Source organism: Tenrec ecaudatus, chromosome 2, assembly GCF_050624435.1.
Source record: "Tenrec ecaudatus isolate mTenEca1 chromosome 2, mTenEca1.hap1, whole genome shotgun sequence".
Lineage (NCBI taxonomy): Eukaryota > Metazoa > Chordata > Mammalia > Afrosoricida > Tenrecidae > Tenrec > Tenrec ecaudatus.
The window spans coordinates 37,245,411-37,389,589 of NC_134531.1; the positions used below are offsets into that span (position 1 = coordinate 37,245,411).

General features: G+C 46.3%; 1 protein-coding gene and 2 pseudogenes across 2 annotated transcripts; 1 reads left to right on the top strand and 2 right to left on the bottom strand.

Moving 5' to 3' along the window:
* Positions 1-1,785: 1,785 nt before the first annotated feature.
* Positions 1,786-92,510, bottom strand: LIFR (LIF receptor subunit alpha). Of its 2 annotated transcripts, none has more exons than XM_075540956.1 (20): positions 92,205-92,510; positions 64,160-64,319; positions 62,342-62,453; positions 56,384-56,520; positions 48,891-49,054; positions 47,293-47,467; positions 46,000-46,254; positions 42,212-42,341; positions 41,631-41,800; positions 39,097-39,239; positions 37,045-37,207; positions 33,464-33,534; positions 30,094-30,307; positions 27,236-27,415; positions 23,951-24,052; positions 23,048-23,215; positions 16,941-17,102; positions 15,441-15,534; positions 10,545-10,623; positions 1,786-10,106 (listed from the first exon to the last, which is right to left on the bottom strand). In XM_075540956.1, the coding sequence occupies exons 2-20, from the start codon at positions 64,296-64,298 to the stop codon at positions 9,480-9,482; spliced, it is 3,285 nt and encodes a 1,094-aa protein (XP_075397071.1). In that variant the 5' UTR covers positions 64,299-64,319; positions 92,205-92,510; the 3' UTR covers positions 1,786-9,479. The 2 variants fall into 2 exon arrangements, with proteins under 2 accessions (XP_075397071.1, XP_075397072.1); XM_075540957.1 differs by having other exon boundaries at positions 92,372-92,494.
* A 16,143-nt stretch (positions 92,511-108,653) lies between these two features.
* Positions 108,654-109,506, bottom strand: LOC142439947 (MICOS complex subunit MIC27-like; annotated as a pseudogene).
* A 5,346-nt stretch (positions 109,507-114,852) lies between these two features.
* LOC142439948 (nucleolar transcription factor 1 pseudogene) lies at positions 114,853-115,989 on the top strand (annotated as a pseudogene).
* The last annotated feature ends 28,190 nt before the right edge of the window (positions 115,990-144,179 follow it).

A 144,179-nucleotide genomic window follows, 5' to 3' on the forward strand; every position in this document is an offset into this window, starting at 1 on the left:
GGAGAAAGATGATTTCAATTTCAGCCCAAACTTGAGCTTCTTTCAGTCACTTAGAGATAATTATGAGGCCCAATATGCTGCAATTGAACTCATTCTAACATTTCCATCTTAACAAAGCTTCATCCAACTTCTCAAAAGCTTTCCTCGTCTCTAAGACTAAGCACACTGGGCTCAAACCATACTGGACTGATGGAATGCCAGATCGATTCAAAGCATCTGTTATAACTCCAGCTGCTCTCATTCAGCTTCAGTGGGGGCCACAGTAGCGAGCGGGGAGGGCAGTGGGCCACATGTGTAGGGCATTCAAGCTCAGGTTTGGCCCAGATTGCTTTTATAAACAAGTTGTAAACTAACGTTTGAATGCGATATGGGGTATTGTTTTTGCATTTTCGGCAAAGGTTCTCTTTTTCACTCTGTTACTAGTAACATCACTCGTCTCTTTTTTATCTTTTCTTTCGACCTGGGGTTGATGACACTGGAAGTCTCAGCTCTAGTACTCACCAGCTGGGAAACAAAGTTGCTGCCAGAGACTCCCCCAAAGACCAGTCATATATACAAGTCCTTCTTACACTTAAATACTGACATGTGTTACATAATAAATTCAAAATGGGGTGACGGATCCTTCGGGTTAAATCCAGGTTCATTCGTGTTTTTACCGGCTATAATACCTACCTATGGATGACTACAAATCAAAAAGTACTGCAATGAAATCGCGAAAATCATGTAAACCTTAGACAAAGGTATATTAAAACAGGAAGCGATTATTTTCAGGCCACCATCTACGTGTTTCTACTGCTGAGGGAGCCGGACCCTCTCGAACCCACCCCCAGGATTCTGGAGTCTTCGACTTACATAGCAAACTGGCAGTGTGAGCATCCTCGAGAAACCCAAATCTTGCTCCTTGTGAATATTCTTTGAGTTTTCGGGAAAAAAATTCCGATGGGACAAGATCTGAGCTGGAGGGTGGACGGGGTCACATGTTTCCAATAAATCCCCCAAGGACATAGTCGTTGCTGGCCTCAAAGAATGAGCGGGTACACCATCCTGATGGGGACAAGTTCTCAGCACAGCCTTCCTGGCCTGTTCCTCACCAAGCATGTTGTTTCCATTTTCTGGGGGGAAAAATAAGTCCCCATGATTGTCCCATGTCCTTTGAAACATATCAATATCACTCCCTGGGGATCTCCAAAAGCAGTCACTGTAACTTTGCATGGCCTCTCTGCTTTGAATTTAACTGGATCTGCACTGAATGGATTGCTTTCATTTCTTGAAGGCACCCTAACAAGAAAGACTAAGACAAGTGCATTCCCGAACTTGTCCCCAGCCGTCCATTGCTGCCAAACCCCAAACCAAACTCACTGCCCTTGAGTCCGGGCCAACTCAGAGACCCTAGGACAGGGCAGAACTGCCGTGTGAGTTTCCCAGATGGTGACTCTTGATGGGGGTAGAGCGCTCCATTTTCCACCCGAAGAGCAGCTGGCAGTTTCAAATGGCCAACATGGCAGGGAGCAGGTCATTGCATACCCAGGGCTCCCTGCAGATGTGGGTGAACCCATCCTGTGTGGAGTAGACGTGCGCATGTCGGCCCTGGAAGGTTCCGACTAGCTCAGCTAGACTTACTGACGTACCTTCCACGTCAGTACCATTTCATGCTTTCAAATGACTGAGGGATAGCTAACACAGTGGCAGTCTTTTCTAGTTCAATAACTTGAACTACAATTTTGACACAATCCGAATCTCCTGAAATGTTCAGGCTATGCTCCAAGGAAAGAATTAAAAGTCATATTTTAAAGACCAGCATATGCTTTATTTCCTTATGTTGGATTCCCTCGTGATGATATTTTATGCTAACTCCCAGAGTAAATAGATTCCAGATTTAATGAAAGAGACAGATTGTTTTAACAACAGCAATATCAATATAGTCAAATATGAAAAATTTAGCCTTTCATGCAACCACTTCAGGGCGATAGAAGCCTGGGGACAGTATGCCGAAATCCACTGACAACACAGAACACAAGCCATTGCTTCCTCAATATCTGAAACAGGAATGAAAACAAAGGGAGAAAACCACAAATCTGTGTAAGATGTAAGAAAATATATTTATTTATTCATGACAATACTATGGTAAAACTGTTAAATACATGCATGTTTTAAAAACAGACAGAAGTAACATCTTGAGAGTTAACAGACAAGCATACTAAGTTTTACATTGACGGTGTCTTAGTAATGGGTTACATTCTATGTTCTTGCTATAACCGTGTTCTCTAGGAACTCTGGAAATAAATTCTGAAATTATACGATGATATAAAATGTTCAAATTTCCCACCCGACCAGCAACAGAATCTCCATATTTTCACAAGGCAGGAAAACACTTCAGGTGTCCTCTCTGGACGTGGACCCAGCTTTCTGCCCAACTAGGAATTCTGAGTCTGTCTGCGTCTCACAAATGGATTGCGGTCGGCAGTTTGATTCTTATGCGTGCACACTGACGTGTTTCCTGAACTGATCAGATGTGGTTTTAGGCACAGCACATCACACCTGATGGTTTGCGTTAGAAACAAAACCAAAATCTGTAGTGGTAACACTTTGAGAAGTGAAAAAGGGAATCGTTTGGGATCTGCGGCTCCTCCCCAAGCTCTGTCAGCTACCTTGAGATGCCCCTGACCAAATGAAAATTAGGAAACAGTAACCAGCATTTTTTTTTTAATGAAGATAACCAACATCTCACATTTCCTTAAAAAAAAAAAAAGAAAAGAAAAAATCCAAACACACATTCTACAAACAACCATATAAAAGGAAAAACTTCTCTGTTCACAGTATGTATATAGTTCGTAAACACTCACTGTAATGCAGTTTTGACAAAAACAAAAGGTAGGATTTTGGAGCATCACAGAGACCTCGGGTGTACGGCCAGCTGGCTGAAATGGATCAAACCATGCGTCCCCGCGAAGCAGAGCACTGCTTTAACTTTGGACATGACACACACACTCTCCAAAGGTACCACTGCTAAACTTAGATGTCTACCTTTCTAACAAGGGGCCCTGGTGACGTGGTGGTGAAGGGTTTGGCTGAGAGTTGAAAGGTCAGCAGTTCAACCCCAGCAGACACCTCGTGGGAGAAAAATCTGACAGTCGTTGCGGTATAGATTTTAGCATCAGAGACCCTTTGAGACAGTTCTACTCTGTCCTACGGGGTGTCTGTGGGTCCAAATCCAACCAACAGCAACAAGTTTGGGGTACTCAAGCTTTTTGATTCGCTTTCCAGTCAGGCCGAATTCTAGTGATTTCCAATTGAAATGTGTTTCAGGAAAAGCCATGCACCTTCAGGGGCAAATCAGGGGGACTTGGTGGCACCATTAACTGCACGGTGCATAGTCCAACCTCCCCTTCGGCTCCATGGGACAGAGACCAGCTGCCTTGTCCTGTGAAGATGTACAGGTTCAGAAACACTTCAGAGCTCTTGTACTCTGGCTTCCTGGGAGAAGTCTCTATCGACCAAGCCCTCCCTCTCCACAGCTCTCCCCGGTGTATGGGGCTTTTGTGTGGAATGCCCTCAACTCTCCACAGCGTGACTCCCAGTTTCCCCTGAAACATTCCTAGAAAGAACAAGAATTACACAGAAGAAACGACTAGCTTCAAACATTGGAAATAATGGGGGTGGGAAGATACTTGAAATTGACCCAGAAAGAGACTATTTGGAAAAGGGAAAACTTTCTGAAAGCACTTTGCAGTGTTCATTTCTAGGAAAACTTGCAAACACACTACTGTTAAACCTACCAGTGTGAAACTTGCCCACATTTTATGGAAATTGTGGTGTCATCTAAACATGTTCTGTTATTTCCCAATCCACCCATTGGAATGCGAAGAAAAAGTAATACTTCGGGTCAGAAATTGGAAGTTACCCATTTAAAATGGAACAACTTTCCAGGGAAGCCTGTTTAACATCAACAAGAATCTCAATAGATTTCAGTGAGCCTTCCAATCAGGCAACAAAGTCTGACAGGCTTAAGTGCAGCATCGGCTCTCTAGTGCCAGGCTTCTTTGTTCTCTCTCTCCTCGATTCTGGTTGGCTATTGCAAAGCCAATCTTGGTAGAACGAAGTCAATGAAATGCAACAAACATCAATTCCCATTTCAGCATCGATACCTGCCTCTGATACATCTCTTCATGTTGGAAAGCAGTGAAGGACAACCCAAAAAGGGTGACTGGAGTTATTTCTGATTTTTCTTCGGTTGGTATTCCATCACCATGGTTTACCCAGACTAGCCTTTGCATTTGTTTCAATTGTCTTCAGCTAGGCATTTTCACAGAAAAATTATGTAACTCAGAGTATTTCCCTCTTAAAATACTACCAATGATTAAGACAGTAAGATGTTGCAAAGTCAGAATTTGTCCTGCATAGCTAAACTGTTCACAACTTGGACACTTTTAACCCAAAATATGAACATTCTTAACTGAGAGACAATTACGGCCTACAATTCTTGAGGTCAAAGCAGTAGGAACTGCAGAAAACCAGTATCACGAGGTTTTGGAGGGTTTAAATCAAATCGCCCCTCTCCCCAAAGCGTCAGTGTCTACAGCAGCGGCAAAGTAGTTTCTTAACCCTTCGTACTAGCATTAAAGAGTAAGTTGCACTTGTATAATCGTTCACAGGAATATCATCATGAATCATGAAAGACAAAGTTACTAATCAAAAAGGAACAGAAATCTAACCACCCTAGTGAAATAGGTTTGAATGTTATTAATAGCCCTGCTGCGTAATCCCGGAAGATACAAACTAACCAAATGCAAACAAGCTCATTTCTAATGATACTCCAAGGCTAAGTCTAAAAGACGCCTTTCCAGCAAGCTTGGATACAAATCACTTTTTTCTGGGAACAATTTTCTTCTGGATAGAAAAGATGGATAGGGTCCGATGAACCTCTCAGAGCAGGAAAGACCAGTTTCAAAAATTGCCATTATTTTATCAGTAGCATGAGCCTTTGATATGAATTGAGCTCACTCATAGTCAATGCTGTTTGTCAGGACATACCGCATGGGGCCAGCACGTCCTGTCCCAGGTTGTGTGGAGCTGTCAGGTGCCATTCACTCACGGCAACCTTATGGGTAACGTTGGGAGATGCTGCCTGGTCTGACCATCTTCATGGGGACTGCTGCATTTGAATCCACTCCTTTGCCGCATCAGCCCACCAAACAAAAAGCAGCTATGGCAACTTACAATTGGTGAAGCAAGCTATTTCCTGATGCCAATGAGCTCTCATCCTGCAGTTTTCATTCAGAGTATGGAGTCATTTCAGAGTAAAGAATGAAATCTTTGAACCAAGAGTCTCAGATCTACATGTTCACAGATACTCAGATAACGATAACAGGGGTTAAGTCCAGTAGCGTGTACACCCTCTGTGACAGTACGAAGCCAATAAAACATTAATTATTCTGAGACCAACAGCATCCTGGTAGCTCAGGATCACACACATCATCGTGGAGTGGGGCTCAAGTTTACGTTTCAAAAGGAAATAAGACGTCTTGTACAGGGCACACCAACTTTAACCCAGTGCTAAACAAAGAGCAGCTTAACATTTAAACAATAATGAAACTAAACAAAGGGTTGTTTTGTTTTGTTTTCCATTGAATTATATTCCTGACTATACAAAACTTTGGTGACCTTTTTCTAAGGACTGACCACAGGTGAAGAAGTGCGTTCACTTTAAAATGCCTCCACCTGGATTTCAAATTCTTTGGGGAGAAAATATTCCCGAGCATCCAACTATATCTAGTTTATCCAAACGCAGGGAGGGCTGTGATTTCTGTAAACAGGATGGCGTGAAGACAACTAAGAGATCGCAAGCCACATTTCCAACAAGAATTCAATTTGCATGGCGACTGAAATGTGTGACTTGTGTGGCCCGTTTCTGAGAGTGCCACAGCACTGGATGTTCTAAATGAAACCCTTTAACTCCATGAGCCGTGAAAGTACTGCTGGTACGGAAAACGAGGCTGGTAGTTCCTCCCTTCAACTTTTCAATGAATAGCTGCTTCTGTTTCGGCACTGCAAGAACAAAGCACCTCTATCACACAAGCACAGAAACACACGGCTCAACTATGCAGATACTCCAGGCACTCATCTCAAAGCCAGGGCGGACTCCACAGGTTCAGCAGACTGAAGGGACTGCAACGGCTGTGTGTACTGATCCGTGGATCCATGCAGTACATAATGTCCAAAGCCAATGTCATGTCAAAAGTCCAGCTAGGACTCCTCAGGCTCCTTTTTATCTTTGACCTCTTTTCATTGGGATGGTCACTCACAAAAGCAGCCCAGTTTCCTGGCCCATGCCTAGGGCCCCATTCCTCCCCAAGGGGAGCCTGGTTTGAAATATGGCTGAGAATTTTGGATATGAAAATGCAGTACTAGTCCACAGACAAACTGCAATGAGATTCGAGTTCAGACTTATAGAACTCTCTGTCCAACGAATGGCTTGATAGAGGAGAAATGGATTGTCCCATTGCTTCCCAGCCAGGAAGGCCTGGAAGGATGGATCAGACTCTCCATCTCTCCGGGTAGGCCCTATTCTGAGGAAGGAGCTAACCTGAGGTCGAAGGACCACTTTGGGACCATCTTGCACACGTGAGTGTGGGCCTGGCACTGGTGAACAGTACACAACGATCAGAAGTTCTCAGTGCCACCAATTGGGCGGTGTCCATGTAGTTGTGTCCTTCCAGCCCTCCTTGTGTGAGCTGCCCCACCCACACCCACACCCACACCCACAGGTGAGGCCAGGAGAGGTGCTAACAGCAACCTCAGAGGCACACAGCAAGGCTGGCCATCTTCACTTCGGTGGAAAAAACTAGGAAACCCTACTTAGTGCCAGGTTTACTCAGTTGCTATTCTCCCCCACAAATTGGGGGGGGGAGGGGAGCCATGGTGGTTAGAGGGAGCTTCCTATTCATTAGACTGGTGATCCCCAAGTGTGGGCTCTTGGAATTCCTGAGGAGGGCAGAGCAAGCAGCATACCAAATCTTTTGTACAGCAAGAGCAGTGACGTCTTGGGCAGGCTGAAAGGATTTCAGCTCTCCTGGGAGCTGGGCAAAGATACAGAGGCTCACAGTGGAAGTGCACGCACATTGGCAGGGGGGTTTGCACCACTGACCTTGCAGGTAGCAGCCCACCACCTAACCCACAGCACCACCAAGGTCCTTTCTATTGATTGTAAAGACCAAAGAACCCCTTGGGGCCTTTTCCTGCTGACCTTGGGCTAGCTTATTTAACTTTCACCTCCTCAGCAAACACCTACCAAACCCAAACCAAACTCACTGCCACGGAGTCAAAGCTGATTACAGCAACCCCATGTGGGTTTCCAAGACGGTAACTGTTTATGAGAACAGGAAACGTCGCTTCAGACTGCGAACCATGTGGGATCACAGTCCAACTCTTAACCATTCTACCACCAAGGCTCCAGCAAACACCAAGCTTTGTGCTAATAAGATGATGAAGTACATGCCTGCTGAGCCCAAAATTATGGTAATGCCAGGCTGTGCAGGGTGAGGCAGGGAGGCAGCCCTAAGGGGCAGAGTGAGGAAAGGGGCAAATGAAGACGAGAGAAAATTCTGGATAGCTCTAGTTGGCTCTATTTCTCACTGGTAGTGATTTCTATGTGCTCCCCAACAATACAGTTTCCATACACTCTGTGTGAACCCAACCCCTTGTATTTCATTCCACAGAAGTCCGGGCCTTGGCAGAATTCCGCCCCCCCCCTCCCCCCGCCCAGAGTTAAAATCAGGATGCTGAAGCAGAGCATCCCAACACGTTTTCTCTTTTCACGCTGTGGCTTTTTGTTTACAGCATTGTTTTTAATATGCATGATGAGCTAGGGGGTGGGGGGAGTTAAAACTAAAAACAGATGCATTATTTGCTAAATATTCCAGAACCCCAGAGAGCTTTTTTAAAAAGGCCTATTTCAACTTACTCGGAGATCTGAAATTTTCAAGTACTTTTGCTGTAACTATGGAAAAACAAAATACCGTAAGCAGCCTGAGGGCAGGGAAAATTCAAAATCCACTTTGGGGCTTTCATTTTCGACTTCCAGGAACCACCTTAGCTCTCGAAGGCACTCCCGCAAAAGAAGGCCAGGCTGGGAGAAGAGGCTGTGCTCGGGCCAGATGACAGGGAACCTCTCAAGCAAGTTTTCCCATCCACTCAAATGGGTTTGGGGGGCATTTTATAAACAATAGCCCTGTGTGTCCTTATTTCTCAAAGAAGTCTGATCTCCTTAGTTTCATATTAAAAATTAATAAGTGGATCAGGAGTCAGGACTCCTGATCATGTGGGAAGGGGGAAACTGCCCAGTCTCACAGCCAGTAGGGTGGCTGACTCAGAGGTGACCAAGGATTCCCCTTCGTGGGTGACAGGAGGTTCAAGGGCACCAGTTGCTTGGGAGGAACGAGGGTCAGTTAGAGGGGCATACACAGCCAAGGATACTAGGTATTGCTTAGTAGTCTCAAACGGCAAATTAGGAGTGACTCATATGCTTCTGAGTAATACTGAATAGGGGATATACTTACACCTATTATTTGTAAAAGACACTGTGTCACAAGGTAAAATTGATTTTAAAAAAAGCTTAGGTCTATAGTTTTAGAAATTTGAATTTGAAATATTAGAGGAGCCAAGTGGGAAAATTAAAAAGGAAGCCAGTACAAAAGTGGAATGAAAAAATGTAGCACAAGAAAACCTCCCATCATCACGCTAACAGACAGATCTGGAAAACACCATCAAAGCAAAGTAATGAGCTTCAGACTGGGGCTGGTGAGTGTCGCACTCGCTTTCCACGTTTGTACCCCTGAGTCAACTATGTCACAACCACCATTCAGTAGGTACAGGGACCGGCACACTTTATCAGGCAAAACACTAGATGGCTGTCACTACGGGCAAAGAAAAAACTTTATATTAATTCTTATAGACGTTGGAGAGAGAGAGGAGGGTCACCTGGCATTTGAAAATCTGTGCTCGGTTTTCAGCGTCGGGGCGGCCTCATCATTGTCTGTTAAGGTGATACTTTCCGTCCCTGCCTGCCAGTCGGCTGGGAATTCCATAAAGTACATACACATGTGCGGAAACCATTAACAACACAAGAAAGGTCAATGTCTGGGGCGGAGGGGGCATGTGTTGTTTTGCATGGACTAGACAGACAGACAGCACTTGTCTTGAAATGCTTCCGGAAGGCTGAGTGCAGGAGGGCTCTTTGGCTCGAATCACAAGCAGCTCCCAATGATGAGTTCAGGGGAGGGAATCTGAGTTACTGGACTTTGGCTTTTAGACTGCAGCGCAGGCGCATTAACACTTGTAGTGTAGGGAGCGTGGTGAAGGGGCACCCCGCTGACAGTACTTCTCGGGGGTCCCTCCAGGACCGCCAGGGCGGGGCTGTCGTGGCAGCCCCGCGCACGAAGAGCTTATTGAGATGGCAGACTGAAGTGACCGGGCGACGCCGCTTAGTCGTTGGGCTTGTTCTGAAAGAAGTTTGTAAAGGACCAGCCTCCTCCGCTTGATTTGGGAGAGTCTTCATCTTTCGGGGGGATGAGAAACTGCCGGGAATTGATGGAGCACGGGCTTCCAAAGGAGACCACCTCGCTGTTGCTGTCCGTGGACCGTGGCGAGTCCGGGGAGACGAGAGCCCACGAGGCCACGTTGGCCTGAGGCCTGTAGCCCGCCGTCTTGTCCAGGTCGTCATCCTCGGCGGTCTCGTCCTCCACGGCCGGCGTCACCGGGAGGTGCATCTGGGGCTTGTAGCCGGAGCCCCCCGCGGGCTCGGCCTCCACATCTTCTCCAGGCTTCGCCTGTGGTTGGTACATCGACTGCACGTCAATGTAGATGACTTGGGCAGGGCCGCCGGCTTCATCGGCCGCGGGGTTCGGGATTTCCTCCTCAATGATCGGGGGGCAGTAGGACACCACCACATGGTTTTCGGGCTCTGCTTCCGAGCCGACTACCGCGTGCTCAGCCACGGGGGAAATGATTTCGGTATCTTCGATTTTAGGCACGGTGGATCGCGACTCCAGGACCTCTACGTTATTGGGGGTGCAAGGGTTCATTTCCAAGGTCTTCAGGCCATTGTTCCCCTAGAAATAAACATGAAGGCATGGGTTAATAGCGGCTGCGAAGCCCCTCTACACCCGGGGCCGTCCTAGCTCACGTGCCCCTCATGTAAGTGGAGGGGTGGGGACGGGGACACGAGTGCCCCCTCCTCCTCTGTGCTGCACACGACGGGCAAGGAGGCCGCTCTCCCTCCACGTCCACCCATCTGCCCTGCGGTTAATGGCAGTGGGATGGACGAGGAGAGCCTGGGGCAAACCGCTGGTGAGCAACACGTTCACCACTTCAGCACATGTTAAACATTGTCGGCTCAATACATTTTAGCTAAGATAGCATTTCCACACTCAAGAGAGTTGCATGTATTAGTTCGGAAAACTCAAAAAATAAAGATAAAATAAAAAGGTGGGTGAGGGGAGCACAAGTGGGCAAAGACAAAAGACAAATAGAAGAAAATTCCAGATTACCTCGCAGACACTCTTTTGAAACTGTAGTGCTTTACAATTTTCTGGATTTGGAATATCAGGGTAGAAGGTCTCTTTAATCCTTTAAACGAAGAGCGATTAGGTCAATTTAATATTCAGAAGAGTATCCATCAGATAAACAGGTAAGCAAACAAATCCCCGGCACACTGACATTTCGCGTGGACTTTTCTGCTCATGAGCATCTGAGACACAACGGGCAAGACCCTTAGGAGAGGTGACACACTAGGACTTTCTATGCGTGCAGTGGAGAGGTCCCAGTTTGGAAATAATGGTCACCAGCATTGCTATTTCAGCAACGCTTTGGTTGGCGGTGTCGCTCTAGGAAATGGAGTGCAAGAAGCGGTGAGTGGGCTCTGAAGCGAACAGCAAGCTATAGGCAGAGCCGGGGTCAACTGCAGCACCCTGATCGCTTTCCCTGGCCTCGCGTGGCGTATGGATGCAGTGCTCAAGGTTCCAACCGGAATGAAGACTGCTGAGACCAAAGAAATGACCTGTCTCCTTAGAACACTAGGTTGTCTGGGATAGGCAGTTCAGAGACCATCCGGATATCCCAAATGGGGGAGAGAAAGGCAGGCGGAGACAGGCTTGGAAGCGTTCACGGGTGTGTTTACTCTCAAACTACGAACAAGGGAGGAGTCGCCACGGAATGTTTTTCTCTATTCCTGATGGGTCTGGGGAAGAGACGGGGTGGGGGTGATGTTGATCTAGATCAGTGGTTCTCAACCTGCGGGTCTCGACTCCTTTGGGGGTCAAATGACCCTTTCACAGGGGTCACCTGATTCATAACGATAGCAAAATTAGTTATGAAGTAGCAATGAAAACAATTTTATAGTTGAGGGGTCACCACAACATGAGAGATTATATTAAAGGGTCACGGCATTAGGAAGGTTGAGAACCACTGGTCTGGATGATGCAATTCTGGTGTGACTGTCAACAGGGTTAAAGGTGATTGTAAAAACTGTAATAATAGAAGGTGTAACTGAAAGACGCGGACAGTTAATTTTCCATGTATGAAAGAGAAATGGCCAGAAGAGCCAGATGGTGCTCTGTGGTGAAATGAAATTTCTTAATCATGCTACCCACATTTCCGCAACTCTCACCAAATGACTGGGTGGAACTATGCAAATTAAGCATGTACAACACTAGCAGAAGTGGCTGGTTGATTTTAGTTGCCTCTCCCGCGGCAGTAAGGGCCAGCCACCTCAGCAAAAACCATGAGAAATGGAAGGACATTCGACATCTCGCCTGAAGTGGCAGAAGCCAAGGCCAGAGGCACTGGAGGCTTTGGCACAGAGACCATGAGACAGAACAAAGAACTAAGCTGAAGCCAGAGGCCAAAGCCAGGAGACCACGAGACAGAACTGGGGAGCAGTTTCATGACACCATGAAACCGAGCAGCAGGCAGGCAGTCTTCTTGGTGTACAGAAGCAGAGACCAGGGGGACCCCGTGGTTGAGAGGCTGAGAACAAGAGACAGGCTACTGGCTGAGAACCAGTGACTATATCCTTACTGTCTGCAGATCCTGACCTGTTAACTTCCGTAATAAAGCCCCATCACTATGCATTTTCTCTGAGCTCTGCGTGACTACTGTAACAAATAATCGCAGCCAGCACTGAAGCAGAATGTGGCTGGCATCAGAATGGGTAAAGAAAAATGGAGTGTGGAGGCATGTCTGACCTCATGGCAATAGAGAAGCCAGAGAAAGTCAGATATGACCCCGTGCCTTCCTCACACTCACATCACATACGCTGCCCTCTGCAGAACTAGTCAGGGACAGCTTCCCATCACTCCCTAGTCTACTCCTAACAGCAGGATCTGCATTGTTAGCAAGGGAGAGCTGGGGTGCTTTACCTACATGGTTAAAAAAAACCCACCAACAACAATAAAACCAAACGGGAGTAATAAAAGGGATTATCATGTATGTATCAGGGAGACTACACTTGCTTTACTGAAAAAGAAAAAAATGTTATTCATCTTTGAGTAAAAACAAAATGCAAGAGAAAAAGAAAAATACTACCACCTGTTGTGGTAGTTATATAATCTGGTGTCAACTTGAGACTACTCAAAGTGAAGTGGTGGAGTTTGGCCTGTCAATCAGGTCGGTTTGGTGACATCATTCAAAAGCACTATGGTGATAAATAGCTCACTGGAAGCAGGACACACATTCATTCCCTAGGAGACATTCCTGTTGACAAGCCACATGGAGCTACGCTGATAAGTCAGAGCCCTAGAGCTGGAGCAGTCACATGGAGACAAATACCAGCATTGAGATGCTTCTACCAACACTGGATCCACAGGACTTTCCACCCACTGGCCTGTGATCTTCTTGCACTTGGTGTCACTACATGACTGAGTGAGTCTAAAAAGGAAGTTATGGACTAGTATCAACATATGGGACACTGTAGGACTTATGGACTTGATCTGGACTGGGCTGGGATGTTTTCTTAATATACAATTTCTCTTGGATATAAAGTTCCCTCTTACACACATGATTGTCTATGAATTTGTTTCTCTAATCAACCCAGACTGACACACTTGCTTCGTGTGTAGTGTGCTATTTTTATATTTTTAACTATTAAATTCATGCAGGAAAAACAACTTTATTAATGCAAGTCTGAAATGCGTTAACTACTATTATAAAAATCCCAAACCAAACCAACAGCATTGAGTTGATTCTGAGTGGTATTGACCCTAAGGTCACCCTAAGGGGCAGCTTCATCTTTCTTCTCTAGAACCCCTGCTAGGCTCGCTCAGCGGGTCTTTGGGTCAGCAGCCCAACTCATAACGCACTACGCCACCAGGCTTCCTACTAACTACTGTACACCAAACTCACTGCCACTGAGTCTGTGACGACTCATAGAGACTCCGGAGAGAAGAAGAGGTGCCCTGGTGAACTGATGAAATGGTTAACTTTTTATCATCAGAGAAGCTGGATTGTATGTGGATATATGGACCACAACTCAATGTAAGGAAGACCAAAATCCTCACAACTGGACCAATAGGACCAGCATGATAAACGGAGACGACAAGGGGGGCGATGGGAAAGATTCTGCCTTACTTTGCTCCACAATCAAGCTCATGGAGCAGTCAAAAGGCCAGAAGACACATTGCTAGAGGGACATCTCCTGCACAAGAGCTCTTTAGTATACTGAAGAGCAAGGGTATCACTCTGCGCAGGAAGGTGCGCCTGACCCAAGCCATGGCCTTCTCCATGCATCATGTGCGTGTGAAAGTTGGACACTGAATAAGAAAGGCTGTAGAAAGAATGGATGTATTTGAGTTGTGGTGCTAGAGAAGAAAACTGAAAGTACCATGGGCTGCTGAAAGGTAAAACCCATCTGATTGGAAGAAGTCAGGCCAGAGTGCTCCGCAGAGGCAGGAAGGCAAGATATTGTCTTACATACTTTGGACATATTGTCAGGAGACAGTATCTCCAGTCCCTGGAGGAGGACATGAGATCTGGCAGATTGGAAAAGAGGAAGGCCCTCGACGAGGCGGACGGACACAATTGCCGCATCAATGGACTCGGGCGCGGGAACAATTGTGAAGGTGGTGCAGGACCCTGCAGTGTTCCAAACAACTTTTTATGGGAGTAGAATGCCTCATCTGTTTCCCTCGGACGGCTGGTAGTTTTGAACTGCTGACCTTTAGGTTAGCAGCACAACGTGAATTGCGCAACCCATTACACCACCAGGGCTCCTACTGACTACTCTAACCTCACTACCATCAAGCCTGTTCTGACTCCGAGTGAGCCTATAGGACAGGGAACAACAGCCCTTGTGGGTTTCAGAGACGGTAACTTTCTATGGGAGTAGAAAGCATATTTTCATTCAAGATTCATAGCGTGCCTTTTATTTCCTCTCTAGGACGGCATACGATTGCTAGGAGATGGCATCATCCACTCAATGGTTTAACTACTACACTCCCTCCTTATTTTGTCTTGTTTTCCTTTGGGGAAGGGGGTGGGGCTATACTGAGATGGTTGGTTTTAAATGTAAAATTCAGTTTTGATAATGAGAAGATGGCTACAGGAACCTGATACTTTTTCCATTACACAGCTGGGCTCTCCCAGTTCACAAGCTGCAGGTGGGTAAGGGAGGGCGGACTCCGGGCTCTGTCATAGGGCCAAAGGGGATGCAGCTCCCCCACCCCACCCCATCAGCCACTCAGCTCCGGTCACATTCTCTCTCGCTTTACTCAGCCTCTCACCCCTCCTTTGTCACTTTCTCCAGAAGGTCTTGTTCCACCCATTTCTGGGCCCTCACAGAGCCGTTCTCTCTCCCTGGAACACTCACCTCTGGTGACTGGGCTCAAATGTCACCCCTGCAGAGAGGCTGTGGCTGACTGCCCAGCTTAGCAGACACAAGTTCCCCCCGCTCCCCTCCTCCTGCGGCCCCCGGCCCCTGCTGCACCCTCTGCAAACATGTGTACAGGAGATACAGGCCCCATCACAGGCCAGGCTGGTTTGGCTGGCAGTGGCACACATCCCCTATGACATGGGAGGGGTCACTCATACTTGACTAGATGAGTGAATGTCCAGGCCCAGTGAAATGTTAACCATGAAGTTACACTTAAATCTCATATATAGCTATGGCCCTAGTTAGACCTGTTAGTTCCCAACCCCCTACCCCAATACAATGCTGTTACTTAAATGATCGGTTAAAAACAGCAGGGCAAAACGTCTTCATTTAATTTAAAGCCCTTGGAATAACATGCTGAATTCCTGCCAAGTATGAAATTCAACATGAAATCTGACTACAGCCATGACTTGTGCTAACTCACCACAACCCCAGAGAGGCAGATGTCCGCGTTCACACAGAGCCTAAAGGACCAAGCCCCAGAGCACAGCCACACGAGCGATAAATGCAGCCCCGTTACCATTCTCGCTTCCGATAGCAAAGGATACTGGTGACCACTCCGACTATGACAGCCACGGCCACTGGGATGAGGATGGCGATAATTAGCCCCACGGCTGAAAAGAGAAGTGTGCACGTCATTAGCATCCCCGCTGTGGGTCGCGAGTAGAGAACCAGTGTGCACACAGCACAGGGTTGGCAGGTCGTTTTAAAGTGCTGCCAAAATGTAAGGTAAAGCATCAGTCACTTGAAGGCCCAACCCCGCTGCCACCCGGGCTGTTCAACTCATCGTGATCTCAGACAGGGCTTCCAGGATGGTGAGTCTTTCTGCTGAGAAGCAGCTGGTGGGTAGGAACCACTGACTGTGCACTGAGCGGCCCCAGATTCACTCAGCCTTTGGAGCTGGGCTTCTCAATGTCGCCACACCTCACATTTCACATTGGGCAATTCTTGGCTGAAAGCAAGCATGCTCTGATGGCACAATGATTAAGTGCTCAGCTGTGAACCGAAAATCCAGTGGTTGGAAATCTACCAGCAGCTTCATGGGAGAGCCCACCTAGCAATCTGCTCGGGTCAAAATTTCAACCTAGGAAATGCCCTGGGGGCACAGCCGCTCTGTCTGACAGCGCTGGGATGAGTCAGAATCCCGTGATGGCCCCCAACACTGGCAATCTGGGGCTGTGGAGGGCCTTCCTGTTGGGAGTTTGGGAGCCTTTCTGACCTCTGCCTAATAGATGCCAAGAGCACCAGGCCCCACATGACAATAAGCACGACTGACACCAGACATTGCTGTGTCTGGCAGGGTGCAGGTGAAGGTAAGCCACCCCCAGTAGAGAACCACTGCTTTGGAGAACCCCATCTCCTCCGTGCCAAGAGCTGCATGTGACCCCCAACTCGGCCGTCACGTCACAGCAGTGAGGCAATGATGCTGGAGAGCTACGCAACTGCTCTTCTCTCTCGCCGCATTATGAATGGGGCACTCAACAACAAAGGGCTTGTGTGATCTTTCTCTCACTCTTTCCATAAAGATGTTAAAAAGCAGAGTTGGAATAAATCAAAACCCAAACCGACTGTGACCGAGTCACCTAGAGTTTTTCAGACTATAAACTTTTAGGGGGCCAGCCAGCCGGCCCTTTCCCTCCCTTGGAGGGGCTGTGGTTAGCAGCAGCCCTGAGCACCCCCAGGGCTCCTGGAGGGAGAAGAGCTGAGATAAATCAAAGCCACACACAGTGACTTACATCAATATGACAGGAATTTACACCTCTGCCCCGCAGACGCACGCCTATTGCACAAATGGTTTGTTTGGTACACGAGTTTCAAGTGACTGATAAAAATAGATGAATAAATAAGAAGGCACCTTGTAAGCTCCTAACATTGTCTTCCATGCAACATCTAAATCAAACAATACCCCAATTTTTATTTTAAAAAGCAAAAAACCCTACGTTTTTCCCCAAAACCAAAATTGCTAGCAGCACTACGCACTGCAGTATGGATAACAGCTGGACCAGGGCGGCTCACTTACAATTCTCCTTTGTCACCACGTACATGCTCTTCTCGGGCCCCATCCCACCGTCCGTGTAGGCCCGAAGCACCAGATGGTAACTCGTTTTACCTTGAAGGTCAGCGATTCTCAATGTCTTCTGAGATACGTCCGTAATGTTCTTCACCTTGATGTCGGCGCGGCCTGTTTGCAAGATGGAAGTTATTATGACCAAGCGTCATGACTTCTCTCATTAGTCATGCTCATCAGACTGCTACTCACTGCCACGGGGACTGTGGCCCACTGCGACCCTACAGGATGGGGCAGCGTCCCCCCGTGGCTTCCTCAGACTGCCACTCTCGACAGGGGCAGAAGGTCATGTCTTTCTCCTGCCCACCAGGCGCCCAGACCCTTCGGAGTAACAGTGGCTGCTGGCCACGTCAAGGACCCCAGACTTTGAAGGCAGCTAGAGCCATATTCCAGCGATACCGCCCCAGTGACTAGCGTTCTGGTGGGAGTTCCATCATTTAAACCATTTTCAACTTCAATCTCTCCAACTCTTAAAGAGAACATCGCTTTTTACCTCACAGGGCTTATTACGCAAGCTCTCATGTCTGCTGCACATGAGGGGATCACCACCCTCTCTCATACTAAGAGCCAGAATACCATAACAGCCAAGTCAAAGGGTCAGGGCACTATGGCTCAGGCTGACGCTGCCTGAGTCAGAGTGAGGCTCCAGGGCAGAACCCTCAATCCCTGCAGAAAACGGCTGTGTCCCCACGACTCCCCCCCCCCCCCCCGGGCAGTGAAGAGAACACCATCATGTTCTTTTAAATACAACTTGTGACGATCATTTAAGAGACTCGGAAGTGCTAAATGGCCCCCAATAGAAGCAGAAGCGCCTGCCCTCTGCCGATGATCATGGTTTTCAGATCAGTTACTTGGGGTATTTAGAGCCACAGCTCAAAACAACACACTCAGCTTGCTAGTTCTTTCTTTCTCAATTGTGCTTGTGTTGTTGTGGTTGTTGCCAGGTACCCTCAAGTCAGCTCTGACCAATCGAGACCCCATGCACCTCAGAAGCAAACACTGCACAGTCTTGTGCCACCTTCATGACTGTTTAATGGGCCTGAGCCGATGGATGCAGCCACTGTGTCAATCCAGCTCATCAAGGGCCTTCCTCTTTTTCACGGCCCCTCCACTTTTACAACAATGATGCCCTTCTCCAGGGACTGGTCTCTCCTGACAATAGGTCCAAAGTCTGCAAGAGGAAGTCTTGCCAGCCTTGACTCGAAGCAGCACTCTGGTCTTACTTCTTTCAATACAGGTGTTTGTCCTTTCGGTAGTCCATGTTCAACATTGTTCTCCAGCACAATTCAAATACAACCATCCTTCTAGTGGGCTTCCTTTTTTCATTGTCCAACGTACACATGCATGCGAGGCAATGGAGAATTCCATGGCTTGGGTCGGGTGCAACTCAGTCCTCAAAGTAACATCCTTGCTCTTCAATACTCCACAGAGGTCTTGTGCAGATTTACCTGCAGCTGTACATCTTTTGAGCTCGTGACTGCTGGTTCCAGGAGCATTGATTGTGGATCCAAGTAAGACAAAATCCTTGACAACTTCAACCTTTTCTCCATGTATCACAATGTCACCTATGTGTTGTTACCTCCAGTTGTGAGAAATTTGGTCTTCCTTACATTGAGTTGTGATCCACACTGAAAGCTACAATCCTTGATCTTCATCGGCTAGTGCTGCAAGTCCTCCTCGCTTTCAGCAAGCGCGGTTGGGCCATCTTTGTATCGCAGGTCGTTAATAAGCTTCCTCCAGTCCTCATGCTGCACTCTTCTACGCACAGTCCAGATTCTCGGATGGTTGGCTCAGCGCTCACGCATGAAAGCGGATGCACGGCTTCAAAGGTCGGGCGGCTGGGTAAAAAGACGGAGCCGCCTGACAGTCCGGCTCCTGCCCTCCCTCCCCACCTTCCACACACTCAACACAACAGCTGTCAGATGAAGGGCTTACATGAGTGTGACCATACAAATAAGCATTCCTGCTGAGGTGCGCTGCGTCCTATGGTGCTTCCTTCGTTGTGTGATGTCCTTCTCCCTGTTGTTTAAATGCCTTTGTTATTGTTGTTGTTGTCATCGGGTGTTGTCTCATCAGTCCAGACTCAGCGACATTGTGCACAACAGAACGAAATGCTGCTCCTGTGCCATCCTCACCATGTAAATGTTTGAGCCAAACGGAGCAGCCACTGTGTCAATCCATCTACGCGGGGGCCGTCTTCTTTTTCGCTACCACCCACTTCACCAAGAACGATGTTTTCCAGATTCTGGACCTTACTGAGAACATGTCCAGTGTGTGAGACCAAACCTCACCGTCCTCATTTCTAAGGAGTATTTTGGCTGTATGTTCTTTCCAGAAACCCCTTTCCCCCCATATTGGTTTTCAGTCTACCATACCCTTCAACTATCACTCAATATTATTTTCCAACAAAATGGTCAAATGGGAAAAACCCAGCCCCACGTCCCAGGAGGTCTCCCAGGCTCCTCCTGCAGAACCTCTGGGCAGCTGCCCTCAGGGTCTCCTGGCCCGCTCCTATCTGCTCCCCGGGTCTCTCTCACTTGCTTTCCTCAGTTTGATACTCAGCTTTGGCTGCCTCCTGAGAAGGGGAGCAGGAAGTAAATATTTGCAACCTTGCATGTCTGAAAGTGGTTCTCATTGGTTGACAGGTGGGCACAGTATAGAATTTTGGGTTGAAAGTCATGTTCATTCCTCATTTGAAATCATTGCCTCTGATTCCTTTCAGTGGGTGGTCTGTTGTTGAGCAATCTGCTGCTAGTCTTAATTTTTTATCCCTTATACATGGCCCTTTCCCCTCATCATTTCTAAGACTATTTTTGGATATACTAGATGCTCTGAAGTTTCTTGGTGATGTACCTTACTGCAGGTCTTCCCCCTACCCGATCCCCCAGGGATTTCCCTGTGAACTTGTCTCCTCCAGTCCTGGGGGACTGCCCCATGGCAATCTGACAATCTCAGAGGTCCCTTGCTCCCTCTTCACTCGGTCTCCACACAGGCGTGCAGATCTGAGGCCAGCTCTCTAGTGCTCCTTCAACTCCGGCTTCTCTTCTGTCTACTTTTGCTTCTAAATACTTCTTTTTAGTTTTCTTTTAAAATTCTTTGATTGCATTTTAATTTCAAGGTGCTCTTCCTGGTATTCTGATGAGCACTTTTTAGAAAAACACAACTTTCCTTTTTTATTATCAACTAAGTGATGATTTAAATTTCAGATAATCAACTTTGTATTTGACAACTGAAACTGCTTATTCACACCTACCCTCTTCTACCTTATACTACTCCTCCCCCCTTCTGATTTTTCTTTCTTCTCTTAGGCATAACCATCTTGCCCTTCACCCAAGCCAGTACGTGTCAACCCCTTAACCTACTGCTCCACCCCCCTTCTTGCCCTCCTCCCTCCGGACACTGTGCAGCAGCTCCTCCCGGCACAGATAGACCCGGAGTGCATTCCGCTGAGTGAAACTAGTCCCTCACTACAGGACAAACACGTTGTGAGACCACAGCTACAAAGAAAACAAACCAAGACACAGGAGGTTTACAGCATGCCATTTCAGTGAACACAGAGTCTCTCAAGTGCCTGAGCAGAGTTTTGTTTTGGATTTGTTGGTCCATGGTGTACCTGCTTCCTTGGACTCCTCTGGCTTCTCCTCTCTGAGGTGAAGCTTCTCACACCACCTCGTGATCCCTGGCTGCCAGTCATGTTTGAGAGAGCCGCCAGAAAGTGAACCTGGTCGGAGTCAGGGTGCAGGGGTGGGGTTTACTGATGGAGGGGCTTCACTTATCCCTGGTGGAGCACAATGGGTGGGCTCACAACTTTCCTAGGCAGTGTCTCCTAAATGTCAGCAACTTTCATGCCTTTTCTCAGAGACCATTTGGTATTTCCGCAGGAAGACCAGATGATCTTTTGCTGGGGAAAGATGTTCTAACAGCAGGGCGGGGAAAGGGCCAAGGGAAGGCCACACAAGTTAATAAGCCTTAACAAGTCCAAAACCAAACTCAATGCCACCGAACAGATGCTGACTCACAGCAGCCCTGTAGGCTCCTGTAGGTTTCCCAAACTGTAACTCTTTATTGGAGTAGAAAGCCCTATCTTTCTTCCGAGGAGTGCCTGGTTGTTTTGAACGGCTGACCTTGTAGATCAGAGTCAAAGTAATAAGCACTACGCCACCAGGGCTCCTTAGTAAGCTCTAGGTCTATTTTAAATCTGAGGTTTCATCTAATTGTCTGAATTCCAGAGGATCCCTGGTTCAGTTTCTCTAGACAATAAGCCTCTTGTCTTCTCCGGCCACATGAGAAGGGCAGTGACATTAGCAGACCTGGGCGATATAACGGCTCTTTATGCAGACTTCCAGTCGTAGCCCTGTGCCATACTGTGTTACACACTGGGCTGTTATCAGCAATTCAAACCCACCAGGCCCACCGAGGGGTTGAAACTGAGGCTTTCTACCTTCGTGAAGATGTATCATCTCAAACTCAAAGTTGCCGTTCTACCCTCCCCTCCAGGATCACCAGAAGTTGGTATCACCTTGATGGTGGGGGTTGTTTTTCTGGTTTTATGATTGCTAGCCATCTGGCACCCAGGCCTGGTTCTGCATGGCGAGCCACAACCCGCCTCACTGGGACTCGCCCGTCCGCCATCCACACGTAGGTCTCACTGTCCTGCACTCTGCATGCACTTCAGCCTCAGCCCGCATTCATGAATCCTCTGTGCACTGCGCTCTCGCCTCTCCGCACCCGCCCGCCCACCTGCCTGTCGCCCAGTGCATTTTTCTCTTCTTGACACTAATTTTGGTAACATTTTGGGAGTGGAAATAAGCATGTGGGACCAATCCGCCATGAGTAACTGGAAGTTCAGATGCTCACACACTGCAACTGGTTCGAGTGTGAAATTGCTGAGTGCTTGAGGAAAATTACACCAGACTCTGAGAGCTGAGAGAATCTGATATCAAGGTGTTGCTCATCCGAAGGCAACTGTGAAGGCTGCTGAGACTCAGCACACAGTGATCTGGGTGAGGCACGCATCCATCCGATGAACTGCTCCTCTGGGGACATGGGTTAGCTCGTGCTCCGTAAGCATCTCCGGGCGGCTCGGGGGCATTCTACTTGCCAGACAGCCATTAAATAATTGAAACCGCTTCTTGCCAAAGAGGGGTCACGGAGGGAGAGGGAGCCTTTCAAGTTGAAGAGATGGTAAGCGTGTGTTTTGTATGTTTGTGGGTCAAAAACATGGCTCCTAACAAAAATTTAATTGGGGAAGGAGTTAAGAGATCTGTATAAACAATTGTTTCAGTAAATCTGGGAATTTGCTAAGGTCTCTGGACTGAGGCCAATCAATCCGGAATTCAGAGTGAAATCCCCCTCTCCGCCTGATGTACTGAGGCAGCAGCTACACTTGAGCAAGCTTCCCCGCAGTCTCCTGAGTCCAAGCCAGTGCTGTGTACTCGTATCCCCTGGGATCTTATGAAGGTGTGGGTTTAGAGCCTATAAGTGAGATGGAAATGCAAATTCTTCACCGGGAGGAGGGGGACAAGAATCAAACTGGAATGAACCGGTTGGAACTGCCAGAAAACTCACTGAATGTTGTGAGCTTTAATGGATCTGCATGTTCCCAAACAAGTCCATTTCTCGCGGGCCAGGCCTAACAAGGACACTAGCTGTGCGGGTGGCTCTTTAACAACCGACACTCTGAGGAGAAGACAGACTCACTGCGTTTTATAATGATCTTTATACGCTGCAGCACAGTAAGCTCATGCAAGGTTTGGGGCAGACGGGGGTCGATGAGGGTTGGGGGGTGATGGTGTCCCTTTTCTCTGAGAGCTTATAATCAAACTCTTTCAAAAGAAATGGTTTAAAATTTTTTTCAAAGTCCAGAGCCCTTGAGCATGTGGCAAAATCTTTAAACACTCATATTCACATGACAACTGCATTTTCATTTCCCTGACGGTCACAGTGTTGGAAACCAGTATTCAGCTCTCCATCAGCACTTTCTTCTTTTTCTCGTTCTTTTGGTTTGTGAGGCATTCTCCCCACAAATGTTTTTCCCGCTCGGCCGCGAATTCACGTACCTGACTCCAAGCCTCTCATCTTGGAGGTGCCTTGCTCGCCTTTCCCAAAATAGAATACGTAGCCTCTTAAAAAGCCTCTAAGCTCTTCCACGGGAATGTCTTCCCATTTCACGAGTATCGAATCTGCAGACGTATCTTCAACAGTGAAGTTTGGGGCGACAACTGGAGCTGTCAACGGAGAGAGACCAGCTGCTAAGGGTTCGGTTACTGGCACAGAGTAAGTCACTCCTGTCTTGGAAGATGGCTAGCCTCGAAAATAAAAAAAGGGGCTCAAAAAGTCCATGGGAAAATGCCATTACCCTCTCAGGACCCTTTTCCAGAAACTGTTTGAAGCTCCCGCTCCACAATCCCCGCTCCCAATTGCTAAGCTTGGCTTAAAAGGCTATTCTCTGTGTAACCATAGGTTTTCACAAGAGGATCGCAAACACTGGCAGGGGCACAGCCTAGGCACAGCCGACGTACACGGGAACAAAAGTGGAAGCTAGAATACAACTCTGAGACAAAATACGCTTCTTGGAAAGCAGACAGCGTGCCAGTGTGAAAGCACGATCCAACGAGATCCAAGCAGCCCTCGGTGCCGTGCCCTGCCCGCTGGTGCAGAGCCGAGGAAGAAGGGGGTGCTCAGGCTGGAGTCTTTCACGTCCAAGCTAAACTTTCATTTCCTTAGCTGACAAACAAGAGTTGGTTACGGTTGGATCGTAAAAGAGACAGTAAAAGCAGAGCATGAGTAAACACCTTTAAATGTTCTTTAACCATGACTTTTTTTCCTTCCTGAACCAAACATTATAATCAAGAATGCAACCTATTTTCAAAATCCAATCTTACTGTTGGTGCTGATTTCTAGTTTCTCCCGCGCTGTCCTCATAAACTCTAAATTACAGTGAGTGTGCCCGCGGAACGTACCCAGTTCTTCTATGTACCCGATCACAGAGCGCAGCAGCCGATAGCCTTGATGTGCGCATCCGTAGAGGAAGAAACGGTACCTCACGCCAGGCCGGAACTGAGCTGCAGGGGAACACAATCAGGACATGCTGCTAAACACACAGGACCGCGGCCTCCGCTGAAAAACTCTCGACTATAGATACAAAAACTTCTTGATGCTTTCAAAGGAGCCCTGGTACCATATAGGTGCAGCTCTTGGTCGCTGTCTGAAAGGTCAGTTGTTCAAAACCACTAGCTGAGCTGAGAGAGATGGCTTTGTGTGTCCTTGGAAACTGGGGTTCAGTTCTATCCTGTCCTTCAGGGTGGGTCTCCGGAGGTCAGAATCAGCTGGACCTCAAGGGGCTTGGGTTTGGTTTTGTTGTTTTAATGATCAGAGCTAATTTCCAAATGGATGAAATTATAAAATGAAAACAACTGTATTTTCAAGGTGGGGAAACACAAAAAAATCAACTAAACAAAAATTTAAGAACCAGCTTCAACTTCTACCACAATAAAAGGTACAGTATTCTAACTTGCCTCTAAGTGCTGGGTAGGGGTGGGGCTGATCAAGTCTTATATTCTGTTCTTTAAAATCAAGCAAAGGCACCTTTTCCCCAGACTTAATCTAGGGCCAGCTTGCTTGCCCATGCCCGGTCCCATCGGGAGGTTGTAAGACTGTTAGCTCTGGGCTGGAGAAATCCATTTCCGCTCCCCTTGCCCTGCCTTACCACGTGCTTCAGACAGACCCAGGTTCTCCTCAAAGTGCCCCACCTAGTGCCCAGGGCTGGCAGCTCACTCAGGAAGACACACAAGGTCGGGCAGGACCTGAACTGCAATTCAGAATGCCTTTCTGAAAGCCCTCCTCCTTGTCCCATGAAGTGTGTGAGGTGTTGGGGACACAGAGCTGGCCAAAGCAAGGCCTGTGGCTCAGAGACGCGGAAGGGAGGGAGGGGAGGCACACTCGGGACTGCTATGAAGATTCCTGCGGGTACAGGTACAGCCAGAATGTTCCTTCGAAGCGAGGATGGTGAGCTTTAATCTCACGGACTTTGGACACGTGATCCGAGGAAGTAGTCCCTAGGAAAGGACATCCTACTTGGGGGCACATCAGGGAAAAAGAAGAAGACCCTCAATGAGCTGGACCGACCCCATGGCTCACACCCCCGCCCATGACTGCGAGGATGGTACAGGACTGGGCAGTGTTTCCTCCTGTTGGCAAAGGGCCCCTATGGGTACTCGACAGCACCTAACAACAAGTTTCTAGGAACAAGATGCAGCTTAAGGGTGAGGAACCACATACACAGTAATTTGCAGAACATAGTTACCCGGTGTGGCTTCAGCACTTGCTCTCCCCTCATCAGGCCCAGAGCATACCAGGGATCTCCAGGCACTAAGTGAGATGCGCAGCTTCAAAAACCACCTATCCAAGAAACCTGCAGAGACTTTTCTATTTCCTTAAACGTGTGCCATCTGCTGGGAAGTACTAAAGCAATATTAAGAGGCTGCTCTAGCATGCTGGCCCCTCGGGGGCAGGCACGCTTGTGTTATCCGAGTGTATGCTTGCAGTGCGTGAGCTACTTCAGAAAGGCTCTTCCAGCCAGTCTTTGCAATGCCTGCCAAATGACATTCTCCTGATGGGCCTGGGCAGGAAGCAGTGGAGGAGGCTGCTGATAAGTTATATGATTCAGCTACGAGGGGTTAATTGGGTTCACTGTGATTGTAAAAACTGGAAACGCCAAGGAAGGGGCTGGTCAATTTGCAATCATCTGGGTTTAAAATAAACCGTTGAAGCAGGAGGATGGATCTCACTACTATAAAGAAATAAGAGCCAGCAGTGGAGTGTGTCCTTTGGACCCCGAGATGCCCCGTGCATTGAACCTCCTCAGTGTAGCGACAGAAAGCAGTGATGCTGGGGAAGTAGCAGGAGTGGCAGCAGCTTGGCAGAGCCAGAAGCCAGGACCTGAGACAGAATAAGGAAAGCTGAGTGCCTTCAGCCAGGAAGCTCCCTTGCAGAGTGGGGCACCTCCAGACACTTAATTGGGGAGTTCGATTTTCAGACCCAAGGCGCTGGAACTTGAGTGTCCTTTGGGCATTTATCAGCATCTCTAAAAGAGATTCATAACACTGCCCAAGCGCAGAGGCCTAACAGCTGGATGTTTGAGAAGCCGAGAGCCAGAGAGGGCACAGCTGGAAAGGGGCTGTCCTACCAAAAGAGAATGTATCCTGAGCATTTCTGAGCCTGAATCTTAACATGTTAACTTTAATAAACCTCATAATTGCAAATATTGTCTGTGAGTTGTCTGAGGCCATGGCAAAGAATTTTCTTACCCAGTTCAGAAATTGTGCCGTGGGAGGGTGGGTTGGTGCAGGAGCTGGTAAAGAAGGTCGGGGGGTAGAGGCGTGTCTGACTCTGCCCCCACAGGAATCAGTCTGGGGCTGATGAGCTTGATTCTTTTGAGTCAGGGGAGGTCCGAGGTCACCCCCATTCCTATGCCCCTTTTAGAATACACCAAGTGTGGACAGTACCTCTCCTGAGGACAGGAAAGGCCCTCTGGCCCAGAGCTCCAGGGGCAAGAGGGACGAGCGCATGCAGGAAGGAGAGCGCAAGAAGCAGGCTCTACTGCGAGAGCACGAAGCTGGTTCAGACTAGTTACCACGCTCCCCTCCATGCTAAGCTTCCTCAGGCTGCATCTTACCAGGGGCAGCCGTCTTTCAAGGTTCTCCGGCTCACCAGCCACTGGGAATGCATGACGCACCTGACACTGCCCCCACTGCCATGGGGATGCCCCCGTGCCACACCAGGGAGCACAATAACGGGACCAAGCCCCTGACCTCAGCCACCCGGGTCCTGCGTACCCTGGTAAAGGGCTGTGAGTGAGCCCGCATTGGACAGTTGGTGACTGGCTTCCTCACGGGCACCACCGATAACTCCATTTCACAGTCCATTTTATCGACGTGCCATCGTTTGCCCATTTTCTGGTCTTGGCCACTGTCAAATGTCAGGATCATAAACGACGTTGTGGTGACCGTCTGAGTGGCTCTCTGCCGGGTTCTCCATGGGAATTCCTACATGAGGACTTGCCAGAGCAAAAGGCAGGAGCCCTTGCCTGCCCACGCCAGTAGGAACGGCAGACTTTTCTGGGGGACCAGTGAGAACTGGTCCACTCCCGCCCCGGGGGAAGGAGGTGGATGCTCTCAGTGCCCCAGGCTCTGCTCTTTTCCAGTAACTGTTCCGGGAACCCGAGCAGCTGCCTGAAGTCCCCTTACCGGACTCTATGATGGCTTCGGTGCGGTCGGAAGGCACCTTTTTCCAGTCCATCAGGCAGGGTCCCGGCCGGGATGAATTGCACCACTTAATCACGTAGTCACAGGTCATGTTGGGGTCATGATTCCAACGGAGGAAAATCCCTTTACCCATCCGGACAGCCTGCTCGACCTTGAGGTCATCTTCAAGGAGAAAGAGGGAGATGGCAGTGAGATGGAAGAAACCCAGTGGAGGGTCAAAGGCCTACGTCGGGACACTGGGCCAGCGTTGTGAAAGTTCTCTTGTGATAAGCGCGTTGAAGTGGGACTCAGCCGAGAGCACCCTCTGAGCAAAGAGGATGACAACCACTGCTGTCACGGCCATGACCTGGACACTGCGAGTAAGACATGCAGGTTGTTCAAAGGCCACTTTCTCAGCGGTTGGACAAAACAATCGAAAGGCACCGAAGGGTCTGCTGGTGAGGTGTTAGGGGGAGGCCAGGGAGATCAAGATCAAGATGGGGCCAAGGCACTGTGCCGGGTTGAAGGGAGGAAGGGGCAGCAGGTGGCTGCTGAGACCGACCCAGCGGGCAGTCAGGCTCCTCTACCCACCCTCTCGGAGCACAGGCACTTTGCTGGCCAGCCCAGCACCTGGCTCAGGGTTCGGCCATCAGGCATGCAGCAATGAATGGTGGGTCCACGGGTCCACCAGCCCTGCCTCCTCTTTCTTTTAAGGAAAAGTCCCACCCCAGAGGCGGGCTGAGGGGGATTCTGGGTGGCCACGAGACAGGGTGGGGAGGAGGTGAAGTGCTAAGACTCAGGACAGCTGTCGGGTGGGACCCATGTGGGCAGCACCAAGAGAGAAAGAGTCCACAGCAGCCGGTCTCAGGTTCCTGGGCAACGCTACTGTGGAGAGGCTGCCGGGAAGCCGAAGGAAGCTGGGCCTGTGGTGAGCTTTGTCCTCCCTTCCGGCCAGCTCTCAGCCAAGGCCATTAGTGAGGCCCAGGCCGGCAGTGAGAAGCGTGGCCCAAAGGAAGGGAAATTTCCCACAGCAGCAGAAGGAAAGGCCCAATTTCCATAAGGGAATTATATTTATTTACAAGGGCTCAGTAAGTTGAATGCTGACAAGGTTTTTTGTTTTTTAGCAGAATTTACGTTTATAAACCAACTACGATGGGAAGAAATTCAACTATTTGACTTAGAATGCAGAAGACTGGACATAAGTGCTCTTTGGCTCAAGATGGTTAAAACCGCATCAGGTGAGCGTGCACTGAGGCTGCAGAACCTGAGCCCTGAGAGACCTCAAGGCACAGTGATTTGCTCCGGGCTTAGGAGAAGGTCAGAAAGCTGACGACCAGTTCCCCCGGACCGTCTCCAAATTGCTGTCTTCCAAAAGACCCATGGAAAAGTACGGTTATGCAGGTCTTGAAAGAAGCCCAGGTAGCATAGTGCATCAGTGTCAGCCTGCTAACTGCAAGGTCAGCAGCTCGAAACCATCAGCCAGTCAGCAGGAGAAAGATGATGCCTTTGGCTCCAGTACAGACTTACAGCCTCGGACGCCTGCCCTGTGGGCATACTGCGAGCCAGCCCTGACTAGATAGCACTGAGGTGAAATGGTTCTTGAACAGAATGGCAGCAACAGGGCTCGTGCCTACCCTTGTGAAAGTCCTAGAATACCTCATTTCTATGCCCTCCTCCTGGTCACATTCTTCTTCGGCCAGTCTACAATGGAGAGAAGCTATGGGCTTTGCTCTAACCCTCACCCCCTTCCCCCCCCCCCCCGCCGTGTCTGCTACATCATAGCCATGGAGCCCTCTCCCAGCATGCACTGCTCCGGGGGTGCTGGGTCAGCATCCTGCCTCTGCCTCTGAGATACACTGTGCTGTCTACTCAATCTCCCTGCAGCCAGCAGAAGCGCAGCCGAGAGCCAGCCCTGTAACATGCCAGAAGGAACTGCCTCACCCAAGAGCTGACGAGGCAGCTACCTAGAGGGCTCTAGCTAACCAATTTTTCTTCCCCTTGGAGCGAGTGTTGATTTAGGAAAGTGCTCCCATATTGGGACCGAACAGCCAGGCGGGGGAGGTGGACGGGGTAAGGCTCCAGGGAGGAGGAAATGGCTATTTAAGACTCATGACTCAGAAGTCCACAGAGAGAGATGTTGAGGAGGTAATCCATAAAATTCACAGGAAGGCACGCTTTTTATAAGTGACACCAACATTTGTTATTTTAAGTTTACTTTGGACTTAATTTAGAATGTTGGAAGGATGTCTTTATTAGTAAAGAATTTCTTAGAATAAAGGTCCCATTTAAAGTCTCTTTTCCTGACAGTTGTCGAAATCACCTGACACAGCGTAAGCACATCGACTCTCGAAGCGCTGACTCACAGCGGTGTTTGAATAAACCAGTGAAAGAGTTCTTTGAGTAGCATCTGCCCTGGCCAACCTCTAACATTAGGTGATAACGTAAAGGGGAAGGGCACCCTGGTGGCGTAGTGCTTACGCACTGGGCTGCTAACAGCAAGGTTCGGAGGTTTGAAACCACCAGCCACTCCACAGGAACAACTCCCATAGAGTTACAGTCTGGGGAACTCCACAGGGGCAGTTCTACCCTGTCCTATCGGGTTGCTATGCATCAGCATCAACTCAATGACAGCGAGTCTGAGTTTTGTTTTGTGTTTGGTAATGGAGACACTCTGTACGTTACCCATCAGGGCAGCTGCTCTCTGTCAACAGAACACCAGACAGTAACCCGCTTGTGCCTCTGGGCCTGTCAGCAGCAGCGGGGGAGATCAGGAGATTGCTGACACCACACAGTGCCCTCACCTTCCAAACCTCTCACTGCAGTGTCTGGCTCCCATTTGCTACAGAAACCCCGGGGCTCACCATTAGGAATCTCCGTGCTCGCGATCTTGGAAGGCGGGGACGAGCCAACAGAGTTTTGTGCCACCACACTGATGACGTAGTCGTTTCTGTCCAGCTGTATTTCTGCTCGGTGTTGGCGATCGGGAATCTCAGAAAGGGACAGGATTTCCTCCTTCGATGAGCATGAAACGTTGTAGGAAAGTATTCTTCCATTCGCTTCGCTCATGGATAAAGGCTATGGAAAACAGAACCACAGACCCCGTTATAATGAACCTGCACGAAGTGCCAGGGTGAACAGGCAGAAAACCAAACATAAACTGAGTACCACCGCAGCAGTAACAAGGCAGCGTGAGAATTGCTACCCGTGTGGCACTGTGACCTGGACGGTGTTCCAGAGGGAGTGATGTGAACCGTCAATGCACTCAACTGCTGGTGGAAATGCTGTCAGTCTAGGAGGTGCCTCAGAAGAAAGGCCAGGCAATCTACGCCTAAAAAACAGCCACTGAACACCACTTGGCCCACAGCTCTCTACCCTACACTGGTGGGGTTGCCAGGTGTTGGAACCACACACGGCTACTGGCGCTGTGACCTGAGCAGACTGGGGATGTGAGAGAGAGGGAAATGCCCACTTGTTGTATGTGGCCGGGCATCCGGGGGGGGGGGGGGGGGGTTCAAGTAGTTCACTGAAAAGTGAAATCAGCATCTAACAGGGTCATTGAACACCAACCCCATGAAGCCTGTCATACAAAAACTAAAGCTCATCTCGCTTTTCAGAAGAAGAAAAAGCAAAAAAGTTTTCCTTACCAAAGTAACAAACAAAAATATGACCAAGTTATGGCTATTCTCTTTAACTTTTGTTTTCTCATTTTGAAAGTGGTATATTTTAAAGTAATATCGAAAATAATCAAAAGTTCAGAGAAAACAGGTAAAATCTCCTGTTGCCATACCTCTTAAATACAGCTGCCATGAGACGGTGTTCTCTAAGTTGCTTTTCTAAATGTAGGTTTTTTTGTATAATATCTGCTCTAATCACACAAGACTAATTTTATATCCTATTTTTGTTTTTATATAATGCACGCTTATCCATATTTCCATCCATCTTAGTGGATTTATATTTCATGTAACTTTTTAAAATCCAATTACCTACTTGTTTCTTGTTTACATAGAGTTTTTGTTGACCCATGTCCCCAGATTTAAGTATAATTTTGCCGAACCTTTTGGTGCTACACTTTTCATAGTTAAAACAAAACATTCACCGCCATTCAGGAGCTGCAAACCTTTCTGGAAGCAGACAGCCTCATCTTTCTCCTGCAGAGTGGCTGGTGCCTTTGTACTGCTGACCTTGTGGTTAACAGTCCAACACATCTCATAATCCCCCACCAGGGCTTGTCCTCACTTTTCTCATGGTTTGGCTTGGTTTAAGTAGGAATGGCTAAAAGCTGACTTACTGCAAACAAGGAAAAGGAGCATTCGAACTTCTCCCTTTAGAAAGCTAAATCTTTCAAAATCTCGGCTCAGTGGACACGTGGCACACAAGTTCCTCTGGCCCAGACTGACATAGGCATGAGCACTGTTTTGAAAACCCTCCTCCAATGAAGGCATCGAATGACCAGTGGTCCTGCTCTCGTGGGCATGTGTCCGTCTTCCGAGCTGACTCCTGAAGCACCCTCTTGCTTTAGTCTCCCTATCGCCTGTCTGCGGGCTCCTCTTCCTCCATCGCCCAGGGTTCCAGCCTTGGCCCTTTCCAGCTTCGGCCCTCTCCACCCTGCATCCTCCCCTCTGCCTGCTACTCAGAGCTCCGCCTTTCGTTGTGACCTCTCTCTCTCCTGACCCCTCCCTGTGAGGTCAGTCACCTACTGGAATCTGCTCGGTTATTCCCGTGGCACACATTTAAAAAACAAACAAAGCCCAGCACCCTCAAAACAGCCAAAGCCTTCCAGCCTATGACATCACCATCATCCTCCTGAAGTTAGCATGCGAATCACTCAGTGTGTTAAATTCTTGGTGAAACAATCATTTCGGTTAAATAATATTCCAATGAAATTCATCATCATTGCAAACTTTCTCCATATGGAAGGAACTGTGTACTTGCCCCTCAAATTATCTAGCTATCTGACAGGCACTTGGGGCAGCCAGGGGGTTTCTAGTCGAGAGAGAAAGAGAGAGAGAGTAGTGACAGGCATTTACAGCCAGCTTCAAAGTGGAGGGAATCCCCCAAACTTGCATACAGATGCTATTTTACCCAAAGCTCCATGGATGTCAGCTTTTTGTAAAAATGACATGTTACTTTCAGGAACAGAAGTCACCAATTTAAAAAAATCAAATTATGACTGCTCTTAAGCAATTTGACCTAACCCAGCCAGAAGACAAAGGAAGTGCTATGCAGCCTAAGCATGCCACAACAGAGTGGGTAGCTGGGGGACCACGGACAGCAGGTTGGCAGACCCAGCCCACCACCCACTTCACAGGATGAGCCTGCCCATTCCCATAAAGGCCCACAGCCTCGGAAGCCCTATAGAGGGTCGCCACGAGTTAGAGCCATCTCGATGGCAGTGGGTTTGTACGGGTGCCCCAGGGAAACCTTGAAAACATGCTGAGTGGGAAGAAGAAGACCACTGCCTCACGAACAACAGAGCCATCAAAGGGTCTTCGAGGTGAGCGGGTGGGAGGAGTGGGAACAAGAGCCTTTTGCTCAGCGGAACTGAGTGCATGTTAAAGGTGATGGGAACACATGGGAAAGGACACCGAGTGAGAGCGGCTGTTCAACTTGAACAAAGTAGTCAGTGTACTTACTGGAAATGGTGAGATGGCGTGTGCTCTGCTAAGTATATTTCTACCACTGTAAGCTAAAAATAAAATCGTTGTAACAGCTGATGTAGAAGGCGGCTGCATGCTTCTAGTGTTCAAAAACAAGAGAGCAAAACGCTCACAACAAAAAAGGACTCCTCTGGCAGAGAAAGCGCTGAAACTGTCGTACAATCCACGTCTCTATCTAAGAAGGTCTATCAACCAAGCAACCTGAGTGAACAGTGCAGTTCACTTAAAGGAAACAATTACACCCAACTTACAGTCGGAGGGTGTCCCAGCCTTGGGGGACTCTAACTTGCAGATCCAGGCTGGGTGTGACGAAGCGAGAGGGTGGGATTCATTACACAGTCGGATGCTTTGCCAACCCTGGAAAGTCAAAGTGAGGGACGCGCGGCTCTGAGACGAACCGTCCCAACTGAAGACCATCGTGGCCACTCAGCAGTTGACGGGAATGAGCGGGTTTAAACCCAAGCTGGGGTCTTGCAATCATTTAAGACATGGAAGGCAATCATGGCTCTGTGATAACGGATCAAACACAGCGCAGCACTTCAGTCATCTAATTGTTCAAGGAAAAATCCCTTACCTTCCAATAGATTATTAAATTTTTCCCATCAGAACTCCACTCTCTCCAAGTATCTGGTCCCTTTGAAGGAACTAGGAAGGAGATTTAAAAGTTAGTATTTGAAGATGACAACCGCAGGTCTACTGATGATATTAACAATTAAGAAAGCGGGGCCGAAAACACGTGTTGTTTTTTTCTGTGACATCCGTAAATCCTCAGTAAAAGTGGAAGGTGTTTCGTGCCTTCCATTTGAAAAGCAAGCGAACAGAAAAGCTGAGCTTTCAACGGATAAAAATACAAGAGCCTTAGGCTGAGTGTCCAAGCTCTGGGGATGCGGTGGTTTCGAGTTGGGCTGCTACCCACAAAGTCAGCGGATGAAACCACCGCCACTCTACGGAGACAGGGCGTTCTATAGCGTCAACGGGAGCAGGTGTACACTGTGCTAGAGTAGAGGGTCGCTCTGAGGCAGAATTGACTTGGTGGCAGTGAGTTTGGGTTTTTTCTTCTTTTTAGAATGGGTTAAAATCACCTCGTGTTCTCTTACCTCTTCGTTACTCAGGTAGGCCATTGCCACACATGGGCTTCTTGCTGTCCCTCAGACATACCAAGGGCAGCTGCCTCAGACTCCAAATTTTCTCTGTCTCTGCCAAAAACCCCCACCGACTAAAGTAAACCATGTGGCCAATACTTCAACTCTTCATTCAAGGTGCTCCCAGGGTAGAAGTGTGTCTTTAGGACCAGTCAGTATGGAGGATGATGACATGGATGTGTACAGTTCCTATTTTAGCCTTACTTTATTTAGTAAGGAGCCCTGGTGGCAGAGAGGTTACAAGTTGTGCTGCTAAATACAAGGTCAACAGTTCAATCCCATCAGCCACTCCACGGGAGAAAGATGAGGCTTTCTAATCTTATAAAGAGTTAATTTCAGAAACCCTGTGGGTTTCTGAAACATTATTTCGTTGCTACTTCATAACTGTAATTTTGCTACTATTACGACTCATCATGTAAATATCTGATATGCAGAATGTATTTTCATTGTTGCAAATTTAACATAATTAAAGCATAGGGATTAATCACAAAAATCACTATGTAATTATATATTGTGAAATACTTATTTCTAATTACAAATAAATGAAATTTTGTCTTGAAGCATGGTGTAGCATGGGTAACAGTCTTCACGCCAGGTACTCTCATCATATGTGGTTGGACCCACTTGGAGATGGATAGAGGAGCGGTAACTTAGTTCCTAAGAACATCAAAAATATGTTTTCTGATGGTCTTAGGCGACCCCTGTAAAAGGGTCATTCGACCCCCACAGGGGTCGCGAGCCACAGGTTGAGAACGGCTGTCCTACAGGGAGGCTCTGAGCCTATAAGGACTTGAAGGCAGTGAGTGAGAAGTTGGCTCATTCATCTCATAGGGAGGGCATATTTGCATAACACTAAAGAGCAAGTAGGAATTGTCAGTGAGTCCTGTGTTTTAACCTAGGTCCTTTCTGTGTCCCAGCTCCATGCCGTGTGTCATCTTTCCTAAGGACACTACCTCTGCAGTCCTTCCACCTCCTCCCACCTTGCCACCACTGGGTATTCATCCTCATTGGTACCGGGTGTGGGGAGGTGGGCACGTGCACGCACGTAGGCACTCATGAACTCTCTCTCAGATCCTGTATGCTCTCAATCCCACGGGCAGAGCTCTGTTCCATTCAGGGCTATAGATCCCTGGGGATTAGAACAATTCCCGACACATCATGTGAGCTCCATAGCTGCTTGTGGGCTGAGCCAACACCTCCATCTTAATGAGGCATAAACAAGATGCTTCCTCTTGGTGAGAGCAGCTCATTAGATGGAGGTAAGCGCTTCTGTGGTAGCCAGTGGTCCCTGTGCCCCTGCTCCTCAGGCTCCTCAGGCCCCAAGGAGTCCCTGCCCACATTGTTGGATTACCCAGTAAGCAGGGGCTTTCTTGTCCGTATTCACTAACCTGTAGTAAAACCACTTCGCAGTGTTTCGCCACCACCACAACTCTGCTTTTTAGGTCTGGCTGGCATCTATCTGTCTCTCTCCCAATCCCCTGGGACCTTCCCACAAGTTCAAGGGCTCTTTGCAAACTTACCATCTCTGACAGGGGCGGAGGACCTACCTATGGTGAAACTGATGAGACATTGTTGGCTACAGATTAGTAAGCAGGGTAAAGCCATGCCTACCTTGCTTATTGGGCATCCACGCCGGGGCCCTGTGTGACCCATGGAGGTGGCCGATGTGATGGTGTGTCACTTCTGAGGCCAGGCAGTGAGAGACAGCCTCTTCTCTCTCTCGGCAGGCAGCCAACTGCCATGTCATGAGGGACTGGGGCCTCCTGCCGACAGCCATGCAGTGACCCATCTCCACAAGGGCTCCTCCAGCACCAACCCATTCCCCAAAATGCAACCAGGAGACACCCCGGGCTAGAGCCACAGCCACCCAGCTAAGCTGCTCTGGAATTTCTGACACACAAGAACTTCGTGTTGTCAGATGTTTGCTGTCTTAAGAAAATGAGCATTGGGGTAAAGTTATTACAAATCAGTAATAACTAATAGTCTGCTGTAGACTTGTGTGTAAGATTCATTTCTGAGGATCCACAGAATGTTGGGTTGCTAACTTCAGGGTCTGAAGTTCAAAAGTCACAAGTTGCTCCACAGGAGAAAGACAGGGATTTCTCTTCTCATAGGGTTTCGGTCTCAGAAATTTACAGTGGCAGTTCTACCCTGTCCTCTAAGATCTCTGTGTCACCATCAACTGGATGCCAGTGAGTTGTTCTGCTTTTTGGGGTTTTGTGGGTTTTTTGATGCTTTTGTTGCTATTCAAGGGCAGAATCTCATCGTGTCTTTGGAAATGAACACACTTGAAGAACGGAGTCCCTGATTTTATACCTATGTTGGCTGATGTATAATATAAAAGTGTAACCTCTTTTTACCACCCCCTCTCATGTCTTAGGCTTCCCCCAAAAGCCAACTCACTGCCATCGAGTCAATTCCAACTCATAGCGACTCTCTCGGACAGGCAGAACTGCCCCTGTGGGTTTCTGGAACTCTCAAGACTTTGGAACGTACAAAGCCACGTATGTCTTGTGTGGAGTGGCTGGCGGTGGGCCTTGTGGGTAGCAGCTCAGCGCATCACCGTCACCTGTGGTTAGTGGCCCAACGCCACCAGGGCTCCTTAGAACCCCAAGCTTAGGTACCAAAGAAATGACCTGCTAAGTTCCCTTTAATAAGAAGCATTTCCAATGAAAAGGCAACCTAGAGAGAGCATGGGAAATCAGCCTGCAGTGTAACCACAGTGCCGATCAAGCTGGGCTCCCGGGGCAGCCGCTGAAACCGCTGCAGCCACACGGGACAGAGAAGCAGTAGCCTTCCACGTAACACATTCGGTTGGCATTCCCCGCCTTGTCCCAGGCTTTGTAACCCACCCTCTACGCTATCTGCACCACATTTGGGGACCAGGCATCACACAACGCAGCTAACCATCCCCTCCTCTTAGACTCTTCGGGGACGCCCCCTTGGCATCCCAGGCTCTCACACCCTCTGCATGCTCGGTGACCACCAGCCCCCAACCACTCAGTTGACTCACTTCCTTCGAGAGTTAGGTGCTGCTTCTCAGGGGCCCAGTTGCTCCACTTCCACAGAGTTTCCGTAGCACAGCGAATCCGAAAAGTATAGTTAGTGTATGGATGTAATTTGTCCACGGCAGTCAGGTAACTTGAGTTGTCTACTCCTGCGATTGTGGCATTGCGCTGTTAAGAAACAGATCCATCAATAGGTATGCCTACATATACACTATGCAAACTGGGTGCACGAATATAGTTACATGCTACAAACACGTTTTTGAGAGAAAGCATTTTCAAGTATGTGATATGAAGTCACTGAAAGTCCAACAGTTTAACTAGAAGTAGGAGGTTCAAAAAGTTTGTGGAAAATGTAATGAAAAGGTAAAATTTACCCCAAACTGTGTGAATATACCCCTTTCCTTACAGCACCCAAACCAGTTCATCCACTGTAATATTTTATTTCTAATGTACTTCACATACTATGTTGGAACAAGTACGCTTGCCTAATAGCAAGAAGCAAGAGTGGGGTTATCTTTTTAATCCAAGCATTGGAGCTACGTAATAGCAATCACTTAAATTCTGCAGAGGCGCTCATAAATTTTGCCTTAGAGCGTCTCAATCGTAAGTCACTGGTGAGGGGTGCTAGCACAGACCTTCACATAATCTGGAAGTTGGAGATGACCTTGAGGCCTGAGCTGATTACTCATGTGAATACTTGAATGAGATTTCTTGGAGGCAGGCATCGTCTTTCGTGCTTCTCTGGAGACGCCACTTAGATCCCTAAGGAAGAGCCCTGGTGCACAGTGGTTACGACTTGGACTGTGATCTGAAAGGACAGCAGTTCGAAACTGCCAGCCACTGAGGAAGAAAGGTAGGGCTTTCTACTTCTGCAAACAGTCACAGTGTCAGAAACCCACAGACGTTCTCTCCTGTCCTACAGGGTCATATGAGCAGGGCTGACTCCATGGCAATGAGTGATTACAGCTTTAGGAAGAGTGCTGGTGCCACTGTCGGGCAATCATGGTACTGCTGCCCGAAAAGTCGATGGTTCAAATCCACCAGCCACTCTGGGGGAGAAAGACGAGACTACCTGCCCCTGTGAAGACCTACAGCCTTGGCACCCTGTGCACGAGTCAGAATCGGCTCGAGGGCAGTGGCTACGTGGCGGGTAGAGCTCCAAGATGGCGCTTACCGTGACGTAAATATTCAACCAGTACTTTACTTAATTAAAACAGAGCAACTCCAAGTAAATCTGAGGGTTCATACATTTTAGGGGAGGTGCTCGGGTCCTCACTCCTTTTCACAAAGCAGCTCTTGGGGTCACATGTGTAGTTTTGATGCATGTTCTGCAGGTCACCGGCACAGTTCCCAATGGGCACTCAATTGTACTACTCTTCTTCCCACCACAGGGTACAAGGAGCCGAGGTGGCGCCATGGTCAAAGTGCTGGGCTGTGAACTGAAAGGCTGGCGGCTTGAACCCACCAACTGTCCTGTAGAAGAAAGATGTGGCCACCTGCTCCCAGAGATGACCGCCTGGGGCCTCCTTTGGGAGTAGCTGCACTCTGTCCACTAGCGTCACTGGGAGTTTGAATTGACTCCACAACAACGGGACTCGGGTTGGTTTCGCAAAGTATAAGACGGTCAAAGCCAACCTAAATAATTAACGTGTATTTAAAATGCCTGGCTGTGGCTTATAATGACCAATTATCATAATTACTTGCTCCTATTGCTGCACTCTGCGATTTTAAAGATCACTGCTACTCGCTGGTGCGGGCTAGTTCATTAACAGCTGCTAAAGGTTCCAGCAAAAACCACTTACTCATTCACAAATGCACTGAGTACCAGCTGTAGGCCACCGTACTCGACCTGGGAACCTCTCTTTGTAAGTGCTGGTAGTGACACATGTTGACTACCAGGCTGTTGTTACATCGATCTATATCATGCCTGCTCCAAATGAATGACTGCAACAGACGCCAAGACTTTTCACCCATCCCTTTATGTTACTCTGTGTGAAGACCTTGGTGTTTTTGCCCAAAATAAACACGAGGCAGATTTACAGAAGACTCATACTCACCAATTCTTGGCCAGAGTGACTTTTAATCTCAATTTGACAGGAAAGAGTAATCTTAGCAAAGTTGCCTGGTAGGCGCCAAGATAGGGTAACGGCTGTGGAGTTCGCATCCTTCACTTTGAATGAAGTAGGAGTGTGGGGAGAAACTGCAAATATGATTGTTCAGAAATATAATGACTTTAAAATGCCATTTTCTAATGTGACGAAACATGAGTTTAAAAATAACCATCACTCAAATCAAGAGGTACCCCAGGTTCTTGGCACAAGACCGTAACCAGTGCTGCAGAGTAGGGACCCCTTGAAGGCTGGTTAGCTCCCTGTGGCTCACTGGGAAGCTGGTCCACGCCCATGCGGCGGCTCGCGGGATAAAGCCCTGGCAATCGGCTCTGTAAAGTCTACAGCCACAAAGACCCCAGGGGGCCGTTCTCCTGCGCCACCAGGGTGGCCGTGACTCAGAATCAACTGGATGGCGGCCGACAGCACCAACATCCGTGGGATCACAAAGCTGGCTCTCCCTGCTAACATCATGCCAGCATTTATATCTTCTTCCAAGAAGTGCCGACACTCAAGGTTCGGCCCTGGCCTTTGGAACACCGTTTCATTCTTTCCGACACGTTTCTTTCATGTGGGTGAGTGACACACAACAAAGAAAGCACACGAACAAGTGTGTAAGTGTACAGAGGGGCCAAATATGTGGTTCACACAGTAATTACGACAGGAGTGGGAACGCGAGTGAGGGAAGGGAGGCCTCAGGGTAGAGATGGGAGTTAACTGAGGTTTGGGGACCATTAAGGTAAAAACTGGCAAAACACACCAGTGCTGAGAGCGGCGATATCGGGAGGGTGGAGTGGAAAGGGGGAACCAATTACAAGGATCTACATGTAACTTCCTCCCTGGGGGACGGACAACAGAAAGGTGGGTGAAGGAAGACATTGGACAGTGTAAGATATGACAAAATAATAATAATTTATAAATTATCAAGGGTTTACGAGGGAGGGGAGAGTGGGAGAGAGGGGAAAAATGAGGAGCTGATACCAAGGGCTCAAGCAGAAAGCAAATGTTTTGAGAAGGATGATGGCAACAAATGTACAAATGTGCTTGACACAATGGATGTATGTATGGATTGTGATAAGAGTTGTACGAGTCCCCAATAAAATGATTAAGAAACAAACAGGTAAGCGGAGCGACTGTCAGTCATGGTGCGGGCAGTGCTCAGGCCGCCTGAGTGGTGGGAGGCAAGCCATCGGGGGCAGTAAGGCGGTACGGGCAGCAGGCAGACAAGTACACGAAGATACTGCCACCCGAGGATGAGAGCGAGCCGTTCTGGCCTTATGGGAAATCCGGAGACAGTAAAGCTGACCGACTGCCAGGAAGGACCGTCAAAGTGACTGCCACTTAGAAATAAGGCAACACGGTCATCTCAGAGCACGCGTTTGGTGAGCTGTCCTTGTGGTCTTTCTTGGTTGGATCCACAGAGGCGGATCGTGACAGCGGGGATGGGCTCGAGTCACCAGCTCTCCAGGGGGCAGCCAAGCTCGTGACTGCAAGGCCGCTGGCTTGAGCCCCCACCCTGGCCCCAAGCCTGCGTCTCTCAGGAAGGCCTCTTTCTGCTCCGGAGCCTGGCATGGTCAGGTGCAGGGAGTGCCCGTGAGAGTGAATGCAAGAGATTGACCACGTTTCATTCCTGGGTCTGGCTCTTTGTTAACAGCATGGGGAATTTTCAGAAACCGGCAGCCACGGGAAGGAACAAGCTATTGTCAACTCAACTCCTTGGCTGTGTCTCAAAGATGTTACTCTTAGCAGAAAGTGCTGACCAGAAAAAGTTATCTGGGTTGCATGGCTGCACTTACAAAACATTCTCAAAGAGCTCAACAATAAAGAATGACGATCTTCATGTGACAGGGACAGGAGAGTGTGTGTGCGTGTGTGTGTGCGTGTGTGTGGGGAGCAGTGTCAAATGGATCAAAGAGGAAGCTCTTTGTGGCCCTGCAACTGTTGAGTATCTCATTACATAAATCTACACATGGGAACAAATTACATAATTTGATCTATATTTCGATTGAACTGCATAAAAACGATATGCACATGCATACAGAGAGAAACCGAAAATGCATGTGCGGGGAAACTGAGTAAGGCCAGAAAGTCCAAATAGTGGTGCTGACCACAGTCCCTCTCCCAGTGCTGACACTGCAGTAGGTATAGAAGACACTGCCAGCTGGGTGAAAAGGCATTCTGGGAACCACCGGGGAGTCCACCATTATTTCAAATCTTAAAATTTTGAAAAGTGGGACAAGAATACTTTTTCTAGAACCAGTTAGAGACATTTGCAATTTCTGTAAAAATGACTAATTCTTGTTTTAAATAAAAATGGAAATGACACATTTTAAAGCTCCTAAATAAACTTTATACAATTCAAATGAAATAACTATGAAATCGCCAGCTTAAACAAAATCCCTATAAGCAGTTTTCATTCACATCGAGCTGGTTTATCACCTCCTGGAGTTGTGTTTAAGACACGGATCTACACAGCAGCTTACCTCGCGTAGTTATGTTGACTAAAATTGTGGATTCTGCTTGTCCCAAAGGATTGCGCGCATTCAGAGTGAAATTATATATTTCCTGTTTTGGAGTCATTTGAAACATTAACTGATAGCTTTCATTGGTGGGCTCTTCAGTTCTTTTGAATGTAACATTTTTTCCAGAAAAGCTGCATGGAAAGGGGAAAAATGTTAAAATATGCTCAAAATGGCATGACATAAACAGTGTGGGGAAAGGGTAGGGGAGGAATGAGTAAATGCTAACAGTTAATCTTTTTCTAATAGTGGTACTCCTCATGATGGTACAGTGCAAACTCAGAGAAGGACATGTTCTAAGTCTGGGGAGCACAGTGATGACGATAAACACGGCCGCTGGCCAGACACCAACCGTCTTTGTACTTGAGGGTCCTCCCAAGCAGGCCTGTTCAAACAGGTATGGAGTCTGCGTAGATTTTAAAGGTGGCCTGGATAAGCCTGCCATCTTATACCGCAGGCTTGGCTGGCCCAAATCTGCCTCACAACAGAAATGACATCCGGAGTGTTCGCACATCATGCTCCCATCCGTTCACAAGGACCCTCACCTTTCATACAAAGTGTAACTTGTGTTCCGGGGGCCCAGCAATCCCGTCAGCCTTCCTGGGCTCCAGGTGCACACGATCTCCTTGAGGTCATGCGTTTCACAGCTCAGGTTTTTAGGAGTGTCAGGCGGATCTAAGGGTGAAAAATAAAGAGGGGTGGTGATGGGGAGGAGGCAGGGTTCCTCGGGAGTACATGTTCTTCCCTCTGATGATAGAGTGTGTTTCTCAATGTCCGTCACATGTTACACACTTTCCTTTAAAAACACCGTGATTTACTGTTTGCATGCGGCTTTCGCACAACACAGACTGGATGGTTCTTTCTGTAGCACATCAGATCGGAGCTCTCTTTAGAAATGCCGGTAAAACAGCTCAGAGTGACTTTGAGCTCATTTGGAAACCCCACTCGGCCTGAGCAACCGGAAGTGAGCAACTGTTACTTTTCCCTGGACTCTTACTTCAGAGTGGCCTGAATCTAGCAAACCTGTGTCCTGTGTAACAAAGAAGCCAGGCCAGCGAAAGGTGATGTTCATAACCTCCACCAGCTACGGGAGACAGACAGATGATTTGAAAAGAAGTAGGACTGCATATTAAGTCGTGTTAGCAAGCTGCACAGTCCTGACGAGGATGAGCACTTACAAAGTAGAGCTGTTGGTGAAAGTCGACAGGACCTAACACTCGAAATGACGGCCACCTCTGGACACTCAATTGAAGCAGTTCTCCTGGGCTGGCAAGGCAGGCAGGGCGCTAGGAAGATTTGCTTTGTCTTTGTGAGACCTTGGAACTAGTATAGGAAAGGATTGCAGGCCGACTCTGCTGATCACAGAAGCTGCTGTTTCTGCGACGTGGGGCCAACCATTAGAGAAACGGATATTTCTTACAGTCATATTTTCCCAAATGATTTTTGTAATCATTTTATTGGGGGCTCGTATAACTCGTATCATAATCCATACATGCATCCATTGTGTCAAGCACATTTGTACATTTGTTGCCACCTACCTAAATGATCTTTTCATGATAATCTACTTGCTAAATTACTTTGTAAAATAATTTATTTTTTGAAACACTAATATTTAAAACTGTCCTCAACTGAACCATCAAGACAGAAAATTTCACATACTCTCCACAGATAATAGCATTTTTCAGTAAGGTTGTACTTTTTACCTGGAGTTATGGATGTTTTACACAAACATTTAAGAATTAAACTAACACTATCATATTTTGAAGATAATTCTCAAGGCCAAACTTTCAGCTTCCTTTACTAAAATCACATGAAATTATATGAAAATAAAATAAGCAGCTGAGTAAGAGTGGAAAGAAGTATTAAGATGAATTACTTAAAATCCAAATGAACCTAGCTAAGTAAGAGGAGGAGGAGGAGACATAAAAGAAGACAGATGTGGCAGAATTTGAAATGTAATTTCAACTGGTTTCTTTTCAAAGAAATTAATTTATGACACAATCAATTGAGGCTAAGTATAAAGTCAATATCACACACACACACGTCAGTGTCACACCAAAAAATCAATTCTATTTCTATATGTGCCAGCAAATCAAAAGTAGAATTTAATATCCAATTTTTTGGTGGCACCAGAAAATATCACTCACCGAGGAATAAATTTACCACAAGATTGACAAGACCTGATATCACTCAGATAAATCAGTGTCCTATATAAATAGGCACAGGTATCACGTCCATAGTTTAGAAGACTGTATTATAACGAATATTCTGCAAAGTTGACGTGTAGATTAAATCTAATCATAATAAAAATCCTAGTAGGTTTGGAAACTGACCAGTTGATTTTAAAATACTTTCCAACACGGTGGGCTACTCCCTCATAAAGAGATTACTGCGGCTATGGATACTACATCAGTGTGGTGACGATACCAGCTGTCCCCCCGCGAGAGGACAGCATCTGGGGGCCTAAAGGCTTGGCTTGTAAAACACACAGCCCTCTACACGAAGTTTCAACCAAGACCACGTGGAAGCGGCGCGCCAGCTTGCGTGATCCGAGGGATGTAGATACCCGAATCCAAATCCCAAAGCAGGAACCATATCAGAGTTTAAATTGTGAACAACCTGCTTGCAGAAGGCCGGGCATGACAGTGAGCACCCCAAATCCATTTGCAGGGTCCCTGCATGGATGAGGCCTCCATGGAATGTCCTCTGACCAGGCTCCTGGGATGGGAATAGCTTTGATCTCAGACAGAGAACATTTTAAAGTCAATTAGGCCGTATGTAGCTAGGTGAAAATGAAATGCCCGATCATGTGATTCCCCTTTTGACTCATTTTAAAGAATCTTATGCTTCTTTGTATTAAGGATGATTTTCTATCTATGAAGCCCAAGATGGGTGGAGCTATCTAGATAGGAACTGGACTGGTAATTGCCTGGGGACATAGGCTGCAGAAGGGGTAGAGGAGCTAAAGATGAGGATACTAGAAGAAAATAATGTTCTGAAATTGATGTGGTGATGATTGCACAAATTTTCTTAATATAACTGAAAGATTGAATTGTATGATATGTGAAGTATATCCCAATAAAACTATCATTTAAAATAAATAAATGGTGGGTTTCCCTATGGGAAAGAAAACGCACGCTGACTCATACCTCACACCATAACCTGCTCTGTTGTAGGTTCACAAAGAGCTTCCTCTAAAAAGGAACCACTCCAGCTGCTTGGGAGCTGAGGGATCCTGAAGAGGATTTCCACCTCCAGGCATCAGGAATTAAACTTAAATCATGGACTTAGAACCACCTCCAAACATTATAAATTAAACTTAAATTAGGGACTTGAGTAGGTTTGTTCTTGTACTATAAAACACTAGAATAGGGTTATCTCATTTTTTTCGTATCACAAGCCATTACCACAAGAGCATAAGAGAGATAACAATAAAATTTAGATGGTGATGGGAGACATCGGACAGGGCAAGATATGACAAAATAATAATTTATAAAAATATCAAGGGCTCATGAGGGAGGGGGAAGTGGAGAAGGAGGGGGAAAATGAGGAGCTGATGCCAGGGGTTTAAGTGGAGAGCAAATGTTCTGAGAATGATGAGGGCAATGAATATACAAATGTGCTCTACACAATTGATGTATGTATGGACTGTGATAAGAGTTGTATGAGCCCCTAATAAAACAATTTAAAAAAAAAGAATAAGCTTTTGAGACCATAAAAAAAATTCGCTTGCATTACAAAAAAAAAAATTAGACGGAAAATCCCTAAATGCACAATAGGTATGGATATTCAACACAAGTAATACAAGCAGTGAAACCACCATCACAACGCTTGGCGTGTTACAGGATCTCAGAACTATGGCAGGGCCCATGTTGTCAAAGAGCACCCTGACTGGTGACGCATCTCTAAGTACATTTTCCTCTGGCCTCCGCCCTCCAAACACATCTGCCCCTTAAACATGCCTTTTCAAGTTCATGAAGCATACGGAAGGATTCTGTGCAACTGTATTACAATTTCTTCAACTTAGAAAAATTTAAAAAGTATACTTTAGGTAAGTGGTGAATTAACTTATAAGAAGTAACTCCTGATTTAACAATTTATCATTTAAAACTATTATTACATAGCGATGACTCTAGAGTCTAGACCTAATTAAGCTGTTAGTTAAAATTTTAAAGTAAAACTTTGCACTGACTGTTCCGACTACTGCTATAAAATCTACAAAGAACAAAGAAATAGGGAGGAAACAAAATTACTCCTCCAGGAAAGAATGGGGGCTTTCAGGAACAACAATCACAGCAAAAATGGAGATCCCGCTCTAACATGATATACTCACAGCCTGCAAAAATGACCGTTCCAGCCAGGCTGTTGTCGGTGTTGAAAATCACATTTGTTCCACTACTTTCAGAAACAGAAATATTATAGATCTTGATTGCAACGTTTTCTCCATCGAGATGAATAAGAGGACAGTTGCTGTTGCCAATCTGTGCTGATAAGACTTTTTCTTGAATTACACAACAAACTGTTATATTTGAGCCTACAAGTACCACTTTGTCTGCAGGAAAAATCTTAGGTTGAGAATCATGTGACCCTAGAAAGAACATAGGAATTATATTTTAGAAGTCTTTTCTCAGAAAATAGTATCCATAATATACTTTGTGGGATATAAAGACTTTTCCCCAGTTTTGTTTCCCCCAAAGATAGGCCAAGCATTAAAGGCTATTTGCCAGCACATGGTGGGATGTCAGATGCATTCAGCCTTCAGACTACTATCTGGTCCCACCACAGGTGGGGCCCACTCCCTGCTGTTAAGGACAATGGATTACTTCTCCCTGAGGCTTTCAGACATCAGTCTGGTCCACTGAAGGTAGGGTTCACACCCTACTGATAATGGTTTCCATGGAGAGCCAGAGAACAGGTCAAACCTGCTCAGTGACATCCAAAATTAGGCTGCTTTCCTGAATCTAGGACCCGTCCATCTTATCACATGTGTACCCCCAATCCCTCCCCTTCCTATTGTGTGTACACCCCTAGATTGTCCTCCTCTCATTACTGTACTACCTATAGTACAACCCCTTCCTGTGACATATGTCTTCACCTGTAATTAGGGGGCTTGCATGCCCCCCCAAAGATGTACAAGCATTGGTTAGCAATAAAGAGCTCTCTCCCCTGGTTCCCAATCCCCCTCTCTCCCTGTTCTCTCTTCCCCTGACTCTCTCCCCAGTCCTCTCTCCCCTTGTCCTTCTTCCCCTCCCCCTCTCTCCTGCCCTTTTGTATCCCCCACCTCCACAGGAACCACTGAGAGGGGCTGAGAGGTGAGCATGCTACTATGAAATATGTCTGACTCCATTATTTCAATCTCTCTTCTATCTCTCCTTATTCTCTATGCCTTTACTATAATCTATATATATTTTTTACCATACAATTGTGCCTATTGAACCCGTGACTAGTTGTTGGGGGCTGGCCTTCCCCAGCAATACTTAACAAAAAAATATTTTTGTAATTGTTATCCCATTATATACAAAATATATTGTTAGGTGCTTTATAAGAGTGGCACCCTCAGCTGACGTATGTTCCTCCCAAACGCAACAAAAATCCCAAACACACACAAAAAAATTACAAAACTCACAAGAAATGCTCTTCAGTGGGCTCCAGCCACTCCATTCTTTGTGACCATGAAACTGAGGGTCGTCAATGTAGCACCTCATCTCCACATGGTGAGTGGCACACTGAAGAGGCATGTCTGAGGTCCAGTTCCAGTGATGAACTGTGTCCTGACCATTCAGAGTAGAGTTGTAGGCCATCTAAAAGTGAACACACATATAACATTACCTTTCTACCGAGTGGTGTTTTCTGAAAACACATAGCAGATTACACTCCTCATCAAAGAGCAAGAAAACGATCCCAGGAATAACAGGAGAGTTAGAATAAAAAACATGATTTGTTTAAATTCACTTCTTCACCTTTAGGTCCTACAATATATTTGTACAAGATGTTGATGCTAGAAAAATATTCTGTTCAGTGTGCAAGGAAACATACCGCTGCTTACCGATCTCCATTTCTACCAGCAGAATCCCTACGACATAAAGTCAAAGGGGAGAGCAATGCTATTGGTGTGACGACGTCAGGTGCTGTCGAGTTGGTTTTGATTCACAGTGGTTCTACCAACAACTAACAAAATACAACTCAGTCCTATGGCACTTCCCCACTCGTTGCTCTAACTGAGCCGACTGCTACAGCCACCGGGTCAATGCATCTCCGGGCGGGTCTTCCCCTTTTTACACAGACCCTAGACTTCATCAAGCCTGGTGTTCTTCTCAGGGGCCTGGTCCCTCCTGATAACATGTCCAAAGAATGGGAGATAAAACGTCTCACCATTCTTACTTCTAAGGAGCACTCTAGCCGTAGTTCCTCTAAGACAGATTGTCCATCCATCTGACAGCCATGGTCTAGTCAGTATTCTTACCAGTATCATAATTCAGAAACACCTGTTCTTCAGTATTCCATGTCCGATGGTAAGTGGCATGGCTTGGATTGGGGGTACCTTAGTCCTCAAAGTGACATCTTTGTTTTTACAGATTTGCCAATATGTCATATGATATTCTGAATGCTGCTCCCATAGGAGTCAGGTGCAGATCCCAGCAGAAGAAAATCCTTGACCATTTCAAGCTTTTCTTGGTCTATCTTGATGCCGTCCGCTGGTCCGGTGGGAGGATTTCAGATTTCTTTATATTGAGTTATAATCCATAACGAAGGTTGCAGTCTTTGGTCTCCATCAGCAAGTGCTTCAAGTCCCCTTGGCTACCAGCAAGCACGCGTGTCACCTGCATACCACAGGTTGCTAAGAACCCTGCCTCCAGCCCTGACGCTGAGCTCTTCTCAGATTTCCCAGCAGCCAGATGGGATGACTATAGGAAAGGAGTCAAGCCTGACACACACGTTTCCTGATGGTGAACCAGGCAGTATCCCCTTGTTCTGCCTGAGTCACTGCCTGTTGGGGCTGTGCATTGACGCCTCCCTTACAACTGGTCTCTGTTTCAGCTCTGTGTCAACAGGAGGGTCAGGATTTGGAGAGAAAAAACGAAACATCTTCCTGAATAATTGCCTGCTTTGTCATGAGGCCAAAAGAATGAGAGGGTGCCTCCAGTATTCCTTAACCTTAAACATCGTTTCTAAAAGCACAATTCGGTTTCGCATAAGATTTATCTGAGTCATGTCCAGACTTACTAATGCGACGGCTTCCATCCGCTTTTTACGTAGAAGTCTGATCTGCCAGGTGACATTTGCGTGACGTGGGAAAACAGAACCCCTGTCATTCCACACGACGTGCAGGGTGTCGGTTGGAAACTCAGCAGACAAGTCCAAGATCTCCGGGGCATCTGGGATGAAGGCTTTGTAAACAAACAACAAAGGAAACCAATGATAAAGATCTACTCAAACAAGCAATGGATTTCATACTGCCCGTCCATTAATCAACCACTTTTAGATCCCATTCCTCCTGATCAAGAACGGATCAAGAAGGAAAAGGCCAGCTACCGACGAAACGAGAAATGCGTTCTGTTTGTTGGCTCCGGCGCTCCAAGGGTGGTCATCTCCATCTTCTCGCTGCTCTCAGCCTTCCCCACATTACTTTAGTGTTACCTGGGCTGACTGGTGGGGCTGACAGCGGGCAACATCAAAGACAAGTACAGGAACTTCCTTTGTGCTGCCGCCAAGTCAGGCCTGAGCAAACAACACAATGTAGAAAGCTTGTTCTGGTAAAAATTTCCATCTGTCTTCGCTACAGCCTTCCCTTCTCCCTCATCTCCGGGGTCGGAGCCCCTCATGCCGGGGAGGTACCACCAAGCCGAGGACTGCTGTGAGGTGCCGCTGACTCTATTGGTATTGATTCCGACCCTCAGTGGCCCCCTGGTGGGTCAGAGCACCCTGTGTTCCAGGGTGTCCAGTGGCGGATTTTCATGGGTACATGGTCGGGCCTTGCTTCTGAGGGGCACCTGGGTAGACTCAAACCTCTAACCTCCCAGTTAGCAACTAAGCTTCTGAACCTTTTGTGTCACAGCCAGTGATTCCTATGACTCGTTACAGAGACCAGTGAGTAGGACCAGGCTGCAGGACAGACAGACCAAAGCTAGGAACTAGGGAGCCAATGGGTCATTCTGCAGAAGTAGGGTGAGATTATCAATAGTATTTCAGTTTAGCTCTGGGCTACAACACAATTTTTCAGAGAAGTATGGCAGAAGATTAGATATTCCCTTAGAAGATTGTGGCCTACCAACTAGATTACTAGACACGTAGACTATACTATTGTGAATGGGGGCGGAAACACGCAAGGTATTCTGATGACCATTTCAAAGACAAGTCTGGGGTTTTGGATGGATTTATTACAAAGTGGAGGGGAGCCTCTGAGATTTCTCTAAAGCTTCCAGCACGTGGAGTAAAAGGCCTCAGAAGCCAGGGCAGAGAAGACTGGCTATGCGTGACTCTGTCAGGGGAGAGGAGTGGGCCAGCTGGAAGGTCCTCCAGAAAGATAAGGAGTCAGCCTTGGAGACGATTCCAGAGTAACCCCAGTGCCTCCGGAGATTTATACACACAGGCACAGGGAGTGAGCGGCCACTGGTCAGACAACCCCCACGGAACCAGAGGTGGGTGCGCTGTGGTGGCAGCAGGAGGAAGGAGATCAGGAGAAACTGGCTGGCAGACCGCCACCCCACAACACCAGGCTCACAGAGAGGCCAAAGAGCAATGGGCTCTAAACCCTTCAAGGGTTTGGGTAACCAATACAAATGCACGGATACATTACAAACACAAAAAATGTTACAAGGAGTCAGGTATCCTTGTAAATCACGCTTTGAAGGCCGGGCTGGGAAACATCCGGCCAAGGCCCACCAGTAAGATCAAACGCTTCATCAAAGAAAAAAGTTCCAATCCATCACATTAAGGGCGAGTTAATGAAACTTTTGACCAAAGACAGCAGGCTAATTTTTAAGTTGATAATTTTGTATAGCCTGTGAATGACACGAAATATCCAAATGGCCCCTGGCATTTGAAAAAAAAAGTCTCCCCACATTGAATAAAGACCAAAGGAAACGAATACATGAACTACAGGGCTGTCTGATGACTATTGAAAACACCGTGGACGTCGGGCAGTGCAAGATATGACCAAATAATAATTTATAAGTTATCAAGGGTTCATGAGAGAGAGGGGAGCAGGGAGGGAGAGGGAAAAATGAGAAGCTGATGCCAAGGACTTAAGTGGAGAGCAAATGTTTTGAGGCTGATGAGGGCAATAAATGTATAAATGTGCTTGACACAATTGATCATGTATGGATTGTGATAAGAGTTGCATGAGCCCCCCAAAAAATGATTTTTTTTTAAAAATACAAAGCACCACGGACAGGCAAAAGAATGGGCTTAGGTCTTAGAAGAAGTACAAGCAGAAGGCTGCTTGGAGGCAAGGATGGTGAGACTCCTCACGCACTCTGGACATGGTATCAGGAGAGCCCAGTGTCTGGAGAGGGAAATCATGGTTGGCAAAGCGTGCAGGGGCAGCGAAAAAGACGAGGCCTTCAACAAGATGGAACGACACAATGGCTGAGCAATGTGCGCAAACAGAACAACTGTGAGGGTGGTGCGGGGCCGGCTAGGGTTTCCTCTGTTAGACAGCGGGTCACTATGAGCAGAAACTGACTCAGTGGCACCTAGATTAACAAGAAGGAAGCTCTGCTTTACGGGTGGAGAAATGCCTGGACCTTTGGGGCTTGGTGACACAGAGGGCAGAAAGACTTGGGACATCCTGGCATGTCTCCTTCCTCCTCAAAACAAAAGTCAGCGAAGGTCCCTCGAAGAAATAAAGGGATGAAACCCCTCTGGTCTCATTTCTATTCAGATCTGCCCCATGAGGCTCAGAGGCCAATTCAATAAACCATGAGCTCAGAGGCCGATCCAATAAGCCATGGGAGACAAATAATTGCCGGGGTCGCAGGGGAAGGACAACTGAATTTGTGAGATGGCAGACGCGGCAGAAACAACCCACAGAATACAGTCGGCCTCGGAATTTCAAAAGAAATGCACCGATTCTAGCGAAACTTGCTAACCGCAGGGCTCTACCCAGGACTTGGGCACAAGTCACAGCCTCCGGTTAGCCAGCTATGCAGGGGCAGCGGAGAATGCTTTGCAGGCCGCCTAGGAGCAGGAGTTGGCTCTCCTGCGGGGCGAGGGACGCTCCAGGTACCAGAGTAAGCAGAAGAGAGTAAGAGGCTCCAGTCCGGTCAGGGCAAGAGGAGCGTGGGGTGGGTTCTTAGAAGGACTCCAGATGTCACAATGAAAGATTACGAAGCCTGGAGTATTTCACTACACAACACCCGTCTATGAAAATGCTTTCCTCCCTAAAGGGTGTAATAGCAGTGACTATAGGGGGCTCATAGAGGTCAAGCCAAATGGCAGCAATAACTGCCGTCACAGACAAAGGGCTTTTGACAATGGCAAAGCCCACACATATTTACCCCAGTACTCTTCTCCAACGCACGCATGGAAGTTTTCCTTCAGCTCTGTGATCTGCATTCCTTTCCGGAGCAAGCAAAACTGATGACAATATCAACTTGCTTTCTAGAAACGCAGAACTTTGCCGTGAGGAGAAATGTAATTCAATGCTTGCTTTTGTTTTTTAAAAAGGTGCGGGGTAGGGGGACGGACAGAGGGGGTGGTCCAGTTTTATCCACAGCTGACAGGGGACTTTCCTGGCCCTCTTTAGGGATGTAAATGAGGAGTCCTTTTAAGAAACCCAGACATGAAAAGGCTCACAGACACAGTGGTGTGGCCACAATAGGCCTGTGATTATGCAGAATGCAACCCCCCCCCAAGTCAGATGACATGCAAGACAGACAAACCCAAAGGAACTCTGAATCGGAACCGGAATCTGACTTTATCTAACACTGTCGTCTTCCAGTAGCTTCCTCGACAATAACTTTGGGAACCTCCTGCCACAACCAGTGATGGTAAGTTGGTTTATAAGAATCTGGAATATGAGTCAGATAGTCCTCTTAACTTACGACAAAACAGTTCCAGATGGATAAAAGATTTCAATCAACCCTGATTGCAAAATCAAAAACTCACAAAGGAAAACATCAAGAGATTCTCTCTTAGTGAGAAAAATACCACAAAGCTTTTTTTCAAATGACAAACTTGGAAAAATATTTGCAGCAAATATGACAGAGCCAATAGCCAAAATGGAAAGAGACATCTTGTGAATGAATTGCTGAGGAAAGGAATGACTAATATGAGAGAAAAATTACAAAGAATATGAATAAATTCTGCCCCAAACTTATGGCCATCTAGTCAGTTCAGACTTCTAATGACCCAATAAAACTGAGTGAAACGTTGCCTCATTAAAGGCGAGAATGTATAAAAGACTGACCCCTATCACCACCACCTCCCCACCCCCAAAAAAAAGCTCTTAAAGAAATGGGAAAAACAACAGAGACATCCTTGGAGGCTATCAGATCGGGGTAGCAAAAATTTTTAAGAGATGAGTCATAGCCAGCACTAACACTGATGTGAGAAAGAGACATCTATTTGCTGCATGTACATAGACACTGGGCAGCCCTGGTGGCATAGTGGGTTGTGAGTTGGACTGCTAACCACAAGGTCAGCAGTTAAAACCCACCGGCAGCTCCATCATGGAAGAACGATGAGGCTTATCTGCTCCCCTAAAGATGTACAACCCCAAAACTCCAGAGGGAAGTTCTGCCCAGGCCTATTGGGTCACTAAGCATTGGGGCAGATAAGACTAAATGAGATGAGTTTGGTTTGAGTTTGACAGTTTGTGGGGGGATAATTTGGCAATCTATATCGAAAGTCTTTTAAAAGAGAGTATCTTTAAGGCCACAACTACCATTCCAGGAACACAGCCTAAGGAAATCAAGAGTCAAATTCACAAGCATACATGAAGGCATTTCAAAAAGGGTGTGGAAAAGTAAAATTAAAAGACAATGACCCTCTCTCAGGAGTGTTTCCAAAAATTCGTACCAGGGGCTAACCCATGACAATATTAATGGAAGATTTCTATGCTCCAGGGAGATGATCCTTAAGACTCTCCACCAAAAATTAATAAGGAAGTCTCTAAAGGGAGCCAAGGGCTCTATATTTTTTATTCAGATTAAAAAACATGGAGCCAGAATGGGTTTGAGCTCATACTAAATTTTATCTCCGATTAAAGGCAATCCGTTCTTACATCATGGCCCTGCTCGATACGCCTCAGAACGGGACATAGAAGGTGCGGGTGCTACAGGAAAGTATGAAAGAAACTAGATGGTGCCCAGCTCTCGGATAGAAGAGTGTCTGGGGTCGCTTACTTACTTCCAAACAAGTGAAGTAAGCAGCCATCTAAGTGAGATGCCAACTTAAGTGTACATGGAAAAAGCATACCATCATCAGTGACTGAAAAATTGTAAATCATATCATCCAAAGCCGAAGGAGGGCATAGTATCAGAGCCTAAATTGTGAGATTCTGGTTGCAGAAGGCTGTGGATGACACGCGGCACCCAAGATACATTTGTGAGATCCACACAGGAAATAAGCCTCTGGTTTTTTTCCCTCTGTCCATAATGGACACCAAAGTGGTCACCAAACGGAGTGCACTAGAGAGACGATTGTAAGAGCTCAAAATCATAAAACTAACTCGAACGGTTAAAACCTGTCAGCTGATCCCCCCTTCACATGCAGGTGGGCCTGACCTGGTTTTCAACATACTCTGAGTTTGTTTGTTGGTTTGTTTTTTAAATATTGGGGTCTATCTCTCAGATGTATTTTGTCATTGGGGATACTGCTTTTGAATTCTTACGTGTTTTTTTCTGTTTTTCTGTATACTGATGAACCTATAGAGACAGCAGGTGGAATTAGGGTTCATGGGAATACAGTGAGGGAAGGGAAGATAAATGGGAGCTGATATCAAGGAGTCCAAGAAGGAAGAGAATGCTTTAAAACTGATTGTGGTAGCAACTGTACAATACATCCCAATAAAGTGTTTTTTGGGGGCGGGGGAAAGATAATGGATTTTTTTCCATGAACTTTTCCAACCCACTCCCCACCCCAGTCAATATGTACCAAAGATTTCTGTCAAAGTATTAATAATAGTATTCAATTACCAGAAATGAAAAATTTAAATGTCAATAGAATATTTCATTATAAAACCTTCATTCAAAGGAATACTACCAAAGGTAATACAGATTCACAGAGATTAATCATTTGAAAATACGTCTGATGTTCCCTGAGCTCCGGTTACAAAGTATTAGAAATCCTCTTTCTATGTGTCGGTTTACAGGGTCTATTTGTTAATAATGCTTCTCTCTGGTGCTGAGATCACGGCTGACCTGGCTGCTTTCTAACTCTCTGGATTCTGAACATGTTGACAATTCTGCAGAGAGCATATGTATTATTAAAGAGAAAACCCCTCCAGGTCAAAGTTTATGGCTGAAATAAAATTCATATGCACCCAACTCCTATATCTCAAAATTTACCATCAATTGGGTTGATCATAAATCTGTGGTATGGGAAACGAGATTCGGCCTTGGATGACTGACAACAATAAAGCTAACATCTATACCATGGTTGCTCTCTCATCCTGACATCCAGATCTAAGTAGCACTGTACACCGGCAAAGTCATCGACAGCAGGACCAGGTGCTACATTGCTGGACAGCACGGGGTCTCGCTTCCATCTGTGCAGTCTCAGACAGGGACCACCCAGACATGCATCTCATCCGTAAAACCAGACAAACTGCCACATTCATTATGTTTTATTGCCCCTAGCTTCAAAAGTACGGCATCCTTACAAGATTCATTATAATATCACTCTATTGTAGTCGCCGTGCTTGCCGGGGCTGACTAATCAGTTAGCCCCACTGCTAAGAGAGTTAAGAAGTACAAGCTCGTACGGTGGTGGTGTGCAGCACAATGCCTATCTCTGTCCGCCTGGCTTTACTCGGTGCTTCCACTCTGCTGGCAGCACATTTGATGCATTTAGTCCTTACGTCGGTAGTAAATTCCTGCTACATTGATGGTGCTGTGCTAGATGCAAAAGACCGGGTCCCTTCCTTGGACCAAGTCCCAGATGGAGTAGGCATATGTCAAAAAAGGAGAGGTATCTACTTTGGAACAGGTGGCCGGCAGTATCTAAGAACCCCAAAAAGGTGTGCAAGGAGTGAGGAAAAGTCTGGCCTGTAGACTGTCCTAGGCCCAAGACGTCACATCAGCTAAGATTACACACCTTACCAAAGAGAAGCCGTTCCTGCCATCAAATCGCTGACCTTGCCATGAGCAGCCCAATATGCAATCCACTATGCACCGGGGCCCCTCCCGTCACATCAGGGATGAATTAATGAAATGTGTGAGCAGCATGGGCTGAGGACGATGCTGTAATATCCAAATGGCCCTTGGTAGAAAAAGATGCCCACCCCTGGCATGCAGCAATCAGGCAAAGGGGGCTCAGGAAAGCCTAGCAAACTGAGGGAAGACTCTGGAGCTCTGTGCCGTCAGCCTCCTTCCAGATCTTGCTTGCACCCTCCAACCCACAGTGGCCTCGCTGGGCAGCAGAAAGGAACTAGTGTAACAAGTAAAATGGGAAAGAATGCCAGCTTCTGCCCCTCAGAGAACACCCCGATACTGACAGGAGCAGTCGGGGTTTGGAGCTACCTGCATTTCCATTCCTCTGACATAAATACTTACAAATGTTTTCTTCATTTAGGATGAATTTACTTGGTGAACTTCCAAAATCATTTTGAGGATATATTGTTACTTCATGATCACCAGGCAAAAGAGCTGGGATTTGAATATTTGGTTTCACAGATTTATAACAATGGTCCCTGCAAAGGGAGAAAGAGCATTACATTTGAACAGATAAAATTCCTAGTACAACTGTCATCAACACTCAAGGAACACTGAACAGTCTAGTCCCATTGTCGTGGAGTCCGTTTTGACTCGCATTTGCCATAATCTCTCTCTCTCTCTCTCTCTCTCTCTCTCTCTCGCTCTCACACACACACACACACACACACACACACACACACACACACACACACAGTAACTGATGTATAGGACAGAAGAGGCCTGCCTCAGGTGGTTTTCCAGGCTGTAAACTCTATAGGAGCAGACTAGACTATCAGGTCTTTTCTCCCATAGAAATTGCCATTGGTTCAAACCACCAGCCTTCCTCTTAGCAGCTAAGCGCGTAACTGTGGTAGCAGGACTCTGTAGATAAACAACTTGGTGGGGCCGAATGGCAGCTGTCCTCATGAGACCAATTGAAGCTTTCATTTATAAAGCAGGACATGGCCAGCCCGATCTGAGTAAGTTCACACAGGGTCCACTGTGGTGGTCCAGTAAGCTTGCCACTCATCACCCACCAAGCTGTCACCAAGCGTCATGAACACTGTTGTGAGGGAGAGCATGCCTCATTCCCACCCCTCATCACGGCAGCTCAGGGAGCACTCACACAGAAATTAACTCAAAGCAAACACGCTTGAGTAATGCCGTAGAGAGGTAAACAGTACTTAGGGATCACACTGCTGGTCCGGCCATGATTCAAGCTGGACTCACGCACGGCACCGGGAGGTAACAGAGTGGAAGTGTCCGTAGGGTTTCTAGGCTGTAGTCTTTACGGATGACAGCAGAAAAGGAGAGGACTTGAGCAGCAGCAGCAAAAACAGAGGCAAGAAGAGGAGAGCACAGCCCTTCCTGCTTTGCAGAGATGAGTATCCATTAGAGTAGTGTCTCTGTCCTTCTCTCTTGGTATAGTAAAGAATTAAGCATTCACTCTAGCGCTATGCTTAATCCCTGCGTAAATTTTAGATTTGATTGAAAGAGGGACAACTCTTTCAATTAGGAGCCAGCCTTCATTAGAGAGTAAAATTTACCATATTCATAGTAGGCCTCAAAGCTGTCATCCACTGAGAAAGCGTTCCAGCTCAACAAGTTACATTGTAAATTCCTAGAATGAACACTGACGCCTCTTTCCACTGGACCAATCTATAACTCTGTAGAATACTGCTGATGGAAGTAACAAGAATTTAATTCCCTTGCACTGATTTATATCAGAACAAATGCCTACTGATAGTTAGCAACTAAATACTCTCACCTAATCTTTTTGTTTTTATTATTTAATGAGTTAACCCAACACAGGCGTGCCCTCTGAAGGAAAGATTTTAAAAAGTAAGGAGCTGGGCAAACATAAACCCGCCTGTTTACCCAACGCATCACGGCCAGCGCTTCTAAGACTAGAGGCACTGCCTGCCCAGTGACTCCCGCTTAACGGCGCGGCACTCGGACCTCTGGCCGTGCAAACGTAGCTTAACCATTTGTTCTGTAAATAAGGACTTGTATGAATGGCCACCCGAGGAATTAACTGTCTCTTACGTTTCATCAGTGGAATTGAACTCCCCGCGAAGAGGCAGGGTTTTAGTCATAAGACGAGAAGACCCTATAGAGCAGCGGTTCTCAACCTGTAGGCCGAGACCCCTTTGAGGGTCAAACGCCCCTTTCATAGGGGTGGCCCGATTCACAACAGTAGCAAAATCACAGCTATGAAACAGCAATGAGAATAATTTCAGGGTTGGGGGTCACCACAACATGTGGAACTGTATGAAAGGGTCGCAGCATGAGGAAGGTTGAGAGCCACTGCTCTAGGGCTTTAGTGAGCAGTTCACTGATTTTCAAACTGATTTTCAAAAGATATATAGTTACATGGACTGTACATTTTAGTTGGGGTGACCTCAGAGCACAACTAACCTCCAAATGATATTTTACCTAGGCTAACCAGTCAAAATTTTTAATCACTTAGTGATCCAATTACTTGACCCGCAGACCAAGTTACCCACCCACCAGGGATAACAACGCTATCCTCTCCTATCGACAATCGGGCTATGACCTCGATATTGGATCAGGATATCCCACTGGTGCAGCTGCTATCAATGGCTCCTTTGCCCAAGGACTAAAGTCTGACGTGATCTGACTTCAGAGGGGAGCAATCCAGGTGCAGGCACTTCTGAAGGCAATGTTTCCATCTCCCTACTCTTGACTCCCCAAAAATCTGTGCTCTTCGATTTTTGGCATCCTCGTGGGATTCATAAATTTTCCCTTGAAATGTTCTTTGAGTTTGGGAAACAAAAAGACATCTGAGGGGGCAAGTAAGGCTTTTCACCAAAATCCTTATAAGACAGTCCTTGCTCCCCTCGAACCATAAACAGGACAAATGTCCTTGGCGGCACTGGCCTGGCCTTTGTCTCACTGATGCAGTTCTCCATTTTCTTAAAACTGCTTCATTAGCCCCCAGGGTCCCCCGCCATCCTCGGAAAGCACACCGTTCAGGACGCCTTGGGAATGTCGAGGAGTGGCACCATGATCTCCTGAGCCGACCTCTCTGCCCTGAATAAAACTGGCCCAACAGATCCCCTTGGACGGCACTAGGCTGATTGGATCTTTCTTTTTCTTTTTGAAGGCATCTTACTGAGACCAAGACAAGGGCATTCCGGAGAACTTGTCTGGATCCATCCACTGACTGAACTTAAGGCATGCTCAAACACGTTTTGTTCAGGCTAACCCCATGGATATATGCATAAGCGTAGTAGCAATTAAAACAATAAAGGTTCATTATCATCTAGTCGATGCAGATTCCTAGGGACCTTGGCAAACAGGGTAGAACTGCCTGTGTGGGTTTCTGAGACTGTAACTCTTGGTGAGGACAGAAAGCCTCATCTTTCTCTCAAGGAACGGCTGATGGTTTCAAACAACGAACCTCGATGTCAGCAGCCCGATGCATAACCACTATGTCACCAAGCCTCCTAAACTTGTAAATGTGGAGTAGGGCTTCTAGTAGCAATACTTCTTATTTATCTTCTAAGTTTTAACAACATGGTGGTGGGAAAAATAACCCAATTGTACTAGCACGTACAGTAAGCCTAGATGGCTCTTTTAAGACGCTTCAGGTCTGAGCATGCTGGTCAAAATCCCAGCCTGCACTCCCCTCATCAGCCTGCTCCTCCGGTTCCCACTCCCTGGAAACCAGCCCACCAGTCCTCTGTTCCTCACACATAGGTGGGCTCAGCGATGCTGAGAAAAGACAAACTTCCTAGCTCAGTCTCCTTCAAAGATACTCTCAGTCTTTCCACTTCTCTGCTGTGGTTCACACTTTATTCTGAACACAGCTTCCCGTCAAAAGGAGCCCTGAGGACCTCCTGGGTTATGCATTGTCTGGGCTGCAGCTCAGACCCACCAGCCACTCCATGCTATAAAGATGAGGCAGACTGACAGCAAGACTGACAGCCTTGGAAACCTACAGGGGCAGTTGTACTCTGCCGGACTGGACTGAATGGTTCAGTGCGTTTGGTTTTGGTTTGTCCCATTTCCCCTAAATGCTGCCAGCCCCCTGCAGGCTTATTTTCTTAGACAAAGGTGGTCTCTCTCTGTGGCTCCAAGGCTCTCTGCGTCTCTACAAAGCACATTTGGAATTCTTTTCATCACAATTCCTGTACATTTCTAGCTTGCCCATGGATGGTTTAACTCAATCAAAGGAACTGTTTGTCCCTCTTGCACCTCCAGCCTCGAACACAAGCCCCTCCACCTGACTCGCTCAGGTCCTCGGACTTACACAGAGCTCCAGCTCCCTCCTCCTCTGCGTCAGGTGAGAAAACATTCTGATGTGCTGGTCGCACAAAACCATGCAGGTGCTCCCAGGACTTCACGCTCGTTCACACCACACTGCTCTCATTCCACCCGGTAACCTTCAGGACACGTGCTCTTCTGACCTTTTTCTGCCGAGGATAGTCCTCCGATGTATTCCACAGTGAACCCTCTCTAGCCTCCCCAGGCTACCCTCCCTTGCCTTCCACAGGCTATTCCCGGCAGATCATCGCCGACAGCATTGTGGGATTTGTCAACTGGGAACTCCTTAGGAGTCGGAACCGACTTCCTCCCTCTGTGGTCTGTGGTGGTCACCAGGGCAAGGTGCCAGACTGTTTGGTTCTCCCTCCTGGGCACCATGGCAGGACTGCGGTGACAGGACTTCATGTGGCCTGAGACCTTGAGAGTCAAGGCTGTCGCTTCAGGAAGGATGCTCTCCTTTCCAAGCCCTGTCTGCGCAGAGCTTTATCTTTGTGACACCCTTGCGTAAAAGAAGGTGTTACACCCTCCCTGAACGAACCCACCCCCACAGTCACAGGGGAAGACACAAAATATTCTGGTGCCACCGTCTGCTTTCTTTCCATTCTGGAGCGGAAATTAAACAGTCTACTCTGGAAAGCACCTGCTGGTGAGAGAACAATCTGTGGATAAAAACGTGCTCATTTGCTGGAGCTGTGGTGTTCTAGTGTCTGTTACCATTGTTGTTTTGTTTTAGCACATAGCACAGCTCGTGCTTCCTCTCAGGTAAGGAGCACCCGGCTTGGGCTGCCTCTATGGGAGAGATGGAGCAGGAGTCCCCACTGCCCCGCCAGGAGAACAGAACACAGCAGGAAAGCAGCCACTACGAGTTGAGGGTTGTTTGCTTGTGTGATGTAGTCTTGCCTGCGTGAATGATAATGCTCAATGAATGAGTGTACGCTGAATAGGGTAGTCTTAAAAAACGAGAATAAAAATCTGCTCGCCTTTAAGTAAGCACAAATGCACAAGGACCGGGGGTTGTCAGGCTGCACAACTCCCATAGCGCTGCTGGGGAGCCCTGCAGGATGTCCTCAGCCCACTCCAGTGGTCCCTGAGAAGGTGAGGTAGTGGAACAGAACTTGTCGCCAGCCTCCCAGCCCCCATGTTCCCTTCTCCTTATAACAGAAACGCCACAGATGTCTGGACATACCACCCCCCAGCTAGGAGAATGAATTTCCCTGCCTCTTAGGGAACTGGGCTGAGCTACTTGGCTAAGTGCTAGCCAGTGAGATATAAGCAGGCGTGTTGTAAGGACTGGACATCTTACAGACCACTCTCCTCTCATTCCCCTCCTGCGTTCCGGAATGCAGACCGGACATGGATGCGCCTCAAGCACTCAGCTTGGAGCGCGAGGTCATGTACTACAGAATGGCCAGGTGGACTTGTAAAGAGGGTCTCAGACAGCCAGAGGCAACATGCTGGGAGGGGTTGGCCTGCCCACTCCTGGAGTTTTCAGCTGAGAAGGAATGTCTGTCTGTTATGCCGCTAGCACTGATGTTTTCTCTTTTGCTCGCAAATAAAAAAGACAAACCCACTGCCATCCAATCGATTCCAATTTATAGCAACCCATAAGAGACTAGAACTGCCGCTTTGCATTTCTGAGACCATAAATCATTATAGGAGGCGACAGCTTTCTCTTTCTCCCGTGGAGCAGCTGATGCATTTGAACCACTGACCTTGGGGTTTGCCGAACAATACACAACCCCTATGCCTGCTGGGTTCCCTCTTGTGGGCAGCCAAGCTTACTCCTGACAGTTTGATATGGGCATGCCCAGCTTCCTGAGAGCAGATTGGAACCACAGCACAGCTGCGGAAATGTGTCACACTCTTATTTATATAGTAAAAGAAACAAAGTTCTGGCTAGGAGAGAGTAAATTTTTTTAATTCAGAATTTGAGGAAAACAGTGCATTAAAGTTTAAAATACCATCAAAATAAATTTCCAGAATAGAGACTCTGTGTTCTAAAATCACAGCTACCGAGTCTTCCTGTACCTGCTCTTGATGCAAACTTCATAGACAGTGCCATTGGAAACAGAGGGCGCTTTCCACGAGCAGTCCCACACTTCTAAATTTCTGGTCACACACTTCAGACCTCGAGGCACCCCTGGAGAAAGAAAACCACACAACCCAATGCATCTTACTCATGTGAAAGCGATCCGGCAGCTCAGCAAGCTAAGTCATTTTGGGGCGCAAGTACAAGTATATCTGTCTGCATGGGGTGCCAGTTCTAGGTGCAAAGGGAAGCCTGCAGTCATGGGAGGCCTACATGGTTGGCTTTAAGTTTATTTTTATAGTTTTCATTAAAAAAAAAGGTTAGAAGGTGAAAAAGAACCACTCAGCTACTGAAGGGTTAGGCATGTTCACTAGCAAATGCTGCTCCCAGACAACGGAGACAAGAGTTGCAACAAACAGAAGTGACTGGACTGGCAGCATCGAGATGCGACCAAGGGAGGGCCTTGGGTGGGGGCAAGGGAGGTGGGTGTAGTACTCCCCTGGAATCAGCTCAATGACAACTGGCACCGGTTAGCTTCCAGTAGCCACGTTTGGGGGTGGGAGGGACGGGTGGGTTAGATAGCTAGATAAGACTTTGTGGTCCCCTGGCAACAAGCCCAGCTTGTAAACATTCCAAATCACTACTGCATCACTGTTTGCTTCCTGCCTGCCCCTCTGCACAGAAGTCAGCACATTTCCATGAGTCCTATGAGATGTACATGTCGTATGCTCACATAAGACTTTAACATCTGCGGGCGGTGTGTGCGTGTGAGTCCAAACACCTGAAAAGGAGCACATAACTCAGAGATTACAATCTGATTAGCAGCGTTCGCATCTGTCAAACCAACATGACATCACAGACTACGGGAGACGATGAAAAGAGTCCTCCTGAAAAAGAGAGGAAGGAAAGGCCGGACAGGTGGGGGGGAGTGGAGGAAAGACGACAGACATGAAGGAAAGGGAGGAGAGGGCGATGGAAAACAAATGTAACTTTAAAAGAAAAAAAGGTAGTTTATCTCAGACGGAGTATCTTCTCAGCACATAAACCTCAACAAAACTCTTCCCCTCTAATTTAGACATAGGCTAGCATGATCAGCACAGCTGTTCTATTAGGCAGAAAAAATAGCACTGTATTAGAAGGTACCACATTAGCAGTCAGTAGTAGCTACAATAATAGAACTATATTTTGTACAGACCCTATTAAGTTTACACAGTGACTTGCTCACCTAGGACTCTACAGTCTGCAGATGGCATGTGTGAGTCTAAACAACTAAACACTTTAATAAAATTCAATAAGTAACTAAAGATTTTCATGAAAATCATGGTAATAATCGCTGACCCTGGGGGAAAGAGATCTGCTGAATTATATAAATAACCTAAAAATGAAAACAAGGTGCTACAGGATTATAATGCACTTGATGGGAATAAGCGAGGTGTTTATTATACAAACATTTTCAATATATCTACATAAGATGGTAACGAAAGACATCATAACTTTTTTAAAGGTAGAGTTAATTTATCTGACCTTCTGGAACAGACAAAATCACTGTGACCAAAAACAGATCAGTGATGCCAGGCGCTGGGGGCACTTGTCAGAACACAATGAACCACAACGCAGCCTGAAAGGTGAAATGAATGAATGGAAGCTCCAACTTAATTTAAAATGTATCTTTAGATAGATCTTTAGTACTTGTTTTAACGTAACCAAAACTGATATAAAGAGCCGGCTTTGGAACATCCAGTGAGGACGACAGATGGTGTCGTGCTGAAAATGGTCACCCTGTCAGCAGTTCCGGCTCATGAGTCCATCACACTCACCCTTCCTCTGGCCAGTCACTTGGTCCATTAGACAAAAAAGAATCATTGATGACAAGAGCCACTGGACATAGGAACTGGCCTTCATTCTTTTACTGCGCACCATCTGCGATGGCCACCTCCAACAGAAGCACACGTCCATCGTCCTTCAAGGTGGTCAGTCCTACAGTGAGAGGAAATGCAAATGAGTCACATTTCTCCGAAGATACACCCACACAAGAAACAAGACAACACAGTGGTCAGCTTGGTCCCAGGTCCTGGTGGCCTCGTGTTACAGAGGAGAACTGGGCCACTGAGCTTTCTTGCCTACCACCTTTACAGAAACAGCACGAGGCCTTTTTTCCAATGGTGTCACTGGGTGGATCTGAACCACCACCCAGAAAGGTAGGGACCCACTGCCATAGAGTTGATTCCAACTCACAGTGACACTCACAGGATTCCCAAGGATGAAAATCTTTAGGGAGCAGATAGCCTCTATCGCTCTCCGGATGCGCAGTGGGTGGGTTAAAACTGCCAAGCCTGTGGTTAGCAGTGTACACTGTCTAACACACAGGGCCACTCGGGCTCCTCATTAGGTGAATATTCAACAGCAATTTGTTCACACCATCTGACTGAACAGGCTGAACACTGGCCTCTTTGGATACTCAGACTCAAACTGTCCTGGCTTTATGAAGACACGAACCATCGTAAGTCAATTTCAAATGGATGGGCTTCAAGTTCCAGTTTGTGACGGACTACCGGGTCATCAACTCTCGACTGCAATGGGACTGCAGGACTGTAAAGCTGGCAGACCACTGGAGTTGGGCCTGTGGACTGTGAGACACAGATTGGCACTTCAACTGTTACAGATACAAGGTTTTAGTCACTATACCGGTAACAAAACTGGTTCTGGTTTCCTATTTACATTGGGATACCATGTTTTTAATTAAACTACATTTCAATCGTCTAAATAAAGATAAAATTAGGGCAGATAATAGGAGGCATTGCAGATATGAGAAAGATACTGACAATGACACACAAAGGACATCAGTGTAGCAACCACTTCAAGGGCAGTTAAGAGGAAATGACGACCAGTACACAAGCGAGGTTGACACGTTTTAGTTGAAAGCTAAAAGCAGATGGAACATGTGTTCTACTGACTAGAGAGACAAATCCAGTGACAGGCAGATACGTGTGAGAGAGCTTTATATCAAGAAGTGATTATATATCAAAAAACATCCAGCCCCATCCATCTCAAGTCCGTAAGTCAGATACAAGTCCTCTTCAGACTCACACAGCCACATGCAGTGATACAGAATGCAGGAAGATCACAGACTGGTGGGTGCAGTCTTGTGGATCCAACGGTGGTGGAAGCATCACAGGGCTCTAGCAGGTCACAGGGTGACTCTCCAGCAGGAAGGTGAAGGCAGAGAGAGAGAAGGTTCCTTATGAGAAAGCCACACCCACAAGGAGGCACCATCAGGCTGTGATCTGATTGACAGGTTGACCACCACCCTACACTTTTATCTATTTTCAAGTTGACATGAAACAATGTAACTACCACAGAGCAGCAGTGATTGGATTGGTCAATGACATGGACAAACCGCAACAGAGAAGGTGTCACTCTGATTAACACTTCCCTGAGATCCTTGGCAACAAATGTTTATGGACAGCTCACCTTGTTCTTTGTCTGGGCATGGAGGCACAGCGTTGAATAAGACAAAGATAAAGCCCCTCTTGTCTGCCTTTAAGATGTTTAGTGGACTCTAGTTTAAAAGTAGCAGAAGCCAGCAGCCTAGTTTTTCTGGAGCCCTGGTGGCCTAGTGCAGCTAACCACAAGGCCAGAGGTTCAAACCTACTAGCCACTCCTTGGGAAAAGGCTAAGGCTGTCTACTCCCACAACGACTGAAAGTCTCAGAAATCCACAGGGACAGTTCTATTCTGTCCTACAGGGTCAGTGTGAGCCAAAATGGACCCCGCAGCAAAGAGGGAAGAGAGGAGCAGACACCCCAGTCCAGAGGTCATCAGCAGCTAGGCGGAGGGTTCTAGGAGTGAAAGTGGGGCGAGGTGGCCACGCCCAGTCAGTACAGGGTCTGTGTGCCCTTAACTTCTCTGTGCCTCAGCTTCCTCATCTGCCAAGTGGCATGGGAACTATTTCCCTCATCACTCTGCTATGATCTCTACATGAGTAACTATGAATACGGACAAACACATAGCATGTATGTTGTGTGTTATGTGAGGTGCAGGGAGTAGAGAGGCACAAGGGTGACCACTCCCTTTGGTGGATAAACAAGGATGCCTCTTCTTCCCTGGCTGTAGGACGACGGGGAGTGTAATGTGCGGCTGAAACTAAAGACTCCAAAGCAGGTAGTCTCCCCAGCAGGGGCTTCCTAGCTCCTTTTTATGTTGCTTCAGTTCCTTCGGACATGTTATCAGGAGAGCCCAGTCCCCGGATAACACTGTCACTCTGGGTAAAGTAGAACATCAACCAAAGAGGGCGAGAGAGAGAGTTGCGACCAGATGGACAGAGTGGCCCCACCACAGCCATGGCTGAGGCCGCATTTAATTCTGTTGTGCACACACAGGGTCCCTGTCAGAGGCAACTGATCCCGCGGCACCTAATGGCCACCACGTGCTGGAACTGCAACCCAAGACCACAAAACATTCGAGGAAAACCAATTAAAGAGAAGGGCAGGCTAAACCGGATAATCCAAAGGAAAATCAAAACGATTCCCACAGGAAGCAGGGACCGTTTAGGAAGGAGGGGGCGGGGGACGGGCAGACCATGGTGCTGTCACCAAGCAACATCAGGAGGCAACGTGCGGGGAACTGTCCGAAGCAGCAGCAGCTCTGAGAAGGAAATACGGTGGCTGATACAATTTTTTTAAGCAGTCACGGATTAGAAGTTCGTATTTTGGGAGAGGAGGGTGGAGACAAAAATCAGAAAATGGAGGAAAAGTATGGGAGCCAGAGACTCGCCAGGTATCAACCAGCCGCCAATGCGAGAATGCACACCACCACCCTCGCAGCTACCGGCGTTGTCAGTGCGGAGCCAGGGACTGGACCGCAGCGTGATTAAGTAGCCACCCACCAAGACGTGCGCGGGGCCAGAGCGCTCAGCCGTCTTCAGCCATGGTCCAGACCAACGGTCGGCAAACTACGGCTCTTTCGGCACATACGTGTGGCTCGGAAGTAAAACTGAATTATTTTAAAGGATATTATCCACGTAATGGTGAGTTCAATTGTTTGGAAAATATATTTAGGGCTCCTGAATAATTTGTAAATTGTTGTTACTGGCAGGACTGCTTCCTCCTTCTCAACAATGTGCCGACCCCTGCTCTAGATGAATGAGTAACTTCCCGGTGAGCCCGAGCAACACGGAGCCTACTTATTAGAATGGAAATGTATTCTTGGAATGTCTAACGTGCCCACTGCTAAAGTTACAGAATTACGACGTCTTTACTGGGTTAGCTGAATAAAGGAACCCAAAGATGACCCCCAAGCCCCAAGACTGCACTAACATCAGCACAAACCGGATTCACTGACGGGTTAAACATTACCTTGGAGCACAGCAGTTCCTCACTACACCTGACAGCCCTCCTAGAAAAGAGCTGCGTGCCCGCTGCCGTGGCAGGTGGGGGATGAGGCTGCTGAAGCAAGCTCTGGACCAGGTGGCTGGAGCTCTAGACTCTAATCCTGGCTCCATTACTAATTAGCGGTGTGACTGAGGGAAAATCACTTAATCCCTCCCAGCTTCAGCCTGCCGCTGCAGCACAGAGGCGAGGTCTATTCAGCGCCCATATAAGAAACTTCCCAAAGTTAAGCTGTAATATTCCACTCCTGCTGGCGGGGCCAGAGTGCAGGCTGTGGGGCCCGGGAGCGCCCGCCATGGCCAAAGACCCAGGAGCACTCAGGGACATACATGGGTCCTGGGCGCTCAGGAACGGAGTCGCCAAAACCTGCATCCCTACAAATCGGCAAGGCGGTTAAAGCAGATTTTCCCCTCTTCTAACATTTACACAGAAAATTCCCGGGCAAGTCACTTAGGCAATATAATATCACACTTATGCTAGAGCCGATTTGTCCTCTGAACACAACTCTCATGTGGATTTAACTGAGGGCCAGGACAACACACCGGGTCCGCAGACGTACCTTCAGGGGGAAAGAACACAACCTGGAAGTTTGCCCCAGCGTGTCCTCCGGCAGAGACACAGGCAGAATTTATTTTTGTTATTTTTTTCCACCACCTGGCTCCTTAGAGGAGAAAAATAAATAAATTTCTTTTTGCACTATTTTCAAAATGAGAGCAGCTCTCTCTTCACACAGTAACCATGGGCAAAAGCAAATAGCAAAGGCCTATGCGGGCAGAGTAGGCAGCGGGCCGCTGGGGGGCTCTCTGCTAGGGGGAGCATACCCGCCTGATCTACAGGTGGTGGGCATGGGCCTGGCTGGCTGTGCCGGCTGTGCTGGCTTTCCAAGCCAAGCCTGAAGTCAGGCACCTGTGTGAGAAGCCAGGGGTCCCCTGACTGGTACAAATGGCTGTGTACCACAGGAAGGGTGGTTCGAATACACCCAGAGGGGCCTTGCGGAAAATGCCCGACAATCTGTTTCTGAGAGGGCAGAGCCATTGAGAACCACAGAGAGTGTACATCTGCTCTGATACACCAGTTACCCCAAGTCAGAAGTAACAGCAATAGCTCTGGTTTGGTCATGGTCCCCAAGCAACTGGCCTATATACTTTCAGGTACTTCAGCGCTCATGAGCAATCTTCCTGAGAAATGTAGTCCTTGAGGAGCCCACCATGTGCCCAGTGGCCAATCAACGCAGACACGGTCTACCCAATGGGAACACAGGATGGAGGCCTCCCCAGGAGCTCCAGGGAAAAGCAAACTGACCACTTCGCTGATGCCTTTGGCCACTGGGCACCAGTACAAAAGGCGGTCTTTGCGTTTCTGAGAGAGTCTGAGGAGAAATGGTGGCAGATACACAGTATGTGGCAAGTCTAATTTCATGAAGATTACAGACCTGGACATTCCATGGGGCAGTTCTACTCTAAAACAGGGTGAATGTTAAGAGGCAGATTCAGCAGTTTGGGTTTGGTTTCCCCTCCTAAAAGGCAGGAAAATCTTCCCTGCTGACAGGGTGGTCATTGAGATGGGTGTTCCCAGGCCTGCTTCAGGGTCAGCTTCACGCACTGCAGCTCCCCGCTGGTCTCTCTCACAGGACAAGTGTTCCATCTGGAACATTGAAGAAAGACGGTGGTAAGATTTGAAACTTCTCAACAGAGAACGACCCAAACCTGCCACCACTGGATTCTGTCACGTCCCAGCCAAGAACACCTACAGCAGCTCTACTCTTGGGCTAGGTCGCGAGGAGATGCAATCCACTTAATGGAACCGAACAAGAATGTCTGCTGGAAGTCGGTTCTGAATTTGCTGCCTTAGTTTCCTGTGAGGTGTTGTTTGATGTTCATTAAGCTAGATTTCTCCACGTTGTCCCAAGTGACGTAGAATGCTCTTACCATGCCATCCCACTGCCCCGGAGTTGATCCCTGCTCAGAGCAGCCCTACCGAGCTAAGATGATATCAACTGCTATGCATGTGATCCTCAAGTACATTTAAGGCTTTTAACATTATAGACTTTAATCCACGTGGAAAGAATTTTAGTCCCTGAAGCTCAAAGTGAGGAGCTCAGCTATGCCCTGCCCCACCCATCAATGGTTACCACTTAGCCCAACACCATTTTATTAACAATCCATTCCTACATTGGGGAAACCCGATCCTCAATAAGGAGCCCTGGTGGCATGGTAGGATGCGCACGGAACTGCTTATCACAAGATCACTGGTTCGCTCCGCAGGAGGAAAGAGGAAGTGGTCTGCTTCCCTAAAGATTTAGTCTCAGAAACCAAGAGGGGCGGTTCCACATTGTCCTACAGAGCCATCATGTGCAGGAGTCATACAAGGAATTGACTCTATGGAAGTGAATTTGGATGTCTTTGCTGTAGAGTTGACAGCAGCAGTGCGCCCTGGTAGTGCAGTGGTTAAGTGTGTCACTGCTAACCAAAATGTCAACTGTTAGGAACCCACCAGCAGCAACACAGCAGAAAAATGTGGCATTTTTTGTATGTGTGTCTTAAAGCTTCCCAACCTTAGAAACCCCACCGGCAATTCTGCTCTGCCTATAGGATCACTGTGAGTAAGAAGAGAGCTGACATCTGAAAGGAGTCAAATATCCGAAGTGCATTTTTAAAACTTCTCCAACTTGGCAACAAAGAAGCCAACAACCCATTCAAAGCAGGAGGGGGGGGGGGCGGGAAGCACTAGAAGAGACATTTCATCAGAGGGGTTATACAAACTGCCAACAAGCACATGAAAAAATATTCACCGTCATTAGCCATTCAAAACCAACACCGCTGCCATCAAGTAGATTCCAACTCAGCCTTCTCTGGGGAGGAGCAGCGATGGGTTTGACCCACAACCCTGAAGTCAGCAGCCTAGTGCTTCACCTCCTGCGCCGGCAGCGCACCCTCCTTAGCCGCTCCCCAAACCAACTGTGCTGAGTCAAAGCGACCCTATATACAGGGTAGAACTGCCCTGCAGGTTTCTGAGACGGTCAACTCTTTACGGGAGTAGCAAGTCCAGTCCAGTGATTTCAATCTGCTGACTTTTTGGATTGCAGTCTGACTCGCAGGGTCATTTGCCAGTAGTGAGATTTAAATCAAAATCATCAGGAGATACAATTTTACTCACCCTAGGATGCCTATGATTAAAATAAACAAAAATTTAAAACCCCAAAAGACAAATGTGGGCGAGAAGGTGGAGCACCTGGAACCCTTACCCACGGCTGGCTGGAATGCAACATGCCACGATGGCTATGGAACCAGTTTGGCACTTCCTTAAGGTGTTAAATATAGAACGACCTTATGACCCAGCACTTTCATACGAGGCACATGTCCAAGAGGCTTGAGGGCAGCGATGCAAACAGACACGTGGCCACCAACGCTTGGTGCAGCCCTGGTCACTGCAGCTAAAAGGTGCCAGCCACCTCAAGATCCGGGAGCAGGCTGGACAAACAAAGCACAGTGCGTCCGTACAATCGAATACTGTGGTGGGTGCTGTCAGGGACCTTCGGGTCGGCCAAAACTGAGAGGACCCAAGTGCCAGGTAATCAACATGGCCCACTCTGTGCCACCCTGACAAGCACTGCTGCGCCCGCCCTCGCTGTTACAGCCGCTGTGATGGTCCCTCTTGTTAGGTGGAGCCTCACTCGCCATACGGAAAAACACAGTGCTTGTACGTGCTACGACATGGAGGGACCTTGAAAACGTTACGCCGAGTGGGATAAATCACAAGATCTCATTCGTTGAAAAAACCACAAGAACAAACATGCGCACCGAGTCGATTGAGCGGGTACCAGGGGTGAGAGGGAAGGGAAAGGAGAGGCCTGGTTTAGGGAGGAGTGCCACTTCTGTCTATGACGACAGGAAACTTGACAAAAAGGTGGGATACAGCCCATCATATAGCTCATATCATAGATATAGAAAGCCTGATAAATGTTGAATTGGCTTATTGGTACAGATAGGAACTGGAAACCCAAGGAATCCAGGACAGACGACCCCTTCAGGACCAGTGCTGAGAGTGGCGCAGGGTGGAGGGAAGGAAGGTGGGGTTGAAAGGGGGAACCGATCACAATGATCTACATATAACCCCCTACCTGGGGGATTGACAACAGAAAAGTGGGTGAAGGGAGACATCGGACAGTGGAAGATATGACAAAATAATAATTTATAAATTATCAAGGGTTCATGAGGGAGGGGGAGTGGGGAGGGAAGGGGGAAAATGAGGAGCTGATATTAAGGGCTCAAGTCAAAAGCGAATGTTTTGAGAATGATGATGGCAACAAATGTACAAATGTGCTTGACACAATGGATGTATGTATGGATTGTAATAAGAATTGTATGAGCCCCCAATAAAATGATTTTAAAAAACAAACAAAAATGTTGAATTGGCAAATGTATTATACACATTTTTATGAAAAAGAAAAAAATTAAAGCTCCATTCCTTCCCTCACTGATTTGCGAAGCCATTAAGATAGCCTTCTTTCTCAACCCCTTAGGGCCTGGCATTCCTTCACTGAACTCCTGGGCTTTAACCATCTCTCACTGCCACCAAGTTGACTCTATAGCACAGGGTAGAACTGCCTGTGGGGGTTTCCGAGACGGTAACTGTTTCCCGGAATAGAAAGCCTGGTCCCCTGTCACGTGCAAGTGGACTTCCAAATCTCCATTTCCCAGGACTGATCTGTTTCTTGCACAGATTAATCTTCTCCTGGGCAGATAAAACAAGGGGTTTATTTAAATTGGGGCAAGATAATGCCACTCAAAGGAAGCCCTTTCAGGAATTTATGCTATGAGTTCCTTTCCATAGTTCACAGATGCCTCAAACACTCTACACATACAAAATGCCCCCACCCCGCCCTTCTCCCCCTCAGAGCCCCCTCTCTCTTGCTCCATCCCAGTTCAGGGTACCACTCTCTTCTGAGTCACCCAATTGAACTGATCATGACTCCTTCATCCCCACCCCTGCCACCACCTACCTCCTTTGCCTCCAAAATCATGCACTGATTCTTTCCCTGATCTCCTGGCCCTATTTCCACTTCCACAGCTCTGGCTAGGACCCTCACCATTCCTACAGAGATCGTTTTGACAGCTACTTAATTAGTCTGGCAGGAACCTCATGTAGTTCCATCTTCCAAAGTGAGATGCCTGGCTTTCAGTAACACCGCATTCTAGCCCGTTCCAGTTCCAGGCCATCACCTAGGGTGTCCGCCAATTGCTCAGAGACATTACGTCCAAAATCAAATGCTAACATGTCTTCCACAGTCCCCCTTTCTTTATCTGTCTGCCCTCACTGTACCCCAACTCTCCTGTCCTGTCAGGCCCCCCTTCCTGCTCCCACCGTACTGTGCTGCGTTTCCACCTTGGGATTTCTGCTGTCACAGTGAGGAGAATTCTCTCTCAGTCACACCTCCTTTCCCCATCAATTTCAAGATCCCTCAGAGCAGAGATTTATCTGGACACTCTGTGTCGAAGAGAGCTTTAGACCCACAAAAGAGCTGCAAAATATGTTGTGTGACTGACCAACCCACCCAAACGGAGCCTCTGGTTTCTTTTCATTCTGAAGAGAAAATTAACAATTTACTTTGGAAAGCACATGCCCGTTAGAGAACAAATTTATGGATAAAAACATGCTCATTTGCTACAGCCGTGATAATTTTTGGCTGTTGTTTTATTGCTATTGTTTTAAGGCACAAAGTAGTAAAGCTACGCCTAAAACCCCTTTCTAAATTCCACGTGGGGAAAAATAATAACGGCACAATATTCTTAAGAGAGTTAAAATAGTGGGTCAAGCTAACTCTACAAGAGATAATTATCAAGTCGATTCCAATTCACAGAGACCCTCGTTGGGGTTTCTGAGGCTGTAAATCTTTAATGGTGGCAGATAGCCTCATTTTTCTCTGGTGTAGCAGCTGAAGGGTTTGAACTTGCGATTAGCAATCTGACACCACCACCAGGGCTGTTGAGTGATAACAGATAACTCATCAGTATTGTTTTCATAGCCATCACGTATCATTGTGTATCGTCTAGCAAGAGGCAGGTACCATCCTAAATATTGTATTTCATCTTCATGAAAACTCTAAGTCAGTCTCATTACTATCCTTACTATATAAACAAGTAAACTGAGGCAAAGAGAGGTGCTTTTTGAATCTTGTTCACACAACTGCATGGGGTGGTACCAGAATTTGAATCCAGGACACACCACCAATCCCAGCTCTCAACAGGTACCTTATGCTGCAAAGGTGGAACAGGATACCCACAGGGGTTGGGCGTCCTGGGCCCTGCGCACTGCTGAAGAGGTAGCCAGTGCACGGACCTCAATCAAATTGCCTAGAATCTCAGGTCTTAATCTACATTGATGCAGCATCTGCTTTAATGTCATAAGGAATCTCTATTTGTTTTATTTCTAAAACATCTAAACTTCTCACCTCTGTGAACTACCAGTAGACCTAGAATCGGATCCGGAAGCTCTCCCCTCACCCTTCCTGTCCCATAGGTGTTCTGGGGAGGAAGCCCACCTGCTTTATTTACCAAGCCCTTCAAATGACTGCACCCCAACAAGGGTCAGTCTATGGTCAGGAAACCAAACAAGAGAATCAATGTCATCGTGCAATTTCCCATCATCTTACGACTTGTCCTATACTTTGAACTGGTTAGCCCTTAGCTCAGCAGGTGCACATTCACATACTACAAAATCCGCCCGGCCCAGTAAGTAAAGCTGGCCACATGGCCCACAGTAAGAAGCTGGGGCAGAAGGGGTCAGGGTCAGGAGAGGGGTACTGGGGGGGAGCAGCCTTGAACTGCTCCTTTCCATATTCTAAGGAAGAACGAGCCCTGGTAGTAGTACTTCCAGGTTAAGTGTTGGGCTGTTAACGGCAAGTCCGGCAGTTCAAACCTACCTGCTGCCCCTCAGGGGAAAGATGAGGCTCTCCTGCTCCTGGAAGAGATTTGCAGCCTCCGAAATCCTAGGGTCCAGATGAGTCTGAACTGACTTGACAACCATGAGTTCACCAAGCATGAACATGAACATGAACATGGGACCAGGACAGTCACAGAGCTCCTCTTTCAAAAAGAGCAGGAAACCAAAGGGTTTCTTGTTTTGTTTTTCTTAATGTGAAATCTCCTTATTTTTAAATGCTGGCAACTATTTCCCCCACTTTTTTTTAAAAAAAAGAAACACTATGTGAGCCAAACAAAACACATTCCAAGGCCAAATGCAGTTCTTAGGGCACCAGTTAACAACCTGTGTCAAAATGTACTGGCATTAAAAAATTCTTGTCCTCCTGTTCAAATACATTTCAGACATTAACTGTTTTAAGGTTTACATTTTCAATGCACAGATACTGGCCTGAAGGAATGGTTGGTCTCTATCACTCTCTCAGATCATTTTATTGCGGGTTCTTACAGCTCTTATCACAACCCTTACATACATCTTAACACTCATATGTTACAGGTCAGTATTTGACATTCTTTCTCCAGAAGAACCCGAATGGTTACTCTATTTTTATACATTATTTAACCACAGATCTTAATATCTTACCCATATCTTAGACTACAAATGTTGTTTAAAAAGATACAAAGACACACAAAAGGAGAATCTGCAAATCTTTAGCTTCAGTCTGTGATTTGTAATATTTTCCCAGTACATGAATCCAGTATCGTTACCTAAAGGTCACTTCAAGAGAAAAATGAGGCTTCCTGCTCCCGTCGAGAGTCACGATCTGGGGAGCCACAGGGGGAGCGCTCCTCTTTCCTCTAAGTTCACTGTGGGCCAGAGTTGACATCACGGGAGGGGGGCCTCACTTTAGTCTTCTACCCAAGAGTGAAGGAAATGGATAACCCATCCAGATTACTATTTGGCAAAACTACTTGAGAAAGGGAAATTTTGCCAAGAAATCAGAGTCTACCCATCAGAGATGTGTAACTGGACCTCAGATAAGAGACCATATGTGGGGTATACTACCCAGAAAAGTATCATAGATCAAGTCACTTCGCCTCAACCTCATTCAGCCCTAATGGTCAAGGTCTCTAGACTAGCGCACCATGTGTCAGAAGCAGAAACAATGTAGACTGGTTTGAAAAAGATCTTTTCTAATACCTGAAAGCTATTTACAGGTATATGGACCCAAACTCACTGCCATCTGTCAATTTTGGCTCAGTGACCCATAAGGTGTCCAAGGTAGTACATCTTCACTGGGAGAAGATAGCCTGATTCTCTCAAGTGGTGGGTAGGTTTGAACTTCCAACCTTACAGTTAAAAAAATCTAACATTTATCTGACAGAGCCATCAAGGCTAAGAGTTGTATAAAATGAGTGAATGGGCTTCTTTAACCAAATGACCAGCCTTGCTCAAAGAATGCTAATTAACAGATGAGGTCAGTCAGTAGAAAGGCTACAAACAGATGGAACAGGGTTTATTTATTTTTATTACGTTCTTGTCAATGGCTTGCCTTAAGATATAGGATGACATTAATAAAATTTATAAATTGAAAACAAAAAACATAGCAGGAAAATAGCAAACACATAGGATATAAAAATGAGGATCCTAAAAGTGCTGACCACATGTGCCAAGCTAAGAGTTAATACGATATATTAACCCAAAAATAATTTAATAAGGTACAGTTGATTCCAAAATGAAGCAATGACAATGATGATAGTAACATCATCGACAGTAACAATATGAACTAATTGGAGGAGATGTAATTTGGCAGGACCATGTGGGAAAGTTCAACCGCAGAGTCAGCCAATCGGACTAAAACAACACTAGTGGTAATACTGGCAATGAGGGAGTGGAGGCGCAGGAGCAGTCTAGTAATGGTAGCAGTCATCGAACGTAGGCAGCGTTCTCCCTGCCCTTGGTAGCTGATCCTAACAGCCCAAGGGAGAAGGAGGAGGTTCTCTGCTGCTGTTAGGATTTGCAGCCTTGAGAGCCCTGTACAGGGTAACTGTTAGACTCGGCAGTAATGGGTTTGGCTCTGACTTGTTCGGTATCATGACAAGGACTAGAAAGCCAAACCCTGTCACGTGAGGAACAACTGAGGCAAGTCATGGCGGTGCACAGTGGGCAGAAGATGGGGATCTGTGGATAACGAGCGTCTCCACAGAATTAAAATAAGGAAGATTAAACAGACATCGTGTCATAATTACCTTTTGTATCAGAAGAGTTCAAAAAAATGGTGGGGAAAAAACTCCAGTGTCTTGTCATTCCATTGTTGACAAACTTGTGGAAGGCCCTTCGTGTGCTGTTTTACTGATGAGACGCCATTTCAAATATATTATTCTAAAAGATCGGGATAGGTCCAGTACAGGAAAGTTAAAGTCCAGTGATGGAAGAACATTAAAAAACTCAAAAGTTGAGCACAGTTGCTTCGGGCCGTGAGGCTGGGATCTCCAAAATACAAAGGTCAAGATGATCCAAGGACAGAGAACAAAGAAAAGGCAAGACTGGCGTTATCTCATCCTTTAAAGATTCTCCTTGCATAGGCCGCAAAGAAGGGAAATCAAAGCTTTTTTGTTTTTGTTTTAATAGAAAGGAAATGAAGCCAAGATAGTGGCTAGCAGGATCAACACATAAGTTCCTGGAAATCCACAAGGTACAGAGGAGGTCCTAGAAACCAGTGGCTGCCTTTCTGTAAGGGGGATATCCAGTTGCCTACAGATGGGTTTTGTGTCTCCACTCCACACTCCCCCTCATTCACAATATGATTTTTTGTTATTTGATGCCTGATACCTGATCCCTTCGACACCTCATGTTCACGCAGGCTGATGTGCTTCTTTGTTGCTTCTCAGCTAGATGGCCACTTGTTTATCTTGAAGCCTTTAAAACCCTAGGCACAAATCTTTTCATAGCCGGGCACCATCATCTTTCTTCACCATATTTGTTTATGCACCTGCTTTGTCGTCAGTGATAGTGTCAGGAAGGTCAGCATCATGGAATGCCAGCTTAATAGAGCAAACTGTTCTTGCATTGAGGTAGTACTTGAGTACAGGCCCAATGTCCATCTGCTACTTTAATACTAGGCAATTGGACAACCCCTTACAGGAGGGTCTTGGGGAGGAGACGAGCCAGTCAGGGTACAATATAGCAATGATGAAACATACAACATTTCTCTACTTCTGTAATGCTTCCTCACCCCCACTATCATGATCCCAATTCTATCTTACAAATCCGGCTAGATCAGAAGATATACATTGGTACAGATGGGAACTGGAAACACAGGGAATCCAGGACAAATAACCCCCCCCCCCCAGGACCAATAATGAGAGTAGCCATACCAGGAGGGGAAGGGGAAGGGGAAGGTTGGGTAGAAAGGGGGATCTGATCACAACGATCTACATAAAACCCCCTCCCTGGGGGACGGACAACAGAAAAGTAGATGAAGGGAGACACTGGATAGTGTAAGACATGACAAAATAATAATTTATAAATTATCAAGGGTTCATGAGGGAGGGGTTGGGAAGGAAGGGGAAAAATGAGGAGCCGATACCAAGGGCTCAAGTAAAAAGCAAACGTTTCTAGAATGATGATGGCAGCAATCAACTGAGGATGACAGCAGGGAGCCCCTTAGGCAGAACATGCCCCCTGCCTGGGGACTTCCTTGTCGCTTCACTTAAGCTCCCAAACAGAAAAGTACCAGGGGCCTCAAGAACTTAGTGGAAAGCCCGAATTATAAGAGAATGGAGTTTGGGGAGCCCCCTCATATAAGTCACCATGTATAACTAGGATGTAGCACAGTTGGGAAGAAAGTGCGATCTTTCTTCCACGATAGTTCTATCAGGGTATAAAACCAAACTCACTGCATCGAGTCAATCCTGACTCATAACGAGGGCCTGTGACTTCCCCAGTCTTTCTCCAGAAGAGCTGCGGAAGGCTTTGACCATGCCGACTGCAGCCTAACATGTAACAATTACACCACTAGGGCTCCTGCATCAGAGTATAAAGGCAAAAGGGGAAAAAAATGAAAGCAGATGGGGGGCACCTCAACCATGTGTGTGTCCTGCCTTGTCCCTATATAAGCATTTGAGAGTTCAGTCTTGGTTGTATGTCCCTGACAAGAGAGCCCTGGTGGCTGATAGGTTACAAGGTGGGCTGCTAATGGCAAGGGCCAGCAGTTCAAATCACCAGCGGCTCCTCGGGAGAAAGCCGAAGATTTCTACTTACAAAGAGCTACAGTCTCGGAAACCCACAGGGGCAATTTTACCCCGAGCCCTAGGGTCACTATGCGTCAGGTTCGACTCCATGGCACTAAGTTTGGGTTTTGTTTGCTTCTCTTAGTACAGCCCTGGCAATTCATGGCCACTCCATTTGTCAGTGAGCTGGAAAGTTCCAAAACAGCCATCAGTCATTTTACTGAGGCGAGCCAGCATTTGGGAAAGGGCGAGTGGCACAGTTCTAAGTCTAGCCAAGAGCCCTGCGTCTGCACGGCAGCCTGGCTGGGTTGCTCTCTACCTGCCTGCCATCACACGCTCAGTGACACTCATTAAGAGGGTACAGAGCTGCTTTGTGCAAAGTGACCTCCGTCCACATCCAAGACAGAGTGGGGGAAGCGGGAGAACAAGAAATTAAGAAGGAAGATAGGGGTGAAAGGACAAATGGAAAGTAGGAGGGGATGAGGGAGGGCTAAGTGACAGGTGACAGAAAAGATACAGGATAGACAAAATGCATGACAACCAATTAAAGGCTGGCCTGGTTAATTGTACCTCAAGCCCCGGGCACTGTACACAGAAACAAGAAGTGACATCTTTTATGAATTCTCATGAGGGAAGTAAGATGCAAGATTAACATTTGTCATGCAGGGTCCGGGGGTATTTCTCACAGGACTACTGAGGGTCTGCTTTCTAGCAAAGTGCTCGCAACTGATGCCAACACAGAAAAACCCTAAAGAGGAATCAAGGGGGCCTCACCTAAGCTCCATCAAAGGGAAACGTGTGCTTTTCTGCCCTCTCAGCATGTTGCCGGGACTGTGCTTGTCCATGAATTCTGGGCCTTCTGCATTAGTAAGCAGAAATCCACCCCAAGTAATTTTTACAGAAGATAATCTCAAAAGCACACAAAGGCTTACACAAGGGAATGAAAGCTTTTCCTTTACATAAGATAGACACTAGCTATTTAAAGAATATTAGCCTAACTAGGGACCTATATAAACCTTAGCTATATGTATGGATCTTGGGTTCACATTTAATTGCAAGCCCTAATTTAAAACAAGTAGTTCCTTTATTTGGCTCTGCTTGACATCCGCCCTCAGGAAGTGATTCCTAAAGGTCTGGGTGCTACAGCAAAGTGTGGCAAAGACAGCCGGGGGTGCCTGTGCTTTAAAGCCCTGTCTTAAAACAAGCAGCCATCTAAGTGAGGCGTCAGTTGTGCCCACCCAGAAGCAGCACTCCAGGCCGCGTGATGATCCAAAGCATGTACATAAAATCCAGGACTAGAGGAGGGAATTATAGTGGAGCTTAAATTCTGAATTCCTGGTCAGCAGAAAGCTATGGACGGCAGAAAAAGCCCATACTCTGCTTGCAGTGTCCACTGAACTCCCTGGGATCATTGGCCAGAGACATGAATAAGTATCTGAGAGTGAACTGCTGCAGACAGAGTTAGCTTAAAATTTAACATCTTACCATTTGTTTTCCCTTTTGACCCATTTTCAACGTATTCTAGTTTTTATTATCTTCTACTTTCTTTTGGATTGAAGTTCATCTGTGTTTTCGCTTGTTGCTGATAGGTTTTGGGGGGTGCTTTTGGGGTATTGTTTTCTTTATATGAAATCCTATAATCAGTAAACCCATAGGATAAGTAAATCTATGGAGACAGGAACTCGGTTACAGCTCCTTAGAGTTGTGACAGGGGAGGAGGCAAGGAAACACGAGCTAATAATAAGGAAAACAAGCTCAGAGAAAACGATCTACAGTTGATTGGGGTGATGGCTGCGCAGCTTTCTCTTCCTGTCTCTAGACCACTGAACTGTGCTGTGCACACATGTCAATAACACGGTTTCTAGCGAAAGGTGTTCATCTGAGACCTTCACACCCACGTATTAGACATGACCCCTGCGTCATCAGTGACCGTCAGCCAGGTGAAGGAGCCCAGTCTGCCCCTCGCAGAGCGTGTTGAATAGGAAGGAGTGGGTGTTTGTGGGCATCAAGCAATAACACCACAGCAAACTGGCTTCTAACATTTCAGGAGAGGAAATAGGAATACTTGGTTGGAAACTGTGGTAATTAATCACCAGTTACCAACGGAGCCTCCTGGCTCCCAGGCTCTGTATTGGCCACTGCTGTGTCCTGTAAGGGATAGGAGCATGTCTGTCCTTGGTCTTGCAGTATGTCTGATGCCCACCCAAGGCCTGGAAAAAAGAAGGCACTCAACAGTCAATGCATTTAAATCTAATAGCTTTCTATACAAGGAAAAGATGACCGGGTCCTGACTTGTCAGAAGTTAACACTCTAGACGACAGGAGGTGGGGGGAAACATGCTTTCAAAATAGAACTTATTGACCACAGAAAGTATTTCAGTTTGAAAGTAAACAAAAACTTTTTAAAAATTCCCAGGGACCAGAAACAACAAAATATTTTGTCAAAATGGCCTGAAATTGTTTTGACAAGAGCTTGCTGTACCTTATAAAATAAAATTATTCCACTCAGAATTCCAGTGTTAATAGCAATAGAATACTGGTGTGTTGATACTGTTCCCTTCAATTTGGCTAGGGGCAGGAAGTTTCAGTATGATGCAATTACCCTGTGTTCTGTGATGTAAGCAAAATTCTGTTGGGGGTGTGGCCTGCACCCAATATATATGTATATTCTGGCAAAGGTCTCTTGCTTTCAATACCACATTTGACTTGGCATTATCTAACCTCTGGCTCTTGGACATATGCCAACAGTCTGCCACCTGCTCTGCAGATTTGGGGTTTGTCAATCACTGCAACCACGTGAGTCAGTTAAAGCCTCTAGTCTGATGCCAGGCCCATGGATTTAGAGCTTGTGAGCCCCCCACTGCGGTGGGAAACATTCCCTTAAAATCCAACCCCTCTCTCTCCATATATTTGTATGTGTGTTTGAAGACATACACATATTCATATATATATATGTATACACACATAGGGTATATATGCATATATAGGTGTGTGCATATGCACACGTGTGCATGTGTATACATACATTTGCATATATTTAAAACCCACAGCTACCAAGTTGATTCAGACACACAGTGTCCCTACAGTAGAGTACAACTGCCCCACAGGGTTTCCAAGACTCTAAATCTTTATGGGAGCAGATTGCCACATCTTTCTCCTGCGAAGATGTGCTGGTGAGTTTGAAACATCCTCCTTTCAGTTAGGAGTCAAGCATTTAACCAACTGCACCACCAGGTCCTTTCCTTCTCCCTCTCTCTGACCACACACGCACACAGGCACGCACACACACAGGCACACACACGCACACAGGCACGCACACACACAGGCACGCACACACACACAGGCACGCACACACACACAGGCACGCACACAGGCACGCACACACACACAGGCACGCACACAGGCACGCACACGCACGCCCTGGTGCCACGGGAGTTAACATGCTTAGCTGCAAATCAAAAGCTCAGCAGTTTGCCCTCCCCGGGCATTCATCGGGACTGCAGTAGCCTACTTCCAAAAAATGTACAGCCTGAAAAACCCTGTGAGGCAGTTCAACGCTGTCTTATGAAGTCACTATGAGTCAGAATCAACTCCCTGGTCCTGGTTTGCGGGTACATGTATTTATTTATATTCAGGCCTCACTGGTTTTGCTCCTCTAGAGAACCCAACCTAAGTCAGGTTGCCTGAGTCACCACAGCAAACCATTAGCATCGAGGTAACAGTATCAAGCACACAGCAAAGCATTAGCATCGAGGTAACAGTATCAAGCACACAGCAAAGCATTAGCATCGAGGTAACAGTATCAAGCGCACAGCAAAGCATTAGCATCGAGGTAACAGTATCAAGCACTATACTACAAGAAAGTGCACTGGGGTGTACTGAACAGCAGCACTTTGGGCTTCTCACTGCAAGGGCAGTAGTTCAAACCCACCAGTGATTGCTTCATGGAAGATGAGGCGTTCTGCTCTTGTAAAGATTTCCACCAGCACAAACCCAAAGGGGCAGTTCTAGAGTCACACCGGGTTGCTATGAGTTAGATCGGATTTGACAGCAATGGATCTTCAGTTTGGGTCTACCTACAGATAAGGAGCCCTTGGGATGCTATGGGTGAGGCACGGTTTTGCTAACCACAGGTCAAAGCCATTCAAAGCCACCAGCCACTCCACAGGAGAAAGATGAGTCTCATAAATACTATATGGGGTCCTTGGATGTCAGAATTGACTCGATGGTATTAAGTCTGGTTTGGTTTTTATATCTGCTGGTACAGTGAGTTGGATTATTGTTATTTACATTCCACAGCTCAGGAAAAGGGCAGAGAACTTACTCAAGTTCATGCAACCAATAAGAAGGGATGGGCTCTTCGCCCAACGCATGACGTGTTCTATCTGTGAGGCTTCAGGAAAGGAGAGAGAGTAACAGTCACAAGTACTTTCACCACCTAGTTAGTCTCACCGAACATCTGGTGTACAATCTTCCAAACATTTCCCTCCACAATAAACTGAATATACACTTAACGCTTTCTTTCTCATACTCCCTCCCTCCCTCCCTCTCAAAAAAAAAAAAAAGAGGGGGTTGGGGGCCTGCAGGGGGCAGTGAATTATGTAATGTGGCTTTTCCAGCCAAAGTCTTTAACTCCCACCAAATGAACTTTCCCTGCATGGGTCTGGGAATAAGATGAGTGAAAAGATACTGGTAGGATTCACCTGTGAGTGATTGCCAACAGGATTCCCTAACATGTGATCCTGCTGTGTATAAAATGAGCCCTCTGGGAAGCAGGAGGTGGGATATCACTACCAGGAAGAGCCCGGAGGAGAGAGTGTCCTCTGGACCTGAGATCCGTGCACAATGGATCCAGAAGACAGGTGTACCACAACAGACAAGCCAGAGCCTGGGGCAGAGTGACTTCCCAAGGCACAGAGGAAGGAAAGCTCAGTGCTTTGTGCAGGAGGATGGTTTCGGAGCGGGATGCCTCTGGGCATTTAGTTCGAGAGGTTGGGCTTGCTGAATGAGCTTGAGTCAACCAAATGCCTTTGGAGTGAGGCTTACAGCAGAGGTGTATGCCCCTTTGGGAGTTTATCAGAAGACCTGAAAGAAGACTGTCACGTGTTTTGATAAATAACTGATCCCGGAGCATTTTTCACTGGCATTACAACTTGGCAACTTCTAAAATAAATCATTATTTTGTCTGTGAGTTCTGTATAGCCATCACAATTGATATTATAACCTAGAGATAGACAGAATACTAGTGAAAACTACAAGTGAGCTTATAAAATGATTAATTCGCACGATTTTTCAATTTACAAATTTGGGGAAATTTTCCAAATCAATAATATTCCCTTGTAAAGTAGCAGCATTTAATCAACCTCCTATTACTGAGCATTTACATTGTCTCTAGTTTAAAAATTTATAAAACAGGAGGGGTGTGTGCAGGTCACCAGAACCTGGATGTAACTTTTTCCCAAGTCTCAGAGAAGCAAGACAGACAGACAGACAGACACACACACACACACACACACACACACTCCACCCTCTCAGGCCCCACCACCACCACCACCCATCTGGTATACCAAGTTCACACCGAGTTAAGAAACACTGTGAGGGAGAAATGTCACCAACAGGAGTGGGGTCAACATGCGCTGTGTGGGCAGAAACCACTGCTATAGATTCGTCTTTGTGCACATGCCTAATTGTTTCCCTTAGTTTAAATTCCTAGTGGTGGAAATGCCTGACTAAGGGGCATGGTACATTTTTGAGGCTTTTGATGAGTAATACAAAATTGCCCTCCTGGAGAGTTGTAACAGTTTAGGCATCCAACAGTAGCATTTGCAAGTGACAATTCTTCAAGCCCTCCCACTGGCTAGATTTGTGTTCAAACAATCCACTTCCTAAATAACCCTGCTGGTTTTAAAAGCAGTGCAACTATTGATAAAACACACGCAGGCAAACGGCAGTAAAGGCAGACAGCAGATGCATGACTTCATAAATACATGTGGTTTCAAGCACAAAGCATAAAACTTTAATGACAACAGATGGCTGCAGACTGAATGTAATAGAATAACGGCAAGATCGTGCTCTGAAGGGGGCCAATCTATTAAGGAAGCATTCCTTGCTCCTGCATGGCCTGTCCAGCTAAGGCTGGGTGGAATCATTTAATAGCAACACACATTACTTTTGAAAATGAAACGCTCGTGGATTATTTTGTTCTTCACCATTTTATAACTGCTAGTAATATAGTGAAACTGCCAGTCTGATGTTCTCACATAGCTCTAAGAGACTCATTTCCTCAAGGATTGAGGGAGCCTACTCCCGGCCAAGGCGGAGTCCTCCTGCCGGCCGGACGGACGGTAGAGAGCACCCCGGAGTTAATTATCAGCTGGGCTGGATGAAGACACGAGTGCTCAGGCTCCTGGGCTCTTCGGTAAATCCAACCACTCTGGTCTCTGTGAACCCCAGAAAATCACAGCATGAAGGGGTGTGCTCTTCTGGCTCTCCATGCCTCTACTTTCTTTGGTGTTTGAATGCTTCATTTTCTAGGACTCACCCAAGTTTTCCAATTTAGAAAAAAAAAACAATTTGCTAATTCTTCCACAAAACGAGAACTGGGCTCTTCCCAGAGCACCGATTTAATCTCTACAGAAAACCGGGGTGAACCGGGCGCCTTCGAAGGAGAAAGTAGAGGCTACTGTCCCAGGTGGTTGAGAATCTAGCTGCACTCGCAGCTTGAAATTCCTTCGAGGCTGCTTCTAACGTGGTCCTTTCTGCTGCACTATAAATGCCAAGGCATGCCAAGGGACACACGACCTCGTTGCTTTGGGACTGGGTCTCCAGGCCTGGAGGACGGGTCAGCCAGCACCCAGCAGAGGTTGGCACAAGGGCAGCTGCTCTGACATCCATGTGGCAATACTCACCTCTCTCCAGCTTCTGTCTTCTCCCAATTGAACTCCAGGACCCACTGCAATCCAGGCAATCCATTCCAATTTAAAGTGACCCAATGTCGGGTTTCTGAGGCCTTGTGTTACAGTGGTTTCATGTTGGACTGCAAACCACAAGGTCAGCAGTCCGAAACCACCAGCCCCAGCAAGGAAGAAAGAGGGCTGCCAAGGCTGAACGTATCTGTGGGAGCCAATTGCTGCATCTTTCTCCGTGGAACTGTTGCTGGGTTCAAACAGCCAACCTTTCGAGCAGTAAACCACTGCCCACGGGCGGCTCCTACGCACATAGAAGAGGGCTTCACAAAGGCCCTAGGCAAAAATCCATCCTCTTTGACTCCACTTTTCCTCAAACTGTTTGAAGCCCCCTCGCATGGTGAAGGGGCCCTGCTGGCGTGGTAACTATGTGCTGGGCTACGAACCACAAGGCCGGCAGTTTGAGCTCACCAGCTGCTCTTTTGGGAGAAAGATGGGGCTTTCTACTCCTGCAGAGATTTGGTCTCGGAAACCATGCCCTGGGGCGGTTCTCCTCTGTCCTCTAAGGTAGTTAGTGAGCTATGGGCCAGCATCGACTCAAAACTGACCGTTGGTTTTCTTGTAGAAGGGCTCCAATTCCTCCTCCCTATTAGTCCTAAAACAGATGAATGAGTAAGAGCCAAGAGTTTCTCAGCTCTGTGCAAGTGCACATGAATAATTAACCCAGCAACAGGTTTCCCTCAATTTCCAACTGTAAACAAGTGTCCGATAAAGCCAGTTCTCCTGAGCAGTGGCACCTGACTAGGAAGAATGTGTGTTAGGACTTTAGACACTAGTGATTCCACGGCAGAATTCCTGTCTCTGGAGTGCATTCCCAGCAAATGCACCTCCTGTGCAGGGGCTTGTGAGCTGCCATGACAATGAGCTTCCAGACGGAAAAGGGCTAGGAAGAAAGGCTCATCAATCCACTTCAGAAAACCAGCCACTGGAAACCCTCTGGCTCACATCTGAGCTATCCACAACCTGCCGTGGGGAGGGCACAGGCCTGGGCAACGTTCCCTTCCATTGCGGGGGGTGGGGGTGGGGGGTGGGGGAAGGCGGGGGCTGCCGTACGTACTTACAATGGGACTAACTCAATCAAGCAACAAGATAAACAAGGGATTCTTTTCTTGCATCGGAGGAAACGTACAGGAATTGGTAGATGTACTTTAACTCAAGCAGCTAAGCTTCTCAATTGACTATAACCAGCTAAGTGCTTCTGCTATTTGCCAGAAGAGTTTCCTCTGCAGGTATCAGGACCAAAAGGGCACTTGGGGTTTAAACCAAAAACCAAACCTCAACTCATAGCAACCTGTAAAATGCAATCCTTTACGTAGCATCTACCAAAAAGGCATGAGCATGCTGGAAGACAAAATTATACCATATCTGAGCAACTTATTCAGTTCAGGTATCAATCAATTAGAATAGAAACACGTAAGTGAAAAATGTTCCATCGGCAAGATCACACAGTGCCCCTGGTCCACAGAAGCCTAAAAGCCAGTCGGGAGAAAGATAAGATTATCATCGGATGCCTAGTAACAATTGCTTGGCACAGAGCTCGCTTCCCAAGCTCCCGGTTAACATAAAGGAACATATATTTAGAACGACACAGATTGGAGGCTGGGAAGAGGAAATACCACAAGTTCCGGATATTCCCCGAAATAGAACATGCATACAATCTTCCAGTGAAAATAAAAAGTACCTGCAAAAAAATACAGTTGTCTGTCACCTGGCCCAGAGAATGAAAACACTAAATAACAGCAACAACAAGGGCCTCCTGGAAGGCACAGACATTGCGTCAATCTCTCTGAACTACACTTGACTGTGAAAAAGGGGGTGATGGTAAGGCTTCCTTTTTCAATTTCATAGGAAGGAAAGGTGTTAACAGTCTAAGAAAGTAGTTCCCAACCTGTGGGTGGCGACCCCTTTGGGGGTCTAACGACCCGTTCACAGGGGTCGCCCGATTCAGAAACAGTAGCAAAATTATAGTTATGAAGTAACAACGAAAATAATTTTATGGTTGGGGGTGGGTCTCCACAACATTAGAAACTGTATGAAAGGGTCCTGGCATTAGGAAGGTTGAGATCCACTGGCCTAAGAAATTTGGCAAGGTCAACGCCAGTGGTGGGAAGGAAAGCTGATTAAGAGCCCCCAGAATAAAAATAGTTTGACCAACATCAGGCAAGGTTATTTCTCTCACAACCCACTTACTGCGCACATGCTTACAGCTCACTCTGTAACCATGGCTGACCCCGGCGCTGGGGATGCCATAGAGAAGCAGCCGTGTTCCTGCTAGAAGCTCCACAGCCAAGGACTCGCTTCACATGTGTAAACATCCCGTGACATGCAAACACACAGGGCATGTTCCCAGGGCTCTCTCCTGCCACTCTCCCTCATCCCCTGTCCTAAACTCTGGTCACACTGGAACTCCTCCATTCGGCAGGCACATGAGGACAAAGGCTCCTGTGAACAGGATGAAAGCCCCATTGAAGGGGCTTTGCACATGCTGTTCCCTTCAGCCAGACACACTCTTCCTCCAGCTTTCAAAATAGGCTAGCTTCTTCCTATCCTTCCACCTCTCTCCAGTCCAGACAGCCTTCTCAGGCTACTCTCTCCAACAGCAGTCCCTGCCCAGGCCTTCGCCCAGGAGGGCCCTGATGACTCTCCTCCAGGACTCATCACTACCTATCCTTACCTGTCCTAGCAGTTCTCCTCTCTGCTTTTGGCTCATCGCTTCCACTAAAATGTGGACTTGTCCCAGACAGCAGTGTCTGTCCGTTCTGAGCACAGCTCTGTGCTTTTCTGTCACTGCGATCGGTCAATTCCAACCCATTGTGACCCTGTGACACACACTAGAGTTGCCCCCTGTAGGTTGCTGAGATTCTAACTGCTTCTCTTCCCAGCAGTTTTACTGGCATATCGTTAGTTCACATATCAGACAACTCAGTGATTCAATCGCATCAAAAAGAGTTGTACAATCATCACCACAATGTTTTAGAACAGTTTCTTCATTCTTGTACTCATCATGATTAGCTCCCCATTTCCTCCCAACTTCCTCTGCCACACCCCCAAGGAACTATTAGTCCAGTTAGTGTCTACAGATTTGCCTAACCTGGATTACATATACAGGAAAACATTAAAAACAAACAACATCAAATAAAACTAACAAAAACAAAATAAAACAGTGAAAAACCTGAACTGAAAAGAAAGCAGAAACTATTAGAAATGAGAACAAATTTAATTGGATCAATCATAAGGGAGATGAAATGACAGGGTGCTCAATTTTAATCTAACTGTATCTGCAACAATCCACTTTCAAATGCATTCTGCATGTTGACAAGGCAACTTTTAATGGGGGAGGTGTAGATGTCCAATAATCACTGAAGACGAACACACACAGGCAAGTTGGATGAGTTTGTACCGCACCATGCCAGGTTATCAAATAACAAAGGAAAAAGAAGACAACTCAAATGCTCAGATTTGCTAGAGCATTTTTTCCCCAATCTGTTTTCTTTTTAAAAGAGACCATCACAGTGTACACTGTGATAATCTTCTAAAAATAAGCATAATGGAGATGGAGCATAATACTGGCTACCACTCAAAGTTTATAATGTATTAGGCTCAATATCTAGCATGACTTGTACGATTTCTTTCCCGGTTTTAAAGTACTGTAACAAGAGACCCTAGATTTTCATTTTTTTAAAAAAGCAAAACCAAAATGCTCCTTAATCTACCCCTTAAGAGTAATCAATGGATCTCTCTTAAATTGCAAACCCGCCTCCATCTGGCGGCGACATTAAAATCAGGAGGTGGTGGTGACTGCATGCCTAATGGCAAACCAGATGTGTTGCAACACAACCTGTCCTCCCCGTCAATTCGATCAAAGATAACGGCCTTCATTCCCCACCCCGCAACATGTCCAGTGCACAAGATTTCTTACAGACCAGACGTGACGCTTTCTAGCTGCTCTTTTTATTTCTCTTGTTGAAATGAAGTGCTGATTTAGTCATCTGGGGACATAACTTCAGTTACTAACCTTCATGGCTTACGCTTCACAGCAAAAACACCAACGTCCTAATGGATCGCCCTGAAGTTATGAAAGAAAAAAAAATAAGCAAAGGAGACCACTGCAGAGCAGGGGTATTTATTTCCTGGAATGTAACATGCAGAAGCAAGTTGCTACTGCCTTTGGGCCTCTGGGAATAATGCAAAGTCACTTACAAACCTCAGAAGCAAATGCTTCACTGTAATTTCCTTGCAAAATGTTAGAAGCCTCCCGTGTGTGCACATCTCAACAGAGAATAGGTTAAATAAGGTATGGCTCACCCTTAATGGGCGAGAGAATGAGATGGGTCTTTTAGGTGCTGACAGAGGAAGACTGCCATAAATCAATAAACTGTGGGGGAAAGGCAGCGTGCAGAAATGAGGATCGGCACTGAGTTCTCCACAGTGGTAAAACAAATGAAAATGCATACAAAAGGTCTAGGTGAGCCCAGCTTAGAGATGGGAGGATAGATACAGGGAGCCAGTAACCTTGGTTCCTGGGGTGGGAACCTTGGTGCCTTAGGACACTCTGGAGAGAAACACTTTATATTCAACCTCTCTAAAGCTACTGAATCTTCTACAGTGTGCCTGGATCGCCTCATCTATAAGTCAAATCTATATATACATATATTTACATATGTATCTGCAGAAATGGCTTGCACTATTTAAAAGGTTTTTGTTTTGTTTAAATCCTACTGCTATCAAGTGGATTCCAACTCATAGCCACCCTGTAGGGCAGGGTGGAACTGCCTCTGTTAAATCTTTCCTGAAGGAGAAAGCCTTGTCTTTGTCAAGCAGAGGGGCTAGTGGTTTGGAACTGCTGACCTTGTGGCTAGCAGCTCCACCTCATAGCCCACCACACCCCCAGGGCTCACTTACACTATTACCAAAGGATTATTCAAGGATCGCTCAGAAGCAAAAAGTTTTTAAAAACCACAGAAGTTGTGTTCTCTCCAACAACACCGTTCCTGATTCTCACTTTCCAGAAGAGAATCCAAGTCTCCACTAATTAGAGAGGCGCGCTTGTGATCTCACCTATTACAAAGCACATAATCCCCAATTCAGTTCTTGGAAGGGAAATCGCTGCCTGGCTCACCTTGAGAACGTACCTCATATTAAAACTGTGCTTGTAGCTGCCTAACGAAGCTTCCAAACCAACCAGGTGTCTACCTCCCTATCACACCGAAAGTCAAAGTGAGACAGGTAACAGAGAGGACAGTCTCAGATTTTTCACACACACACACACACACACACACACACACACACACACACACCATGCTTAAGTTTCCTCTTCTCTGTCCAGCAGAAACAATAAGGTCTCTGTATTAGTGGAATACAGTTTCAGATTTGTAGCAAAATAATCACCGAAGGGGAAGGACAAACATGATTTGCACTGAATAAACACTTCAATTGTTCATGTCAGTGAAGAGGGCGGTGCTTTAGATTTCATTTATGCACCCTTTTTGGACTGAAAATGCAACTAAGTCACATTAATTCTAACTCCATTTCTCTCCGTCTTTTTTTTTCTTTTTAATCAGCCAAGCCTGGAAGCAAACACCAACAAACCGGAGAGCAAACTTTAAACTGAAACCTTTGGGAAATGGATCTTAAAAGAATCATACGAACAGAAATACAAAGATCTTATTTCCATGTCATTATGGGACACACGTTCTATCGATATCTGAATGCATTGAACACACGTACAAAAAGAAACTCAATCGAAGCAAGGCGAGCAGAATGCCCATTAATAAGCCCAAACGTAAATTCATCATGCATGATATGCAATTGGGGGGAGTGTCAGAACCCAATGATTGCCTTGGAGGGGGGGGGGGGGGGTCTTACACCCAGAGTGACCATCGTCGCTGACATCGCACATGCATCCCCCAACATCTTGACTTCTGAGTTTGATTAGTCACAATATCGCCTTCGGATATGAGCACGTGAAATCACAGGTAAGCCAAATGGACTGGAACCCGGAGAAGGGAGCAGGAGCTTAGTTAAGGAATTGAGGTCCAGGCGCATGATCTCACTTGGCTAGTCCCATCTCCCAGGAAAAGCTCTTTTAGGAGTCCCTCTCCTTACCCCAGGTACCGCCTGGCCTCGGAACTTCCTATTCTCTGCCGGTCAGAAGTGCGCGGCGGCGGCGGGTCGGCACCCACCAGAACCAGAGGGAGCCCAAGGGCGCGCGGAGGCGGCACAACCCGCGGTCACTCACCTCGGACGGCCCACGGGCCGGCGACCCGGGCCGGCGGGCGCGCCACTGCCCACCCCGCCCCCGCCGGCGCTCGCGTAGACCCGCTCCCGGGACCCCGCTCCCGCGCGCCCCCGCCACTCACAGGCCGCTCCCGCGCCGCTATCTCGCCATCCCCCGCGGTCGCCCCGCAGCTCCGGCCGCCGTCCGGGGCTGCCCGGAGCCGGAGCCGGCAGGGGCTAGAGGCGAGGGGGAGGGGGACCGGCACGACCGGCCGCCGCCGCTGCCGCCGCCGATGTCTGTCGGGCCAACCTGGTCTCAGCGCTGGGCTGCGCCCCGCGGCCACGGGCGAGGGGCGCCGCTCCCCGCCGCAAGCCCTGGGAGCCGCCTCCAGAGCCGCTCCAGGCAACCCGTTACGGCCAGGGCCCCGGCCGAACCGCTCCAGCGGGGACTGACTGCGGCGCGGGGGCGGGGCCTGCACGCCGCGCGGCGGGGGGCGCTGCGCCCGGCCCCGCCCCCGGCCCCGCCCCGCCGCGCCGCCCGAGCGCGCCCCCGCCGGAAGCCGCCGGCGCGCCCCCGCCGCCGCCGCCCCTGCCCGAGCCCAGCGCGCGCCCCGAGCTCGCCCGCCGGAGTCACCCACGGCGTCCGAGAAGTTGGGCGGCGCGCGACGCCCGAGCCCAAGGCGGGTCGCGAAAGGTCACGGCGAGCTCGGGAGAGCGGAGCTCCTGCACGGAGGCGAGCGGCCTGCCCGCAAAAGCTGTCGATTCGCTTTCCAGACGTTGCCTGGAGGACGGAGTGTCGGGGCTCCCTGCTTTAGCCCTCTCTGTAAATACCACCCAGGAAAACTAGTCTGCACCTGGTGAAGGGAGTCGGTGGCTTCGATTTTAAGAATCACCTTCAATGCCAGGCTTCTCAAGCTGCCTTCTCCTCCCCGGCGCTGGGCACCTTCACCCCAGAGAGCCCAGCGAGCACGCGGAGAATATCCTGGAGCCATCTAGTCTTGCCTCCAAGGCGTGGTGGGCTTATTTGTGCGAGGAAGAAACGGATCCCTTAATGGGGTGAGATTTTTCCTCCGTGCATTGTTCCCATTTCCGCAGTTTCACTTGGCCTGGGTTTTTCTTCCAGGGTAATGCACCAAATGAAATTAGCTGGGGAATGTTTGATGGCGCAGAATCATGGCTTGAAGATGTTTACGCGCTGCGCCGGACGCATGTGATAATGTTCTCCTAGCACAATTAATTTTGCAAAGTGCAGAAATGTGCCAGATCGGGTCCCTGGCACGCAGAAGCCACAGGGCCCTGCAGGCACACCTTCGGGAGGAAGCCAAGGAAGGGCTTGTTTGTTTCATCTCTGATTTCTGTGATGCACCAGCAGCCAGGCCAACACCTTTTTTTTAAAGAGACCTTTGGATACAATTCCAAAGCGATTTCTAAATTGGTGAAATGAGGCTTATTGTCTGAAATAATTGTCCCTGCTGACAACTCTAAAATGTACAACAAAACACCTGAAAAGGTACTGGTTGAAGCATGGGTGTCTTAGACTATGTTTCAGAGCAAGACACTGCCTTGTCAGTACCCCCCTGGCCAAACGTCAATGCCCTTATTTTGAATATCAGAACAGAGTGGTCCTATTATCCCCAAGACCCTGTTTAGAAACCAGGCTTCTACTCTGTCCCTGGTGCAACCCTATCAGCCTGACCAGGATTGTCTCCTTTTTTTAAATCACCACTTGGCATACTTGCTAAAGGAGCCTGGTGTTTAGCTGTTGGGCTCCTAACCACGAAGTGGAAGTCGGCATTTGAAATCTAACAGCTGCTCTGGAGGAGAGAGACAGGCTTTCTACTTCTGGAAAGATTGACTTCATTACTTTGAGAACTCAGGTGTCGTTGAACCAAATCACATCATATGAATGTGAAAGTTGGACACTGAATAAAGACCAAAGAAGATGCATTTGCATACTGGTGCTGGGGAAGAAGATTGCAAGAATGGTGAGACTTCAGGACACATCCTTTCGACATGTTGTCAGGAGGGACCAGTCCCTGGAGAAGGACATCATGCTTGGGGAAGGAGCTGGGCGGCACATTGACAGGATGTATTGATACAGTGGCTGCATTAATGAGCTCATGCTCATTAGAGCTTCCTCATGCTCTGTTTGAACCCATTGTTGCAGCCGCGATGTCAATCCACCTCGTCAAGGGCCTTTCTCTCCTTGTCTGCCCCCTCCACTTTACCAAGCATGAGGTCCCTTTCCAGGGACTGGCCTCGCCTGATAATATCCTGAGTCCATGCGACAAAGTCTCACCGGCCTTGCCTCTAAGGGACATTCAGGCTGTACTTCTTCCAAGACAGAGCTGTTTCTTCTATGGGCGGTCCATTGGACTCTCAATAGTCTCCCCAGCACCGTCGTTCAAATGCATCGATTCTTCTGCAGTCTGCCTTACTCAATGTCCAACTTTCCCACGCATAGCAGGCCATTGAAAATACCGTGGTAAGCGTCAGCCACACCTTAGTCTTCAAAATAACCGGTTGCTTTTCAACCCTTTAAATGGGTATTGTGCAGCTATCCTGGCTGCTATCCCATGAATATTGATTGTGGATCCAAGCAAGACAAAATCCTCAGCAACTTCAATCTGATGCTACCTATTGGTCCAGTGGTGAGGATTTGGGTCTTCTTTACAGTGACTTGTAATCCATCCTGAAGGCTGCACTCCTGGTGCTGCAAGCCCTCCTCCCTTTCAGCAAGCAAGGCTGCGTCATCTGCACAGGATTGATAGCAGATGCTTTCATTATACCTACGAGCTACTGCGGGCTTTGTAACTGATGCAGTTAAACGCACTCACAACCAATGCAGCGTGCCCAAGCCTCCCAGTGACGACCAGAGCAAGGGAAATGGACAAGGAAGAGACAGACAAAGTGGAAAGACACCACATTCTCAGCTGCCTGGGGTGTGAATATCCTACTTTGGCAAGTTGTCTCAAAACACATCCTGTGAGGGCTCCTGCCAGGGCTCCTGCCAGGGCCTTAGTGGCGTCTGGGGAAAGGGACTGTGGGATTTATGGTGCACCAATGAGCTTCACCCCCAACCTATTACTTCTGTGTACTCACGGCAGCTTAGGAACCTGTTCCAGCTTCTGAGGAGCATCGTGGTACCCAAGTCTTCCAGGCTGTAGTTTGAAGACTTGTGGTGGGCAGATTTTTTTCAGGAGAAATAACATATTTTCTATTTCCATAACAAAGCAGGAGCTTTAAAAGGACATTGGAAACACTATAGTTCTAACCAAGCCTTAACTCAGTGTGAGGCAGTAGCTGTCACTCTTGCCTTCTGGGCTGACAAAAGTGATTCTAAGCTGTTGCAGTAACAAAAGTGGTGAATTGATTGCTAATGAGTCTTAGAGGGATTTCAGCTCAATTTGAAGTGGCAGGGATCTATGTCATCCTTAGTTACCTTGTCACAGGCTAGTCTATGTTTTAAGTACTATTTTTCTATAAGGCTGACTTATAGTCTATAAGACTTTGGTAACATTGTTGCCCAGGTTGTATCATACTAAGAGTCTGGCACATAGCAGACTGTAGTAAATGTCTGTTAACTGAAAGAGTGAACTGGAAGAAGACTGCCTAATTATGAGTAAAAGTATCGACCTATATATAGGCTGTGTAACAAGTTAACATAGGACAAGGATCAAGTGGCAAAAACGTTGACCTGTAAGTTCTTGCTGCATACTCAGAATTACCTTCTTAGCTATTTTTTTAAATTAGGATTTATATTCTTCTCTGGTACTGGCAAGTTACTCTACATTTTATTTCATTCTCTCTCTCTCTCTCTCTCTCTCTCTCTCTCTCTCTCTCTCATAAAAAAAGACTACATTTGAATGGCTTAAATAGAAAGTGATCTTATGCTGTTCAAAAAACAACCAAACAAAAAGACCCTGATGAGCCATACCTGCGATAAAAGTGCAGGAAATAAAAGTCGTCGCTCTTTGAAAGGCTCAGTCACTCACAAAAACAGCAAAATTGAGGTGATGGGGTTTTGTTCTTAAATTACCCGCATCTGACCTGAAAGTAGCTCCTTATGATGTTTGGTCTAATGGATGATTTTCTTAAGTGTTGATCAATCAGTGGGGCAAAATACAGCATCATTCCTGGAAGAATGTTTGGAACAGAATAAAAATCTGCAAATTAAGCATAGTTATTAGTCAATAAAGAGTGGGATGAAAGTGAAACTTTTTCATTTTAAGTCTGATAAATAAATGAAATTTTCAATTGGTTTATTTTAGAGGCCAGCTTGGGACAAGAGTCAAAACTTTAATTAGATTATTATAACAAGAAGACATATGAGAGGAATCAGCTAATTTCCTCTAGATTTTATGTTCCAGTGGTTGGAAACGCTATTTGAGAGGCATGAAAAATGTGATAAACACCATGACAGATAGTATCTGCCTGGGGTTGTGTTTAGAATATCCTCTCTTAGATAAAATCTCTTCAGGAGTGCTGGGTAAAACGTTTGGGTACGTTGCTGGATCCTTAGCATGCCCCACAGAATTGCATTTGGTTTGCTTTTGTTTATGGACTCGTACCAGCATCCAAAAGAGACTGAAGGTGATGTACAGTGGACTACAAATATATACGTACTTTGTAAAACTCTCACAAAAAAAAAAAACGAAAAGCCCTTGGCTGGAACAAACAATGACATGTGAGCACAACACTTAGCTCCAAGTTCTCTTTCCAGCCAAGTGAAATAGTGGGGGAAATGAGGGTTTCGTAACTCTCATTGTCAAGTGGAAGGAATCACACAATTCCACTTGGCCTAAGTTCCCAGAAGAATTGGTCCTATGGGTCCTTAGATAAAGAATGCTTGTTCAAAAGTTTAATTTAAGAGAAACTCTAAACAAGAGATTCATTTCTCTTTTGGTGACAATCCCAAACAAATCAAACTGCCAATGAGTCGATTCTGATCCCCTACCTGAGGCTTCTGAGATTGTAAAATTTATGGGAACAGCGAGCCTCGTCATTCTCCCATTGAGCAGCTGGTGTGTTTGAACCACTTACTTTGCAGTTAGGCAGCCCAACGCCTTGCCTGCAGTGCTACCAGGACTCCTTGGGGAGCAAACAGACTCAATATACATTCTCTGGTGAATATACGAGAGGACATCAAACAGTTGGTAGAAAGAGTCTATTCTATCTGCTTTTTTAAAAAGTAGCTCATATGTCACAACAAAATTTTGTCAGCTTCAGTTTTACTTTTACTTTTGTAAGCACCCAGACAGACCATTGTTTAGATCTGATGGGTAAGGAATCTAGAGGGTTTTTAAGGCTGTGACCCTCCTCTTGAATTTTTGGAATTTCCCCAACCCCCTTTTATTTGTGTAACCCATAACAAAGAAGGACATACTGCACGTGGGTGCGCAGCCCATCCCCTCAGAACTGTTACAGTACCCCACACACCCCTTAGGATACGAGTCTTTCTTTCCCTACCAACCCTCACTCTTTCCCTTCCTGTCCCTCCTCCCCCTCCCATTGCCCCCCTGCCCTCATCGTCATGGTCTTCAAAGTCGTTTCTTTTAGTGTGTAAACATTTTTTTTCTTTTCCCTTTATATCCACGATGTCATGGAACATATCTCCTTAGGAGACTGACTAACTTTGCTGAGCATATTGTCCTCCAATTTTGTCCATGTCATAAAGTGTTTGAGATATTAGCCCATAGGTCTGATACCAGTTTATAAATTCCTCTTCAGACTCACACAACACATGCAACGATGCTGAATGCAGGAAGATCACAGGTCAGTGGATGGAAAGTTGTGTGGATCCAGTGGGGGTGGAAGCATCTCGGTACTGACGTGGGTCTCCATATGGCTCCCCCAGCTCCATCAGAGTAGCTCCATGTGGCTTGTCAACAGTAATGTCTTGTAGGGAGAGTGTAAGTTCTGAACCCCCAGGAGATAGATAGTTGTTCCCAGAGTCCTGAGGAGTAGGCCATGCCCACACAGAGGCATGATTGGCTATGGCCTGATTGACAGGCTAGACTCCACCCCTATCATCTATTTAACAAGTTGGCATGAAATTATGTAACTACCACACTGTTGACACTTCATGATCACAGAGGCTTGTGTTCTTCTTCCATGTGGGTTTTGTTGCTTCTGAGCTAGAGGGCCGCTTGTCTATCTTTAAGCCTTTAAGACCCTAGACACTATATCTTTGGATAGCTGGGTATCAACAGCTTTCTTCACCACATTAGCTTATGCACCCATTTGGTCTTCAACAATCATGTTGGGAAGGTGAACATCACAGAATATGCCAAGTTTTTAGAAGAAAGTGTTCTTGCACTGAGGGAGGGCTTGAGTAGAGGCCCAATGTCTGTCTGCTACCTTAATACTTAACATATAAATCTATGTACATAGATCTATGTCCCTATCATTATAAATAAATATATTTACATATGTATGTGCCCTTATTTATACCTCTGTAAAGATCCTTTGCCTTCTAGTTCTTTGCTCTATTTCCATTTAATTTCCTCCTGTCCCACCATCATATTCAGCTTCATTTGGCTTTCACTAATTCCTCTTGGCTACATTGCACTTGATCAAAGGAAAGAGAGGAAAGGGAGAGAAGGACCAGACTTCAACCTGACGTGCCAAGACTTGAAGGCAACATACCAGCATGAAGCAGCGAACCAACAGAGAGGTCCGCAGGGCCAGGTCCAATGCCAGCTTTGTGGACCGCTCCCCAGAAGAATGCACTACAGAGGACAGCCCTGAAGCTCTGGGAGGGGCGGGTCTGCTCAGGACACTGAGAGCAAAGTCAGAATAAAGAGAGAGAATTAGAGTGGAGTGCAACCAGACCAGAGAGGACTATAGGGCCACACAATGTCCCCTCACTGACCCATAGCGCTACGGGGGACAACACTGGAGACACAGTGCAGGAATTGTGCCCAGCCTGACCATCACATACCAGGGCGAAACACTAAGGGCGTGCAACAGAGCAGCAAGGGGAACAAAGCAATGAAATCCCAGAGAATCCCCAAAATAGACTTCAGGGACAGGGCTTGGCATCTCATCAGAAAACATAGAGGTTAACAGAAAGACCTGAAACTATTTATAGGCTTTAAAAAAAAATGTCTACACCTTTATAAGATAGGCAGAATAAAAAATCCCAAGCAGAAAACAATGGGACCAATGGTTCCAGGGACACATGGGAGAGGGGGAAGTGGAGAAAAGGAAGTGGAGAGCCAACAAACCCAGGCACAAGGGAACAACAAATGATCTAAAATCAATGGCGAGGAGGGTGTAGAATGCCTGGTGGGGTTTGATCAAGTGCAATGTATTTGTCTTATAGTTAATGAACTTAAGCAGTTTTTCATATGATTGTTGGCCACTTGGATGTCATCTTTAATGAATTGTCTATTTGTGTCCTGTCCCCTTTTTTTTATTGGATTATTGTGTTTTCTAATTAAGGCGTTCTACTTTTCTAGATGAGGCTTTCTAATGTCATAAAGAGTTACAGTCTCGGAAGCCTTCAGGGGCAGTTCTTCCTTTCCTATAGAGCAGTGGTTCTCAACCTTCTTAATGCCATGACCCTTTAATACAGTTCCTCATGTTGTGGTGACCCTCCAACCATAAAATTATTTTCGTTGTTACTCCATAACTGTCATTTTGTTATATATCGGGCTGCTGTGAAAGGGTCTTTCGACCCTAAAGGGGACATGACCCACAGGTTGAGAACCACTGCTATAGAGTCACTATGAGACAGAATTGACTTAATGTTAGTGAGATTTATTTTAATGAGAGTTTTCTGTGGATCTTTGAAATTAGCCCTTTATCTGATATATTATAGCCAAATATTTTTTCCCAATCTGTCGATTTTCTTTGTACTCGTTTGACTTTTAATGAAATCTTTTGATGTACATAAACATATTTTAGAAGGTCTCAATCACCTTTTGGTCTTCAATAATGTGGGTGTTTTTCAGATGTTTGGTAGCATATTTTTGCCTTATGTTAGGGCCCTTAAATTTGTCTCTATATTTTCATTGACATTCCTTGTAGTAAATGGCAACAGAGGTGGATCGATCTGGTCTCCTCTGGCTTCCCTATTACTCCAAGGCAGGAGTCTGACATGCCTCCGGGGTCCAACCTTCTTTACCAATTCTGACACCAACCGTTCCTCCCACAGCACTCTGTTTCTCTGTTGGGTTTTATCATTTGTTGCAGTGGTCACACAGACCTCACAAACAATATATACAAGTAAGGGATTAATAGGTGACCATAAGTCAGAATCAGCAAACACTAGGGATACAGTCATTGGACGACAAAATCACCTCTCCTCAGCCAGCAAGCAAGTCTCTCTCCAGTTCTCAATCTCTCAGCCATGTGGTCACTTGGCCTTTGCCTCTATGAGCTAGGAAGCCCACCTGCCGGGTTCTCTGTCTCATAGTTTCATAGTCTTGGACTTGATGAGAAGGTACCCCTTGAACTTGACGTTGAGCCTCTGAGTCTCCATGTCTCAGTGTGTGATGCATCTGCTCTCAGCGGCCTCTGCTGCTTCAGACAAATGATCTTGAACTTGCTCTTCCAAATGGCCCTGTGATTTCTCTTTGTCCCTAATGACTCTTAAACACAGGAGGAATGACTCTAATGGAAGTGTGGTTTTGTTGTTTAGCTGACCAGACCCCAAGGAAAAGAAAGGATAGAATCTTAAGTCTCCCATTTACTAGAGTCAAAGGTGCCTCAAGGAAACAAAGGTTGGGGCTTCCTTCTCACTGTCTACTGAGGTAGGGTCTTCACGATGCCCTCAAGAAAACAAAGGGTGTGGCTCCATCTATACCATCCACCAAAGTCAAGTTTCAATCCCACTCCACTCCTTTCAATCACTGTAGTAGAGAATGCCCTCCAAAATGGGACCATATCCACAGGCATATAAATTCCTGAACCATAATATGTCATATAAGGAATTACGGCTGTAATAGGCCATATTAATTGATTATGTCTCAATCCTTATGGTTCTAGGGTTTGCATTTCAGTTTTTAATGCATCTTGAGTTCCTTTATTGTGCATGGTATGAGGTAGGGGTCCTGGTCATTCTTTTACAGGTAGAGATCCAATTTTTCCAGCACTATTAATTGACAAGGCCATCTCTTCTCCCACTTAATGTGTTTTAGTCTTTTGTAAAATTCAGATGCCTGTATGAACTTATTTGTACATCTGGAATCTCTGTTCTAATCCACTGGTCTACATATTTTTCATTGTATCAATACCAACCTGTTTTGATTGCCATAGCTGTATAGTAGGTTTTGAAATTGGAAAGTGAAAAACCTCTTTATTTTATTTTACTTTTTAAAATCCTGGGTTTCTTTCTTTTCCAATTTGAAGAATCGTGCTGGGACTTAGATCAGAATTGCTAATAATATTGACATTTTCATTACATTCAATCTTCCTATTCAAGAGCAAGGGACTTTCTTCCATTTATGTCTCTTTTGATTACTTATAGAAGCATTTCATAGTGTTCTTTTTATAAGTTTTTTTGTTTCACATGTTAGATTTATTCCTGAATATTTTATCTTTGGGGTAGTTATTGTAAATGATACTGTTCTTTTAATTTCCTTTTTGGGAGTCCTCTTTAATATTTAAGAATCCAATTGATTTTTATAGTTGATCTTATAACCTTCCATATTGTCAAGTGTTTCAATTAGTTCCAGCATTTTATTGTGTTTTTCATGCTTTGTGTATATATACATATATATAATGTTGTCTGTAAATCGTTTTGTTTCTTCCTTGCCAATTTGTATACCTTCCCTTATCTTTTAATTTCATTTTCCAAGAATTTTTTAGTCTTCCATTGTGTTCTTTAGAGAAGACAAGCCAGAGATGCTTATACATGTATATATAGAAAGGAATTGTTATCAAGAAAATGACTCAAACCGTTGTAAAAATTAACAAGTCCAAACAGGTACAAAGTCTGTGGGTCAGGTATTATTAGGCTGAAGATTTATCCTGACTCTTATAGCTGCTGGGATGATGAATTCAAGATCAGCAAGAAGGTGACTGCATATTCATATGAGCCCAAGGTCAGTAAGTCAGAGGGCATGTTACTGAAAACTTCCAGAGTAGGCAGGAAATATGGCAGACCATTGACTGGAGCCCAAAGAACAGGAATTCAATGACCAAGGACTAAGTATCCCCTTTTCATTAAAAGGGTTTTTTTTAATAGTACTTACCTCATAAAGGTAGATTATAGGGAGTACAAAAATAAGTTAATTTCTGTAAAATCACTTATGACCTTAAGTGCTAAATTTTCTATGGCTTTCTTCAATCAAAGTATAAATGAGGATTTCCCCTCCACTTCTTACAATTGTTTTTTTATTGCAAGCCACCTCAAATCCCTTGTAGAAGAGTGTGTGGTAGAAGTATGTACATGACACAAAGTACCCCACCCGCTCATGACCATCAAGTGTATCCCTACTCATAGTGACCCGGTATGGGGTGTCTGAGGCCACACATCCTTAAAGGAGCAGCCAGCTTGGTCTTTCTCCCACTGAATAGCGAATGGATTTGAACTTCCAATCTTGCAGATAGCAGCCCGGTGCTTACCTGACAGCGCATCCAGAACACCTGGCACAAAGTAGGATAAAAAGAAAAGCCAAACTCATGACCATCAAGTCAATTCTGACTCAGAGTGACCCGAAGCGCTTGACAAACATTAACTGTGGATATTGCTATTGTTATTCCTACTCCCATTCCTAAATTTGCCATCTCAAGTATATGAGCCTATTTGGGGATCGGACTAGGAGTCAGTCATTATAAACTGCTGATGTCCTTAGAGGAAAAGTTTAGAGGATCATGAGGAGTAAAATGGACATCATTGAGATCCTGTAAAGCAGCCTTTACCTCTGCCCCCACCCTCATTGTATTCCCTTTTGTAGTTTGGCTAGCAGCTCCTGCCCTCTAGCTCCACTGTTTGCTGATCTAACTTCACTATTTGCTCTGATTGAGAAATACTGTTGTGAGCCCTTTGCCCAAAGAAAGACAAACGTTTAGCTCCCTCCCTGGGTCTTAAGAGACTGATTGCCTTCAAGCATTTGGTCTCATTGCTTATGGCCGCAGGGTGGTTTAACTGCCTCAGTCTGTTAGAGCTAATACCTGAGCTAGGTTTGGAGAGAAGCGGGGGACCAGGAATGTGGAGGGAAACACTGCAGGAGAAATGAGGACAATCTGGCATGAGCCCTGCCTGCTTCCTCCTCTGGACCCCTCTCCAAACCTCCTGTTGGGCCCCAGCACACCTGCATGGATCTTGGCTGTCAACTCCTTGCACTTCTCTTCCCTTCCTGCCTCTCCAATCTCCTTTCTACGTGTCTCCTCACTTCCCTTAAATTTTTCATTTTCTCGGTTCACCTTCTGTCCCTGCCCTTCTCGTTCTGTCCCTGCCTTCTTTATCTGTTGTCTAGAGTCATTTAGGGGCAGAGCAAGACATTAAAACGGACGCCTTGTTTCTTCGAGTCCACCACAGGCCAGAACCCTGTGCTAATATTCTCTGCCGAGCTAATGGAGCCCGCAAAAGAGCAATTGACTCCATCCTCCGTGGTGATCTTAAGTCCATTATTTAATTTATTCCTACAGCTACTGTACTCAGCGTATTGCCAGCGGCATCTTGCATAGATGGAGAAGGAAGCCAAAAGATTAAGGGATTTTGCTGAGGTCAAGCCAGAGGTAGTCGAGTGGTTGGAAATAAGACGTGGATTTCTCAATTTCTTGAATATATTACTCTAACCAAAGTACTTAATCCACAGCCTTCGATACTATGAAGAAAATCCAAAAAAAACTAACACTCTAAAGGAGTGACTTTTTGTTTCCAATTTCTGCTTGTGAGGAATTTCGCACGGTGTCGGTGAAGAATGTGAACCATGCTGTGGACGCCCAGCCGGATGAGCAACTCTGCTTTGGAAGAAGTACAACCAGGATGCTCCTTAGGAGCAAGGATGAGGAGACTTTGTCTCATGTGTTTTGGATATGTGATCAAGAAAAATCAATCCCTGGAGAAGAACACCGTGTTTGGTAGAGGGTCAGCAAAAAAGAAAAAGAGGCAGCTCTTCCAGGAGCCGGACTGGTTCTGTGGCTGCAGCAATGGGCTCACATGCAGCAACCATTGTGAGAATGGAACCAGCAGTGCGTCGCTCTATTCCACTCTGGGTTGCTATGAGTCAGAACTGAGTCGATGGCACCTACCAACAACACCACCGGCAACACACATTTGCCTACAGACTTAGGTCAAGGTCTCTAAAACCTGCTCCCACAAAGATTACAGCCAAGAAACCCCCAGGCAGCAGTCAGATTACAGGCAAGGGAACCCCCGAAGTAGTTCTACACTGCAACCCAAGAGGACACCACGGGTCAGAACCAGCTCAAAGACAACACATTCAAAATGCTGCATTGCTGAAAAACAGCAACCCACTCCTATGACTACCCTCTTTGGTATAACTACCAACTAGCCAGCTGAAAAAATAACTGGAGTCAGTTAAGTAATTGTGCTCCGGGTGCCTAATTGGGTGCATTGCCTGGGTCTCACATCGGAAAATGAAAGTAGCCATCCCTATGGCAGCTCGGGCCAACAGGGATGCAGCTGTAGCTGGTTCCCAGTGGAACACAGGTGCTGAGGTCCCCATCTCAGTGGCAGGTCTGCAGTGCTGAACGTCTCAACCGGGATTGGCCCAAGGCTGTCTGGGCCTGTGGCTCTCTCTGTTTATCACAAAGGTTTGTGCCCAGAGGAGTGATGGAAACTCTCACATGACCTACATCAAAGAGCCATCCAGTTCAACTGTTGGTGCTCACGGACCCCCTCTCTGCCCATCTCGGCAGGCCAAACTTGGCCTAGACCCCTTCATCTATCCTCACTGCAAAGAGACCTCATTGTACAGGATACCCTCGTGTGGAGAGATGAACGCGAGTTGGCTATTGAAATGAACGGTCACTGGGTGCTATAAATAAACGCTCAGGTCTCAGCAGAGACAGGACTGAGCATCTGCTTCTTCAAGGACATGGCCTTGAAAACCCCACGGTGCCGTGTGCCATTCTACTGTGTGCACGTGGGACTGCTATGAGTTGGTATCAAGCCCATGGCAACCAATAACACCAGTAATATCAGTGACTAGGCACTTCCTCTGTGCTACCGTTACTAGTCCCGCCTCACGGATTCAGCAGCTGAGGCACCAAGAAGGAAAACGATCAAGAAGGGAACACAGTCACCTGGTGAATTTGAAGACGTTAATAGAACCAGCAGTGCTTGGTTCAAAGCCACTGGCTCAAAGCCACTGTCATTGGCTTTGACATTGACTCAAAGCCACTGTCACCTGCTGTAATGGTGTACTGTATTCTGACGCACGGCGACCCTTAATGATCAAGCAGATTAGTCATGGTGAACACGTTTCAAGTCCCTACAGCATGTCAGGCACTGTGTGCGACTCATTCCATATTAGCCATTGCCCTGTGATTTGGTAGAGAAGGATGTCGTTCCCATTTCCAAACAAGGCAAACGAGGAATTAAAGGTCTTCCCAGAGACCATACCGATAGGGAAGTGGAATTTAAAATTTAAAATAAACCATCTGTGCTAGGCCGGGTGGTCTGGAGAAATGAACTAGTGACAGTCACATAGGGATAGGGAAGAATCTTATAGCAAGAAGAAACTTTATATCGAGAAAGCATCCCAGCCTAGTCAACTTAAGTCCATGGATGCCACGCCGGACAGGTCCCGCTTCAGGCTCATGTAGCTGCAGACTGTTGACACAGAGAAGTGAAGCGGGATGCAGGTGGGTCAAGAGTGGATGGGGCCAAGACAGGTAGCAACCTGGCAGGGAACCAACAGCTCTCGGCATTTGGGGCCATCCGTGGAGGCAGGGAGAGCCCCGGCAAGCAAGAAGAAAAGGGTCAGAGAGAGAGGAAAGGAAGTGTCCCAGCTTCTCTCCTTGGCCACAGCCCCAAGCAGGCATCATCAGGGCACATCCGGATTTACCAGTGGGATGCTACCCCCTATCTTTTCACACAAATGCAAGTTGACATAAAATCTCACCACCACAGCCATCTGCTTCCAGACCTATACTGCTAACAACTCTCATTGCTGGCCAATGGGCTGTCTCCTTCTGCTCCTAGTTCCCGCACCACTACAGCTCCCCCTCCCCCCCCCCTGTTCCTGCTCTATGCGTGTCTTTGACCACAGTTGGTTTTGACTGAGCCCTACTCTAGCCTCTTCCCAACCTGCAGGCCGGGTTCAGCTCCTCTCCTTCATCTTGGTCAGGTAGACGCTCTTATTCCTGGAGACCCTATGATCAGATGCCCACACTGCTTGCTTTTGCAGGGGTCCCTGCTTCCCTCAGCCCCAAATCACCTTTATATTCAAAACCCTCAGTAGCATCCCCAGGTACATCCATTGGCTTTAGAGAGAGCGGGCTTGAGGCTTGTGACTTGTAAGCCTCTAGGTTTATGGACCACCGGTGACTTGTCAGCGTGCTGCAGTGTGGTTGTTTGCATCATGCTAGGATGCTGGAAGCAGCGCCACTGGTGCTTCAAGTACCAGCAGAGTCACCCATGGTGGACAGGTTTCAGCAGAGCTTCCAGACTAAGACAGACTAGACCAGCGGTTCTCAACCTGTGGGTCGATACCCCTTTGAGGGTCAAACGACCCTTTCACAGGGGTCTCCTAAGACCATCGGAAAACACATAGTTCCGATGGTCTTAGGAACCGAGACACTGTTCCTCTCTGTCTACAAGTGAGTCTGCCCACATGCAGATATGCCCATATACAAGTACCCAGCATGAAGACTGTTACCCATGCTATACCATGCTTCCAGACAAAATTTCATTTAGTTGTCATTAGAAATAAATATTTCACAATATATAATTACATATTGTTTTGTGATTAGGCACTATGCTTTAATTATGTTCAATTTGTAACAATAAAACTACGTCTTGCATATCAGATATTTGCATTACAGTTCATAACAGTGCAAAATTACAGTTAAGAAGTAGCAACGAAAATAATGTTATGGTTGGGGGTCATCACAATATGAAGAACTGTATGAAAGGGTCGCAGCATTAGGAAGGTTGAGAAGCACTAGACTACTCAGAAAGGCCCAGTGAGCTACTTCTGAAAAGTAGCCAATGAATAGCCCCTCAATGACTATAGACAATCAGCTTGCAAACTCCATGCTGACTCTTACAGACACTGTAGAACAGGGTAGAACTGCCCCCAGGGGTTTCCCAAACTATAACTCTTTATGGGAGTAGAAAGCTTTCTCTTTCTCCCATGGAGTATCTGGGGTTTTCAAACTGCCTACCTTGTGGTTAGCCACCCACCACCTACCAGGGCACTCACAGTACACACTCAAAATACAATCACCACAACAGTGGATTCAAGGCCACCGACAACTGTGAAGGTACAGGAAGAACCAGGGAGCATTCCATTCTTTCCAACACGAGGTCCCCATGAGCTAGAACTGACCTGGCAAACAACGCACGACATCCACAAACCTGTCACCTGTCCCCAGGGTAACCCACATTCCCTATGCCTGCCACATGAGATGCTTGTCCTCTCCGAGGGTGTCCCGCTTCCTCTGTCCGAAACTCTGGTAACGGAGCTCTTGTATTTCACCAACGAGCATTCCTTTCATGAGAGAGAATATTCTTGCAAAACATCTTGGAAATGTATGCTTCACTGGGGCCTTTTCAATCTGGGCTCAGACTGGCTTTTTCTTTTCTTTATTTTTAAAATCATTTTATTGGAGGCTCCATACATCAATTGTATCAAGAGGACCTGGTTTTGTAATGAAAAATAGGCACTGCTCCAGTGTAGATAGAAAGAGAAATGGGGAGGGGGAGAGAGGGCAGGGGGAGAGAGGAAAGATGTGAAAGGAGAGGAAGAGTGGGGGGAGGGAGGACAAGGCACAAAGCATTACATTTATAAGTAAATGGATTCGTAGGACTGAAAGGGTCCTTAGAGATCACTTCATCCAGAAGACAGGAAAACAGGGAGATTAAATAACTTGCCTAATTCACACAAATTATCCAAGTTATTAAGGGACAAAGTTACTCAATACTACTACCCCCAAATTTTTTTTTGCCAAAAGACACATTTTTTCCAGTGTTTATAATTCAGAAAACAAAATTGATCTAATTTGCTAAAGTTCAACAAAACAAATAAGATATTTTGTTTGTTTCTAAGCTTTATTATTTAGTTACAATTTCTCCTAGATGTGATGCAACCCCTCCTGGTCTCATTAATCACTTTTCTTCTAAGGACAATGATTCACCGCTCCTTTGTCACTCCGTTTTAAATTCATGGTCTTACGCAAAGGGTATCAATGGAGGCTCTCTCATGTGAAAAGATGCTGCACGGAAAATGGGAAACGTGTTACCAAAATAAAGTGTTTCAATGAAACACTGGCAGATGGCAATGTCTTCAGAATTGAACCAATCCAGTGCACGTGCTCTAGGGCTGGCTGACATCTCTGGAATCAGCGTCTCGTTGGGGCAGTCCACATTCCAATGGCAGAAGAGGGCTCAGTTAGAAATCAGCCTTCATCAGCCCAAAGGAAAACAATGCTATGCACAAAGACCGCTCTCAGAGCGAGAGAATAGTTGCCTTAAGAACAAAGCCACAGGCACTGGATGTCTCGGAACCAGACGCTGAAGCATGTGGGTCTGTTTCCGCCTAGCTTCCTAACTTAGTTTTTCTGTTAGTTTCAGGGAAGGATTCTTTTTTGTTGCTTTTTAGCCCACAGTGACCTAATTCCTTCACAAACTTACCCAGCTTGCAGAAGATGACGTCTTCCCAGTTACCTTTGTAATTATTACTGATGGAACGGGGAGCAAACAGTTGCTCTCATAGTGCTAGTCCCAATGGAGAAGCGATTTTCTTAAACGTTGAATCTTTTCTTGCTGAAGCCAAGCCTGCACCCATAATCACTCCAATTTGGGCAAGAAAATCTCTGGGTGGATTCTTCAGATAAACATATGCATCTTCCCCAAATTGCACGGTAGCCATTATCCTATTTTTCCCAGAGACATATACACCCTTGCAGCAGTGGGTATAATGACCAGTTGTAGTGCAGATGGAAGCAAAGCCCAGTTGTAAATAAACAGGCTGTTCTTCGACATATTTAGACTGCAGAGGTGGAGCAATATATATATGTAGCTTAAACACACCGTAGCTGATTAAAGGAACGGACCTACTTCCTTGGGCTCAAGGCTGAAATGCACCAGTGTGAGAAGAAGTAGACTACTATCTCAAGGTCATGGATTGAAAGTCATTAGACTTTGGTTCAAAACTCTTGCCCTGCGAGGGCCCAATCAGTGGCAACCCCAGACTGGTCTGGTTTCACTAGCTCCTCTTCTTTGGCTGCATGTACACTTCCATGTGAAAATATCAGAGCTGTAGGCATGATCACCAGTTTCCCCACCATCATGACTGCCATTCCTACGACACTCTAGGCTCAAGTCTTATATACAGAAAGCTGAGAGGGACAAAGAGAACTATGAGACGTGTGAAGCTGCAAATAATGATGAAAAATCATTACACAGGTAACTGATGCACGGAGTGTAATTCAAGATCCCCCCACCCCTTACATCTTGCAATGATCACTCCTATAAGTGGTTAATATGCACACTGGATGCAATACAAATAGCATGAAGTGATTGATGAGGAAACTGTGGTAGAAGTATTAGGATGCAGTTGATGATTTTCAAAGATATTTATACAAGATCAAAATGGATTAAAAGTATGAACACTTCTGAGATTAAAATCTGAACATACGCACATATAAGTAGACACACAAATGCATCTGCTCTAGCTTTCCCAAATTGGCAGCAATGGAATGATATGATATCTGTAAGAGTTCTCAATCAAATGGTGCTTTTTTAAAAGAAAGAAAGAAAGAAAGAAAGAAATGGGCGTGAAGGATGGCCTCCTCACTTTTTGCATTTCCCAGAGCTGGAAAAAAATATGCATATTTTTGGCAAATAAAAACAACAACAAACCAGTTGCAGTCACTCATTTCCAACTCATGAGGATCCTGAGTGTGTCAGAGTGAAGGCGTTCAATGGCTGCATTTGCAGAATAGGTGATCAGGCCTTTCTCCCGAAGTACCTCTCAACAGACTTGAACTCTCAACCTTTCAGTTAGTAGATGAGCAAATTAACAAATGCACCGTCCTGGGACTTCAACATTTCCACATATATAACTAGCTATCCGTCAGTGAGAAAGGCTCTCTAAAGCAATTGAATAGTCATCCCTAGTCTTACCCTCCCAGCCTTTCCTCCACTGATGGAGCACTGTCAAAGTAAGACACAAACAAGATGCTATCCAAATCTATAGCGCAGAGTATAATTCATGCAACTATGGAATGGACAAAAAATTTTGGAAAATGTTGGGTTAAACAACACAAGAGAAGTTTCTTTTCAAGGGCCCCTTTTCTGAATCTTTCACCTGCTAATAAGCACATTATAAATCTCTAAGAGGAAGATAAAACTTGACCTAAGTCAAATGAACTCAGTTGTGAAACCCTGTGCTGTATTGACAGAGCATAGCCAGGAAATACATGCAAACTCGAAGTCCAGTCAGTAAGGTTCTTCTATAGCGCCTCACTCACTACTTAGTTCTTGTTTACCCCCTTACAGCAAACAAACACTCTGCGTTAGTTTTTTGTTTGTTTGGTTTTATCTCCAGCTCAAATTAACTGCCATCCAGTCAATTCTGACAGTGACCCTCGAGGGCAGGGCATAACTGCCCTTGTGGGTTTCCAAGACTAACTCTTCACAGAAGTAGACAGCCTCATCTTTCTCCCAAAGAACGGGTTGGTGGTTTCAAACTGCTGACCTTGCAGTAAGCCAACAGGGTCCCTCAAAAACCAAGAAAAACTCATTGCCCTCAAGTTGTTCCAACTCATAGTGACCCTAAAGGACAGGACAGGGCTGCTCCTGTGAGTTTCTGAGCCTGTGACTATTCATGGGAATAGAAAGCCTCATGGTTCTCTCGAGAAGCAGGCCGGTGGTTCCAAACTGCTGATCTTGAGGTTAGCAGCCCAACTCCTAACCACTACGCCAACTTGGGCTGCTACAGCTTTAGGTCACTTTATATTTTCTATCTCTTTATGAAGGTAAAAAAATAAGCCTCTCTGAAATCCAGCCCTGATGATCCACTCACTGCCAGGTTTGTGGGTTCAGTAGCTCAGTCTTCTTAGTTCATCAGAAGAGAATGAAGCCCCAGAGAACAGAATTGTGCTAATCAATCCACAGTGTTGATTGCTTCATTTAAAGTAAGAAAGGGAACGATGAAGCCAACCAGATGTTTATGTGTTAGCTTGCCTTCGGCTTCTTTCGAGAGCTGATTGAGTGGCGACTGAGTAGCTGGACTAGAGTCCCCCTGCGTGTGGCATTTGAACCCTTGACTTCCACTGGGTCATCTCCAGGAAGTGATTAGTTATGGCCATTCCCCATCAACAGTATAGGGGTAATAATAAACACCTATCTGGTTGTGTTGTTGTGAACTTTAACATCTTAAAGCGCAAAGATGCCACTTTGACTAAGGTGTGCCTGACCTAAGCAGGGGGTTTTCAATGGCTTCAAATGCAAGGTGAATGCTTGGCGATGCAAACAGAAAGAAGACTGAAGAACAGACCCATTTGCACTGTGCTGTTGGCACAGACTATTGATTCCTCCACGGGCAGCCAGAAACACAGACAACGCAGTCGTGGTGGAAGTACAGCAAGAGTGTTCCTTAGAAGCCAGGTTGCCTTTGGACATGTCATTGGGATGAGGCAGGACATCATGTTTGGAAATGTAGAGAGTCGGTGGGAAAAAAAATGGAGACGTTCAGATAGAAAAACACAATGACTACAGTCATGGCCCCAACTCACCCCGGCGCTGTGAGGCTGATATAGCTCTTGGCCATGTCATAATTGAATGTAAGCTTACCACCTGATTGGGGAGGGACAGTGAGTATCACATAAGATTATACACCTGTTATATACTGCTGAGAACAGAAGGTGACTCACATATCATAATCCTTCAACCACCCAAACCCACTGCCATCAAGTCAATGCTGGTGCATACAACCCTATAGGACACTTCAGAGGTGCTCTCTAGAGTTTCCATGATTTACATCTTTACGTGGAGCAGACAGCCTCATCTTTCACCTGAGGAGCCGAGCGTTGGGTAGCAGCTGGGTAGGTCCGAGAGTAATCCACTCCACTACCAGGCCCTCTTAAGCACTCATCAAATATTAGCTATTATTCCTTGCATAAAAATCTACTGAAGGACCCAAGTTAATATCAGAGAAAATGGGTGTGAATTGATCTTAAACAGACCACCATCCCCCTCCTTAACCTGATAATACCTACTACTTATATGTGGTAGGTACATAATCTGGTGTCAATTTGAGGATTCAGAGTGAAGGGGTGGAGTTTAGCCTGTCAATCAGGTCATAGCTTGATGACCTCATTTGGAGGTGCTCAGGAGACAAACAGCTTGCTGGAGGAGGGGTACATACTCACCACCTGAGAGACGCTCTACTGACAAGACACATGGCACTACATTGGTAGACCCTGTGCCCTGGGAACTGGAAGAGTCACGTGGAGACTCCTGCCAGTGCTGAGATGCTTACACCACCACTGGATGCACAAGACTTTGCACCTACTGGCCTGTGATCTTCCTGCATTCGGCATCATTGCATGTGTTGCATGAATCTGAAGAGGACTTTATGGATTGTTATGGGACATATGGGCTAATATCAGACTTACGGACTTGATCTGGACTGGGCTGAGATGTTTCCTCAACCTTCAATTGCTCTTGTATATAAAGCTCTTTCCTATACACATAAGTGTCTCTGAATTTGTTTCTCTAGTCTACCCAGACTAACACATTATGTATCCTTCCATTCAATAGTTACTGACACCCAATTACCATGCTGACTTGGTATGACTTGGTAGTACCTCATCCCCCCAGTATGAATGAATGTATGAATAAACGCTGAGACACAAATGTACAAGTCTCATATATTCTGCCTCCAGCCCTACTCTATCTCCCAGCACTCTCACTACCTCCAGTTTAAAACTCCTAAGACTGTAAGGTCAAGGCTAGCACATGAAACCCTACCTGTCCCTCCCCATTCTCTCTTTGACTTTCAGGTACACTCGCTGTTTTCCTCACATGGTCAAAGCTCCTTCTCTTTTCAGAGTTCCTGCAGCTGATGCCCCTGCCTGGAAGTTCTGCCCCATCCTGTTGACTCTTGGATTGAATTGTGTCCCCCATGTGGAAAGTTGAAGTCCTAACCCTCGGTACTACTTGTAATGGTGACCTTGCCTGGAAATTGGGTCTTGGAAGATGTTAGCAGTTAATATGAAGTTAAAACAGAGTAAGGTGGGTCCTTACCCAATCTGAATGGTCCCCTAAGGGACACAGGAAAGAAACATAGGAGAATGAAGGTCATATGAAGATGGATCTACTCACACAGGAATGTCTGGGGCCATCTGACACTGGGAGGGACTCAAAAGGATCGTCCCCTCAGGACTTCCAAAAGAGCATAGCCTTGCCAATGACCTGAATTTGGGCTTCCGGTCTCTGGAACTCTGAGACAATAAATTTCCTTTTTATAGGGTTTTTGTTACGGCAGCTCTCAGAAGTGAAAAGAGCCTGGTTTACTTCTATTTCTCCTCAGAAAGATCTCCCCTATCCCCTCACACCAGCTCAAACACAGCGCAACACAACACAACAACAACAACAAAAATCCTATGCTGTGTAGTCAATTCTGACTCATTGTAGGTTAGAATGTCTGAAAACACTCCTTCATAGCATTTACCACAATGGCTGCTCCTTCCCAGGATGATCAATGACGACTGCAAGTCTTCTTCTTGGGGCCCACTGTCGATTCCCTTGTACCGTGCAGAAGGTTGTTCCCTCCATAGTCTTTGAATGGGCTGATTGGCCCTTCTCTGTACCTGGGGCTCCTACACTGTAAAGCCAGGATGACTTGGAGACTTACCCAAGTCAAACAATCATACTTGACCAAGCAGGATTCATTCTTTTGGATTACTAGCCAGGCCTTTCTGACTCTTATTGCACCCGGTCTCTAATGAAAAAGTTGGAGGTTAGAGAAGTTCTTTAGAAGGAAGCCTTGGTGGTCTAATTCCAAACATCAACCATTGAAAACCCTGTGGCGCGCAGGTCTACTCTGACGCACAGAATCGCCTGGAGTAGGTCTCAACTCCATAGCTATGGTTTGGGTTTTTTCTTATGTCTCTGTTCACACACAGTCTCCCAACTTTAACTGCACTCTACATGCCTTTGTCATCCTGAGCCCTGGAACTTCTCTTTCATTCTGGAACCTGTTGAAGCCTTATCTATCATACCTGAGTGAATTGCTGTATTGATCTAGCTACAATATGCTACATTTAATCGTATTAAAACTTTCTATCCTATGAGCCTATGGCTCCATTCCTAGATAGTAACCAACAGAAATCTACACCAAAAGACATGTCTCGGGCTTTTCATAGCAGCAGTAGAGGTCAAGTTCAACCCTGGAAATGACCCAAGTGCTCCTCAAAAGTGGGATGGATAACTTGTTTGATCTTCACATAATGTCGTATGATACCACAATGAGAACAGATATAGGCCCCCACATCTGTGGGACAAAGTTGAGGCTGTCTGCTCCCATAAAGATGTACAGTCTTGGAGACCCTCTAGGGTGGTTCTAGTCGATCCTACAGGATCGCTAAGAGTCAGAATCAATAGCTTTACACCACATCTGGATGACTCTCACTGATACAATGTTGAACGTAAGAAGGCTAGCACATGTTATATGATCCCATTTCACAACAATTCCATGGTCTTAGGAGTTAGAAAGGGGGCAAGGGCAGCTCAGAGCAGCCCAAGCGGCCGGTGTCGGCCATGTGCATCTCCTCTGAAGAGAAGCGGTGGCAGCTGCAGGAAGAGCGCTCGAGCTCTCAGAGAGCGAGCTGACCCGCCTGCTGGCGTGCATGTGGAATGACCTGTCAGAGAAGAATAAGGTCAAGTACAAGGCCAGGGAGGCGGCCCTGAAGGCCCAGTCCGAGAGGAAGCCGGGTGGTGAGCGTGAGGAGCGTGGCAAGCTTCCTAGTCCCCCAAGCAGGCAGAGGAGATCTGGCCGCAGAGTGTCATTGGCGACCACTTGGCTCGCTTCAAGAAGGACCGGGTGAAGGCCTTGAAGGCCATGGAGATGACCTGGAACAACATGGAGCAGAAAGAGAAGCTGGTGTGGCTCAAGAAGGCAGCTGAAGACCAGCAGCGACACAAGAGAGCTGAGCAAGATGCGAGCCCCTCTGGCTGCTGCAAACTCTTCGAAGAAGATGAAGTTTCAGGGAGAACCCAAGAAGCCTCCGATGAACTGTTATCAGATGTTCTCCCAGGAGCTGCTGTCCAACGGGGAGCTCAACCACCTGCCCCTGAAGGAGTGCATGGTGGAGATCGGCAGCCACTGACAGCGCATCTCCCAAAGCCAGAAGGAACACTACAGGAAGCTAGCAGAGGAGCAGCAGAAGCAGTACAAGGTGCACCTGGACCTCTGGGTCAAGAGCCTGACTCCCCAGGACAGCGCATCGTACAAAAAGTACATCTCCAACAAACGCAAGAGCATGACCAAGCTTTGAGGCCCGAACCCCAAGTCCAGCCAGACTACTCTGCAGTCCAAGTAGGAGTCGGAGGAGGACGATGAGGAGGACGAGGAAGACAAGGACGAGGATGAAGAGGAGGAGGAGGAGGATAATGGGGACTCCTCCGAGTCAAGCAGCGAGGATGAGAGGGAGGACGGCGACGAGAATGAGGACGACGATGATGAGGATGATGATGACGACGAGGACAACGAGTCTGAGGGCAGCAGCTCCAGCTCCTCCTCCTCTGGGGACTCCTCGCACTCGGACTCCGACTGAGGCCCAGCCACCCACCCGGGACACCAGGGAGAGGCCCGTCTCTGCCTGCTCGCTATGGGGCTCCCCTCTCCGCCTGACCACCTTTGTCCCCCCCTCCCCCCATGTTCTGCTCCCTGGCCTCCCCCCACTTTTTCTCTCTCTCTTTTTTAAAAAAAAACAAAATGTGGTGGGGGGGGCGGGGAAGGGGGCCTGATGTAGCCCAGGCCAGGATGCTACAGCCTAGGCCGACCGCCCTGGGGGGCCTCTAGGGAGCACAGTGCAGACGAGCCGGCACTCCTGGCGGCCCACCCTGCTACGGAGCACACTGCACTCCACTCGCGGTTCCGGTTCAGGCATGGACAATGGACCAGGGGCCCGGCCGTGGGGTAGGGCGCTCCATACCTGCAGCCCAAGCTGAGGCAGAAGGGGTGGGTGGAAGCTGGGAAGGACCCTATCCTTTTTTGTGCTGGCGCCCAGCCCACCCCCAACTCCCACCCCCCTACATTGGAACAGGAGGCAGGGATCCTGTGGGGAGAGGAGGGATGGTTGCCTTGCAGCAAATAGGCATTGCCTATCTCCCTCTCTCCTCTGTCCCCTGCAGGAAGGAGCTGCCTGAGCCCACTGGCAAATTCAAAGGAAGAAGAGGGATTTCAGGGTGCTAGTGACTTGTGGGTATTTCAACTCAATGAAACTCACTTCCCTCCAGTCCATTCTGACACTTGGAGACCCCCCAGGATAGAGTAGAACTGCCCTATACAGTTGCAGAGACAGTAACTCATTACAGGAACAGCCAGCCTTAGCTTTCTCTCACAGAGAGACTGTGGGGTTCGAATCACTGACCTTTCAGTTCGCAGTCCAATGCTTAGCCTGAGCGCTCAGCCTACTGGGCCACCCAAATCCATCAGTATGTACCTTTATGATTCGTAAACCTTTCTTTATGGAATACAAGTGATGCAGTAGCATGGTCTGGTGGAATAATGAGTTACACATTTGGATGCTAACTTCAAAGCCACAAATGTGAAGCCATCAGTTGCTACAAGGAAGAAAGACGAGGCTTGCCATTCCAGGAAAGATTTTCAGCCCCTGAAACACACAGGGGCAGTTCTGCCCTGTCCTCTAGGTTTGCCATGAGTTGCGATCCACTGGATGGAAGCGAGCTTAGGGTTTGGGAAACTTGGTGATGCATGGCTAAGCACTCCGCTGCTAGCCCCAAGGTCATCAGTTCGAACACATCTAACGGTCTGAGAGCTCGAGGCCTGGCCCATCTGTTCCTGTGAAGGTTACCATCCAGGACACCCTATGGTCAGAATTGGCTCCATTGAAACTAGCAACAATGTTTTTCCTTATGTATGTTTTAAAAGAGTGTGATATGGAGATGCTACCTGACCTTCTCTAACTTGACAAGGGGGAAGGAAAAAAACCACCAGCTTCCCAAAGCCAATTTCTATGAGGCTGAGGTCAGACATATCCCATCCTCCAAAATTCCTACCAGTTCTGAAACCAATTGTCCCTCCACACTCAGGTCTGAATAGAACATCGCCCGGTCCTTTGCCATCCTCACAATTGTTCCATCCTCGAGCCCATTGTTGCAGCCACTGTGTCAATCCATCCTGTTGAAGGCCTTCCTCTTTTTCTCTGGCCTCTACTTGACCAGACATGATGTCCTTCTCAGCCTTTCAGCTGCAGTCTCTAATTCATTGCAATGGCCACGCACAATTCATAGATGGCATGATTTGTAAAGGAAATTAACTGGCTACAATTTGGGTGAGAAATGTTCAGGATACAGTTGTTCAGACCGGACTATTTATTCTCTGTTGTGCTTGCAGGCAGACCTCTCTCGAGTCCTAAATTTCTGGGCTTGGCCTCGACCCTGGTAGGACAATGTCAGAAAGCTCTTTTCAGGCTGCCAGCAAAAACTTAAAGGGCCTGCTCATCTGCTATACACATACATGACCATAAGACACCCCACTCTAGCTCTGTGAGTCAGCAACTGTAGCTCCCAGTGAAATGTTTAGAGGCACCACCTCTACAAGCCAGCCTGCTGCCCCCAAAGTACTCGGCTTTCCTTGTTCTGCAGGCTGGGAAGTCCTACTGTGTCTCATGCTCAGTCTTCTGGTCCTGCTGCTGCTGCTCCTCTGCCATTTCTCTGGTATGAAGGCAGGTTCAAGGATGCTCAGAGGCATCAGGATCCAAAGACCTGCTGCATACCTGGTTCTTCCTTCTTGCTGGTAGTAACGCCCACCTCCTGCTTCTGGGGTGCTAATTTTATACACAGCAGGATGGCACTCACAGTTCACCCTGTTTGCAACGACTCACAGCTGAGTCATATAAACCCTATTAGTATCTTCCCCTCCCTTACCCAGATCTATCAGGAGAGAATCATTTGGTGGGAATAATAAACCAGCCATGGCCAAAAGAGTCATATTAAATAATCCACTGCAATGATATACTTCAATGTATAGCATACTTCAATGACAAGTTGTTGAGAACCAACTTGGTTTCTAATTACTTCAGTTTTCAGAGATCACTTTAAAATAGAATTCCACTGTCCGATGTACTGGCCACCATCTTTTCGTGCAGATGGGAGCTTGCTGCTCTTGCGTTTCTTCTCTACTTTCAGCAGGACTCAGTGAACCCCGCCCCCCACTTGTAGGCTCATCCTTACTCTAGATGTGGAGACAAATCTGACAACTAGGGCGAATTAAAGAGAAAATATTAGGGTAACTGAGGTGACCTGGTGTCAGAGCAGTCTAGCTCAGAAGGAGGTCTCAGAAAGGATCTCTCTCTCTCTCTCTCTCTCTCTCTCTCTCTCCCCCTCTTCCATCAATTCTTTTGGAATGATTAAACATTTTTGTCACTGGGCTTGTGCTTTGATGAAGAAGGGATGCTGCCCAGCAGAAGGTTACCCATCTGGGACCTTAGTTAGTTAGCTGTGTGATGTGGTGACATAGCCTCTCTGAGCTACCATTGCTTCATGTATACAATAGTGACGTTGCTGTTGTGAGGTGCCGTCGAGTCAGGTCTGACTCTTAGCTACCCTGTGTACAACAGAACAAAACGTCACCCGGGCCTTTGCCATCCTCACAATTGTCCCTTGCTTGAGTCCACTGTGGTAGCCACCATGCCAATCCAGCTCCTTTTTCATCACCACTCTACTCTGCCAAACATGGTGCCCTTTTCCAAGGCCTGGTCTCATGTCCAAATTATGTAAGATGGCGTCTCACCATCTCTGCCTCTCCCTCTGGCTGTACTTTGTCCAGGACACATCTTTTAGTACTCCGCGGTACTGTAAATACTCTTCTCCAGCAGCAAATTCAGATGCAGCAATTTGTCTTCGATCTTCTTCATTCAATACTCAACTTTACATGCACATAAGGCAATGGAAAACACCATGGCTTGGATAAAGCAAACCTTAGTCCTCCAAGTAACATCCTTGCCTTTCAATACTCGAAAGAGGTCTGGTGTAGCAGATTTATCTAATGCAATTCATCTTTTGATCTCTTGACCGCTGCTTCCATTAACATTGATTGTGGATCCAAGCAAGATGAGATCCTTGACAACTGCAACTTCACAATTTTTCTCCATTTATCATGATGTTATCTCCTGGTCCAGTTGTGAAGATCTGGGTCTTCTTTACAATGCGTTTGTAATCCATACTGAATGCTGAAATCCTTCATAGTCATCAGTAAGCGCTTTAAGTTCTCCTTGCTTTCAGCAAGCAAGGTTGTGTCATCTGCATAATCTGCATCTGAGAGGTTGTTAAGAAGACGTCTTCCAATCTTCATGCCACATTCTTCTTCATACAACCCAGCTTTTCAGTCCACAGATTGAATAAGTATGATGAGAGGGTACAACCCCATCACACACCTTTTCTGATTTTAAACCATGTGGTATTCCATTGTTCTGTTTGCACACCTGCCTCTTGAGCCATGCATAACTTCCTCATGAGCACCATGAAGTGTTCTGGAATTCCCATTATTCTCAAGGTTATCCATAGTTTGTTAGGATCCACACCGTCGAATTCTTTGGCATAGTCAATAAAACACAAGCAAACATCTTTCTGAGATTTTCTGCTTTGAGGCAAGATCATCTGACGTCAGCAATGATATCCTCTAGTTCATATCCTGTTCTGAATCTAGCCTATCTGGAAGTTCTCTATTAATATACTGCTGCAACCATTGTTGAATGATTTTCAGCAAAATTTTAATTGCATGTGATAGCAATGATATTATTCTATAATTTGAACATTCTGTGGAATTATCTCTCTGTGTTAGCCCAGGTAGACTAAAGAAACAAATTCATAGATACTCATGTGTGTATATGAAAGAGCTTTATAAATAAGAGCAATTGAATAATGAGAAAATATCCCAGTCCAGTCCAGATCAAGTCCATAAATCTGACACTAGCCCAATTGTCCGATACCAATCTATAAATTCCTCTTCAGACTCCTGCAATACATGCAATGATGCCAAATGTAAGAAGATCATGGGCCAGTGGGTTGACAGTCTTGTGGATCCAGCGGTGGTGTAAGCATCTCAGCGCTGGTGTGGATCTCTACATGGCTCCTACAGCTCCAGGGATCTAGGGTAGCTCCATGTATCTTGTCATCAGGAATACTAAGAAGAGGGTGTGTCCTGCCTCCAGCGAGTTACTTTTCTCTGTAGTGCCTCCAAATGAGGTCATCAAACAGCAACCTGATTGACAGGCTAAACACCACCCCTTTACTCATGATAGCCTCAAGTTGGCACCAGATTATTTAATTACCACACTTGCTTTGAAATGGATACAAATATGGATCTCTTCCAGTCAGTTGGTCTAGCAGCTATCTTCCAAATTTCCTAGTGTAGACAAGTAAGTCCTTCCAGTGCATCATCAGCTTGTTGAAAGATTTCAATTGCTATCTCCTGAGACGGTAGAAGGTCGACTAGTTCTTTTTGGTATGATGACTCTGTATATTCTTTCCATCTTCTTTTGATGCTTTCAACATCGTTCAATATTTCATCCATAGAATCTTTCCAGATTGCAACTTGAGGCTTGAATTTTTTTCCCTAGAGTTCTTTCAATTTAAGATATGCCGAGCATGCTCCTAACTTTTGGTTATCTAATTCTAGGTCTTTCTACACTTCATTAAAATATTTGCCTTTGTCTTCTCAAGCTGCCCCTTGAAATTTTCTATTCATCCCTTTGATTTCATTATTTCTTCCATTTGCTTTATCTACTCTATGATTAATAGCAAGTTTCAGAGTCTCTTCTGACATCCACTTTGATTTTTTTCTTTCTTTCCTGTCTTTTTATTGACCTTTTGCTTTCTTCATGAATGATGGTCTTGATATCCTACCACAGCTCATTAAGTGTTCTGTCATTAGTTTTCAATGAAGATTAATGACAGAGTACTTGATGTTCTCAAAATTCAGATTAGGTAGACTAAAAGGTATATTTTGACTCACTTTATCATGTTTTAATTTTATTCAGCTTTATCTTGAACTCAGCAATTGATGTCCTAATCCACAATCAACCCCTGGCCTGGTTTTAGGTGCTGATATTGAACTTCTCCATTTTCCCTTTCCACAGGTGTAGTCAATTTGATATCTGTGTATTCCATCTGAAGAAGTCCATGTGTATAGTTGCTGTTTGTGTTGTTGAAAAAGATATTTACTATGAATAAGTTGAGAAAAGGGTATTTTCTATGGACAACTTATTGGTCTTACAAAATTCTGTATGCAATAGAATTTATAGAGCTTCTCCACAGTCTCTTCCCACAGGTGTAGCAAGTTTTATTTTGTTGTATTCCATCTGGAAAAGTCTGCATATAGAGTCTACATTTGTGTTGTTAATAAAAGGTATTTGTAATGAAGAAGTTGTTGGTCTTACAAAATGCAATATCCAGCTTCATTTCTTTCACCACGACCATATTTTCTAACCACCCTTCCCTCCTCTTTGGTTCCAAAATTTTCATTCCAATCAGAAAAACCTATCAATATGTTCTGATTGCACATTTGATCAAGGTCAGACTGAAGTCATTCATAGAATTCTTCAGTTTCTGCATCACTAGTTTTAGTAGTTGGTACATAAATTTGCATAGTGTTGTATTCACTGGATTTCCTTGTATGAGGATAGATTTTAACCCATCACAGAAAGCACTGGACTTCAAGACAGATCCTTTTTGATGATGACGGCAACACCGCTCCTCTTGAATCTTCATCCCGGGCATAGTGATCCAAATGATCTTCTGATTCAAAATGGCAGGTACTAGTCCATGCCAGCGCACTACTTCCTAGAATATCGATCTTTATGCATTTTACTTTCGACAATTTCCAATTTCTGAGATTTATTTTTCATGCCTTCAAAGTTCTGATGATCAATTTCTGTTGAAGTGGGTTCTTCTCAGCTGAGTCATGAAGGCCGTACTCCATCCGTGGCATTATGGTCAACACTGCTTTGAGAAGGCAGCTCTCCTTTCCTCGTGTTTTGAGTGCACCTCAACCTGGGGAGCTGGCATTATCTCTGACATGGTTATGCTCTGTTCACGAGGTTTTCAGTAACGGGCAATGTTATGATGCTATCTGAGACAGCTAAGGCTTATTGTGCCTACCTGGCTGATAAACACACGTGGGATTAATTGGAGGATGGAGAAATAAATGGCTCGGTGAGTCTGACTTTTCTAGTTCTTGGGTCTCTTTCTCTGATGGTCAGACCAGGTGCAGCTGCCTTAGTTTCTTCCCTGCTTCAGCTAGCAAGACTCACTTCCTGCAAACATCCCCAAGGAGAAGCCACATGGACCTACTCGGATGCAGCCCTGGGTGCTGGGGCAGCTGCGTGAGACCCCTGTCGGCGCTGAGATGCTTACATGCTCACTAATTCGGCTTTCTGCCTGCAGTTGTTATCATTGTGTGTGTTTTGTGAGATTGAAGAGGACTTTGTAGATCAGTGTCTGATATATGGGCTAATGTTGGACTTCTGGGCTTAGACAGCACTGGGTTGGGATGCTTTCTTAATGTACACTTACCCTTTATATAAAACTCTCTCATATACACATATGAGTTTCTGTGGATTTGTTTCCCTAGTTTACCCAGACTAGTACACTATCCATAAAGTTGTCAATGGCTAATGCCTCTGAAGTGGATATCCTCTTCCTTCTTCATAGTCTGTTCTTAGTTTGGAAGCTCCATTGACACTCTTTCGCTTTGGCTGACTCTGCTGCTATTTGAAATACCAGTGACATAGCTTCCAGCATCATAGCAACACACAAGCCACCACAGTACGACAAACTGACAGACATTGGTGGACAGTAGGCATAATAGGACACAATTAAAACTGGTGGATATGAAGCACTACCATCCTGTTTGAAGACACCATCAACCGTTGTCTGTTCTTGCAGCAACCTGCTGACTAACTGCGCTGTCTGCTTCCACCCTGGTTCCCCTACAGTCTCTGTGCAACATGGACATCTGGAACAGTTCAGTGTTTTACAAGCCAGTTGGATGAGCTCTCCCTGGGCTGAAAACCTTTTTATGCTTTCTAATTTCCCTCAGGGTAAATCCAAAATCCCTGGGACGGTTCAGCACCTTGTCAACCTTGACGCTTGATGAGGATAAGCCTGTGTTGTGGAGCTGTCTTATACATTATAAGATGCTCTACTGCATCTCTGGCTTCTAGCTTCTAGGTGCTAGAATACCACCGCCCACAGCTGGGATAACCCCAAACGTTTTCAGACACTGACATATGTTCCCTGGGGGTCACGGTTTTTCCAAGTTGAGAACCACTGACTGAAAATGGATTGATTTCTTACCCCCACCCTCAGCCTGTTTCTTTTCTCACCTCAATATTCTGCCAAATACTCACAGGGATCCAACCACCCGGTCTCCTTCCTGCTCTTTAAACACCCTGACTCTCTCCCTTCTCACAGCCTGCACCCGAGCGTTTCCTCTGCTTGCCTGCTCTCCCAGCTGTCCACACAGCTCCCTCTCAGAGGGCGGATTTTCCTGACTTCTCTGCCTAAAATCCCAACCTACCCTATTTCCCTTCTCTCTGCATTGCTGTATGTTTCTCCAAACACTACCATTAAGTCAATGTCACTCATGGTGCCCCTCGGAGGCAGCGTAGAGCGGCCCCTGTGAGTTTCTGAGACTGTAACTCTTGACGGGAGAAGAGAACCCAGTCTCTCTCCCATAGGGAAGCTGGTGGTTTAGATCTCCTGATCTTGCCCTTAGCAGCCCAATGCGTAGCCACAATGCCATGAGGGATCTCTTTTTACCAGGATGTTTATTATTATCCTTTAAACTAGTCTAAGGAGCCCTGGTGGCCCAAATGAACTGAACTGGCTTAAACTAATGAACTGGTTAAACTAACTGAAAAGGTTGGCGGTTCAGACCCATCAGGGGCTCTCCAGGCAGTCTGGAAACAGCCCTTTTTGGCAACGCTGTGGAGCAGTTCTTCTTTATCTTACAGAGTCGCCAGAGTCTCTATGGGATGCAATCAAGCCCATGGCAATGAGTCGTTGTGCCTAAATATTATACTTTCATTTCTTTTCCAAAATGGGGTTTCTTGTGTTTACATCTGGCAAAGTAGTTCAATGTCTGGCAAGGTAGTGTTATAACGCTCCCATCAGTTACTTTAGCTAATTTAGTCTAAAATTTATTTTGTTTGTTTTCTGTCTCCTCTATGAAAATGTAAGCTGCAAGAAGGCAAGGATATTGTTTTCTTTACTGACTGATTCCCGTGCCTGTAACAGTGCCTGGCACAATATTTGTTGAGTGAATGAATGGTGTTCAGTGGTTCCTCACTTCTCTACAGCTTTAAGTTTTGATCACTGTGCTTTTACTGACTGACTTCCATTCCCCCCCACCCCTGCCCAGGAGTTAGGACTCTTTTTTAACCTCAGTTGGTGCAATGAGTTTGGTTACGGAGCACTCTGCATTCTTACTACCTCACTCTTTCTACCAGCTCTTGATAATTCAGGACTGTCATCTGCTTATCCCTTCCCTGATCTGCTGCTCACTCAAAGAACTACTGCCATCAAGTAGATTCCGACTCATAGGGACCCTGAAGGACAAGGCCGTACTGCCCCTGTGAGTTTCAAGACTCCACGTGTTAATGAGAGTCGAAAGCCCCATAGTTCTCCCGGGGAGCTGCTGCAGGAGCAGTGAATTATCTTTTGAGGAGCAGTGGATTATTTAATGTGGCTCTTCCAGGCCAAGTCTCTCTAGCTCCCTCCAAATGACCTTTTCCGCATGAGTCTGGCTAAGAAAGTGGGGAAGACACTGGTAGGATTCACCTGTAGCTATTAACCTGAGTCACTGGATTGCCTTTCTCTCAGAAATCCTCACTGTCATTGAGACAGTTACGGCTCAGGGCAACCCTGTAGGACAGAGTAGAACTGGCCCCCTGTGGGTTTCTGATGCTCTAACTCTTTAAGGGAGTTGAAAGTCTGATCATCTTGCTGGGTGAGAAACGAACCCTCTGAGAAGCAGTGGAAGGAATGTCACCCCCAACTGAAGAGCCAGGAGTGGGGTGTGGTGTCTGGATGACTGTGCAGTAGACCAGGGCCCACAGGACAGCTGTGACATCAGAGAAGCTGCTTGTGGAATGGGCTTCCTCTGGGCAATCAGATGGGGGAACTGGGCTTGCTGATCCAGAGTATGAGCTGAATGCCTGCTGGTTGAAGCTTACAGCAGAGTGGCATGCTCTTTGGGCATTTATTAGCAGCCCTGAAAGAACGTTGTAACCTGAACAAACTGTAGCCTGAACATTTCTCACCCACCTGTATTGCAACCTGTTAACTTCCCGAAGAAACCCTTTGATCACTAATATTGTCTGTGAATTCTGAGTGATGATGACAGGAAATTGTAGAGCGCAGGGAAATGGCAGAATGTGAGAAGCAGAGTGTTCTGCACAACAGAACATGTTGATGGCCAGAGCCTCTTCCCAGGACACATCGCTATCTGGAGGTGGGCCACCGCTCTGTGCCCAGGTGCTGCGTGCGACTCTCAGCTACCTCTCATTTGTCAGGCTGCACCTGCACGTGGTGCTCAGCCCTTCTCTCTTGCCAACCCCCATGTCCTTCTCAGAGGCAGAGGTTGGTCTGCTCTCCAGTTCCAACATGACTTGTTCCTGTCCCAAGTCCATAACTCCCTTCTGTCAAGATATTGGAAAAGTCAAGAGAGATGACATCTCCCTTTTCTCTGTTCATCTACCAAGGACTCTAAAATTAGGGCAGGCCTATCTCTCCATGAAACCCTGGCCTGACTTTTCCTGCTTGCACTTGACTGTAAAGCGAGCCAGTCCACGGAACCATAGAAACATGACACCACTCAATAAGCAAACAACTGCAAATGCCAAGAGTCAGCATGCAAGCTGGAGTCTCAAATGAACAAGAGTTAGAAGCTGGTTGGCCGTCATTATCACCACGTGAACGTGACATTAGACAGTATCTTTGGAAAGAATCACAATAAAATCAGCAGGACCTTATCCGGACACAGTAGGTGGTTGCCTGAGACCAGAAAGGATCCAATAACAAAATTCAAAATATTTTGGCCCCAGGTTTGTTGTACGTGGAAGGGCCATGGGGCTTGGGGTAAAATCCAGATACATTTAAAACACACACTTGGTTAAACAACCCTCTGAAAAATGAAATCTTTTATTAGAAATAGATCGATACACACAAGTGGTCTTCGCAGAAGCAAAACAGTAGCTGGAACCATGATGCATTTGTTTGAGATAAAATTGAAGATCATTTACCCAAAAGTCAATGGACTCCTTGATTTGAAGGACACTGATGACATACACAGGAACTCTGTGGGTGTGGTGGTTATGCATTGGGCTGCTAACGTCAAGGTGGGCAGTTCAAAACTATCCTCTACTCTGAACCAGAACAAGGAGGCTTTCCATTCCGGTAAAGAGTTAACAGTCTGGAGAACCCACAGGGACAATTCCTACAGAATCCCTATGAGTCAGAGTCAACTTGATGGCAGTGACTTTGTTTTTTTAGTCTGAGGTGATCTAAGCAAACATTTGAATTCATAAAAATTTCGTGAAGAGCTCCAGCTAGTCACAGATGTCAGTTGAAAAGACAATTATGATTTGGTTTCTAGCTATTTGGCCACAGTATCCAGTCAACTTCATTCCCCTCTATCCTCTTCCCATTCTGACTCTAGCAGTTTTTTTTTTCTGCAAGTAACCACAGGAAGCAGCTGACCCAGATAAACCCACCTTGTCCTTGAACTTTCAGTTGATGAATGCTATTTGTCTTGGAAACCGTTGATCATCTTCCCAATGGCCAGCATGCTGGAGGGGCAGGACAAGCGTCCAGCTTCCTGCTTAGCTCTCTGATGTTTTCTACAATCGCCTGGGAAGGATAAGTGCATTTGCTACTGTCCCAGCCCTGCGGGGGAGAAACCGCGAGGGCCTCCCGTGTGCAGTCTGCATGATCATACAAATCATATAAGGATCGCCCGCATCCAAATTGCTGCTCTGTGCACTGAGATGGTGAAACCTTTCTGATCAAAGCTGCCCACGCTGTTAGGCCTGGGAGTCGCTTCCGACTCAGAGCGGAAACACTGCCCGGCCCTGCGCTGTCCTCGCAATGGTTTCGTTTGGATGCAGCGTGGCAGCCACTGTGTCACTCCGCAGTGTTGAGGGTCTTTTTCTTTCTCACGGCCCTTTTAGTTAGTCAAGCATGATGTCTTTGTCCAGGGCCTGATCTCTCCTGATAACCTGTCCAGTGCACACGAGACAAAGTCGTGCCATCTTCACTTTTAAGGAGCATTCGGGCTGCCCTTCCGTCAGTTTGTCATACTGTGGAACCTTACATGAGGCTGTGATGCTGGGAGCTGTCACGAGTTTTCCAAAGACCAACAAGGTCACCCAAAGAGAACAGGTTTCAGCGAAATGAAGAACAGGCTTTGAAGAAAGAATAGGCGGTCCACATCTGAGGGCTCAGCCCCCTGAAAACCTTATGCCTAGCAGCAAAGCATTGGGAACCACTAGGTGATAGTTAATAACATTCCTAAATAATGTGATTGTATGAATCATGCTCCACTTTACATCTAGAGAATTCACAACCAAGAAAGTAGCGATGCTCCCTCCTCACTTACGGACTAGCTCATTAGCTGACATTTTGCATTTCTGAGGATAGTGAACAAGGGTACCGTCCAATTATTCTGCGCATTAATGATGAATGCCTGGCAGTAATGAACGATCAGGCGTGAGGAGTGAGCAATGCTAGCTGTGGTGGTGAAGGCTGCGTGTCCATTTGGCTGGCTCATGATCGCCCAGGAGTTTGGCAGTCATGTAGAGATGCAGTTGGGCAATTATGTCACGGCGTGGTCATGTTCTATTTTTGCAAATCACTCGTTCTCACAGCACGGAGTCAGTCCTTTGGAACCTGACCGCGTCTACAAGTGAGGAGCATGTATCGTGTTTCGAAGGGGGAAAAGCCACGTTAAACAGGTATCTCATTTTTGGAATTTCCCAAGTCCTCAGTAAAATACTCCCGCCTCTAAATTTTGGCTGAACTCCAAGTTGTGTCAGGAGTGACTCCACGGTATTCCCAGCCTGGTTCATCTTGTGCTGAGTGACTGCCGTATATATCTGTGTATATGCTGAGTTTTTCAGGCACATTTTTAATGCAGTTTTGGTGGTAAAATTGGGTGCCTTGGCTGAAGTTCTGGTCGACTTATACTCAAACATGTAAGGTAATTAGGGAATATGAATCCAGCAGTTGTTGAGTTCAGGCTCCAAACTAATGCAAACACCAACAACACCGCTCAAAGGGGAAGCCCGTTTTATTAGAAGAACCGACAGCACAAGCCTTGAACTCTTGTGGGGTCAGAAGATGAGATCAGTGGAGACTCTCTTTGTAGACGCTCTTACCTCTCACTGCTCCATAATGAGAGACAGGGCAACGTCTACATTTTAAAAGGACAACCGAGCAGAACTGAATTTTTTTTTTCCTGTGAAGAGACTCAACGTAGAGCAGAAAAATAAGAGAGCAGAAATCCTACTGAAAACCAAGCTGCTTCTCTTTGTGATATTTTGAGAACTCTTGTAGCAACGGTCTTTAGTAATTGGTTTCAAGGGACATGAGGTTGCCAGCATTTTTCTCCCTAACCTTTATGCATCTAAAGGAAACCTATTTTCTGTGCAAATGCAATGACTGTGAAGTTCAAGTAGGGTTTCATAATGCAAGCTTGTTAAATATAACTAGTGGGGGGAAATATTAACAGGCAACCTTGAAGTAGAAGACACAGGCTCCTACGACGGCCAATGGAGCAAACTGCAGTCTGCTGTGTTGAATTCCTCTCGGATACTCTTGTAAAATGAAATAAATAGCTTTCGCGGCTCCTAAATTTGTGTTGTATATCATCTGTTTTATGTATTTTAGAGAAATGTCCCTCCTGAAAAAAAGTTCAGGTATGAACGCCCCCTTCCCGATCAGTGTGCAGCCCCAGAGTGAGAACTGTCATCAGTCTGCCGTGGTCACACTGGATTTCCCCTGGTGCTGCAGAATTCTGAGAACTCGGCATCCTTGACATGGAACGAACGCTTCTGGGAAAAGCAGGTCTGGCTTAGGTAATTCAGCAAGGCTGACAGGCAGCCTGGACCAGAGGGGCTTCAAACGGTGTGCGGCAAAATGGTATGGAAACATAGTGAAATTTCCCCACTGAACATTTTCAAGCTGTCTCCCATTAGTCAGTGTAGGCAAAGTGAACTAGGGTAACAAACAAAGCCAAACGTTAATGACCTACAATTGGAAAGGCTTATTTCTCTTGTATTTTTAGGTCCATACAGGACAGACACTTCAGGTCCCCAGGCCGCTAGAGCAGCATCTCTCTCTCTCTCTCTCTCTCTCTCTCTCTCTCTCTCTCTCTCTCTCTCTCACTCACTCTCTCGTGTCTTGTCTTACAATCAAAACCAAAGCCCATTGCCTTCGAGTTGAATTCTGACTCATAGGACAGAGGAGGACTAACCCCTAGTGCTCCCAAGGCTGTAAGTCTTTAAGGAAGGAGACTGCCACCTCTCCTCCCAGAGTAGCAAGTGAGTTTGAATCACACACTTTGGGGCTAACAGCTGGGTCCTTAACCTCCACACCACCGGGCTCCTGGTCTTGCAGAGGAGAGTAAACAAAGTCAGTGGGCTGTAAGTTGGCTCTTATAGAGCCATCTCAGAGGTCACATCTACTAGAATAGGGGTCCTCAAACTTTTTAAACAGGGGGCCAGTTCACTGTCCCTCAGACCCATTGGAGGGCTGGACTATAGTTTTTGGTTTGTTTTTTTAACTATGAACAAATTCCTATGCACACTGCACATATCTTATTTTGAAGTACAAAAACAAATGGGGCAAAACACCGGCGGGTCAGAGAAATGTTCTCGGTGGGCTGTATGTGACCCACGGGCCGTAGTTTGAGGACCCCTGTCTTAGAGTCATATTTCATTGATCAAAGCAGGTGCATGAAACCGCTCCCGTCTTCAGTAAGAGTGCGGGATGAGAATTCTTCTATAGAAAATGGATCCTGTGGGAGGCCCAAGCTCCCAAGGGAGGAGGAGCAAATAGTTCGGGCAAAAATAGAAGCCGGTGCACAGGGCATTTGGTGAAGTAGGTCAAGTGTCCTTGGAAGAAAAACAGAGGCGGAACCCATGGACCTGCTACCTCTACACCCACTGCTGGAACTGCCCGATATAAACCAGTAAGAAGCACCGAGTGGCATGACGGGAGACAGACCTGGGCTCTGCTTCTATAAAATCTCATCAAGAATGAGCTCCGCTGGACTCCACGGCACTTCAAATCACCATGCGTCACAATCATGCAGCAGCAATTTTTTTTTAAAAAGAGGGTCCTGCAATGAATAAGAAACAACCCTCTCGTGTTGTTAGACCTCGTGTTTCCCAAGCCTTGTTTCCATGGCACCCTTTTCGAAAGACACTACCCCCAACGCATCTCACTGACCCGGCAAGCCACTTGGTTTCTAGGCACAAGAATACTTTTCTCCTCCTCTCCCCCCAACCCCCCTGCAAAGCATGCACGTGGGTCCTTCCTAGTCAAATATTGCACCATAGAATGTGTGTGCCTTCAAGCTGGTACATGCATAAAGAGAAGTTCTGTTATTCGAGGTCACCTGAAAACCTGGGGAACTCTATGCAAATACCTTTGCTAGGGCCCCCAGGAGGCGTGGAAATTTGATAGTGTGCGGACGGGGAGCGCAGGGGAAGGGAATCCGATAAGCCGGAGGTTCCAGGTATGGGAGTTTTCCAGGAGAGCCTTTACTTTTCAATCGCTCTCATTACCATGTTTGGAATTAGGCAATTCCTGTAAATTGAAGCAACACACTTTTTTTGTTCCCCTTTCTCTCCCTTTTATGGGAACCTGTCATTTTAAACAGCCAGCAGCACTTGTGGAGCTATAAATAAGCATAAAAGTATCCAACTCTCTGAGAATCGTGAGTGGGGTAGCTAATTTTTTTTACGAGTTCCCTGTCTTCATCCAAATCAGCGGTTCTCAACCGGTGGGTCGCAACCCCTTTGGGGGTCAAATGACCCTTTCACAGGGGTGGCCCGATTCATAACAGTAGCAAAATGACAGTGATGAAGTAGCAATGAAAATAATTTTATGGTTGGGGGAGGTCACTACAACATGAGGTACTGTATGAAAGGGTCGCGGCATGAGGAAGACTGAGAACCATTGATCCAAATGCTTTCTGCCCCTCCTGTGGGCATGTACGCTGTCTACTTGTTATGTTCCTGTGTGAGTGGAGATGCTCTATAGGAAGGAGTTCTTTCTGTCATTGAGGCCCAAGAATGCGCCAACAGCAGTGACATTGGTCATCTGCTTGAAGTCACAGGTATTGATGCTCTCTTTGAAAAGCCCTCCTTTCTGCTCTGACATCTGGCCCTCTGATATCTCCGGGTCTCAGTCTTTCCCGGGTTTCCCCCCCACAACCAAACCACACTCCCTGCCACTGAAGTGGCCCTGGCTCCTGTTAGGTGGCACCGAGTCGGTTCTGTCCCACAGTGACATTCACAACAGAATGGAACATTGACCCTCCTGCACCATCCTCACACTGTTCCTACGTCCAAGACCGTCATTGCAGCCTCTGTCAATCCGTCTCCCGGAGGGCGGGCCTTGCTCTTCTCCACCCCTCTACTTTACCAAACAGGATGTCTTTCTCTAGTGACTGGTCTCTTCTGACGGCATGGCCAACGCACCTAAGACAAAGTTTTGTCATCCTTGCCTCCAAGGAGCATTCTGGTCGCACTGACTTGTGGAGACCCTATAGAGGGCTTTAGGGGAGCAGAAAGCCTCCTCTTTCTCCCACAGAGCCGTTGGTGGGTTTGAAGCAGAGAGCTTGCAGTTAGCAATCCAGTGCTTCCCAGAAAGCACCACCAAGTTTCCCCCTAGATCTGCTACTTAACTAATTCTGCCCTTGACCCTTTTCTCATCTCTCTTTCCCTGCATGTTCAGGATAAACGAATCCAGTCTTTGATCATCACCCTGCCCGAAGTGCACTATCCCACATCGCTCCTGCGCCTAAATTCATACAGTCGTTAGTTGCCCTGGAAGCTGTTCCTTCTTTTGGGGACTCTCCATACAACATGTGTATGCAGAATGAAACACTGCCAAGTCCTGCACCCTCCTTACAAATGCCGGTAAGTTTGAGCCCATTGTTGGAGCCAGTGTGTCAATGCATACCCATGCAGGTCTTCTTTTTCACTGACCCTCTACTTTAGCAAACAGGATGCCCTTTTCCAAGGATCGGTGTCACCTGATTACATGCCTGTGTTAGTCTGGGTAGACTAGAGAAACAAGTTCATAGACACTCATGTGTATAAGAAAGAGCTTTATATACAAGAGCAAGTGAATGATGAGAAAACATTCCAGCCCCGTCCAGATCAAGTCCATAAGTCTGATACTAGCCCATATGTCTGATACCAATCTATAAAATCCTCTTTAGACTCACGAAACACATGCGACATCACCGAATGCAGGAAGATCACAGTGGGGAGTCTTATGGATCTGGTGGCACTATACGCATCTCAGTGCTGGCAGTGGTCCCCACGTGGCTTCTCCAGCTTCCAAGGCTCTGACTGCTACACAGCTGGTTCATGTGGCTTCTCCTCAGGGATGTCTCTCAGGGAGTGAGCCTGTGCCCCACCTGCAGGGAGCGATTTATCTCCCCAGTGCCTCCAAATGACGTCATCAAGCTCCTACCTGACTGACAGGCTAGACTCCACCCTTTCACTATGAATCTTCAAATTGCCACCAGTAACTACAAATGCCCAAAGTACTTGAGATCGCCCTAGCGCCATTTCTAAGGAGCATTCTAGTTCCCTTCCCCCCAGACAGCGCTGTGTGTTCTTCTGGGAGCCTGTAGTACTTTCCACACGCTCCAGCAACATCATAATTCAAACATGTCGGTTCTGATGCAGTGTTCCTTATTCACCGTGCAAGCACGAGGTGATTAAAAGCACATGACCTGGTCAGGTGCACCTTAGTCTGCAAAGTAGCATCTTTGTTCTGTCAATATTTTAAGGAAGTCTGGAGCAGAAGATTCGCCCAAAGCCATCCAGGGTTTGATTTCTTGATGGCCGCTTCTACAAACATTGATCATGGATCCAAGTAAAATGACATCCTTGACAACTTAGGGTTTTTTCCCCCTCTGTTTCTCATGCTGTTGTTTATTTGGTTGCCTTGCCGATGTAGTGGATTACAAGTTGGTTGCTAACCACAAAGTGAGTGGTTCTGAAAGTGGGGGAGAAAACGGAGACTTTCTGCCTCTGCAGAGATCTCTGGTGGTTCTGTGCCGCTGTGTGAGTTATGCCTCACTGCAGCCCTCGGCGCGGCAGGACGGAGCCCTGCTCCCTGCACCTTCCTCACGCTCGGGTTGACGCTGGAGCCCATTCTTGCGGCCCCTGCGTCCATCCATCTTGTCAAGGACCTTCCTTCCTTCACTGCCCTGCCACTTTACCAAGTATGATGTCCACTCTCTCCCAGCATATGGGCAAAGTGCTTGAGACGAAGTCTTGCCTTCCTTGTCTCTAAGAAGAGTTCTAGCTGCACTTCTTTCAAAACAGATCTGTTTGCTCTTTTGACAGTTCATGGTACTTCCACGATTGTGTGTGTGTGTGTGTGTGTGTGTGCCAGTATTATGGTTCAAATGCACGATTTTCCTTCGGTCTTGCTTATTCAACATCCAACTTTCACATGCACATGTGGCAATTAAAAAACACCATGACGTGATCAGGTAGATCTTAGTCTGCACACTAGCACCTTGGCTCTTCACCACTCTCAAGAGATCTTATAGAGCAGATTTACTCAATGCAGTGCATTGTTTGAGATGCTGACTGCTGCTTTCCTGACTGCTGGTTTTAGATTCAAGCAAGATTTAAAGGTCTACAGCTATGGAAAGCAACAGGAGCACTTCTACTCTGTTTTATGGAGATGTCCGAATGGACTGTATTGTTTTATTTTGCCTAGTGGTTCTGGTAGGAGGATTTTGATTTTCTTTCATTGATCTTCATCTCCAAGTGCTTCAAGTCCTCCGGATTTTCAGCAAAGTCGTGTGACCTGCATCTGACAGGTCATTAAGGGGCCTTCCTCCACTCTCGATGCCACATTCTTCTTCCTATAATCAGCTTATTTACTCAGCATACAGATCGTGAAGGCATGGTGAAAGGATATAAACCTTCTGCACTCCTCTCTTGATTAAACCATGCCGTCTCCTCTTGTTCTGGTGAAATGACTGCCCCTTGGTCCACGTATAGATCCTGCATGAGTGCACAATAAAGATTTCTTTTTAATTCCCATTCTTTAAAATGTTGTTCATGTAGTGCGTTATGGTCTACAGTGTTGAGAGTCTTTACACAGTCATTGAAATTCAAGTAAACATCTTTTTGGCTTTCTCTGCTTTCAGCCAAGCTTCTACTGATGCCAGCAATGAGATCCCCTGGGCCAAGTCCTCTTGAATAACTGAAGCTCTTGCTTGAGAATCTTCACTCAAATCTTACTTTGTTCGATAGTGGACTGCATTCTGTTGGTTCACCTTAATTTGGAATGGGTATTATGAATTTCTTCCCATTGCTTGGCAAGTAGCTGTCTTCCCAATGTATTGACATAGACAAGTGAGTTTTTCCAGTGCGCATCAGCTTGATGAAACATTTCGGTTGGTATCCTGTCAATTCCTGGAGCCTTGCTGTCACTAATGTGGTCACAACATGCAGCTTGGACTTCTTTGATAACGTATAGGCTACCTTTTGAAATGGTTGACCTGTTCTTTTTGGTAGGTACACTGACACCGTGTTTTCCTGCCATCTGTTTTTGAAGATGCTTCCTGTATCCTTTTGCCAAGATTTCATGTTCTTTCAGCCTGGGATATGCTGAGTTTACTCTTCCTTTTTGGTTTTCAGACTACAGGTATTTGCACAGTTACACACAACACTTTACTTGGTCTCTTTGAGTCCTCTTCAAAGTTTCCTCTGCAGCTCTTTTACTTCACCATTTCCTTCCTTCACTTTAACTCATCTATGGTGAAGAGTGAGTTTCAGAGTCTCTTCTGACATCCACTTTAGCCTTTCCTTTTTTTCTGTCTTTAAAAAAACTTCTGATTCTTCATATATGATGTACATGGAGCTCATCAGATCTTCTACCATTTGTGTTCAATGTCAATTCTATTCTATTGATGTTCGCCAAATTCGGGTAGGAAATACTCATAGTCGCATTTTTGTTGCTGTGGACTTGTTTTAAAATCTTCAGTTTAAAGTTGATTTTACATAGGAGCAATTAATTGTCTGTTCCATTGTCAGCCCCCGGCCTTGTTTGGGCTGATGATACTGAACTCCTCCACGGTTTCAGTTTGATTCCTGTGTATTTCATGTGGTGAGGTTTATGTTCTTTAAACAAGTTATTTTCCATTAAGAATGCATTGGGCTTACAAAAGTCTAGCATGGGACTACTAATCCTTCCTCTATTCCATTTTTGTATCCACTCTCTAGTCAGTAATCATTAATGTATCTTGATTACATGCTTGATCAATTTCAGAATGAAAAAGTTGGTAGAATTCTTAAATCCTTTCATCACTTGCTTTAGTGGTTGGTTTGTAAGTTTGAATAATAGTGATATTAAGTACATATTCTTGTAAGTATATGGGTATTATCACAGAGAGTATTGTACTTGAAGCTAGATCCTGAACTGAAAAAAAAAAGCCTATTTTCAGAATGAATGAGACATCATTTCTGTTGACTGTGTCATTCCTGACACAGAAAACCATTTGATTGACTCATTCAAAATGGCCAGCACCAGTGCATTTTAGCTCATGAAAGCCTAGGATCTCAATCTTCATGTGTTCTATTTCATTGTTGATGATTTCTAATTTTCCAAGATTTATACTTTGTATATTTCACATTCAGATCATTAACATTATCTTTGCAGCCATTTGTTCTCATTGTGATTTTTGTCCCATTAACAAGAAGCTTTCCTCCAGCCATGTCGTTAGACTGGATTTTCTTGAGAAGCAAAACCAGTGAGGCCATCTATATAGTGAAGGAGACAGAGAGATAGATGACATTTTTAAAATGGTTCACCCAGTTGTAGAAGCAGTTAAGGCCAGTCCAGTTTCAAGTCTAAGCATCACCTGTTAAGCTAGAGGCTTATCCTACCAGAAACACCAAAAGCTGGTGGTTGTTAGGTGCCATCGAATCGGTTCTCACGCATAGCAAGCCTATGTACAGCAGAACGAAACACTGCATGGTCCTGTGCCAGGCTCACACTGGCTCTTTATGTTTCAATTCATTGTGGTAGCCACTGTGTCAATCCATATTGTGGAAGGTCTTGATCTTTTTCACTGCCCCTCCACTTTACCAAGCATGCTGTCCTTCTCCAGGCACTGGTTTCTGCTGACAACATGTTCAAAGCACGTGAGGGGAAGTCTTGCCATCCTTGCCTCTAAGGAAAATTCTAGCTGCACCCCTTCATGACAGATCGGTTGTTCTTTTGGCAGTCTGTGGTGCTTTCAGTATTCCTTGCTGGCACTGCAAGTCAAAGGTATTCAGTCTTCTTTAATCATCCTTATTCTCTGTCCAACTTTCCCAGCCATGTGAGGAGATTGGAGATATAAGACCTGGTCCTTCCTAATAACCTGTCCAAAGTATAGGTATAGGAGATGATGTCTTCCAGTCTTCCCTTCTTGTTGTACTTCTATTACAGATTTATTCATTCTTCTGGCATATTCTTCACCAGCACCCTAAGTTGAATGCATTGGTTCTTCAGATGTTGGTTGTCATTTGCCTGCTTCTATATGTTGTGATAAAGGGTGTCAATACTGTCACCGCACTACTTGAGAGAGAATCCTGAATCTGCTAAGTAACCACATTAGTTAGCCTCTACACTTGATCTTAGCCAAAAGGCCGAACATGATTAGTTAACCTCTATGTATGCCAGTTTCCTTGTCTGTAAAATAAAAGTTAGTGTAATACCTACCACTGGAAATCATTGTGAGAATTCACCTGTCATGAAGGACAAAAAGGAGGCTGTCTGCTTCTGTAAGGGGACATGCTGAACACGTCCTTCCCTTCTGGTTTTCTAATGGACCTGGGAAACATAAATTGTCACAGAGAGGTGGGGTAAATAACTAGAAACACTAATGTCTTCTTCCCGATTCCCTGTATTAGGAATGCCATCACATGTCCCTGCATCTCCTTATTCTTCCAAACTTTAAAGGTTTTATTATCATCTTTTGTGTAGTTTTTCTGTTGGCACCAGGAAGAGTTTGATAACTTTTCTCTAGAATTCTTTCAGCACTCTGGCGTTCCTTCTAATAAAGTGCTTATCATGCTTTGCTAAGATTCTCTGTTTTTCTCTCACACCCGCACCCGCATCCATACTTTACTCATACGCTCACTCGCGCAGTTTCTTGATATCGCTTTGCCTTGTTTTAAGACTCCTAGTTCTCAGAATACATCTAGGCTGGATGGATGAGGGGATTCATTACTTGGCCAGCTCGTGATGAGGTTGGGACACTTTTATGCTAATCTGCAGTGGCAGTGACCGTGTCACTCCTTCATTAGGCAGAAAGGAAGCTTAAAAGCCAGTGAGAATGTCAGTCGGTTTTTCCCTCCATCCTCAACAAATATATCTGCCATTTTCTTAGGCTGCCTTTGGTCTGTTCCCAGGCACCTAGGGAAAATTCCTAGAAAGATACAGCTTTTGTGAATGGTCTTGGACCATTATACACACACACACACACACGTATAATATTCATACCGAGACTGATTATACTGTTTAGCATTGGTGAAATTTTTGTTTCAACTCGGGTAATCTATTGCAAAGAGTAACAGCAAAATCATCTTGATCAGTAAGCCTCGTCTGTGAGAATCTTTCCAGGAGACACTAAATAAACGTACCAACATCTTCCATTTTACTTCCTAAGCATCACAAAGTCATCCCTATCACCCCACAATGGTCTTGCCGCTCCTTGCTCTTTGACCACACTGTTCAACCTGGTGTTCTTCTTCCCAGAATGCCCTCCAGCCACGCCCCCGGGCTCCCTCCTCCAGCTCTGAAATGGTTTGAATCAAGCATCAACTTTCTTCTGACCTGTTTTCCACATACTTTCGCCACTATCCCCCAACAGACTTAAATCTTGTGCTTTTTATCCATTTAGCACTGTTTTATTGCATCATACCATAATTAGTGATGACCCCGTTTCCTCTGAGTGAAATAAGAGTCCTTTGAGGACAACTGCTATGGCATCGAATTGGTTTCTACACTCAGAGAAAAGTGCCTTGCACATGCAATTGATGCTCAATTAATGTTTATCCCGATGCCTGGGGGAGCGTGATCAAGTACAATGTAGCCAAGAGCAATTAATGAAAGCCAAATGAAGGTCAAACATGATAGTGGGACAAGAGGAAAGTACAAGGAAATAGATGAAAGAACTAGAAGGCAAAGGGCAGTTATAGAGGTGTAAATACAGGCCAGCACGTACATATGTAAATATTTTATATACAATGATAGGTACATAGATCTATGTACATATATTATATGTTAAATATTAAAGTAGCAGGTGAGCATTGGGTCTCTACTCAAGTACTCCCTCAAAGCAAGAACACTTTATTCTAATAACATGACATTCTGTGATGCTCATCTTTCTGACATGTTGCATAAGCAAATGTGGTGAAGAAAGGTGATGGTCCCCAGCTATGCAAAGATTAGCATCTGGGGTCTTAAAGGCTTAAAGATAAATAAGTGGCCACCTAGCTGAGAAGCAACAAAGCCCACATGGAAGAAGCACACCAGCCTGTGTGATCATGAGGTGTTGATGGAATTAGGTATCAGGCATCAGAAAACCCAGAACAAACAATCACATTGATTCAGCAAGGCAGGGAGGTAGGGGTGGGGGAGGAGGGGACAGTGTGGAGGGGCCATCAGTAGACAATTTGACATCCCTCAAAGAAGGGTCACAGGAAGGGACGAGCCAGCCAGGGTGCAGTATAGCATTGTCTAAACATACAATAGTCCTCTAGTTCTTTAATGCTTCCTCCCCAACCCCGCCCCCACCCCCATCCCCACACTATTGTGATTCCAATTCTACCTTACAAATCTGGCTAGACCAGAGCATTTACACTGGTACAGAAAAGAAATCTCCACACAGGGAATCCAGGACAGATAACCCCCTCAGGAACAATAATGAGAGTAGTGATACCATGAGGGTAGGGGGAAGGTGGGGGAGGAAGGGGGAACCAATCACAATGATCAATGTTGAACCGCACCCCCTCCCAAGGGGGCTGAACAACAGAAATGTGGGTGAAGGGAGACAGTGGTTGGTGTAAGATATGAAAATAATAATAATTTATAAATTGTCACAGGTTCATGAGGGAGGGAGGGCAGAGGATGGAGGGAAAATAAAAGAGGAGCTGATACCAAGGGCTTATTGAAAGAAAGTACTTGAAAAGGGTGATGGCAACATATGTATAAATGTGCTTGACACGATGGATGTGTGGATTGTTATAAGAGCTGTTAGAGTCCCCGATAAAAATATTTTTAAAAACCTGCTTATCCCAAGGAACTGCTGTTGAAGTGAGGGCAAACTTTTCAATTTACAAATGTTGGGGCAAGTAATATAGTGTAATTCAAAAACACTTTTGATCTATTTTTTAAAAAATATCATTTTATTTGGGGCTCATACAGGTCTTATCACAATTCATATGATAATATTTTCAAGATTCATGGAGACTGTAGTGTGTCTAGTAGTTCACAGAATTAACTAGATGTTTTGTAATGTTTAATGACTTTTTAAACTTTAATTTATATGTTCCATGCAAGACATTTTGGGAATGAACCTATTTTCATTAAAATGTATTTGTCTATTAAAAAAAGATATAAATGCACTTCTTAGGATGTTTTATGGCTAAAATTATTTACAAAATGATATAGTTGTCTTTATTATCTTTGTCATGGGAAACAAAAATGAAAGCTTCAATTTCACACGCAAAAAATTTAAGAAATAGAGACATTACATAGACTTTAGAAAAACCAAGCAAACAAACAAAAAAAAAACCCAAACAACAAGCTCACTGAACCAAATCTTCTTCTGTTTTACAAAAGGACCTGAGAACATATTACATCCATTTAATTAGCTCAAGAACAACATTTTCAGTTTGGGTCGCTATGACACACGTTATGTAACAGATCATGTGTGCAGAAGAGAGAGAAAATGAGAGCGAACGAGGTTGCCATTAAAGTAACTCTCCCCAGGACCCAGGAGCATGTCCAGAATAAGCAAGGCTACCGACTTTGGCCAGGGTCATGTTTGTAGGCTATTTTATCGTAACCCTTGCTTGAGAAGCATAATTTGAGCATAGGAGGGCTCCCAACGTTCAATGGTCTCCATGTGCTTCCCATTAGCATCGGAAGGAGAAATGCCGGGGTGGCTTCTGTAAATGGAATGGAATGGGGATTTTCAGATCTCTTTCCAACTTTACAAAAAGACTATGCCAGCCTGGACACCGGGAAGGCTGAGCATTTCTGAAGGATGGGGACACACAGTCACACAGAGTCACATATGAGCCCCCATGAACAGTTAGTCAATTGTCTCTTGTAATGCAGGAAGACACCTAGCCCCACTTTAGAATGAGTATGATTCCTTGTGGTTAGCCACTATCAAGGGCACCCTGACTCATGGTACAACAGAGCTAAACACTTCCCAGCCTTGCATCATTCCCATAAACAATTGCTGCTCAGACTACTGATGCATGTAGTTTTCATTGACCGATTTTCAGAAATAGACCACCAGGCTATTGAAACATGTTCACCATCATAAAAACATATAAACAGATGGCTGGTGGTTGTGTTGGAGATGCATTAGTCAAAAATGAAACCCTTGTCTTCCACATGGCGGGTTCCCACTGAATGACTCTTCCCTCCCGTTCGTATCTTCTCTGGTCTAGATAGCGTAAGAAGATGACCCTGAGAAGGAGAACTTTCAAATATAAGTTAATCGAAAAATGTTCTCAGTGAGTTCCCTTATTGGTTGAGCAATTATAGATTTGGAAACCACATGCTGAATGTTCATTTGCTCACCCACTCACTATCTAGAGAACCTGGATCAGTCAACTTTTCCTGTTTCCCAACAGCAGTCAAGAAAATATAAAGTAATAAGTACATAGAGCATCATTGTTCCTACCCTTATGAAATGATCACTGAAGATATGGGGAAATGTGGGGAAGAAATTAGATGATGCCCCGCTATCAGAAAGAATTGTGTCTGGGGTCATAAAGGCTTGTCATCCAGGTGAGGACAAGCAGCCACTTAAGTGATGGATCGGTTAAGTCTACATGGAACAAGTATACCAGTGCTGTGTGATGCAAGGATTGTAAATAATAAAATCCAAGGTCAGAGGAGGGAATTGTATTACAGCTTAAATTCTGAGCACCTAATTTGCAGAAGGACATGGATGGCAGTGAAAGCCCAAAATCTATTTGTAGAGTTCCCAGGTGGATTTAGCCAGAGTACATTGCAAAGTGAATTACTGCAGATACTAGCCATAGAAGAAATATGAGAGTTTCCATTCCTTTAAAGAGTTACAGTCTCAGAAACTCCAGGGGCAGTTCTAGGTTGTCCTGTGGGGCCACTCTGAGTCAGTACTGACTCATCTATGACAGTAAGGCCACGGACCTCCATAGTATGTAATTACCTTCCATTTTAGGTTCTGATGTTATTCAGTGTGTTGTAAATTCTAACCTCTATGGCCTTAATGAGCGTAGTAGAAGCAGTTATGTTAATGAAGAAGGGCTTAATCTATTGGATTAGTTTGCAATTTACATCAATCTTGCAATATTAAAAGATTATCAAGGAAGCCCGGAAGGGAACACAGTGTCACTAAGAAAGTAGATCTGGGGAGGAACCAGCCATTTGGATCTAAGATCCATGTGCTGAGAACTCCCGGACCCAAGGGAAGGATGATGCCAAGAGCATGAAGATCTCTAAGAAAGGCTTTCCACGGCGGATGGAAGAGCCAGCACGGGAGAAAGCTGGCCTTTAGAGCCCGGCTCTGAAGTCACACTTCTAGCCCTTAGACGGTGAGAAAATGGATTTGATTGTTAAAGCTGCCTACTTGCGGTGTTTGTGGTATAGCGGCACTAGATAATTAAGACGCATAGAAAATGGAATTAAGAGCCTCATTTAAAATCATCAGCCCTGCCGCACGATGTATCGACATTAGGACTTCATTCCTTTGAATAATGAAGGTTTTTCCAAGACTAAGAATCATTAACATCTGACCTGCCCATATTAGATTTTTAGCCGTGTGTGTTTCTCCTATTGGAAGTTAAAAAGTCTCACACTCTTTTACAATCTTTTAAAAATAAATCATTTTATTGGGGGCTCTTATGGCTCTTATAACAATTCATAAATCAATTGTATCGATCCTATTTCACATATGTTGCCATCATCATTTTCAAAACATTTTATTTCTACTTGAGCCCCTGGTATCAGCTCCTCTTTTTGTCCTCCGTCCGCCACCCTCTCACCCGCGTGAACCCTTGATACATTATAAATATTATTATTTTCATTTCTTACACACCCTGATGTCTCCCGTCACCCATGTTTCTGTTGTTTGTCCCCCTGGTGGGGTGGCTATATGTCAATCATTGTGATTGGTTCCCCCTTTCTCCCCCCTCCTCTGCCTCCCCCACCTTATAAGATCGCTAGTCCCCTTACTGTTCCTGGGGGCTTTATCTGTCCTGGATTCCATGTGTCGAGAGCTCTTATCTGTTCCAGTGTACATGCTCTGGTCTAGGCAGATTTGTAAGGTAGAACTGGGACCGTGATAGTGTTGGGGGAGGAAGCATTAAAGAACTAGGGGAATGTTGTGTGTTCCATCAGTGCTATACTGTACCCTGGCTGACTTGTTCCTTCCTTGTGACCTTCTGCGAGGGGATAGCCATTTGTCTACAGATGGTCTTTGGGTCTCCTCCTACCTAATTTCCATCGATATAATTGTTTGTTTTGGGTCTTCTGATGCCTGATCACGTTGACACTTTGTGATCATACAGGCTGGTGTGCTTCCTCCATGTGGCTTTGTTTCTTCCCAGCTAGATGGCTGCTTGTTTAACTTCAAGCCTTTAAGACCCCAGACATTATATTTTTTAATAGCCAGGCACCATTAGCTTTCTTCACCACATTTGCTTATGCACCCATTTTATCTTCAGCGATCATATTGGGAGGGTGAGCATCACAGAAAGCCAGGTTATTAGAACAAAGTGTTCTTGTGTTGAGGGGGATCTTGAGTAGAGACCCAATGTGTATCTGCTATCTTAATACTTAACATTTAAATATATGAACATGGACCTATATCCCTATCATTTTATATTAATATATTCATATATGTACATTTATAATTCTATAAATGTCTTTTGCCTCCTCATTCTTTTCTATATTTCCTTTTTCCTTCCTCCTGTCCCCCTATCATGTTCAACCTTCATTTGGCATTCAGTAATTTCTCTCAGCTACTTCGCACTTGATGAACCCCACCTTGTCATTGGTTTTAGATCTCTTGTTGTTCCCATGTTCCTGGGTTTGTTGGCTTCCCGCTCCCTTTCTCCCACCTCCTTCTCTTCCATGTCCCCCTGGAATTGTCAGTATTGGGATTATTTATCCTGTCTATGTTATATGGATAGACATGAGAAACAAACAAACAAACAAACAAACCTATAAATAGTTCCAG

Bases quoted from the DNA above. Each gene is read 5' to 3' on its own strand.
- LIFR (XM_075540956.1), bottom strand. From the start codon at position 64,298: ATGGACGTGTGCTTCTGTTGGAGGTGGCCATCGCAGATGGTGCGCAGT. The intron at 41,801-42,211 runs GTGAGGGTCCTT...CTTTCCATGCAG, and splicing joins AGTTACACTTTGTATGAAAG to CTTTTCTGGAAAAAATGTTA. The intron at 24,053-27,235 runs GTAAGGGGACTT...GTTCCCCTGCAG, and splicing joins CGAAGCCATCATAGAGTCCG to CTCAGTTCCGGCCTGGCGTG.